The sequence below is a fragment of the Budorcas taxicolor genome, chromosome 3 (assembly GCF_023091745.1).
Source record: "Budorcas taxicolor isolate Tak-1 chromosome 3, Takin1.1, whole genome shotgun sequence".
In the NCBI taxonomy this organism is placed as follows: domain Eukaryota; kingdom Metazoa; phylum Chordata; class Mammalia; order Artiodactyla; family Bovidae; genus Budorcas; species Budorcas taxicolor.
This window is the reverse complement of record NC_068912.1, coordinates 5,889,821-6,033,999: the sequence shown is the minus strand read 5'-3', so window position 1 is coordinate 6,033,999 and position 144,179 is coordinate 5,889,821. Positions and strand designations below refer to the sequence as shown.

Sequence of the window (144,179 nt, the reverse complement as noted above, 5' to 3'; positions counted from 1 at the left end):
TACATACAAAAGCAGAAGAATTAAGGCAGATGATGATGGATTCAACAGGAAAAAATACAACAGAGAAGTGAGAAAGGGAAAGCCAGGGGTGGGGAATGGTATTTTATAGCGATCTTATGAATAGTGATGTCGAAACTGATATCCAAAGGAGATGCGGTGAGGACCAGTAAAGAGAGCTATTTAGCTGGAACAGAGTGAAAGAGGTAGGAGATAAAATAAAAAATGTGTGAAGAGGGCAGATTATTTACGGGTTTATTGGGTATGTAAGAGATTTGACTTTATTTTGGATGATATGGAAAGCCACTAGAGGATTTTAACCATAGAGAGATATGCACAAGTTTTGAAATCACTCCTCTAATCTCTATGGAGTGGGTCACTGTAGTGATTCTGAAGAGGAAGCAGTAACAGATAATAGAGGAAAGAACTGATAGTGGTTGGAGCTTAGTGCCTATACTACAGATGAATGACAAGAGGTCAGATTCTAGATATCCTCTAGAAATAGAACCAATAGCATTAGCTGACAGATTTATTTTTTAAAGGATGTATGAATGATTTACAATGGTGTGTTAATTTCTGTTGTATAGCAAAGTGATTCATATGACTCATTTGTTGTTTACCTATTCTATATATAGTAGTTTGTATCTGCTAATCTCAGGGTCCTAATTTATCCCTCTCCTACCTTTTTCCCCTTTGAAAATCATGTTTGTTTTCTATGTCTGTGGGTCTGTTGTTTGTTTTATTTAAAAGTTTTCATTTGTATTTTAGATTTCACATATAAGTGACATAATATGATATTTGACTTTCTATATCTGACTTATTTAACTTTAGTGTGATAAGCTCTAGATCCATCCATGTTGCTGCAAAAAGCATTATCTTGTTCTTTTTTATGGCTAAGTAGTATTCCTTTGTATATATGTACCACATCTTCTTTATGCATTCATCTGTCACTGGACCTTTGGTCTGCTTTTATGTGTTGGCTATTGCAAATAGTGCTGCTGCTTTTATTTCTATTGCTTTGGGAGACTGACCTAAGAAAACATCATTGTCAGAAAATGGTTTGTCTATGTTCTCTTCTAAGAGTTTTACGGTGGCATAAATACAACACCATTTATTAACAGATTAAATGACTCTAAACTTTTGGAAACAAACTAGAAGACTGAAATTGCTATTTACTGATGATGAGAGTTTAGTGGGGAAAATCAAGGATTTCTTTGTGGACATATTAAATGGAGGTCTCAAGTAGGCAATACAAAGGTCTGGATACAAAGGTCTGGATTTCAGAGGACCTTCCAGAAGGAAAATATATATTTTAACATTATTGGCATATTATTTGTATGGGAAACCATGAACCGCGATTATGTCACCTAGGGTGATAGACAAGATGGGAGCTCTCAAAACTGAGCCTCTATAGGTTGGAGAAATAGGAGGAAAGAAGCAGAGAAGACTTAGAATGAACAGCCAGACAGAGAGGGAAAAGACTAAGAAAAGAAATAAGAAAGCGTTTCAAGTGGGAGGAAATGATCAATTGTGTCAAATGCTAGTGATGGGATGAGTAAGATGAAAACTGAGAAATGTGTATTGGTTTGCCACATCATTGGTGACCTTGTCAGGAGCTATTTCAGTGAAGTCCTGGGTTAAAAGACTGATTGGCATGTATTAAAGTGAGACTAGAAGAACTGGAGATAGCAAGAATATAAATCTCTTTAGAGAAATGTTGCCTTTTGAAAAAGAGCAAATAAATGGAGTAATGCCTAGAGAGGGATGTGGGATCCAGAAAAAAGGTATTTTTTAATGTTGAGGGATATTGTAGTGTATTTATATGCTGTTAAGAATGATCCAGAATAAAGGAAACATTTATAGTGCAAGGTAGAGAAAGGGCATTGCTAGAGTATTTTCCTTGAGTAGGAAAGAGAGGGGGCTTTCCCAGTGACTCAGAGGTAAAGAATCCACCTGCAATGCAAGAGATGCAGAACATGTGGGTTTGATCTCTGGGTCAAGAAGATATCTTGGAGGTGGGCATGGCAACCCACTCTAGTATTCTTGTTGAGAAAATCCCAAAGACAGAGGAACCTGGAAGGCTATGGTCCAAGGGGTCACAAAAAATTGGACATGAATGAAGCGACTGAGTAGGCATGCACAGGCAAGGGAGGAAGAGATCTGCTGCACAAGCCATGAGGTGGGGTTTAGATGCAACCATGGGAAGTTCATTCCTAGTAGCAGAAAGAAAACAGTATGTGGGCATGGATAAGGGCAATTTTGTAAATGTGATACTGGAAGAGTATGGGCACTCTCTTCTAATTGCTTTTACTTTTTTTGTTTATGTATAGTTAAAAAGGAAATAAGGTTATCAGCTAAGAAGGAGAATGCAGAAGGAGCTGGAGGCTTGAGGACAAAGGAGAAGGCGGGAAATACTCATGAGGAGCGAGGAAAAGGAAATAGACCTGGGAAATAGAGTTGGATTGCTGAGTGATGTTAACAGTCTACTTGAAGCCAGTAGTTGTGAATTTTATTTATTTATTTTTAAATATTTATTTAAAAAATTTTCTTTGATGGGTTTTAGTTGCAGCTTGAGGGCTCTTCTTTGTGGTGTGTGGGCTCTCCTTTGTGGTGTGTGGGCTCTCTAGTTATGATCCTCAGCCTCTAGAGCTGGGCTTATTAGTTACAGTACATGGGCTTAGTTGCCTAAAGCATGCAGAATCTTAGTTCCCCAGCCAGGGATCAAACATGTGTCCCCTGCATAGAAAACCAGATTCTTAACCATTGGACCACCAGAGAAGTCCCCATGAATTTTAAAGTGACAACAAAGAGGATGGTTGTTGGTATTTTCCTGGGTAAGTGTAGGTACAGGGTAGGTAGAGAGCTGAATACAGTTAGGTTTGGGATTTTTGCAAAGTAAGTGTAATTATGTGATGAAGGGACAATGGGGATGAGGGTAAATGCAATGGTATGATTTTAAAAAATAAAAGGTGATAGAATTTAAGCTAAGTATTGATAGGGAAGATGCAAGATCATGAAGGGGGGGAAAGAACAATTAAAAGGTGATATGACCTCAGGATTTTATGTACTAGTGAAATAACTGATTGTTAGAATTTGATGCAAGGAGAAGTGAAATGGAAAAATAAAGAGTGGTAGTTAGATAATAACCAAGGTGTCTGAAGATGACTGCAATGAGGAGGCATTGCTGATGGTACATGGTAATGGCATAAATGTACTCTCTGGATAGTGTAAAGGGAGGAAGGATGTTACAATATCACAGAAGTGGAAGCAGCAAGAGAAGTGAGAAGAGCATCTATCCCACCTGGTCGAAATAGGGGAAGGAGTGGGAAGGGAAGAGAAACCTCCACAATAGGAGGGGATTACAATGGAAGTGTAAGACTAATAGAGTTTTGCCAAGACAATGCACTGGTCATAGCAAACACCCTCTTCCAACAACACAAGAGAAGACTCTACACATGGACATCACCAGATGGTCAACACCAAAATCAGATTGATTATATTCTTTGCAGCCAAAGATGGAGAAGCTCTATACAGTCAACAAAAACAAGACCAAGAGCTGACTGTGGCTCAGATCATGAACTCCTTATCACCAAATTCAGACTTAAATTGAAGAAAGTAGAGAAAATCGTCAGACCATTCAGGTATGACCTAAATCAAATCCCTTATGATTATACAGTAGAAGTGAGAAATAAATTTAAGGGCCTAGATCTGATAGATAGAGGGCCTGATGAACTATGGAATGAGGTTCGTGACATTGTACAGGAGACAGGGATCAAGACCATCCCCATAGAAAAGAAATGCAAAAAAGCAAAATGGCTGTCTGGGGAGGCCTTACAAATAGCTGTGAAAAGAAGAGAGGCGAAAAGCAAAGGAGAAAAGGAAAGATATAAGCATATGAATGCAGAATTCCCAAGAATAGCAAGAAGAGATAAGAAAGCCTTCCTCAGCAATTAATGCAAAGAAATAGAGGAAAACAATAGAATGGGAAAGACTAGAGATCTCTTCAAGAAAATTAGAGATACCAAGGGAAGATTTCATGCAAAGATGAGCTTGATTAAAGGACAGAAATGGTCTGGACCTAACAGAAGCAGAAGATATTAAAAAGAGGTGGCAAGAATACACAGAAGAACTGTACAGAAAAGACCTTCACAACCTGGATAATCATGATGGTGTGATCACTCATCTAGCGCCAGACATCCTGGAATGTGAAGTCAAGTGGGCCTTAGAAAGCATCGCTACAAACAAAGCTAGCGGAGGTGATGGAATTCCAGTGGAGCTATTTCAAATCCTGAGAGATGATGCTGTGAAAGTGCTGCACTCAATATGCCAGCAAATTTGGAAAACTCAGTGACCACAGGACTGGAAAAGGTCAGTTTTCATTCCAATCCCAAAGAAAGGCAATGCCAAAGAATGCTCAAACTACCACACAATTGCACTCATCTCACATGCTAGTAAAGTGATGCTCAAAATTCTCCAAGCCAGGCTTCAGCAATACGATAACCGTGAACTTCCAGATGTTCAAGCTGGTTTTAGAAAAGGCAGAGGAACCAAATACCAAATTGCCAACATCCACTGGATCATGGAAAAAGTAAGAGAATTCCAAAAAAACATGTATTTCTGCTTTATTGACTATGCCAAAGCCTTTGACTGTGTGGGTCACAATAAACTGTGGAAAATTCTGAAAGAGATGGGAATAACAGACCACCTGATCTGCCTCTTGAGAAATCTGTATGCAGGTCAGGAAGCAGCAGTTAGAACTGGACACAGAACAACAGACTGGTTCCAAATAGGAAAAGGAGTACGTCAAGGCTGTGTATTGTCACCTTGGTTATTTAACTTCTATGCAGAGAACATCATGAGAAACGCTGGACTGGAAGAAACACAAGCTGGAATCAAGATTGCCGGGAGAAATATCAATAACCTCAGATATGCAGATGACACCACCCTTTTGGCAGAAAGTGAAGAGGAACTAAAAAGCCTCTTGATGAAAGTGAAAGAGGAGAGTGAAAAAGTTGGCTTAAAGATCAACATTCAGAAAACGAAGATCATGGCATCTGGTCCCATCACTTCATGACAAATAGATGAGGAAACAGTGGAAACAGTGTCAGACTTTATTTTGGGGGGGCTCCAAAATCACTGCAGATGGTGACTGCAGCCATGAAATTAAAAGACGCTTACTCCTTGGAAGAAAAGTTATGACCAACCTGGATAGCATATTCAGAAGCAGAGACATTACTTTGCCGACTAAGGTCCGTCTAGTCAAGGCTATGGTTTTCCCAGTGGTCATGTATGGATGTGAGAATTGGACTGTGAAGAAGGCTGAGTGCCGAAGCATTGATGCTTTTGAACTGTGGTGTTGGAGAAGACTCCTGAGAGTCTCTTGGACTGCAAGGAGATCCAACCAGTCCATTCTGAAGGAGATCAGCCCTGGGATTTCTTTGGAAGGAATGATGCTAAAGCTGAAACTCCAGTACTTTGGCCACCTCATGTGAAGAGTTGACTCATTGGGAAAGACTCTGATGCTGGGAGGGATTGGGGGTAGGAGGAGAAGGGGACGACCGAGGATGAGATGGCTGGATGGCATCACTAACTCGATGGACATGAATCTGAGTGAACTCTGGGAGTTGGTAATGAACAGGGAGGCCTGGCGTGCTGCGATTCATGGGGTCGCAAAGAGTTGGACATGACAGAGCGACTGAACTGAACTGAACAAGGGAAGTGATGCCCTCAGGGGAGACTTAGGTTAGTTTTAGTTAGATCAAGAAGAGCGGTATATTTTAAAAACAGATTGGGAACTCCAGAAGAAAAATCTAGTGATTAGGGGTCAAAAGTTCCAGAGGACACAAAAGAAAGGTATCAGGCAATACCTTGGCTATGGAGTCCTGTAAAGGATATCCAGAGTGTGGATATTGGGATAAGAGTATTGGGGATGGGGATTGATAAGTGACATACAGGAAACAGTAATAAATTGTTAAGCCTGACAACCCCCGACAGAAACTGTTGTCGTGAGACTAAGGTGCTAGTCTGAAGTGGGGATAGGAAGGAAAGGCAGAATCTTGCCAAGAGCTAATGGAACTTTGAGACTTCATCTTCACTCCATTCCTTTGCTCCATAACCTAAGACTGGAGGGGCTCCATATTGTGCTGAGAACCACTGATGTCAGCAAAGCTGTCCTCCACCTCAGAATATTCTGATGGCCTTACTCTTTGTGGCTCAAAATGCACGACCCAATATTAACACTGTGGGTCTGGGAAATGAAGGAGCTGAAGAAGCAGATAATGAGGGGAAAATAGAGTTAATGACAAGAGAAACTCACAAATGGGTCCTGCTGGTGGTGCTGGGCACATCTGGTGGGCAGCAGAAACAGCATTAAATTACTAACAGAGAGTAACCATCACAGGTTCCACCAAGGAGGAGTGTCAGACACTCAGGGCTAAGGAGTCAGGAAAATAAAACAGCATGGTACCTCGAAGGCAATTACCATTGTGATTAGGTTGCCACCCAACCCTAGCTACACTCAAGGAGATAAGTGGTGGCTGTGTATTACATATATAGATATATATAGTATACATGTATGAATTATCTTTTTTAAAACATGCATATTCACATAGTATGTATATTTATGTATATGTGAATATCCCATGAGAAAACAATTTGTTTGTAGACTGTAGAGACTAGTCCTGTGACTATGTGAAAGTAACCTTTCATCTCTGTGTGTATAACACTGTATCACTGTAAACTTGCACAATGTACATGTCTGATTCTTATCATAGGGCAAGGCAGTTCTATGATTTGTGCTTTCTTTCAGCCTTTTCCAAGATATTCAGCTGACCAGCAGGAGAGAGGTCAAAGCCCCTGAGTGCCCTTGAGCCTGAGTTGAACTACCTCCACTGAGCTGTCATACTCATTCATTTTCAGTCTCCCCACACTGTACTGTACCCTTCCCAAACTAGACTGCTAAAATGGCAATATAGGATGGCCACAGAATCCCATTATTTCACCAGAAACACAGGGAACTTTTTTTTCCTGATCAAATGAGATTCAGTTACATGTCAAGGAAAACCAGCATCAGCAGCTTGTGTCATTTAATAAAACCTAAAGTTACAAGTGTCCTGAATAGTTCCCTTAGAAGCTATTTTAAGTGGACAGCCCTTCCCCAGAAAGCCCCATGAGTACAGAATAGCAGAAGTTAATTTTAGCAAGCACTTTTAACCTACATTTGGGGACAAAAACACCAGGAAACCTATTATATAATTGAAGTAAAAAGAAACCCTCTGGGTGTGACAAAAAGTTGTCTGTCTCAAGTTACTGCAAATGGAAAAATGATATACCAAAGAGCTTGGTATTTCAGAAGTCCAATAGTGAGAAACTTTATTTGCTGAGAAGGCAAATGAGGGCACCTGGATGTTAAAGAACACTTGACACTTTGGACAGGAGAGGCTGCTGAAATGTTCCTATTGGGTATTTATGGTCCCAGGTTGCATTAAGCCTTCTATTGGAAATGGTGTTTCCAAACTGAAGTATGAAGATCAAAATCCTAATTTCTTCATTTGTCAGAACCCCTAAGAGTCCTAGATCTGCTTTAGCCCTAAGCTCTTTACAAAGTAGAGGGACCAGCATAAGAGAATCAAAATTTCATTGTACCTTCTTTGCTCCATTCAGTATTCAATCTGATTGTGCTCAGAGATACCTGATCCCGTCCACTCTCTGGCACGACCATTCTGGGCTACCCAGCACTTGTTCCTGCCCTCCCATTTCCCTTGCACACCTCACGTGGCTTTTTTAAAACACAGTTGTGACAGTTTCAGTGTAAAGTGCTGGCTTGCTCACTCATAAGAGGGTGCCCTTAGCCAGGTCACAGGATCTCTCTAAACTCTTTCTCATTTATAAATAAGTTTAAAAATGAAGCAATAATAATAATAGTAAAATAAGATAAAAAAAGAAAATGAAGCCAAATCTGGTCTTTGTATCCCCAAATAGAATTAAATGTCAGAGACAGAGTTTCAGATGAATAGAAAAGAATAGCTTCATTGCTTTGCAAGGCAAAGGGGACCGCAGAAGGCAAATGTCCTCAAAATGGTGTGTCCCAACATGGAGGGGGTAGTGAGGAGTTTTGTAGTTATGGTTCAAAGAGGAGAATGTGATAAGCTTTTGGATATTCTTCTGATTGGTAATGTAAGTAGGAGTCAGCATCATCAACCTTCTAGTTCCAATGGTGTAGGGTCTACGTGCGTGCTATGGGCAGCATGCGATTAACTTCTTCCACCTGATGGGGCTTTCAGGGTCTGCAAAATAGCTCAATGACATTGTTATGTAATATATCCCTTGAGGGAGAACCAGGACCCTGTTTCAAGGCTGCACTATTTTTTCTTGACTGTTCCTCCATGGTCCCTGAATCCCCTCCCTTTCCTAATTAACAACTGTTGAACCTGTTCTTTGGAACTCAGAGGTTATGGAGGTTGGACAAACCCTATCTCCTATAATCAAGAAATGAGAAACACAGAATGGCTTTTGTGCCCAGGAGTCCCACAGAGTCCTGCTTGGTTTCAAACTATGAACTTCACATTGTTTTTGAGTAAAACAAGTAAGAAAAAGATAAGATATTTTATAAATTACAATATGTTATACAGATATAAATCAATCTTCTTTTCTAATGTGGTCTTCTGACTTCAAAAACTAAACTGGCAGCCAAATTCTGACCTTGGTCTATTCTCTGCTTGAACTTAGTAACCAATTTCTTCTTTAATGGAAGTGAAATTCTCTGACAAATGTTGGTGCTCTTACCCCATCGTATGGAGCAATGTTGGACAAAGCTTCCATTCCTCCACAACTTTAGCTCCGGTCCACCCATAGTCCACCCACACTCCCTGGAAATGCTCTGTGAAAATCGCTAATATTGTGTGTCCTTCTAAAAAGATTGTACAATGCTAGTAACCCCCTGCTGTACAGGAAAGCCATGATAAAAAGTGATATGAAAATGTATGGCAATCTATCTTATGATCTTTTATATTATTTCATTGGAAATACATCAGAATTTTTGAGATAGAAATTACTCCAGGTTTTTAGAGGATAAAAACAGACTTATAGAAGTTAAACGTGTTGTTCATGGACTATCTTTTCATGACACTGTTGCTTGAGTCAGGAAATCTAGGGTTTATTTGCCAGGTTTCAGCAGGTATTAGATGGCATACACAAGCTAGGTCACTGAAGGAAATACATTAAAGGGATTCTTTACAAAGAGGTGGTCAAGGCTTAGGAAAACCAACAAGGGATGGTGCAGTACCCTGGGGTCAGTGACAAGAGGGAGTTATTACCACTTAAAAGTGAAGAGTCAATAGAGAAAGACATGAAGGGCATGAGAGAACTCTGTTAGAGAGAGAGTTATATGGAAGTTTTGTCTACTGAACACAGCCCTGTAGGGAAATAGGCAGACAATTAAATCCTGCAGTCTCATTCTCCAATCTCCTGCCTTCCACCTTGATTCCTTGCTATTGTCACAGAACAGGATAGCAATGAACGGAAACAGGACCAGGAGGAATAAAAGAAAGACACAAGGGGAGATTTATCACACTTATCCTTGAACTCAGATACCACAGCAATCTGTCTCTCTCTCTCTAACTTTTTATTTTCAAATAGTTTTATATTTACAGGAAAAGTTGCTAAGATAGTCCAGAAAGTTTCCATATACTCAATATCCAATTTCGCCTATTATTTCTTGTATAGTATGATACATTTGTTACATCTAATAAGCCAATCTTGGTGCATTATTCTTAATTAAAGATCATACTTTATTTAAATATCTTTGGTTTTTATCTCATGTCCTTTTTTGATATACTGTCTCATCCAGGATGCCATATTACATTTAGTAGTCATTGGATTCCTCTTGGTTATGACCATTTCCCATGCAAAATCCTTAATCCTCACTAGAGTATAGAGCTTCTATGCAGTTACTTTTGTCTTGATTGTAACAGACTGCACTTATGTTCAAAATTAGTTAGATCAACACATTTTTCACCTATTCCATTCCATGCGGTTGTTTCATCATTTATAAAACAATTAAAGCAACACATTTAGCATTCCTTTCCTAACTTCCCCCCAAATTATTGCACAATCAAAGTTTACCTTTCATGTGGAAAATTCTGTGAGTTGTAACAAATGCAGAGTCCCATGTCTACCATTAAACTATCAAACAAATAGTTTCACAGCCCTAGAATATCCTCTATGCTTCATGTATTTAACTTTCCATTGCTCAAATCTCTGGAGATACTGGGCATCCAGTTTTTCCAGCAAGATTGTTTAAGAGACTATCCTTCATGTATTGAGTTACCTTTGTACTTTTTTCAGAAATCAGTTGATTTAAAACTAATAGATAAATTCAGCAAATTGCAGGATAAAATTTAATATACAAAAATCAGTTACATTTCTATACAATAAAATGGAATAATAAAAAAATTAGAGCAATCTCATTTACAATAGCATCAAAAATAATAAAATATTTAGAATAAACTTTACAACAAAGTGAGAGTCATGCTGAAGACTCCAAATCACTGCTGAAAGAAACTGACACAAATAAATGGAAAGACATACAATGCTTATGATGTTTAATAATGTTAAGATGTAAAGACTAGCCTAAGCAATCTATAGACTCAATGAAATCATTGTCAAAATCCCAATTTTTTTTGTGGGAATAGGAAAATTCATCCTAAAATTCATATAGAACATCAAGGGACCCCCAAATAGTCAAAGCAATCTTAAAAGAAAAGACAAAGTTAGAGGAGGTATTTTTCTGATTAACTTAAGGACAAATATACAGTTATCAAAACAGTGTGATGTTAGCAAAAAGACAGGCATATAGACAAATGGAATAAAGCAGAGAGCCCATAAACCCTCACACTGATGGTCAAATGATTATTCGTAAGGGTGTCATTTAATGGGACGGTCTTTTCAACAATTGTGCTCAGAAAACCTAGATATCCATATGCAAATGAATGGAGTTGGACCCTTACCTTGCACCACATTAAAAAAAAAAGGTTAACTCAAAATGAATACAAAACTAAATATAACAGTTAAAACTATAAAACACATAGAAGATAACATAAGGGAAAAGCTATATAACATTGAATTTGACAGTCATTTCTTGTATATGACACTAAAAGCATAAGTAGCAAAATAAAAAATACATAGGTTGGATTTTATCAAAGATACATATTTTGGTGCTATGTTTTGTGTTGTGCCAAGATAACCACTAGAAGGCAAGAAAAATTTACAAGTTGTATATCATAAGAGGGATAGAAACTTATACAAAGAACTCTTGTGCCATACCATGGCATGCTAAGTTGCTTCAGTTATGTCCGATGTTTTGTGATGCCATGGAGGGTAGCCTCCTAGCTCCTCTGTCCATGGAATTCTCCAGGCAAGAATACCAGGGTGGGTTGCCATGCCCTTCTCCAGACCCAGGGATCACACCTACATATCTTAAAGTCTCCCACCGCCTGGGAAATCTCATAAAGTATTCTTCAGTTCAGTTCAGTCACTCAGTCGTGTCCAAGTATTTGCGACCCCATGAATCACAGTACGCCAGGCCTCCCTGTCCATCACCAAATCCCGGAGTTCACTCAAATTCATGTCCATCATGATGCCATCCAGCCATCTCATTCTCTGTCGTCCCCTTCTCCTCCTGCCCCCAATCCCTCCCAGCATCAGGGTCTTGTCCAGTGAGTCAACACTTCGCATGAGGTGGCTAAAGTATCACAGTTTCAGCCTCAGCACCAGTCCTTCCAATGAATACCCAAGACTGATATCCTTTAGAATAGACTGGTTGGATCTCCTTGCAGTCCAAGGGACTCTCAAGAATCTTCTCCAACACCAAAGTTCAAAAGCATCAATTCTTCAGCGCTCAGCTTTCTTCACAGTCCATCTCACATCCATACATGACCACTGGCAAAACCATAGCCTTGACTAGACAGACCTTTGTGGGCAAAGTAATGTCTCTGCTTTTGAATATGCTATCTAGGTTGGTCATAACTTTCCTCCCAACGAGTAAGCATGTTTTAATTTCATGGCTGCAATCACCATCTGCAGTTATTTTGGAGCCCCAAAAAATAAAGTCTGACACTGTTTCCCCATCTATTTGCCATGAAGTGATGGGACCAGATGCCATGATCTTCGTTTTCTGAATATTGAGCTTTAAGCCAACTTTTTCACTCTCCTCTTTCACTTTCATCAAGAGGCTTTTTAGTTCCTCTTCACTTTCTGCCATAAGGGTGGTGTCATCTGCATATCTGAGGTTATTGATATTTCTCCCGGCAATCTTGATTCCCGCTTGTATTTCCTCCAGCCCAGCGTTTCTCATGATGTACTTTGCATAGAAGTTAAATAAGCAGGGTGACAATATATAGCCTTGACATACTCCTTTTCCTATTTGGAACCAGTCTGTTGGTCTGTGTCCAGTTCTAACTGTTGCTTCCTGACCTGCATACAGATTTCTCAAGAGGCCGATCAAGTGGTCTGGTATTCCCATCTCTTTCAGAATTTTCCACAGTATATTGTGATCTACAAAGTCAAAGGCTTTGGCATAGTCAATAAAGCAGAAATCAATGTTTTTCTGGAACTCTCTTGCTTTTTCCATGATCCAGCAGATGTTGGCAATTTGGTATCTGGTTCCTCTGCCTTTTCTAAAACCAGATTGAACATCTGGAAGTTCACGGTTCACATATTGCTGAAGCCTGGCATGGAGAATTTTGAACATTACTTTACTAGCATGTGAGATGAGTGTGATTGTGTGGTAGTTTGAGCATTCTTTGGCATTGCCTTTCTTTGGGATTGGAATGAAAACTGACCTTTTCCTGTCCTGTGGCCACTGCTGAGTTTTCCAAATTTGCTGACACATTGAGTGCAGCACTTTCACAGCATCATCTTTCAGGATTTGAAATAGCTCCACTGGAATTCCATCACCTCCACTAGCTTTGTTTGTAGTGATGCTTTCTAAGGCCCACTTGACTTTACATTCCGGGATGTCTAGCTCTAGGTGAGTGATCACACCATCGTGATTATCTGGGTAGTGAAACTCAGATTGTACAGTTCTGTGTATTCTTGCCACCTCTTTTTAATATCTTCCACTTCTGTTAGGTCCATACCATTTCTGTCCTTTATCGAGCCCAACTTTGTATGAAATATTCCCTTGGTATCTCTAATTTTCTTAAAGATATCTCTAGTCTTTCCCATTCTGTTGTTTTCCTCTATTTCTTTGCATTAATCTCTGAGGAAGGCTTTCTTATCTCTCCTTGCTATTCATTGGAGCTTTCATTGAGGTGCTTATGTCTTTCCTTTTCTCCTTTATTTTTTGCTTCTCTTTCTTTCACAGCTATTTGTAAGGCCTCCTCAGACAGCTATTTTGCTTTTTTGCATTTTTTTCCCATGGGAATGATCTTGATCCCTGTCTCCTGTACAATGTCACGAACTTCCATCCACAGTTCATCAGGCACTGTGTCTCTCAGATCTAGTCACGTATCTATTTCTCACTTTCACTGTATAGTCACAAGGGATTTGATTTACATCATACCTGAATGGTCTAGTGGTTTTCCTACTTTCTTCAATTTAAGTCTAAATATAGCAATAAGGAGTTCATGATCTGAGCCACAGTCAGCTCCCGGTCTTGTTTTTGCTGACTGTATAGAGCTTTTCCATCTTTGACTGCAAAGAATATAATCAATCTGATTTTGATGTTGACCATCTGGTGATGTCCATTTGTATAGTCTTCTCTTGTGTTGTTGGAAGAGGGTGTTTGCTATGACCAGTGTGTTCTCTTGGCAAAACTCTATTAACCTTTGCCCTGCTTCATTCTGTACTCCAAGGCCAAATTTGCCTCTTACTCCAGGTGTTTCTTGACTTCCTACTTTTGCATTCTAGTCCCCTATAATGAAAAGGACATCTTTTTTGGGTATTAGTTCTAAAAGGTCTTGTAGGTCTTCATTGAACCGTTCAACTTCAGCTTCTTCAGCATTACTGGTTGGGGCAAAGGCTTGGATTACCATGATATTGAATGGTTTGCTTTGGAAATGAAAAGAGATCATTCTGCCATTTTTGAGATTGCATCCAAGTACTGCATTTCAGGCTCCTTTGTTGACCATGATGGCTACTCCATTTCTTGTAGGGAATTCTTGCCCACAGTAGTAGATATAATGGTCATCTGAGTTAAATTTACCCATTCCAGTCCATCTTAGTTCACTGATTCCTAGAATGTCAACATTCACTCTTGCCATCTCCTGTTTGACCACTTCAAATTTGTCTTGATTCATGGACCTAACATTCCAGGTACCCTAGAAATATTGCTCTTTATAGCATTGGACCTTGCTTCTCTTACCAGTCACAGCCACAACTGGGTATTGTTTTTGCTTTGGCTCCATCCCTTCATTCTTTCTGGAGTTATTTCTCCACTGATCTCCAGTAGCTTTGGGCACTTACCAACCTGGGGAGTTCCTTTTTCAGTATCCTATTATTTTGCCTTTTCATACTGTTCATGGGGTTCTCAAGGCAAGAATACTGAAGTGGTTTGCCATTCCCTTCTCCAGTGGACCACCATGACCCATCCATCTTGGGTGGCCCCACATGGCATGGCTTAGTTTCACTGAGTTAGACAAGGCTGTGGTCCATGTGATCAGATTGGCTAGTTTTCTGTGATCTTGGTTTTAGTGTGTCTGCCCTCTGATGCCCTCTCGCAACACCTACCATCTTCTTTGAGTTTCTCTTACCTTGGACGTGGGGTATCTCTTCACAGCTGCTCCAGCAAAGCACAGGTGCTGCTCCTTACCTTGAACAAGGTCGCCCCTCCTGACCTTGAATGTGAAGTAGCTCCTTTCGGCCCTTCTGCATCCACGCAGCTATGGCTCCTTGGATATGGGGTAGCTCGCCTCGGCCACCACCACTGACCTCTGACGTGGGGTAGTTCCTCTCTGCCGCTCTTGCGCGGTTGCAGCCTGATGCTCTCGCTTGTCGCTCCTGACCTTGGGCGAGGTGTAGCTCTTCTCACCCAAGCTTCTGCATGGTCTGTCTCAGTTGGTGTGCTTCTGCAAATATTTGTGGGTTTAATGTTGTCCCAGATGTCCTTTATGCTGTCTATATTTTATTTTTCATTCTTTTTTCTATATTCTGTTTTCTATATGCTGCAATTCTTTGAAGCTTGATTTCCACCATTCTGTATTCCAGATTAATTATCTGTTCTTCTGTCTCAGTTATTCTGCTATTGATTCCTTCTAGTATATCATTCATCTCTGTTTGTTCTTTAGTTCTTCTAAGTCCTTGGTAAACATTTCTTTCATCTTCTTAATGTTTACCTCCAGTATTTTCCCGAGACCATGAATCATCTTCACAATCATTATTCTGAAAATTTTTTTCTTGAATGTTGCCTAGCCCACTTCATTTAGTTGTTTTTCTTGAGGTTGATCTTGTTCCTGAATCTAGGACATAATCTTATTTCTTTTCATTTTGGGTAACTTTCTGTGATTGTGTTATTAGTTCTGGAAGCTAATGGGACTGTACTTCATATTTTTTCTGTATGCCCTCTGGTGTATGAGGATAAGAGACTTGTGCAAGATGCCTGATGGAAGGGGGCTAGCTGTGTGGAAAACTGAGTTTTGCTCTGCTGGGCTGCTGCTGCTGCTGCTGCTAAGTTGTTTCAGTCGTGTCTGACTTTGTGTGACCCCATAGATGGCAGCACACCAGGCTCCTCCATCCCTGGGATTCTCCAGGCAAGAATACTGGAGTGGGTTGTCATTTCCTTCTCCAATGCATGAAAGTGGAAAGTGAAAGTGAAGTAGCTCAATCTTGTCCTACTCTTAGCGACCCCATGGACTGCAGCCCACCAGACTCTTCCATCCATGGGATTTTCCAGGCAAGAATACTGGAGTGGGGTACCATTGCCTTCTCTGTTGCTCTGGTGGGCAGGGCTCATTAAAACTTTAATCCAATTGTCTGCTGATGGGTGGGGCGCTGCTCCCTCCCTATTAGTTGTTTGACCTAAGAGGACCCAGTCCTGGAGTCTATAAACTTATACAGTAGTGATTTGGTGACCTCAAACAGGACTTGTGCCAAGATGCCAAGATGTCTCTCCCAGGAGTGTTGCCACCAGTACCCCATCCCCACGGCAAGCTACTGCTAACCCATGCCTCTGCAGGAGACCCCCAAACATTCACAGATAGGTCTTGCTCAGTCTCCTGTGGGGTCGCTTCTCCTTTCCCCTGGGTCCTGGTGCACACAAAATTTTGTTTGTGTCCTCCAAGAGTTTGTTTCTCTTAGTCCTATGGAAATTCAGTAATCAAATCTTGCTGGTCTTCAGAGTCTGATTCCCTGGGAATTCCCTGTCCCTTGGCTGGGTCCCCAGGCTGGAGAGTCTGATGTGGGGCTTTGAACTTTCACAACAGTATAAGAACTTCTTTGGTATTATTGTTCTCCAGTTTGTGGGTTGCCCACCTGGTGGGTGTAGAATTCGATTTTATAGTAATTGTGCCCCACCTACCATTTCATTGTGGCTTCTCCTTTGTCCTTGGATGTGAGATATCTTTTTTGTGGGTTCCACTGTCTTCCTGTTGGTGGTTGTTCAAAAGCTAGTTGCAATTTTGGTACTCTGGCAGATGTGCACATGTCCTTCTCTGTTTTTAATTCTTGTTCCCTTTTATTTCCCCCTACTTTCTCTGGTTTTGAGTACTTGATATAATTCTATTTTACTTCCTCTCTAGCATACAAATTATACATATTTTAAAAATTTAGTTGTTTTACCAGGGTTTGTAATATACATTTATAACTAATTTAATTCAACCTTAAAATAAGACCGTCTCACATCATATTTAACATGGAAACAAAATATTCCCAATTCCCATTGCTACAATCATTCCAGACATCATTATTATTACTGGTTTAAACAAACTTATCTATATTATTTTACTTTTAGTAAAAAATAAAAAAATACATTTAGTTGAAGTTTCACATTCAAACAGTTTTATTATGTAACATATCTCTCAAATTTTTGCCATGTCATCATAAGCTTAGTGACCATATCCCTTTCAAAATTAAAGCCATACCATTTTCCACCAAAGACAAAGATGACTGATAAAGTAATTTTGTTGTCAATGTTATGTTTTCAGACAACTGGACTGGTTGATTTTCCACAACTGTACAGAGTGACCATTTGCAGGTCGATGGTTAAGGTCTATTGATCCAATTTCTTCAATCCAATTCAGACATTATGCTGTCTGGAATAAATGGCCCATGTCTGTATAGGTTAGTAGTTATGACAAGCATATCAAGTTGATCATTCAGCAGTAAATCCTTTACTATGTAAGCAGCTCGCATCTTAGAAATGGGTGTGGTTCCAAAAGTTCATTCTAAACTAGTTGTTTAAAACTTAGAATGCATAACTAATAAAATATTAAAGGGGCCTAAAAACATGAACTAGGTTCTTAACAAGATTGTTACAAAAACAAAACAATGCAAAACAAAATCTTGATTAAGCCATGTCTTGTGTTTCTACAACAAATATATATTTTATAGACAAATATATATTTTGAGTTATAATCTGGTAACTGAGGAATGCATGCATTGTTCCATGTACCTGTTACTATAATGTTAGATGTTGTAAGAAACAAACACTAATGTATATTAATAACTCAAACATGACATGAATTTATTTATCCTTGTAAAATCTAAAACTGATACTTCTTACTGGCCCTTCTCCAAGCAGTGATTTAGAGTTCCATGTCCTTTCCTTCTTATAGTTTTCCAATTTTCAACACCTGGCTTCCAAGGTCACTGAGTTAACCTGCCTGAAGCTGGGGGATGCGGGGGGAAAAAAAAGTGTATGTAAATGGAGTTTAGTCTGAGGAAAGAAGGCAGAGGGAAAGTGGGTAAAAAAGTTGGCACTCATCTATAATCCCAATAAGCAGCTGAGGTGAAAACAAAAAGAGCAACTTGATTTTAATCTTATGTGATTTGCTAGGAATAATCAACTCTCATTCTCTCTATCCTTAAAATACTCTCTTGGTCTTCATAACACAGGACTCTTCTGGTTTTCCTCTGCTTTTCCTTCTTTTTACCTCCATGTGTTGTTTTTCTTAAGGCTTGGCTTTAGGCCCTCTTCACTGTTTACTTTTTAATTTTTCACTAGATGATGACACCCACAAGCACATCTTTAGTTATCACTGTATTCAGATGATGCAAAAATTTATATCTTCAGCTGAGAATTCCCCTCTGTATAGACCTGTTTATTCAGTCTCCTAATTAGTACCTAACTAGTATCTCCTCTTAGAAGTCCTGAAGGCCCTTTAAACTCAACATTTCCCTAAATCCTTACGCTCTATACTTGTACAATATTACCAAGTCCAGTGGATTCTAGATGAACACCTGGCTACTCCAAGTGTATATTGAGGACCAGAAGTTGCTTTTGTGTGAAGCTTGCTAGAATAGTGAATTCTAGGTCTATTGGCAGGCTACATGGCATACCTACTAAATCAAGATCTATATTTTGGCAGAATTCCCAGGTGATTCACATGCACATTAAAGTATCAGAAATAAAAACTCTCAAATCCACCCAACTTTGTCTTTACTTTCAGTCCCTTAGTCCTTGTTGCCTCTCACCTGGACTACTAAAATAGCTTTGTGACTTGAGTATCTTCATGTGTTCTCAGCCCCTTTGTATTAATTTTTTTATCCAGAAGCCAAAATGTTCATCTCTAAAATACAAATAAAACTGTAACAGCCCTTATAAAAATGCTGTCTTAAGAGAAAGCCCAAAACCGCCAATTGATAACCAGCTATAAAAATCTGTACCCTGGTAACCACTTCATCTTTATTTCATATCACTCAAATTCCCCATGTATTTTCCATCACTGAACTTCTGCCCATCATGCTTTCTATGGTCCCGCTGTTTCCTTTCACCACAATTAACTCAAATAATCTTTAGATCTCAAGTCAGAACTGCCTGACAGTTAAAGTTAGGTAACACTCCTTGGTTATATACTCCTATGTACTTTTTCATTATAGTCATTTCTCTCTCAAACCCATTATGCATACACACACACACACACACACACAATTATGTTTCATATAAGTTTTCCCAGTTTCAGATTATACATTTATAGAGAACTATTTAGCCCACATCCAACTTACCACTTCTTGCCTCCACACCCACCCCTAGCATCCATCCATATAGTATAAACAATTGTTTGACTCTCTCATGGGTTTTCCAAATAGCTCAGTTAGTAGAAAATCTGCCAGCAATGCAGAAGACCCTGATTTGATTCCTGGGTCAGGAAGATCCTCTGGAGAAAGGATAGGCTACCATTACAATATTCATGGAATTCCCTTGTGGCTCAGCTGGTAAAGAATCCACCTGCAATGTGGGAGACCTGGCTTTGATCCCTGAGTTGGGAAGATCCCCTGGAGAAGGGAAAGGCTATCTACTCCAGTATTCTGGGCTGGAGAAATCCATGGACTGTATAATCAATGGGGTCACAAAGAGTTGGACATGACTGAGTGACTTTCCCTTTCACTTTATGTTCCCAGAGCCGGGGACATTATATGCTCAATGCCTACCTACTGATGAAATAAAATAAACATGATCATAGTGGACTTAGGTAGAAAAACCCATAAATCCATACCAGACAGGTATCTATGACACTCTTTAATTGATAGAGCTACAGCCATGGTTATTGCAGATTCTGGGCTTTTCGGAATCTAGGCTGGCTTCCCACTACGGCTAGTGGCAGACAAGGAAAGGTCATGGTTCAGTACTTCTACCTGAACAGGCAGAGCCAATTCCATGAGGTAGAGATAGGCTCTAGAAAAGAGGGGCTTTCTAATGGCAGTCCTTGAGCAAGTGTAATGGGAACTGGATAAGAAGATGTCTTAACCACAAAGGTGAGGAAATTAGAGGGAGGAAAACATCCATCAAAACTGAGTACCCAACAGATTTTGAAGTAGGTTATCCCATTGGAGAGATAACTGGATTATAAATGGCCCTTCAAGCTCTAAGGCTTTCACTTAATTAAGTTAGTCAAATTGTGAGTATCTTGTGAAATATTAGTGAGAAAACAAAGAATGTTACAACTGCTTTTACATCCCTTTAAAAAAATGAAACTATTGCCTAGCTATGGGTCTACAGTCTCAGAGAGTGCTTTCCTGGGTATTAACAACTGGTGAATTCATATTTAAGAAGGCCAATACTAATTGTTTAGACACATATTTGAATTGATCCTGTTCAAACAAATGGTAGCAATTTAACTGAAAAAAAAATCAGATTATAAACCCATGCTAATGAGAAATAAATGACATTTTTTGGTTAGTCACCCAAATCAGCTCTTTATATTGATTGAATAAGTTAGATAATCACTTTTTCAATCAACAAATATTCATTGAACATTTATTCTGTGAAGGTGGTGGCAAAGGATGAAATGGTTGGATATCATCACAGACTCAATGGACATGAATTTGAGCAAATTCCAGGAGATGGTGAAGGGCAGTAAAGCCTGGAGCACTGCAGTCCATGGGGTCACAAAGAGTCGGACACGACTTAGTGACTGAACAGCAACACGGTAACAGGAACTGTGGCAGGTGTTGTCAATAGAGAATGCTTAAGAAAGAAGCAGTTTTTTCCTTCCCAGAGCTTATAGTGTAGTGGGAGAGAACGACAATGAACAAGTAGCATGAAGTTTGCATCTACTGCTCTGGTATTTTCTCCTGTTGCAAGCTCAATGTTAGTTCCTGTGTTAGCTTACTAGGGCTGCTCTACACACCACTACGGAGTGGCTGACTTAAAAAGAAATTTATTTCCTTTTAGTTCTGGAGGCCAGAAGTCCAATTCAAGGTGTTGGTAGACTTGGTTTCTTCTGAAGTCCTCTCTTCTTGGCTTTTATAAGGTCATTTTCTCTGCGAGTTTCTACATGATCTTTTCTCTGTGTGTCTGTGACCTAATTTCTTCTTTGAAAAGACATCTTCAGATTAAGGCCCCCTCAATGACTTCATTTCACCTAAATTACCTCTTTAAAAACTTTATCTCCAAACATAGTCACATTATCAGGTATTAGGTTTAGAACTTCAACACATGAAGGGTGGGGATGGGGTGGGAAGACATAATTCAGTCCATAACATCACTATTCCTAGAAAAATACTGAATGAGAATATGTGAGCCGCATATATAATTTAACATTTTAAAAGTAGTCACATTTCAAAAAGTAAAGCAAAGTCAGATGAATTTACATTGAATAATAAAATGTGTTTGATATAATATATTCAGAATAGTGTTTCAATTTTAATCAATGTAAATGATTATTAGTGAGACACTTTGCATTTTTGTAAAATTTTCTGAAATCTAGTGTGTATTTTATACTTACATCACATTTGAATTTAGACATTAAATTTTCATCAGAAGTAACATCTGATTAACGTTTATAGTTAAACTCTACAATTGAAGAAGTAGATTTACATAGCACTGTTGTTCTAAATATACTCTAAAACTTTTCCAGTAACTAAATAAAATATCCAATTTTAGAATTAAATTAGATTGCATTGAGTAATATTAAGAATTCCTCAGTCCCACTAGCTACATTCAGGTGTCCAATAGTCATATGTGGTTAGTAGCTGTCAAAAGGGACAGCACAAATCTAGAAGCTACATGCCACTGTCATGTGAAAAAACAATGCTCTCGATGTCTCAAATTCTCTTAACAATTACCTGCTGTAATATTAACTATGCTTTTTACGGTAAAGCCCCATGAACAAGAAATCCACCCCCCTTGGTGAAACAAATGGATTTGAAACATATTTAATACTCTCCAATGGCTTCTGATTTTAAGCAGTCAAACTACCTTTATGCATCCTAATTAACTTTTCCAGTCCCTCCCAGGAGGTTTATTAAAGACAATCTCAGGGGACTTCTTAGACAGGGCTCTGAGCCAAAGTATTCCACATACTTGTTGTATGGTCCCCCCATCCCCGACCCTCCCCCCCCCCCCCCCCCCACTGGGTGCTAATGAGGACTGGTACAGCTGGAGATCTCACATCTTCACAGCAGGAGGCTGAGGACTCTTTTCCCCTTATTCTCAATCTCTCAATTCCAGTTAACGAAGTATCCTGGGGAGGATATATTTGTCACAGATCAGAAAACGGTCCAAGGTCCCAGGCTTTGTGATAAGGGCACTAAAGTTCTCTGATTCACTTGACTGTTTGCACATTTTCTCTCCAAGGCTGTTCTAAATCTACAGGGAGTCATTTCTGGGACATGAAGACAATTATCCTGATTTCCCCTGCAGTCAGTGGTCCACCTAAAACATGAGGTCATTGGAAGTCATTGGAAAGAGGGACAGGTCTATAGATCTATATATACATTATTTTCTTCTCTAAACTATCCTAACGTACTTCGGAAGAAACTCTCAAATAAGATTTTCCTTCAGTGAGTGATATCACTTCTCTCTTTAGACAGGGAAATGAATGAACTTTCCAAACTCAGCTTATGGCTTTCAAAACCAGGGAAGCAAAAAATGGAAAGTTAAATCTTAGACTTTTCTGGCCAACCAAACCTGCTTTCAAATCATATCATTCAGTTTTATGCCATCTATTCAGTAAAATCCAGGCACTGTTTTCCATGCTTGAAATAATATCAGTGGATGAAACTGACAAAAATCCCCATCCTCATGGAGATTACATTCCAGTGGAGGAGACAGAATAAACACACATGAAAGCATATATTAACAGTAATAGTAAGTACTATAAGGAAAAATAAAGAAATGAAAGGACAGAGAATCTAATGAGATAGGATAGAGACATTCACTTTTTTCCCAGCAAGTATTTATGTCCTGCCTACTCTGTGTTAGGTCCTGTACTATGTTAGGGACTGTGGAAAGATACAATGATGAATCAGATACAATTCCTAATCCTCAAAGACTGGGTTTTTGTCTAACATTCATATTTACACGCGATGTATACATGGTAAGAAGATTCTGAGAATCCTAATGTTGCTGTTTCTTTTCTGTAAGGACATTTAACAGGTATTATTTACACAGCATTGTCTTGCAAATTTTTGTACTTAAAAAATGAATAAATAAATGAACAATATGGGCATATTTTAAAAAGGGTGTGGGCTTCCCTCGTGGCTCAGATGGTAAAGAATCTGCCTACAATGCTGGAGACCTGGGTTCAATCCCTGGGTTGGGAAGATCCTCTGGAGAAGGGAATGGCAACCCATTGCAGTATTCTTGCCAGGATAATCCCATAGACAGAGGAACCTGGCAGACTGCTATCCATGGGGTTGCAAAGAGTCAGCTATGACTGAGTGACTGAGCATACACGCATATCACATATGTATATGTATGACTGATTCACTTTGCTTGTACACCTGAAACTAACAACATTGTAAATAAACTACACTCCAATAAATTTTTTTTAAAGAAATGAGGGAATCTGGATTCTCTGTCTCTTCCACTTCTTACTATGTGGCTTTGGACATAGCTTTAATATCTTGGACTTAAATTTCTCTGGCTGTAAAATGGGGCTAATAATTGTTGCTAAATACAATTATGTCTATAAAAGCAGATGTAAAAGTTCTTTGTAAACTCTAAAGCACTATACAAAATTAAGAGATTATTATGAGTACTAATGCATCCCTTCATTGGTGTGGCTAATTGAATATCAACTCTGCTAAAGGAAATTAAAATTAAACAGACTGTATTGGACAATCCTATGTAGAAACTCAGCATGGCAGGGGTTTGCATTAAGTCTAATATAGCAAAAAGAGACCCTGCTGGAGAAAGGCAGTTTGATTTTGCTACTAATTAGTACTTTTCCTTCAGGAGGTGGAATCTTCTCTTCCTTTTACAGATCAAATTACTCATGTACCCCTATAAAAAGCATGTCAAAGTCAAAAGTGCAAGCAGTCCCAGTGCAATTTGCAGTGGGAACGGCTGCAGTGAGCAGTTAGCACACCATTAATTCTCAGTTAAGTGCCAATTTGCACATTGCTGGGAAACAATGACTAATTCTTTGTTTCTCAGCTTAAAGATGTCATTTAAATCCAAGAGAGCCCAAATCTAGTGGGGAAGGATTAATAAAGATGACTAGAGATCAAATTAGGTTGTGCCAAATATCACCAAATATCACAAAGGGATATCCCACATTACTAACTTGCTGAGTCCCTTCCTGTCAGTAGGCAGACTAATAGGACACATGGGTAGGGGAGATATTTATCATAATCCAGGTTGGCAAGAGAAAAAACTCATTTTTAGCTAGGAGTTTGCAGTTGACAAATTTTCTGATCAAGCTGAAGCAAGAAATTGGGAGTTTCCACTGCAGAAAAGAATGCATTGTTTTCTGACATGGAGTGAATTCTGTTTAAATCCCAGTACTTCAGCTGCCCAATAGTCCAGCCTTGAAACATATCCATAGTCAGTCAAATTATTTGCTCTTTGTGGTAAAGGAATGAGTAACAATAATATCCCTATTTATGTTGCAGAAAGGACCTGTGTTTCTACACAGATTCAGGAAAGCCTAACATGATGGGTACAACCAAGTACCCAAATTAGTATAATTCCTTCTCATCCCAAATTCATTAGACGAGACTTTATCATAATTTTCATCCAATTTTAATTTATTGTACTTTTGTTTGGGATATAGAACTGAAGCATAGAAAAGAAATAAGGTTCTGTTTTTTCAATAATTTATCATTTAAATGGCCAAAATATACAGGGCCTTGAGTACTTGGACCTCTGGTAAGGTGATGACTATTATTCAGGTGTTCCATGGTGCTATAAGATGTCCAGTACCCAAAGCAGTAAGCTAGCGTGAAGCGTCATGGAAACAGACCAGAGCTGAAAGGAAGAAGTCAAGCAGAACTGCCAGATAGCTTAGTAAATGCTTCCATCTTACCATCTCCTGTCACCTCTTCTACTTTCCTAGGCACTGATCCTTGATTTGGCTCTGTCAGTTCTTTAGTTGGAAAATTTCAATTTCTCTTGTCTAATGAACTTCTGGTACTGGACATTTTTTTTTTTTTTCTTTCCATGCTACTTATTACCCAACTTGCTTTCTGGATTGAATACCACTCATACTGCTTACCAATTCTCTTTCCTCAGCTGTGAATTTCTGGATTTGTTCTTGCATGGTGATGAATATCACATCCTAGGAATATTCTTGTTTCTTAAAAACTTAGGTGACTAATGGTCATACGCACTGGCAGATCTTAACACAAGGTAGCTGAGCTCTCTGTAAAGCATCCAGGACATTTTAATATTGTTCTTGTATTTTTCTAGGTTGCAAATCAGGTTTGGCATCCATTTTGTTCTAATTACTCTGGGACAAAGTTGCTTCCCCTTTCCTTTTATTAGGAAATTATTCAAAGAATACAATGAGTTCCTTACAATCAAAATGAGTTGGGTGTTTTATATACCAAGAATAAGTCACACTTTTTCCCTTTTCTGTTTGTTCATGGTTTTCTTCAGACATAAAGATGAGATCACTAGGCAACAGTTAATCTAGCTCCGGATTTCTACTTTGCTAAATCAGTGGAAGTGAGAAATAGATTTAAGGAACAAATCTGATAGATAGAGTACCTGATCAACTATGGACAGAGGTTTGTGACATTGTACAGGAGACAGGGATTAAGACCATCGCCATGGAAAAGAAATGCAAAAAAGCAAAATGACTGTCTGCAGAGGCCTTACAAATAGCTATGAAAAGAAGAGAAGAGAAAAGCAAAGGAGGAAAGGAAAGGTATAAACACCTGAATGCAGAGTTCCAAAGAATAGCAAGAAGAGATAAGAAAGCCTTCCTCAACGATCAATGCAAAGAAATAGAGGAAAACAACAGAATGGGAAAGACTAGAGATATCTTCAAGAAACTCAGAGATACCAAGTGAACATTTAATGAAAGATGGGCTCGATAAAGGACAGAAATGGTATGGACCTAACAGAAGCAGAAGATATTAAGAAGAGGTGGCAAGAATACACAGAAGAACTGTACAAAAAAGATCTTCACAACCAAGATAATCACGATGGTGTGATCACTCACCTAGAGCCAGACATTCTGGAATGTGAAGTCAAGTGGGCCTTAGGAAGCATCACCACAAACAAAGCTAGTGGAGGTGATGGAATTCCAGTTGTGCTATTTCAAATCCTGAAAGATGATGCTGTAAAAGTGCTGCACTCAATATGCCAGCAAATTTGGAAAACTCAGCAATGGCCACAGGACTGGAAAAGGTCAGTTTTCATTCCAATCCCAAAGAAAGGCAATGCCAAAGAATTCTCAAACTACCACACAATTGCACTCATCTCACACACTAGTAAAGTAATGTTCAAAATTCTCCAAGCCAGGCTTTAGCAATACGTGAACCGTGAACTACCTGATGTTCAAACTGGTTTTAGAAAAGGCAGAGGAATCAAAGATCAAATTGCAAACATCCACTGGATCATGGAAAAAGCAAGAAAGTTCCATAAAAAACATCTATTTCTGCTTTATTGACCATGCCAAAGCCTTTGAGTGTGGATCACAATAAACTGTGGAAAATTCTGAAAGGGATGGGAATACCAGACCACCTAACCAGCCTTTTGAGAAACCTGTATGCAGGTCAGGAAGCAACAGTTAGAATTGGACAAGGAACAACAGACTGGTTCCAAATAGGAAAAGGAGTATATCAAGGCTATATATTGTCACCCTGCTTATTTAACTTATATGCAGAGTATATCATGAGAAACGCTGGGCTGGAAGAAGCGCAAGCTGGAATCAAGATTGCTGGGAGAAATATCAATAACTTCAGATATGCAGATGACACTACAATTATGGCAGAAAGTAAAGAGGAACTAAAAAGCCTCTTGATGAAAGTGAAAGAGGAGAGTGAAAAAGTTGGCTTTAAGCTCAACATTCAGAAAATGACGATCATGGCGTTTGGTCCCATCACTTCATGGGAAATAGATGGGGAAACAGTGGAAACAGTGTCAGACTTTATTTTGGGGGCTCCAAAATCACTGCAGATGATGATTGCAGCATGATGAAATTAACAGGCATTTACTCCTGGGAAGGAAAGTTATGACCAACCTAGATAGCATATTCAAAAGCAGAGACATTACTTTGCCAACAAAGGTCTGTCTAGTCAAGGCTATGGTTTTCCCAGTGGTCATATATGGATGTGAGATTTGGACTGTGAAGAAAGCTGAGCACCAAAGAACTGATGCTTTTGAACTGTGGTGTTGGAGAAGACTCTTGAGAGTCCCTTGGACTGCAAGGAGATCCACCACTCTAAAGGATATCAGTCCTGGGCATTCTTTGGAAGGAATGATGCTAAAGCTGAAAGTCCAGTACTTTGGCCACCTCATGTGAAGAGTTGACTCATTGGAAAAGACTCTGATGCTGGGAGGGATTGGGGGCAGGAGGAGGGGATGACCGAGGATGAGATGGCTGGATAGCATCATGGACTCGATGGACGTGAGTCTGAGTGAATTCTGGGAGTTGGTGATGGACAGGGAGGCCTGGCGTGCTGCAATTCATGGGGTTGCAAAGGGTCGGACACGACTGAGTGACTGAACTAAACTGAAATGTACATAATGCCTTACCTAACCTGTTGATTTCTTTCCTGGAAATGAAGAAGTAAATATGAAGAATGAAGTAGTTAAAGAATGACTGACTCTCAACCTCTAGTTTTCCCTTGGTAAATTTTCAGGTGGACCTCATGGACACAGATGGACATGTGGGCAAGAGCATATTAAATTTCAGACAGACCATTGAAGACAGAGTCCCAGTGAAAATCAGGAGAAGTCAGTAGTCTGCATGCAATGGAAAAATGAGGAAGAGTTTGACCTCCTGCCTTAATAACTAACTGAGATAGTTTTCCCTTTAGAAAATTGTCATGGCTGAGCAGAATTTTCATAATTGGTCTCTAGACATATGTCCACGTTCTGTCCAGGTTGCCAGCTTTTCTAAGTAAAGATACTTTCCTTTTTACCAGCATTTAAATCACTGCAGATGGTGACTGCAGCCATGAAATTAAAAGATCCTTGCTCCTTGGAAGAAAAGTTATGACCAACCTAGTCCATCCTAAAGGAGACCAGTCCTGGGTGTTCATTGGAAGGATTGATACTGAAGCTGAAACTCCAATACTTTGGCCACCTCATGCGAAGAGTTGACTCATTGGAAAAGACCTTGATCCTGGGAGGGATTTGGGGGCAGGAGGAGAAGGGGGTGAGAGAGGATGAGATGGCTGGATGGCATCATTGACTCAATGGACATGAGTTTGGGTAAAGTCCGGCAGTTGGTGATGGACAGGGAGGCCTGGCGTGCTGCGATTCACAGGGTTGGAAAGAGTCAGACACGACTGAACGACTGAAATGAACTGAACTGAACTGAGCTAGCTTATTAAAAAGCAGAGACATTACTTTGCAAATGAAGAACCATCTAATCAAAGCTGTGGTTTTTCCAGTAGTGATGTATGGATGTGAGAGTTGGACCTTAAAGAAAGCTGAGGGCTAAAGAACTGATGCTTTCAAACTGTGCTGTTGGAGAAGACTCTTGAGAGTCCCTTGGACTGCAAGGAGATTCAACCAGTTCATCCTAAAGGAAATAGTCCTGAATATTCATTGGAAGGAGTGATACTGAAGCTGAAACTCCAATACTTTGGTCACCTGATGCTGGCTCAACTGAAAAGACCCTGATGCTGGGAAAAATTGAAGGCAGGGGGAGATGGGGACGACAGAGGATGAGATGGTTGGATGGCATCACCAACTCAATGGACATGAGTTTGAGTAAACTCCCGGAGTTGGTGATGGACAGAAAGGCCTGGTGTGCTACAGTCCATGGGTTTGCAAAGAGTCAGACATGACTGAGTGACTGAACTGAACTGACCCCTTGATGTATTGGCTGTCAAACTGCAAGTGGCTGAACCTGTGTTCAGTTACACAAGCACAGTGCCCTTTCTTTTGAAACCTTGATCTCTAACTTGCCTCTAGAAAAATCATAATAGATACTCAGATACAGGGAAGCAATAAACAGATGAGAATTTTGCTCAGCTATTTGTCTTAGTTTTGCTAAAGCTATGGGACCTGAGACAACTCAGGGAGCATATGTATGAGATAAAAACATGTATCAAATTACTTCATAACTACTGGTTGATTGATTAAAACAAAGTCACCTTCTTAAACCAATGAGTTCTAATTGTGATGTTTGTTTTTGTACATTCTTATATACTTTATTAGGACTACAGGGTCTCCCTGGTGGCTCAGTCAGTAAAGAATCTGCCTGAAATGTAGGATACTCGAGTTTGATCCCTGGGTCAGGAAGATCCTCTTGAGAAGGGAATGGCTACCAACTCTAGTATTCTTGCCTAGAGAATCCCATGGGTAGAGGAGACTGGTGTACCCCAATCCATGGGGTAACAGAGTTAGACATGATTGAAGGACTAGGCATTCATATACTTGATTAGGATGGTCTGATATTGTAGCAGAATAAGCACATAACCTGCTGATATGATTTGATGGGGCCTGGGAAAACCCTTGGAGAAGGCAACGGCAACCCACTCCAGTACTCTTGCCTGGAAAATCCCATGGGCGGAGGAGCCTGGTAGGCTACAGTCCATGGGGTCGCTAAGAGTCAGACACGACTGAGCAACTTCATTCTCACTTTTCACTTTCATGCATTGGAGAAGGAAATGGCAACCCACTCCAATGTTCTTGCCTGGAGAATCCCAGGGATGGGGGAGCCTGGTGGCCTGCCGTCTATGGGATTGCACAGAGTCAGACACGACTAAAGTGACTTAGCAGCAGCAGCAGCAGCAGCAGGGAAAACCCTTCTGCCTAAAATTATCTCTTGCAAAGGACTGCTAAATTCAACTGTAGTAGTAACTGATTCTCACCTTGAACTTTTATCAAACATTATGCATTTTGAATTTCACAACCACCAGGAGAAATAGGTATTATTATAATTTTACAGATAGGAAAATTAGGCAACAGAAAAGTTAATGACTAGTCCAAGGTCGCTCAGATAACAAATGTCAAAGTCTGCGTATAAACTCATGTTCTTTAATGCCAAGCTTCATCTTATGTCTGCTCTCTTCAAGAATTAGTCATTCCTCAGTCCTTGTTAAGAGGATGCTCTTCTGGGCACTTGAAAATACACATATCCTCGTATTGACCTTATCTTGCTTCATATATATATATATATATATATATATATATATATATATATATATATATTTACATCTAATCTTGTACCCAAAATATGGTTTATGGCAAGTAACAGTGAAATCATCTAGGGTTTTATTAGAAATACAACAATGTCAGGATACAACTTATACCTACTGGTAAAGAAAAGGAGACAGGAGACAAGGGAAGATGAAGAAGAAAGAGAAATTCAGAAGTATCAAAGTCAAACTTTAACCAGTTTACAATTTTTTTCTAGTGTGTATGAAGTCACTTCAGTTGTGCCCATCTCTTTGAAACCCAATCGACTGTAGACTGCCATGCTTCTCTGTCCATGGGATTCTCCAGGCAAGAATTCTGGAGTGGATTGCCAGGCCCTCTTCCAGGGGATCTTCCCAACCCTGGGATTGAATGTGTTTCTTAAGTCTCCTGCATTGGCATGTGGGTTCTTTACCACTAGTGCTACCTTTTTTTCTAGAGTGATCTAAAATTCCTTGTGTGAATTTCCTTAAAGTGGAAATAGTCTCTTCTACTTTCCCAAATGCCAGGAAACTAAAGAAGCTTGTATAGCCTTGGCTCTAACCTCATAACCTGGAGTTTTGTTCTCTACTCCTTTCAGGAAGCTGAAGCAAACTCCATAGAATTACTATGTGTCTTGCCCTGTCTTTCTGTTTTGCTTGAATACCACTGGTATATTAGGAGGAGTCTTATAACATTGACTAAGTAGCATTTAGACTTTTTTCTACTCAACTTTCACAAATGAGTGCTATCTCTAAGGTGACAAGATAAAGCCCAAAGTTAGTGAAATAAAGAGTAAAACCTGAGGATAAAGTTAGTCTCGATCTAGAATTTGTGAAGAGTCATGGAAAAGATAGTAAAGAGAGGGATCAGTTAACATTCTAAGAAACATGAGTAAGATGGCTACCACTTTTCCATTATCATATATTCTTTCCCATTGTTAGACCAATATATCCCTGTTTGAAGTTCAGAAAATGTGGTTGCCATATGTGCATTTGATAATGACCATACTAATCCATTGCCAAGATCAAAGGTACTCTGGGAAGTTTCACAGGCAGTAGCCATAATTTGGATAAACTGTGCATCACTCTTGCCCAGTTTTCTTGAAGCCAAATAGTCTTTGCAAAACTTCTGGCTGTTTTTGGGAGAACTAAATTTTTATAAATGAGTTTTATCTGCATCTCTACAAATTCAAAGGCCTGGGGTAGGTGTTAATTAGATACTCATAAGTTATGAACTTTGGGAGGGATCAAAGGAAGTTTTCTCTTAAATCAGTGCAGACCTTGAGGGAGGTAAGAGACCCATTCTGGACTGTAGCTTCCTCCAGTTACTCTTGGTTAGTCAACAGGGTAGGCTCTATCCCATGTGGAGAAATATGTTCCCATGTCTGAGAAGGGAGATAAGAACCAAAAAAATATCATTCACTTACCTCTCAGCTCTGAAGCTCTCAAGTTGTTAGACCCAGGTAGAAATCTGAGGCTGAACTTAAGAGTCCAAATGTCAGGCTGCCCAGCTTATTACACTTATGACCCACTTCTGGCCACCGGAGGACATCTCCAGCAGGGACAAGCAACTGTGCACACACCACTGAGTCCTCTCTAATTGCTCACTGCCCTCTTCCTGCTTTTCTAAAAAAACTCATCTCTTCTTTTCTTTTCCTTTGGGCCCTTTGCCCCTCCTCAAGGGGTAAAAAAAAAAAAAAAAAAGTTTGTTTTTTTTTGCTATCTAGAGATCTCCCTTAGCAAAATTTTTGCTGTGACAGCAATTCATATCACTCACTACCCTGGTGCCGCCCCGTCTTTGCTCTCTGTGGTTGATAAATATGTAGTTCTAGCATGAAAGAGACTGGGTATAATCACTGGAGACTTCTTAGAGTGGAACCATCAGTGCTGCTTGCAGACACTGCCTAACTGAGAACAGCTTGAGAAAATAAGCTCTATGAAAAGAAGGGAGGGGAAAGTGGTTAGGAAAATAGAGAAATAAGAAAAATGGGGGGAAAATTTATTTGTGGAAAGTGGGACAAAACCATTTTTTCGTTGTTAAAAAAAACCCTCCTGGAACAGAAAAACTTTTTCCATATCAAGTTCACCAATTGAGAAATAAGGGTATCCTGAAATCTGGCTTGGTAGAGATTTATTTTCTTTGTATATATGGGAAGGAAAAGTTTTACAAACCTGAGAATATAAAAAGGACTATCTGGGTACTATAATAGCCTATTAAAAGACTGATTCCATTTTTTAAAGACAGACATAGTATTCAGTGAAGAGTGCTATTTAATTATAACTGAAGCGTATATATTAATAAAAATCTAAGAATGTATTTTTAGAGACAAAATACTTCAATATTCTGTTAGCAAGTAATCCTGATAGTACAAGTATTCAAATTCAATAAGACTGTTTTCCATAAAATATATTATTATTCAGAATTTTCCAAAAGTTATCCTTTCTTTAGAGTTAGATTCAGTGATATTTAATTTCCCTAGAAACTGAGCAAAGGCTCAAGTGTTTGAGCTATATATATGTAAATATATTTTTGAGGTTTACAGGGCAGAGACTGGTATAATGCATAATCTAAAAGGTTTTGGATAATCAGGCTATCTTCCTATTCAGGGATTTTTTGGATAATGATTTGATATCAATCACAGTGCTGAACCCCCAAGTCTGTCTCATTCACCTACAAATTCTTTCATCCCTTCACCATCACCATTGAGCCCATCTTTGTCACATGGTATCCATACATTCATAGTGTAGAATGCTCTAAGGTCATCTTATCCTACTCTTTCAACAGTGATTGACCAGTAGGTCTAACAGAAAATTAGTAAATTAAAAAAAAAAAAAAAAATCCACAGACAAGAGAACTAAAAAATTAAAATTCAACAAATAAGTAAACCCTTTGAAAGGAGTATTTAAAGCTTATGATTCTGCTAGAATGCTTGATTTTCCAACAGCTTCCAAATCCTTTCCTCTTCAATCCTCTAATGAAGTACTGATCAAAGGTTTTCTCACTTCCACATCCCCCAACAAGTTGGCAGTTTTTCAGTTCCCCTTTTCTGCTGAAAGCTTTCATGTCTTATAATCCTTTTTGTTCCAGGGACCTCTGCCTTTTCTGTAGAAGGATATTTAGCCATGAATCCCTAGGAGGCTGAAATTCATGTTCAACGGGAAGACGCAACTACTACTCAAGTGCATGCATCAGTAGACATCGGTGCTTACTCTTGAAGGAAAGCTGCAGATTCCTGAGGTTCATCTTGGGGTGGGGAGTATCTTGTAGCCTTTTACAGAGATAGGGAAAACTGCATTATGGTGTACCGGCAAAGCAAGGAAAGCCCACTTTTTCTTCTGAAAATTTGAGCTTTTGGAAAATGAGATAGCTATCTCAGGAGTTTATGAGTTCTCCATCATTGGTGATGTTCTCTAAAGAGTTGTATATCCTCTCTCAGGTTTTACTGGTACACATCTGCTTTTGTGTAGACCTCTAATACAACTATATCCCTGAGATACTGAGTTCTCTTGTAAGATATGCTCCAACTGTTGTTGAACATCCTTAGGTCTCTAGTTCTCATCTCAAACATTATTTATTTATTTAATTTCTTGCTAGTTCTAATTCTCTCAAATTCAATTCAAGGAGTTTTTGTTTGTTTGTTTTTTTAGCCTCTATTTGATACTCTGTCCTGACCTGGAATTGCTGAAGCTGAAGCTCCGATACTTTGGCTACCTGATGGAAAGAGCCAAGTCTTTGGAAAAGACCTTGATTCTGGGAAAGACTGAACACAAAAGGAGAAAGGGGAAGCAGAGAATGAGATGGTTGGATAACACTAACTCAATGGACATGAATCTGAGTAAACTCTGGGCGACAGTGGCGGACAGAGGAGCCTAGCTTGCTACAGTCCATGGGATCACAAAAAGTCAGACATGACTTAGTGACTGAAAACAATAACAAAACCAACAACTTTCTGTTAATTGTAAATAAGGTTTTATAGGTAGCAAACCTTGCATATATAAAGCAAAGAAGGTTAAACATGACCCAGTTGACTGTAGAGACAAATTAGAAATTCTTAAATAACAGAATGCTCTTCATGATGCTAATTTTAGTGAAAATTGTTTCATATAAAAGTAAATTTAGAGCTAGGCGGATGTTATTTTGAATTTAGGTCTGAACCTAGTAATGGGTCAAGTTTCTTAGCATTCTTAAAACTCAACATCTCCATTATAAAATTAAGACAATATCATTATCAAAATAGAAATATTAAATGGAAGTAAACAGGTTTAAATCACTTAATGCCTGGATTAGATAAGGTTCCAGAAATATACACTGTCTTCCCTTACTTTATGTAGCCAAATCTGAACTTGGAAAAAGTAAGCATTTTTCCATTTTGGTAGGTGCTTTTACAGTCTTTTTCATCTGCTATTGGTTTCTGGTTGACTGAACACAGAATGAGAAAAACCTTATGCACCTAAGTCTTCTGGGGATCAAAAGGAGCAACATACTCTGTTCCCTTCAGGTCAGAATTACTGCATTGCTTGTGTTATTGCTGGTATTGCTGTCAGTGCCATAGCCTCTTCTGGTTCTGCTCAACCAACCCCTTCACAGTGTTTAAGCCTGGGCAAGTTACCATAAGGCCAAAGGATGATTTTAAATACAGAAGAGCTAGAGCACTGCCTGGGACCACCTGACCACAAGTCTCAATCACCAAGCCTAAGTCCTTAGTTAATCAAGACATGGCAACTCCTAGGAGGCAGAGAACTAGAGTCTGCTTCTCAGGACTCTGCCTACCTCTCTGGGTGCAACTCTGCTGCATCCATAGTAAAATCTTTCCATTTGCAGTCTGTATTACACTCTGGCCAAAATTCTTGCACTAGATTTCGAATGTTGGCTTCTTTCTGATTAGACCCATCATGGGAACAACAAATAGAAAACAGTCCTAGACTTGATATTATTAGCTTGGGTAAAATCCAATAACAGAAGTAAAGTTTCAAAAGGAAAAAAGCAATTTAAACTACTAATGCAATTAGAGGTATCTTAAGAAGTGCTTAAAACTATGTTTAGTATGCATTAGGGCTTGTAAGTATTAGCTTTAACTTACGATAAATCAACCACTGTATAGGTGTCATGCAAATATACTTTCATATACTCATAACAATCCTCCAAGTTAAGCATGTAATCTATTTTACAGGTAAGGAAACAGGTTTGGAGAAATAAAATAAATGTTAAAAATCACAGAGCCAGAAAGTTACAGAACTAGAATTTGAACCACAACTTTCTGGCTTTGGAGCCTATTCTAAGTCACTATGACATGCAAACCTATAAATCACAGATAGCATATTGAATTCACCAAACAGTGAATTATTAATGAAAGTGTCCACTCCTTTCCCTGTCTACAAGCACTTGTAGGTTTGGATGTCCTTTGTCTCTTCAGTGGGGTTTGGTCTTCTTATAAGTGAATATTCCCCCAGGTGTTTTGAGACAATCATGAACCACACTGATTTTCAGTAGATGAAAACTTTAACCCTAATTTTCTTTGATGATATGCCTCAGTTCAGCATTTGAAAGGATTACAGTAAACAGAAGGGGCTATCATATCAATTTGCTCAATCAGGGTGTAAAACTATAGGGCTACCTTCCCTGAAGTATGGAGAAATAGCCCTGTCCTGACTGAAGTTCTAATCAGAGTCCAAGGTACTTCCTTGCATTTCTCCAGTGCCTTCAATCATCCACCAGAATATATTTCAATTCCCATCTCAGAAACTCTGGAGTAGCCTTTACAGAGATCATTTGATACTGAGATAGAGGATTTCAAGAGAGGGAAACAATTAAATTCCAGTGGACTTGCCATGTAAACGCTGAGAATAGTTTATTATTCACAATATGTACACTCATCCTAATGAAAATTAAGAATCACATGCTTGAGTCTATTTTTTTAACCCAAATATTGACAGGTGGTGAGCAGGTGGAGCCATGCAGTACTTGTCAGGGATGTGTCTGACTGGTACTCAGAGGAGGGATGAAGATCTGAGTGAACGACAGCAGCACAGTCGTTCCTTTCCTGTTGTTGTTGAGTGACACTTCGATATATCACTAAACATATAAAAATAGAAACTCTGTGTCAGCCTTCTTGTACAGGGTGCTGTGCTGCAGCATTTAAATCTGAATGTCAGTATGCCACTATCGTTATTTATAGAGGAGACCTGTATAAACATTTTGAGAGCAACAGAGGAAGAGGGAGAAAGAGAAAAGTGCACATGAGAGGGAAAGTGCTCAGAATATTGTGTTCATTAATTGAGCATCTAACTTTATATATTTGGGAGTGATCATTCATATTTGTATAGGAATGTACATTTTGAGTGCTTCTCCAGTGGCTCAGTGGTAAAGAATCCCCCTGCAATGCAGGAGATACATGAGACATGGGTTCCATCCCTGTGTTGGGAAGAATTCTGGAGGAGAGCATGACAACTCACTCCAGTATTCTTGTTGGGATAATCCCATGGACAGAAGAGCCTAGTGGATTACAGCCCATAGAGTCACAAGGAGTAGAACAGGACTGAAGTGACTGTTTATACATGCACAGACATTTTGCAAGGCACTTTCACATACATCACCATATTGGTGTCTCAAAGAGACTTCTGAAATACAAAGTAATATTTCCCTTCTTGAAGAAGCTTGAGGAGATCAGGCAACTCCTGACATGTTGCTCAGCTGGCTGGTAGAAGAAATGGATCTCCACATTGCATTTTCAAAATGCAGTTATTCCTTCCCCATATGAAGAAGGTGGTAATAGGGTAGTAAAGTCCCTAAATAACAGATAAGGAAATTGAACTATGGAGTGATAATCTGACAAAACTAAGGTATGGTATAATGTCATGCCATGAGGCATTCTGAGTAGTGAGGACACAGCAATGAAAAACAATAGATAGATTCAGTTCAGGATATGATGAAAGCAGGGCTAACGGGTGTGCCCTCCTGCAAAAGGATTGCAGTGCGGGGTGAACTCCCGCTGCGAGTCTAGCCATGCACCTGCCTAAGATGCCACATCTGGGATCAGACAAACCAGCCCCTTGGAGCCAGTAACTGACACTGGAACCACAGGACAAGCAGTCTGGCAGCTCTCAAACCGTCTTGGAGTCTGCTCCTCACTCACCAGGCAACAGAAATTCAAAAATGTCAAAGGTGAAGAGAAATGTTCCGAGGGAGAACAAGAAGGCAGAGGAGTAGGTGGACATGGAGTATATCTCACTTCACGGATAAATCAGGAATACACCTTCAGACAAACGAGCGAATGCAGAACACCAGCTGAGAGTAAGCAGGAGTACCTGACCAGTGAAAAATAATATATAGAACCACACAAAACTCAAGATCAAGCCCTGAGCCTTTGGAGTGGGAGCACTAACTCCCAGACCCTAGACCACCAGAGAACTAACCCTAGGGGGTATCAAGAAGTGAGAATTCACACAAACAAAACCACTCAAATACAAGACTCTGCATCAACAAACCACTACTAGCACCCTGTGCAGGATGCCTCATCTAAACAACAAACAAAACAAAAATACAAACCCGATCATCAACAGAAATGTTTACCACCTCACTCAGCCTTGCCCATCAGAGGAAAAACAAACAAACAAAAACTCAGCACAAATCTCACCCCATATGAAGTTTACACAAACCACTGGACCAACCTTAGGAGGACAGAAACCAAAAGGAAGAAAGAGTTCAACTTTCTTCAAGTAAATAACTCAACTTTCCTTGAAGCATGAGAAAAGGAGACCTCAAAAACAGTAAGTTAAAAAAAAATAATGAAAAGTCAGAGAAATACTACACAAGTGAAGGAACAAGCTAGAAAAACAGAAGTCCAAATAAATGAAGAGGAAATAGGTAAATTACCGGAAAAATAATTGAGAATAATAATAGTAAAGATGATCAAAAACCTTGAAAACAAAATGGAGAAAATGCAACAATCAATTAAGAAAGACCCAGAAAAATTAAAGAATAAACATATAGAGACAAACAACGTAATTGCTAAAGTTAAAAATACGGTAGAAGAAATCAATAGCAGAATATCTGAAGCAGAAGAACAAGATAAAATGGTGGAAATAACTTCTGAAGAGCAGAATAAAGTAAAAAGAATGAAAAGAATTGAGGATACTCTCAGAGACCTCTGAGACAATATCAAATACACCACATTTTAATTATAGTGGTCCCAGAAGAAGAAGAGAAAAAGAAAGAGTATGAGAGAATTTTTGAAGAGATTGTAGTTGAATATTTCCCAAACATGGAAAAGGAAATAGTCAATCAATTCCAAGAGGCATAAAGAGTCCCACATAGAATAAACCCAAGGAGAAACATACCAAGACACATACTTATGAAGCTAACAAAGACTAAATACAAAGAAAGAATATAAAAAGCAGCAAGGGAGAAGCCACAAGTAATATACAATGGAAATCCCATACACTTAACAGTTGAGCTTTCAGCAAAAATTCTGTAGGCCAGAAGGGAATGGTAGGATATATTTAAAGTGCTGAAAGGGGAAAATCTACAACCAAGATTACTGTACCTGGAAAGGATCTCATTCAAAATTGATGCAGAAATAAAAAAAAATTTCAGACAAGCAAAAGTTAAGAGAACTCAGTGCCACAAAACCAGCTTTACAACAAATGTTAAAGGGACTTATATAGACAAGAAATACAAGAGAAGAAAAAAGATCTACAAAATCAACCACAATTAAGAAAATGGCAATAGGAACATATATATGCATATGTATATATAAATTACTATAAGTGTAAATGGATTAAATGCTCCAACAAAAAGACACAGAATGGCTGAATGGATACAAATACAAGACACATATATATGCTGTCTACAAGAAATCCACTTCATAGCTAAAGATACATACAGACTGGAGGTAAAAAATATATTCCATGCAAATGAGAAGCAAAAGAAAGCTGGAGTAACAATCTTCATATCAGACAAAATAGACCTTAAAATAAAGAAGATTACAAAAGATAAGGAAGGATACTGCATAATGATCAAGGGATCAATCCAAGAGGAAGACTAACAATTGTAAATATCTATGCACCCAACATCCCTGGGTTGCAAACATCCCCTGAGAAGAAAATGGTAAACCACTTCAGTATTCTTGCCTGGAAAATTCACATGGACAGAGGAGACAGGTGGGCTATAGTACATGGGGCCTCAAAGAGTCAGACACTACTGAGTGACTAAGCACAGCACATTCATCCAACATAGGAGCACCTCAATACATAAGACAAACACTAACAGACATAAAAGGAGAAATTGACAGCAACACAATAATCGTAGGAGACTTTAACATCCCATTCACAACAATGGACAGGTCATCAAAACAGAAAATTAATAAGGAAACACAGGTCTTAAATGATACATTAGATGAGATGAATCTCATTGATATCTTTAGGTCATTCCATCCAAATGGAGAAGAATACATCTTCTTAAGTGCACATGGAACATTCTCCAGGATAGACCATATCTTGGGTAACAAATCAAACTTCAGTAAATTTAAGAAAATTGAAATTGTATCAGGCAACTTCTCTGACCACAATGCTATGAGAGTAGATATTAATTACAAGGCGGAAAAAGTAAGAAATACAAACACATGGAAATTAAACAACACATTTCTAAATAACCAACAGGTTACAGAAGAAATCAAAAAGGAAATTAAAAAAAATTCTAGAAACAAATGACAATGAAAACACAACAATGCAAAACCTATGGGATTCAGCAAACATAGTTCTAAGAGGGAAGTTTATAGCAATACAATCCTACCTCAAGAAACAAGAAAAATATTGAATAGACAACCTAACTTTATACCCAAAACAACTGGAAAAAGAAGAACAAAAAAACCCTAAAATTAGTAGAAGGAAATAAAGCATAAAGATCCAAGCAGAAATAAATGAAAAAGAAATGAAAGAAACAATGGTAAAAAATTAATAAAACTAAAAGCTGGTTCTTTGAGAAGATAAACAAAATTGACAAACCTTTAGGCAGACTCATCAAGAAAAAAAGAGAGAAGAATCAAATCAACAAAATTAGAAATGAAAAAGGAGAGGTTACAACAGACAATGCAGAAATACAAAGGATTATAAGAAACTATTATGAACAAGTATGTGGCAATTATATAGATAACCTGGAAGAAATGGACATATGCTTAGAAAAGTTCAGTCTTCCAAAACTGAACCAGGAAGAAATAGGAATTGTGAACAACCCAATTACAAGCACTGAAATTGAAGCTGTGATCAAAAATCTCCCAGAAAACAAAAGCCCAGGACCAGATGGCTTCACAGGAGAATTCTGTCAAACATTTAGAGAAGAACTGATGCCTATCTTTCTACAACACTTTCAAAAAACTGCAGAAGAAGGAATGCTTCCAAACTTATCCTATGGGGGCACCATCACCCTGATACCAAAACCAGACAAAGACAACACACACAAAAATAAAACTACAAGCCAATATTAGTGATGAACATAGATGCAAAAATCCTCAGTAAAATTTTAAGAAACAGATTCAGCAACACATCAAAAAGCTCATTCACAATGATCAAGTTGGGTTTATTCCAGGGATGCAAGGATTCTTCAATATATGCAAACCAATCAATGTGATACACCATATTAACAAATTGAAAGATAAAACCCATATAATGATCTCAATAGATGCAGAAAAAGCCTTTGACAAAATTCAGCACCCATTTATGATTAAAACTCTTCAAAAAATAGCCATAGAAGGAACCTACTTCAACGTAGGAAAAGCCATATATGATAAGCCTACAGCAAACCTAATTCTCAATGGTAAAAAACTGAAAGCATTCCACCTAAGATCAGGAACAAGACATGGGTGCCCACTTTCCCCACTATTATTCAACTTAGCTCTGGAAGTCCTAGCTACAGCAATCAGAAAAAAAAAAAAAAAAGAAGACAATGGCACCCCACTCCAGCACTCTTGCCTGGAAAATCCCATGGAAAGAGGAGCCTGGTGGGCCACAGTCCATGGGGTCACTAAGAGTCGGACACGACTGAGCGGCTTCACTTTCACTTTTCACTTTAATGCATTGGAGAAGGAAATGGCAACCCACTCCAGTGTTCTTGCCTGGAGAATCTCAGGGACGGGGGAGCCTCGTGGGCTGCCATCTATGGGGTCTCATAGAGTTGGACACGACTGAAGCAACTTAGCAGCAGCAGCAGTAGATCAGAAAAGAAGCAAAGCTCTCATTGTTTGCAGATGACATGATACTGTACATAGAAAACCCTGAAGATAGCATCAGAAAATTACTAGAGGTAATCAGTGAATTTAGAAAAGTTGCAGGATACAATACAAAATGAATACACAGAAATCATTTGCATTTCTATATAATAAAAATGAAAAAATCAGAAAGAGAAATTAAAGAATCAATCCCATTCACCATTGCAGCAAAACGAATTAGATATCTAGGAATAAACCTACCTAAGGTGACAAAAGAATTGTACCCAGAAAATTTTAAGACACTAATGAAAGAAATCAAAGACAACATAAGCAGATGGAGAGATATTCCATGTTCCTGGGTAGGAAAAAGCAATATTGTGAAAATGCCTATACTACCAAATGCAATCTACAGATTCAATGTGACCCCTATGAAATTACCAATGGCATTTTTCACAGAACTAGGGAAAAAATTTCACAGTTCATATGGAAACACAAAAGACCCCAAATAGCCAAAGCAGTCTTGAGAAAGAATGGAGCTGGAGGAATCAAACTTCCTGACTTCAGATTATACTACAAAGTCAAAGTCATTAAGACAGTATGGTATTGGGACAAAAACAGAAATATAGACCAATGGAACAAGATACAAAGCCCTGAAATAAACCTATACACCTATGCATACCTTATTTTGACAAAGGAAGCAAGAATATACAATGGGGCAAAGACAGCCTCTTCAATAAATGGTGCTGGGAAAACTGGACAGCTACATATGAAAGAATGAATTTAGAACACTTCCTAACACCATACACAAAGATAAACTCAAAATGGGTTTAAGACCTAAATGTAAGACCAGAAACTGTAAAATTCTTAGAGGAAAACACAGGCAGAACACTCAGTGACATAAATCAAAGCAAGATCCTCTATGAACCATCTAGAGTAACAGAAATAAACACAAAAGGAAACAAGTGGGACCTGATTAAACTAAAAGCTTTTGCACAGCAAAGGAAACTATAAGCAAGGTTAAAAGACAACCCTCAGAATGGGAGAAAATAATTGCAAATGAAACAACAGACAAAGGATTAATTTCCAAAATATACAAGCAGCTCATACAACTCAATACCAGCAGAACAATCCAATCAAAAAGTGGGAAAAAGACCTAAACAGACATTTCTCCAAAGGAGACATACAGATGACTAACAAACAGACATACAGATGAAAAGATGCTTAACGTTGCTCATTATTAGAGAAATGCAAATCAAAACTACAATGAGTTATCACCTCACACCGGTCAGAATGGTGAGCATCAAAAAGTCTGCAAACAATAAATGCTGGAAAGAGTGGGGAGAAAAGGGAATACTCTTGCACTGTGGGTGGGAATGTAAATTGATTCAGCCACTATGAAAGACAGTATGGAGATTTCTTAAAAACCTAGGAATAAAACCACCTTATGACCCAGCAATCCCACTCCTAGGCATATACCTTGAGGAAACCAAAATTGAAAGAGACAATATGTATCCCATTGTACATTGCAGTGCTGTTTATAACAGCTAGAACATGGAAGCCACCTAGATGTCCATGGACAGATAGATGAATGGATAAAGAAATTGTTGTACATATACACAATGGACTATTACTCAGCCATAAAAAGGAACACATTTGAGTTAGTTCTAATGAGGTCGATGAACCTAAAACCTATTATACAGAGTGAAGTAAGTCAGAAAGAGAAAGATAAATATTGTATTCTAATGCATGTATATGGAATCTAGAAAAATCATACTGAAGAATTTATTTACAGGGTAACAGTGGAGAAACAGACATAGAAAATAGATTTAAGGACATGAGGAGAGGGGAGGAGAGGGTGAGATGTATGGAAAGTGTAACATGGAAACTTATATTATCATATGTAAAATAGATCACCTGTGAGAATTTGCTGTCAAATGGCTCAGGAAAGTTAAACAAGTATCAACCTTTATCAACCTAGAAGGGTAGGATGCGGAGGAAGATGCAAGGGAGTTTCAAAATGGAGGGGATATATGTATACCTATGGCTGATTCATGTTGAGGTTTGACAGAGAAGAGAAAATTCTATAAAACAATTATCCTTCAATAAGAAAATTAATATAAATATATATATAAATTCTGAAAGAGATGGGAATACCAGACCACCTTACCTGCCTCTTGAGAAATCTGTATGCAGGTCAGGAAGCAACAGTTAGAACTGGACATGGAACAACAGACTGGTTCCAAATAGGAAAAGGAGTACGTCAAGGCTGTATATTGTCACCCTGCTTATTTAACTTCTATGAAGAGTACATCATGAGAAATGCTGGACTGGAAGAAACACAAGCTGGAATCAAGATTGCTGGGAGAAATTTCAATAACCTCAGATATGCAGATGACACCACCCTTATGGTAGAAAGTGAAGAGGAACTAAAAAGCCTCTTGATGAAAGTGAAAGAGGAGAGTGGAAAAGTTGGCTTAAAGCTCAACATTCAGAAAATGAAGATCATGGCATCTGGTCCCATCACTTCATGGGAAATAGATGAGGAAACAGTGGAAATAGTGTCAGACTTTATTTTGGGGGGCTCCAAAATCACCACAGATGGTGACTGTAGCCATGAAATTAAAAGACGCTTACTCCTTGAAAGAAAAGTTATGACCAACCTAGATAGTATATTCAAAAGCAGAGACATTACTTTGCCAACTGCGGTCCGTCTAGTCAAGGCTATGGTTTTTCCAGTGGTCATGTATGGATGTGAGAGTTGGACTGTGAAGAAGGCTGAGCGCCGAAGAATTGGTGCTTTTGAACTGTGGTGTTGGAGAAGACTCTTGAGAGTCCCTTGGACTGCAAGGAGATCCAACCAGTCCATTCTGAAGGAGATCAGCCCTGGGATTTCTTTGGAGGGAATGATGCTGAAGCTGAAACTCCAGTACTTTGGCCACCTCATGCAAAGAGTTGACTCATTGGAAAAGACTCTGATGCTGGGAGGGATTGGGGGCAGTAGGAGAAGGGGACGACCGAGGATGGGATGGCTGGATGGCATCACGGACTCGATGGACGTGAGTCTGAGTGAACTCCGGGAGATGGTGATGGACAGGGAGGCCTGGCATGTTGCGATTCATGGGCTCACAAAGAGTCAGACATGACTGAGTGACTGAACTGAACTGAACTGAACTGATATAAATTTATTTTCTTATTGAAGGATAATTGCTTTACAGAATTTTATTTTAAAAATAAGAAAATAAAAACACTGTGGAAGAATAAAAAAAAAGAAAAGAAACAGTAGATTAAATATTTTGCCTTTGTAAAGCTAATCTTGCAGGGGTTTTGTTAGATGACCTTTATAATTCTACAACTTCATAGTGCAAGTGGAGATATAGAGCCATCCAATGCTATTTTTATCATTTGGAAATAATAAACTGGCCAAAAATACAAAACAATAAAGCATTTTGTATTTCAAAACATTCAGCTATCTTATAGAAACTCTTTATTAGCTCTGAGATGATGATTATTTGGGGTAAATTCTGTAGTGGTATGATGGCACATGTCATGTTCTATTCAGGTCAACACTACATAGTAAAACATTTCTATATATGTTCAATGAAACTGAAAGGGACCTGCAGGATCCCCGCGGATCAGGAATGAAGTGGCTCAATAGAGCCTGCTAGCAGGGCTAGTATTGAACCAGTAGCTTAAGTAGTCACCCTCAAACTTCTTTGTACCTTGCTGCTGCTGCTAAGTCGCTTCAGTCGTGTCCGATTCTGTGCGACCCCATAGATGGCAGCCCACTAGGCTCCCCCGTCCCTGGGATTCTCCAGGCAAGAATACTGGAGTGGGTTGGCATTTCTTTCTCCAATGCATGAAGGTGAAAAGAAAAAGTGAAGTTGCTCAGTCATGTCTGACTCTTAGCGACCCCATGGACTGTAGCCTACCAGGCTCCTCTGTCCATGGGATTTTCCAGGCAAGAGTACTGGAGTGGGATGCCATTGCCTTCTTCAACTTTGTACCTTAGAATCCCCTAAGGAGATTCAGAAATTACTCATTCCTGTGTTCTCCCCAGAGAGTGTAACATGAATGATCTAGCAAGTGAGCAGAATGCTTAAAATGACTCGAATATGGTGATATGTTTAGGAATCACAGACTTGATGTTCTGTTGCTCAGTCCCTAAGTCATGTCCAATTCTTTGTGACCCCATGGACTGCAGCATGCCAGAATTCCCCATCCTTCACTATCTCCCAGAATTTGCTCAAACTCATGTCCATTGAGTGGGTGATGCCATCCAACTATCTCATCCTCTGTTGCCACCTTCTCCTCCTGTCCTTAATCTTTTCAGCATCAGGGTCTTTTCCAATAAGTCAGCTCTTCACACCAGGTTGTCATAGTATTGGAGCTTCAGCTTCAGTCCTTCTATAGAATATTCAGGGTTCATTTCCTTTAAGACTGACTGGTTTGATGTCCTTGCTGTGCAAGAGACTCTCAAGAATCTTCTCCAACACCACAGTTCAAAAACATCAGTTATTCATGCTCAGCCTACTTTATGGTCCAACTCTCACACCCATACATGTCTCTCCGAAAAGCCATAGCTCTGACTATACAGACCTTTTTCAGCAAAGTGATGTCTCTGCTTTTTAATATGTTGTCTAGGTTTGTCATAACTTCTCTTCCAAGAGCAAGCATCATCTAACTTCATGGCTGCAGTCACTGTCTGCAGTGATTATTGGAGCCCAAGAAAATAATATCTGCCAGTGTTTCCATTTTCCCCCCATCTATCTGTCATGAAGTGATGGGACCAGATGCCATGATCTTTGGGGTTTTTTTTGAATGTTGAATTTCAAGCCAGAATTTTCACTCTCCTCTTTCACCCTCATTAAGAGGTTCTTTAGTTCCTCTTCAGTTTCTGCTATTAGAGTGGTGAATGAAAGTGAAAGTCGTTCAGTCACGTCTGACTCTTTTTGACCCCATTGACTAATATAGTTCATGGAATTATCCAAGCCAGACTACTGGAGTGTGTAGCCTTTGCCTTCTCCAGGGGATCTTCCCAACCCAGGGATCAAATCCAGGTCTCCTGCATTGCAAGCATTGATCATTAGAGTGGTAATCATCTGCATATCTGAGGTTGTTGATATTTCTCCCAGCAATCTTGATTCTAGCTTGTGATTCATTCAGCTCATCATTTTGCATGAAGTATTCTGCATATAAGTTAAATAAGCAGGGTGAAAATATGCAGCCTTGTCATACTCCTTTCTCAATTTTGAACCAGCCCATTGTTCCATGTCCAGTTCTAACTGTTGCTTCCTGACCTGCATAGAGATGTCTCAAAAGGCAGGTAAGGTTGTCTGGTATTCCTATTTCTGCAAGAATTTTCCACAGTTTGTTGTGATGCACACAATCAAAGGCTTTAGTGTAGTCAATGAAGCAAAATTAGATGTCTTTCTGTAACTGCCTTACTTTCTCTACGATCCAACAGATGTTGACAATTTGGTCTATGATTCTTCTGCCTTTTCTAGATCTAGCTTGTGCATCTGAAAGTTCTCAGTTCACATACTACTGAAGCTTACTTAGCTTGAAGGATTTTGAGCACTACCTTGCTAGCATATGAAATGAGTGCAATTGATTGGAGTGAAAACTGAAATTTTCCAGTCCTGTGGCCACTGCTGAGTTTTCCAAATTTGCTAGCATATTGAATGTTGCACTTTCAAGGCATCATCTTTTTGGATTTGAAATAGCTCAGCTGGAATTCCATCACTTCCACTAGATTTCTTTATAGTAATGCTTCTTAAGGTCCACTTGATTTCGCACTTCAGGAAATCTGGCTCTAGGTGAGTGACCACACCATTTTGGTCATTTGGGTCAATAACTTTTTCTTTTTTTACAGTTCTGTGCATTTTTGCCACCTCTTCTCAGTCTCTTCTGCTTCTATTAGGTCCTTGCCATTTCTATTCTTTCTTGTACCTATCTTTGCATGAAATGTTCCCTTGGCATATCCAATTTTCTTGAAGAGATCTCTAGTTTTTCCTATTTTATTGTTTTCCTCTATTTATTTGCATTGTTCACTTTAGAAGACCTTATCTCTTTGCTATTCTCTGGAACTCTGCATTCAGTTTGGTATATCTTTCCCTTTCTCCCTTGCCTTATTTTTTTTTTTTTTTTTTTCTTTTCTCAGCTATTTGTAAAGCCTCCTCAGACAACCACTTCGGCTTCTTGTATTTCTTTTTCTTTAGGACAGTTTTGGTCACTGCCTCCTATATAATGTTATGAACCTCCATCCATACTTCTACAGGCACTCTTATCTATCAGATCTTATCCTTTGAATCTCTTTGTCACCTCCACTGCATAATCATTAAGCATTTGATTTCGGTCATACCTGAATGGCCTAGTTTTGTTTTTTTTTTTCCCTACTTCAATTAAACCAGAATTTTGCAATAAGGAGCTCATTATCTGAGCCACAGTTATCTCCAGGTCTTATTTTTTCTGGTTGTATAGAGCTTCTCCATTTAAAGTGCAAAGAATATAATCAACCTGATTTTGGTATTGACCATCTGGTGATGTCCATGTGTAGAATCCTCTCTTATGTTGTTGGAAGAGGGTGTTTGCTATGACCATGACAAAATTTGTCCACTGCAGAAAGGAATAGCAAACCACGCCAGTATTTTTCCTTCAAGAACTTCAAGAACAGTATGAAAAGGCAAAAAGATATGACAGTGGAAGATGAGCCCACCCCCAGGTCAATAAGGTCTCTAATATGCTGTTGAAGAAGAGCAAAGATATAGCTCCAGAAAGAATGAAGAGGCTGGGCCAAAGTGAAAATGATGCTCAGTTTTGGATGTGTCTGGTGGTAAAAGTAAAGTCCAATGATATAAAGAATAATAATGTATAGGAAACCTGGAATGTTACATCCATGAATCAAGGTAAATTGGACATGGTCAGGCAGGAGATGACAAGATTGAATATTGACATCTTAGGAATCAGTGAACTAAAATGGATGGGAATGGGTGAATTTAATTCAGAGGGCCATTATATCTACTACTGTGGGGAAGAATTCCTTAGAAGAAATGAAGTAGCCCTCATAGTCAACAAAAGAATCTGAAATGCACCTGTTAACCAATACAATATTGTAAAGTAATTAGCTTCCAATTAAAATAAATACATTTAAATTAAAAAAAAAAAAAAGAATCTGAAATGCAGTACTTGAGTGCAGTCTCAAAAATGACAGAATGATCTTGGTTCGTTTCCAAGACAACCATGAAATATACTGTAATCCAAGTTTATGCCCCAACCACTAATGCCAAAGAAGATGAACAGTTCTATGAAGGCTTTCTAGATCTAACACCAAGAAGAGTTGTCCTTTTCATCATAGGGGATTGGAGTGCAAAAGTGGGAAGTCAAGAGATACCTGGAGTAACAGGCAAGTTTGGCCTTGGGGTACAAAATGAAGTGAGGCAAAGTCTAAGAGAATTTTGCCAAGAGAATGCGCTGGTCATAGGAAACATCCTTGTCCAACAACACAAGAGACGATCTACACATGGACATCACTTACTTGTGGTATGTTTAATGAATGACGACCATTGTTCCCCTAGCCCATTACCATTATTTGTCAGTGTTTTCCTTACCAATAGAACTTCAGTTTTCCTTCAGGCATTAAATAACCATGTGCACAAAAATGCAGAATTCATCCAGTTCAGTGGGGTGAATCTTAATTATTCTTAGTTGTATTCTCTCTGTGGCAATAATTAATTTGAGGGTTATGAAATAGGGAAAAATATAAGTGGGCAAAAATTATGGGAAAGGTTTCTTTGCAATCAACAAAGGAGACTTCTGTGAGAAAATAGTTCTCTTTTTTTTTCTACCTCTGGACATTAACTTTGTGGGGGGAGACATCATAGCTATTGAGATCTTGCAGGGAGTGAGACATAGAAAAGATCAAGGAAGCACACTAACAATGCCTAATGACAGATGAAAAGAAACTTTTTTTTAAATTAAAAAAATATTGAAGTATAGTTGATTTACAATGTGTTAGTTTCAGGTGTACAGCAAAGTAATTCTGCTATACATACTTATACAACTATTCTTATTCATATTCTTTTCACTTATAGGTTATTAAAAATATTGAGTATATTTACCTGTGCTATACAGTAAATCCTTACAGTTTATTTTATGTTTAATAATGTGTATATGTTAATCTCAATCTATAATGTACTGCCTGACTTTTCCCTTTTGGTAATCATAAGTTTATTTTCTAAGTTGGTAAGTCTATTTCTATGTTTTTGTTGATAATCAGTGTACCACTAAAACTTAATAAACCCGAATACCAACATATTACCTGACCTTGTGGTGTTTATTATTTATGTTACTTTACTTGGTGTTTCTGGGATTTATACCCAAAAGTATACTAAATAATACATGAATTCTTAATTTTATATTTAGCATCAAGAGAAATATACTATCTTAGGACAAAATGATGACTGACCTCAAACTTCATATTGTCTCTGAAGAGAGATCTGTGGATATTTTACAAAAAAGTATGATAGTTTTCTTACGTGGCCACAACTAAAAGATTATGGATTTATTTCAAATTTTCATATTTAAAAAAATTAATCTGATTCATATCTGTCATAAGAAATTTACTAAAATTCTTCTTGATCCTCTTTCTATGTTCCCTGTGCCATTAAAAATATTGATGAGAAGACCAGAGATAGAAGAACCACAAAAATAAAATAAAAAAACAACACTTACCTACCAGTTAGATTATCATTGACATAATCACACCATGATACAGGACTTCTCAAAAAAGGTCCAAGGATACATTTGGTACCAGGTTGCAGGAGGGAGTTGTTGAGAGCAAGTGACAAACTGTCCTTTACTTTGCTTCCTAAAAACTCTCTTCTAGAAGAAGTCAAAAAGAAAGTTATGTAGAGATTAATTGAAGCTTCAATCAATTTTTATGGGTGATAGTCCACTAAGTTCCTTGATTTCAAATGCTGCTTTTCCTTTAAGGATTCTGTAATACCAGTTTTCTATTTTCCCCAGGGTAGTTTTGAAACTGTTAATAATTATAAATAACATTTATTGGATGTTCACCATGTGCCATTCATCATGCCAGGCTTTTTATGTGTATCATCTCAAATAGTCCTCACCACTGACCTTTGAGGACCATGGGCCTTGGAGAGTTTAAGTGCCTTGTGAAAGGACCCGCAGTTATTGAATAGAAGTGCTGGGTTGGAAGCCAAGTTGGTGCTCTTAGCAACAGCACAGTATTGTCTTTTATCCACTGTGGAAAGTTGTGAAAAGAACACAAACTCATCATCTAGCTCTACCATTGACTACCACTGTGACCTTGGCCTTCTTCACCAGGTCCCTGTAAAGACTGAACCATGCTCTTTGCAAACTGAAAGTCCTATCCAAATGTAACATGCTATTCCAATATCTTGGTTGTTGAGGTTTGTTCAATGAACATTGATAGACACCTTACTTTGGGCCAGACCTTTTGCTCGCTCCTGGGAATACAACAATGTATAAGGGATGAGAGTTCCTTCCCTGTCATTCCTGAACTTTGGCAGTCAGAGTGAGGCCACATTTCTCTTTCCAGACAGACCCGAGGCTGCCCCAATTCTGGCTGTGTGTCCCTAAGCCATGCTGGTAAAGCCTGTTGAGAATTGTTGCCAACATTTCTTCAGCTGCCTCATGTTTAATGAAATCAGAAAGAAGCCTGCACACCTGACAGTAGTTCAGAATATGAGGTGAATGATTAAAGTTTAAAAGGTCGTATACCATTGTAATACTGAAAAGAAACTTTATGATTCATCATCCCTGATGTAATGTCATCTGTTTAATAAAGCCATATTTCACTCACAGCTCATTTTTAATGGGCCTATTTAAGTAATGGCAACGGAGTTGTTTTTTTCCACCCCCGCTCCCCAAAGCTAAGAGTGTTTTTTATGGATTATACTTGAAAACAACACAGTAGTTTAGGACTTGGATATTTACAGTATCTTTCAGCCTTCAGTGACTAGATATTATTTATGCCAAATCCCTCTACTTGGACTGAAATATCAAGCAAAGGCAAACAAGCAGCTGGATATGCTAATACACAAGTAAACAATGTCTCCTTTAATTGTATGAATTGGAATTTATATCATGGGCAAATATGGTTATCTGTAAGCTACTTTGATGGGCAGTGGTCAGAGGGCATCATGCCCAGGGTGGCATTTTATTCAAGCAAGGCTGTAGAATCCACTGGACCTGCGTGTTTTAAACCAGTGCTTCTTCCCTGGATACAAATTTTTTTTGTACCCCAGGGGACATTTGGCAATGACTGGAGATGTTTTTTCTTGTCACAACTGGACGCAATGGAAAGGATATTGCCATTGGAATATGGTGGACAGATGAGGGATGCACCCAAACATTCTGCAACACACAGGAACCCGCTCTTCTCTGCCCAACAGATAATTATTTGGCGTAAAATGTCAACAATGGTGAGATTCAGAAATATTGAATTTGATGGTTGGATATAGGGTGGGAGACTTGGATTCAGTCAATCAGTTCAGTCGCTCAATTGTGTCTAACTCCTTGTGCGACCCCATGAACCATGGCACACCAGGCCTCCCTGTCCACCACCAATTCCTGGAATTTACCCAAATTCATGTCCATTGAGTCGGTGATGCCATCCAACCATCTCATTCTCTGTTATCCCTTTCTCTTCCTGCCCCCAGTCCCTCCCAGCATCAGGGTCTTTTTCATGAGTCAGCTCTTCTCATCAGGTGGCCAAAGTATTGGAGTTTCAGCATCACCATCAGTCCTTCCAATGAACACCCAGGACTGATCTCTTTTAGGATGGACTGGTTGCATCACCTTGCAGTACAAGGGATTCTCAAGAGTCTTCTCCAACACCACAGTCCAAAAGGAACAATGCTTCTGCACTCAGCTTTTTTATAGTCCAGTTCTCACAAAGATACATGACTACTGGAAAAGCCATAGCCTTGACTAGACAGATCTTTGTTGACAAAGTAATGTCTCTGCTTTTTAATATGCTGTCTAGTTTGGTCATAGCTTTCCTTCCGAGTAAGTGTCTTTTAATTTCATGGCTGCAGTCACCATCCGCAGTGATTTTGCGGACCAAAAAATAAAGTCAGCCACTGTTTCCACTGTTTCCCCATCTATTTGCTGTGAAGTGATGGGATCAGATGTATGATTTTAGTTTTCTGAATGCTGTGCTTTAAGCCAACTTTTTCACTCTCCTCTTTCACTTTCATCAAGAGGCTTTTTAGTTCCTCTTCACTTTCTGCCATAAGGGCGGTGTCATCTGCATATCTGAGGTTATTGATATTTCTCCTGGCAATCTTGATTCCAGCTTTTGTCCCTTCCAGCCCAGCATTTCTTATGATGTACTCTGCATATAAGTTAAACAAGCAGGTTGATAATATATAGCCTTGATGTACTCCTTTTGTATTTGGAACCAGTCTGTTTTTCCATGTCCAGATTTAACTGGTGCTTCCTGACCTGCCTACAGGTCTCTCAAGAGGCAGATCAGGTGGTCTGGTATTCCCATCACTTGAAGAATTTTCCACAGTTTATTGTGATCCACACAGTCAAGGGCTTTGGCATAGTCAATAAATCAGAAACAGATGTTTTTCTGTAACTCTCTTGCTTTTTTGATGATCCAGTGGATGTTGGCAACTTTGCTTTTTGCTTCCCTTTCTTTCACAGCTATTTGTAAGGCCTCCCCAGACAGCCATTTTGCTTTTTGCATTTCTTATTCTTGGGGATGGTCTTGATCCCTATCTCCTGTACAATGTCATGAACCTCATTCCATAGTTCATCAGGCACTCTGTCCATCAGATATAGTCTCTTAAATCTATTTCTCACTTCCACTGTATAGTCATAAGGGATTTGATTTGGGTCATACATGAATGGTCTAGTGGTTTTCCCTACTTTCTTCAATTTAAGTCTGAATTTGGCAATAAGGAGTTCTTGATCTGAGCTACAGTCAGCTCCCAGTCTTGTTTTTGCTGACTGTATAGAGCTTCTCCATCTTTGGCTGCAAAGAATATAAGCAATCTGATTTCGGTGTTGACCATCTGGTGATGTGCATGTGTAGAGCCTTCTCTAGTGTTGTTGGAAGAGGATGTTTGCTATGACCAGTGTGTTCTCCTGGAAAAACTCTATTAGTCTTTGCCCTGCTTCATTCCACATTCCAAGGCAAAATTTTGCTGTTACTCCAGGTGTTTCTTGATTTCCTACTTTTTCATTCCAGTCCCCTATAATGAAAAGGACATCTTTTTTGGGTGTTAGTTCTAAAAGGTCTTGTAGGTCTTTATAGACCCATTTGACTTCAATTTATTCAGCGTTACTGGTTGGGGAATAGACTTGGATTACTGTGATATTGAATGAATTGCCTTGAAAATGAACAGAGATCATTCTGTTGTTTTTGAGATTGCATCTAAGTACTACATTTTGGACTCTTTCATTGAGTATAATGGCTACTCCATTTCTTCTAAGGGATTCCTGCCCACAATAGTAGATATAATGGTCATCTGAGTTAAATTTACCCGTTCCAGTACATCTTAGTTTGCTGACTCCTAGAATGTCGACATTCACTCTTGCCATTTCCTATTTGACCACTTCCAATTTGCCTTGATTCATGGACCTAACATTCCTAACACGACTGAGTGACTTCACTTTCACTTTCATTTAATCTCTATGCATGTCAAGTAGTAAAGGTCAGAACTGGACATGGAACTCCAAATTGGAAAAGAAGTACATCAAGGCTGTATACTGTCACCTTGTTTATTTAACTTATATGTGGAGTACATCATGCGAAATGCTAGAGTGGATAAAGCACAAGCTGGAACCAAGATTGCTGGGATAAATGTCAATAACTTCAGATATGCAGATGACATGACCCTTGTGGCAGAAAGCAAAGAGAAACTAAAGAGCTTCTTGATAAACGTGAAAAAGGAGAGTGAAAAATCTGGCTTAAAATTCAACATTCAAAAAGAAAAGATGATGACATCTGGTCCCATCACTTCACGGCAAATAGATGGGGAAACAATGAAAACAGTGAAAGACTTTATTTTCTTGGGCTACAAGATCACTGCAGACAGCGACTGCAGTCATGAAATTAAAAGATGTTTGCTCCTTGGGTAAAAAGCTATGACACTTGCTCCTTGGAAGAAAACCTAGAACGCATGTTAAAAAGCAAAGTTATTACTTTGCCAACAAAGATCTGTCTATTCAAAGCTATGGTTTTGCCAGTAGTCATGTGTGGATGTGAGAGTTGGACTGTAAAGAAAACTGAACACTGAGAAACTGATGCTTTGAACTATGGTGTTGGAGAAGGCTCCTGAGAGTCCCATGGATGGTAAGGAGATCAAACCCGTCAATCCTAAAAGAAATCAGTCCTGAATCTTTATTGAAAGGACTGATGCTGAAGCTGAAGCTCCAATACTTTGAGCTGACTCATTGGAAAAGACCCTGATGCTGGGAAGGATTGAAGGCAGGAGGAGAAGGGAATGACAGAGGATGAGATGATTGAATGGCATCACCAACTCAATGGCCATGGGTTTGAGCAAGCTCCAGGAGTTCATGATGGACAGGGAAGCCTGGCATCCTGCAGTCCATGGAGTTGCAAAGATTCAGACATGACTGAATGACCGAACTGAACTGAACTGAATCTTATGCTGATGGAGTAGTTAATATTCTTCCATTTTAAAGATTGGGAAACTAAGCCTTAGTGATTATCTAATGTCTCAAAGATTTTTAAATGATAGAGCAAGTTTTTAATCCCATATCTGTCTAAACCCGATGCCCCTGAAACAACTATTTGTGCTATTAGTTTTTTGAAAATGACTCTAATGGGGGCTAATTAAATGTATATCAATCTTCTTTCACTGCTGTTACATTGGTTCAGTCTCTGGTTGGGGAACTAAGATTTTCACAAGCTGCACACATGGCCAAAAAAACATAAACAAAAATATTTTAAAATGTGGATGAGCTTAAATGTGGAATATACTATCCAGTCCTCATCACTCTCTCACTTATTTTAGTCCCCAGTGACCACTTCACATATCTATGTTATCTACCTAGCTACTATCAATCAGTGTCCGAGGCTTTCCACATTGCTATTATAGTCTATCCTTCTCTAATTTACCTGGCTGGTGAGAAAAGCTCTCAGGGCTAGATTCTAAGAATAAACTACCTGGAAGTTGGTCTCACAAGAATAATGTCCTCATTATAGAGCAGAGAAAATATACTCTGAACATGCAAAATATAGACATACTCTCTTCAGTTCAGTTCAGTCGCTCATTTGTGTCTGACTCTTTGAGACCCCGTAGACTGCAGCATAGCAGGCTTCCCTGTCTGTCACCAACTCCCAGAGCTTGCTCAAACTCTTGCCCACCTAGTCGGTGATGCCATCCAACCATCTCATCCTCTGTCATCTCCTTCTCCTCCTGCCTTCAATCTTTCCCAACATGAGGGTCTTTCCCAATGAGTCAGTTCTTTGCATCAGGTGGCCCAAGTATTGGAGTTTCAGCTTCAGTATCACTCCTTCCAATGAATATTCAGGACTGATTTCCTTTAGGATGGACTGGTTGGATCTCCTTGTGCTCCAAGGGATTCTCAAGAGTCTTCTCCAATACCACAGTTCAAAAGCATCAATTCTTCAGCATGCAGCTTTCTTTATAGTCCAACTCTGACATCCATACATGACTACTGGAAAAATCATAGCTTTGACTAGACAGACTTTGTCAGAAAAGTAATGTCTCTACTTTTTAATATGCTGTCTAGGTTGGTCATAGCTTTTTTTCTGAGGAGCAAAGGTCTTTTAATTTCATGGCTGCAGTCACCATCTGCAGTGATTTCGGAGCCCCCCAAAATAAAGTCTGACACTATTTCCATTGTTTCCCCCTCTGTTTGCCTTGAAGTGATGGGACCAGATGCCATGATCTTAGTTTTCTGAATGTTGAGTTTTAAGCCAACTTTTTGACTCTTCTTTCTCACATACTTTCCTACCAGTGGCAATTTCCAAGACAGGAAGGAAAGGAGAGTATTCCTGATGAAGTTGAAGCTAGAATGATGAGAAACTTAATGGAATTATCCAAACTGGAATCTGGCCAAGATTTAGACCTACCACCTGCACAAGTTAGGGTCACTAGACTGAGGAACTGATTAAAGTTGGTTTTTTTTGTTTGTTTGTTTTTTTTTTTTCTTTTCCTGATAAATGGGCCTCCTAAAAGCTCAGCAGTCTGGAGCCCATGCTGGGCAGATTTGACAAAGTATTCTCCTTTGAGCAAAAGCCACTTGGCAAATATCCTCTTCAGAGAAGTTTCATCCTCATGAGTGAGGCTTTCTGACTCCAAGGCAGTGTGTAATTTTCATTTTCATCAGCTCTCTGCCAGTGAATGACCACAAGTCTGGTTAAAAAGTGAGTGTGTGTGTGTGTGTGTGTGTGCACGCTGTCACTTCAGTCATGTCTGACTCTTTGTGACCCTATGGACTGTAGCTCTCCAGGCTCCTGTGTCCATGGGATTCTCCAGGTAAGAATACTGGAGTGAGTTGCCATGACTTCTTCCAGGGGATCTTCCTGACCAGGGATCAAACCAAGAACCCCTTCAAATTCTTGTGTTAGAAAGATTTGTGGATCTGTCCTATCTTGCTACTTATGTGTGTGTAGCTTTTAGATGCAAAATCTCATTCAACCATCACAAGCAACTAATAAAGCAGGCAGGGGAGTAGCTTTTTTTCTCCAGTATAAGAGTAACTAAGCAGGGACTCAGAGAGTTTCAGAGCTGAAAGTCAATCCAGGTTTCCAAATTCCCTGCCTATGATGTTCCACTTACTTTGGCACAAGTAAATGGTGTTGTTCCAGGTTTCATGGCAGTAAAGCAAGCTGTGTCTACTGGAAGTCAAGGAAACTGGGCTAATCTGAGGAAACAAATGCAGTGAAATTGATTATTGGGATTAGTAAACAATACCACAGTATTATGACCCCTTAGGTGAAGGGTATCATGTTCTTCATTATTTTCTTTGCCCTATATTGATAAACCATGCACTTAATGACCCAGTAACTAGTGCCAGAAGCCTAGGGGTCATCTCCTTTTCTTCCAGCCATTTCATCTGAGTTTTTTGGAATCATTACCTTCTTATCTTTTAATGCTATCTCCTCTCTGCCACACTGATAATGTCCTTATACCCTGGTATTTCTCCAGAAGGCTGTTGAGATAGTGTCTTAACTGGCCTGTGTGACTCCTGGTTTGTAATCCTACCATCGTTTCACTTGATATTTTTCTTGATTTTCCCTTCCCCAGTAGAATGGAATCCTCCTTAACTATTTCCCCCAGTCCCAACCAGGACAAAATGTATAATATTCTATTGCAAATGTTACCATTATATATCTGTTTCCCCCACCAAATTATGAGCAACTTGAGAAGGGACTCTAGCTTATTCTTCCCTTTTCTCAAGTTGCTCATAATCTGGTGGGGGAAACAGATATATAATGGTAACATTTGCAATAGAACATTACACATTTGAGAAAAGGGACTCTAGTTTATTCTTCTGGAGAAGGCAAAGGCATCCCACTCCAGTACTCTTGCCTGGAAAATCCCATGGATGGAGGAGCCTGGAAAGCTGCGGTCCATGAGGTTGCTGAGGGTCAGACATGACTGAGCAACTTAACTTTCACTTTTCACTTTCATGCATTGGAGAAGGAAATGGCAACCCACTCCAGTGTTCTTGCCTGGAGAATCCCAGGGGTGGGGGAGCCTGGCGGGCTGCCGTCTATGGGGTTGCACAGAGTCGGACATGACTGAAGCGACTTAGCAGCAGCAGCTTATTCTTCATTATATCCACATTGGCTAGCTCTGTACCCAGCAATAGTAAGCGCTCAGACCATGTTTGATAAACAGCCAAATATTTAAAGCACACCTATATATTTCAGGCACTTAGATGTGAAGGATACAGTCACGGATCCTGTGGAGCTTCTAATCTGGTGCTGACATTTGAACAGATAAGTGTGATAAAACCTGATAAGTGCTTTCATAGAAGTATGAAGCACATTCTGTGAGAAAACAGAGAGCTAGAGTCTTTCTCTCTCCAGCCACTGTCTGTCCAGAGGGAAGAAACCTGAAGGGGCAGCTTCCTGCCAGGATCTTGGCTGCCTTTACTCTCCCTACTCCCCAGCTCTACAAAGCACGACCTGAGACATCTCTAACAAGTTAAGCAGAAACATTTCTCTGGAATGACAGCATCTACTTTGCTAAAATCCATTAATTCTCAGCTTTAACACCCTTGGTCAGAAATAGCTCCGAACCTTATGGGGAAATAAGAAAAGCAGACTGTCTGGCCACAGTCACAAGAAAGTTATTAATATTCCTCTTCTCGGATATCTCTCTTTCCGTCCTTTCTCCCACTGACTGCACCCCACCCCTTACCCCAAAAATAAATATTTTCTAAGAATCTAAGACAAGAGATTTGAAAGTAAATCAAAACCTGGACAGAGGGTCAGCAAAAAAAGGATAAAGCTGCCACTTACGTGTGTCTAAAGCAGTAAAAGGGACAGCTTGTTATATTATTTACAGTCTTCATAAAGAGGAAGCCCTCTTTGCTCAGACAAAACCTTGAGCTTATTAATTGCTAGAGAGGTCTGTCCCACTCGTAGGTTTTCTACTGTTGATGGAAAAGGCAGGAAAAGAGTTAACTCTCTCTCTTTTTGTTCCAAGGGAGCTTTGGGGGCAAGCGGAAGGGTTTGTTAAATCTCCAGATTTCTCTGCATTATGTCCAGGTGGCATGACGTGTGAACAGACGAAAGATTAAAATCAGCGAGGAAATCGCTCCGTCTGAGCCCGGATCACGACGCCTTTCAGTGACCCGGTAACCCAAATGCTATCTGTCAACTTGTCCTTCCAGCGACTTTTCACCCCATGCTCTGCGGCTGCTACTCGGGGCGGGAAGGGAGGGGAGAGGGGGGAGATGGGGAGGGGGGATCAGGAGTTGGAAGGAGGGGGAAGGGGAGAGGGAGGAAGCTAGGATAAAATATTGCCTTATTACCAAAGACTCTGCAATGCAGGTCAACTGAGGGGCGCGGGAGCCTTTTTAACAAACCGAATACTTTTTCCAGACCCTCAGTTCCAATGTTTCCTCATACTCCCGCTACTGAGATTCTCAGCTCCCTCAACTCAGGAAATGTTACACCAAGCCCACCAAGTCATGGGACCTGGTCCCCCCGCCCCCAAATCTAAATCGTAATGGGTTAAATGAGGATGGAAATTTTCCTAACTTTCAAAAACCTTTCCACAAAATCTACCAGGACTTTGCTTGGGTTCTTGAGTTAAAAGCATCACCGAGTTTGCTCTGGTCTTGGGGTATTGCCAGAGTTAGTTCACTTAATTTGGAAGTGGGAGGTCAGATTGGAAGAGGTGAGTGAAGAGGGTGGAAACAGACAATTCACACATATTTTACAATGTTAACCGCTCAAATTGAGACCCGCTTATTAAGAGCTTGTGTTGGCAGCAGAGTTGGATGGAGTCAGATGCCTCCACAACAGAAAGATAAGGCTGCATATTCCATAAAGCACTAGATTGAACCATATGAAGTCCCTTTTTCTTTTCCAGGTTGAAAACTGGCAATTCTGTAGAGCTCAAACTAATTAAAAAATCTAAGTGACATCTTACCATAATAAGGTTGATAAATATCAGATATCATCATCTTTTTTTTTGATATCTAGCTTAGTTTATTTTTTTCCTTTTTAAAAAAATGTTTTAATTTATTTTTAATTATTATTATTTTTTACTTTATTTTACTTTACAATACTGTATTGGTTTTGCTGTATATCAACATGAATCCGCCATGGGTGTACGCGTGTTCCCAAGCATCTTGAGCTGGAGCTACTCAACACTGAGGGGTCAACTTATGCATTAAAATAGGACAGAAAATAGAAGCCACTTAGCACATTTTAAAACGGATCTTCAGGTAAGTCTTTTTTCCTGAAAGATTTCAAAAAATATGTGATTTTAAGGAAACATGTATGAAAATTCAGGACTCCTAAGCTTTCAGATGCCTAGGAATTTACACAGAAATAAACTTCTGTCTGCTCTTTGTTACTGTTTTTCTTTAGTCCCTTTAGTCTTTAGTCTGACTTTTTGAGACCCCATGGGTTGTTGACCACCAGGCTCCTCTGTCCATGGATTTCCCAGGCAAGAATCCTGGAGTGGGTTACCATTGCCTTCTCCGGGGGACCTTCCCGACCCAGGGGTTGAACCTGGGTGTCCTGCACTGCGGGCTGGCTCTTTACTGCTGAGTCAGTGGGGAAGAGCCATCTGCTCTGTCACTCAGTGCCTTTCCTGTCCGAGTGCTCCATCTGCAGCACTACATTACACTTAGTCTCCTCTCAATTATGGCAGTCTTCTCAGACTTTTCTTAGTTTGATAACCTTGACAGTTTGAGAAGTACTTGTCAGTTGTTTTGTAGACTCTGCATACCATTTTGTGTATATACTTTATTTAGTGTAAGAAACCTTTCTTTAGGTCAATATTGTTTTTTTTTTTTTTTTTTTTTCAGAAGCAGCATTTTTAGTCCCTTCATAATATGTCACTGATGACTATGACACAGGTATTTTTTTCCTAAAGAAAATAAAATGGCTTCTGTTCTTTAGACGTGCTAGAGGTTAACATGGAAATGATAGCATTCAATGGGGCAAGTATATACTTAATCAGCATATTCTGATGGTGAACATTTTGACATGCCTGTTTTGACTTCTGTCTCAGGTTACTGTATAAGTGTTGGCACACAAATATACACAAAATAACACAGTCCTTGATAATATTCAAGGCATATTATCTTCAATCCAGACTCTAAATATCTAATAGTCTATCTTTGCAACTCTGGCACTCTATTATCCTGAGATTAAGACGTAAGGAATGAGTGAAGTGGTAATGGGCAGATATTCAGGGTCTAGATTAAAGGTAATATGTCCCAGTTGTAGAGTCACTTGTTCACTTTCATATTAAAGGCTTGCAAACAACCGTTTTAAACCATTCCTACCCAGTTGAGTTTATATTATCATCACCATCTACCCACTTTCCTCATCTCACAGTAATCCTTGATGTTTCATACTTTCTCACTTTGCAATATCAAGTTATCTCCTAAATATCTCTTTTGTCACTCATCATTTTTACCCCTGCTGCATTTGTTCTAATCTCCATTATCTGTTACCTGGACTGTTATGTTATATTTCTAACTGGTTCCTCCTTCTCTCCCTACGTCCAGACTATCTTTACTCAAGTACATGCCAGTAAATATATATATACTATATATATATCTGTGTATATATCTAAGATATAGTGTATATGTTTATATATTACATATCTGTATATATACATTATATATATATATATATATACGCATAATGTAAATACAGAAGGAAAACCACAATTACAGAAAACTAACCAAACTGATCACATGGCTCACAGTCATGTCTAACTCAATGAAACTGTGAGCCATGCTGTGTAGAGCCACCCAAGATGGACGGGTGATGGTGGAGAGTTCTGACAAAACGTAGTCCACTGGAGAAAGGAATAGCAAACCACTACAGTATTCTTGCCTTGAGAATCCCATGAACAGTATGAAAAGCCAAACAGATATGATGCTGAAAGAAGAACTCCCCAGGTTAGGAGGTGCCCAATAAACTACTGGAAAAGAGTGGAGATATGGCTCCAGAAAGAATGAAGAGACAGAGCCAAAGTGAAAACATTGCCCATTTATGGATGTGATTGGTGATGGAAGTAAAGTCTGATGCTGTAAAAAACAATCTTTCATAGAACCCTGGAATGTTAGGTCCATGAATCCAGGAAAATTGGAAGTGGTCAAATGGGAGATGACAAGAGTAAACATCGACATTTTAGGAATCAGTGAACTAAAATGGACTGGGATGGACAAATTTAATTCAGATCACCATTATATCTACTACTGTGGGCAAGAATCCCTCAGAAGAAGTGGAGTAGCCCTCATAGTCAACAAAAGAGTGCAAAATGCAGTACTTGAGTGCAGTCTCCAAAACAACAGAGATGATTTTAGCTCATCTCCAGGGCAAACCACTCAATATCACAGTAACCCAAGTCTATGCCCCAACCAGTAATGCCGAAAAAGCTGAAGTTGAACAGTTCTATCAAGAACTACAAGACCTTTTAGAATTAACACCAAAAAAAGATGTCTTTTTCAGCATAGGGGACTGGAATGCATAAGTAGGGAGTCAAGAGATATCTAGAATAACAGGCAAGTTTGGCCTTCAAGTACAAAATGAAGCAGGGCAAAGGCTAACAGAGTTTTGCCAAGAGAATGCACTGGTCATAGCAAACACACTCCTCCAACAATATAAGAGATGACGCTACACACGACTATCACCAGATGGTCAATACCAACATCAGATTGATTATATTCTTTGCAATCAAAGATGGAGAAGCTCTATATCATCAGCAAAAATAAGACCAGAAGCCAACTGTGGCTCAGACCATGAACTCCTTATTGCCAAATTCAGACTTAAATTGAAGACAGTAGGGAAAACCACTAGAATATTCAAGTATGACCTAAATCAAATCCCTTACAATTACACAATGGAGGTGACAAATAGATTCAAGGGATTAAATCTGATAGACAGAGTCCCTGAAGAACTATGGCCAGACATTCATAACACTGTACAGGAGGCACTGATCAAAACCATCCCCAAGAAAAAGAAATGCAACAAGGCAAAATGGTAGTCTGAGGAGGCCTTACAAATAGCTGAAAAAACAGAAGTGAAAGACAAAAGAGAAAAGGAAAGATATATCCATCTTTATGTCAAGTTCAAAAAACTAGCAAGGATAGATTGGAAACCCTTCTTAACTGATCAATGCAAAGAAATAGAGGAAAACAATAGAATGGGAAAGACTAGAGATCTCTTCAAGAAAATTAGAGATGCCAAGGGAACATATCACACAAAAAAATTCACAATTAAGGACAGAAATGGTATGGACCTAACAGGAGCAAAAGATATTAAGAAGAGGTGGCAAGAATACACAGAACTATAAAAAAGATTTTAATGACCCCGATAACCAAAGCCAGACATCCTGGACTGTGAAGTCAAATGGGCCTTAGGAAGCATCACAATGAACAAAGCTACTGGAGGTGATGAAATTCCAGCTGAACTATTTTGAATCCTAAAAGACGATGCTGTGAAAGTGCTGTACTCAATGTGCCAGCAAATTTGGAAAACTCAGCAGTGGCCACAGGACTGATAAAGGTCAGTTTTCATTCCAGTCCCAAAGAAAAGCAATGCCAAAGAATGTTCAAACTACCACAGAATGACACTCATCTCAAATGCTAGCAAACTAATGCTTAAAATTCTCTAAGCTAGGCTTCAACAGTACATGAACTGAGAGCTTTCAGACGTTCAAGTAGATTTAGAAAAGACAGAAGAAACAGAGATCAAATTGCCGACATCCATTGGATCATAGATAAAAACGTGAGAATTCCAGAAAAGCAACTACTTCTGCTTCATTGACTATGCTAAAGCTTTTGACTGTGTGGATCAAAACAACTGTGGAAAATTCTTAATGAGATGGGAGTACCAGATCACCTTACTTGCTCCTAAGAAATCTATATGCAGACCAAGAAGCAACAGTTAGAACCAGACATTGAACAACAGAATGATTCCAAATTGGGAAAGGAGTACATCAAGGCTGTATATTGTCACTCTGCTTGTTTAACTTATATGCAGAGTCCATCATGCAAAATGTTGGATTGGATGCAGCACAAGCTAGAATCAAGATTGTGGTGAGAAATGTCAATAACCTCAGATATGCAGATGACACCACCCTTATGGCAGAAAGTGAAGAGAAACTAAAGAGCCTCTTGATGAAAGTGAAAGAGGAGAGTGAAAAAGCTGGCTTAAAATCAACATGCAAAAAAAAAAAAAAAAAAAATGAAGATCATGTCATCTGGTCCCATCACTTCATGGCAAATAGATGGGGAAACAATGGAAACATGAGAAACTTTCTTTTTTGGGGCTCCAAAATCACTGCAGATGGTGACTGCAGCCATGAAATTAAAAGATGCTCGCTCCTTGGAAGAAAAGCTATGACAAACCTACATAATATATTAAAAAGCAGACCAGAACTGCAGCCGGACATGGGGCTAGAGGACGAGCAAAGGATGCTGACCGGGTCTGGAGATCTCAAGGAGGAGGAAGAAGAGGAGGAGGAATTAGCAGATCCCCTGAAAACAATGAGAGGGCAATGTGAGCAGATGAAGAAATGTGTAAAGTCTCGGGAGCGGCTAGAATTCTGTGATGAGCATGTATCCTCCAGGTCACAGGCAGAGGAGGACTACACAGAGGAGCTCTTTGATGACTTGCATGCAAGGGACCACTGTAAGGCCCACAAACTGTTTAACAGCTTGAAATAGGTGTGCAGATTTATTCACCTAAGCCTTCATCACTTAAGCATTGGGATATTTTTCTCATGGTTTTGAACATGCCATTTATTTGTGTAACTAACTTCATGTGAATCTCAAGGATTTTAGCTTAGGCAAGTAATTTCTGTAATTATCAATGATTTCATCTGAATAAAGTTCAGATCAGCAAAAAATAAAATAAAAAGCAGAGACATTGCTTTACTGACAAAGGTCTGTCTAGTCAAAGCCATGGTTTTTCCAGTAGTCATGTATGAATGTGAGAGTTGGGGCTTAAAGAAAGCTGTATGCTGAAGAATTGATGCTTTTGAACTGTGGTGTTGGAGAAGACTCTTGAGAGTCCCTTGGACAGCAAGGAGATCCAACCAGTCCCTCCTAAGGAAATCAGCCCTGAATATTCATTGGAAGGACTGATGTTGAAGCTGAAGCTCCAATATTTTGGCTATCCGACGCAAAGCACTGATTCATTGGAAAAGACCCTGATGGTGGGAAAGATTGAAAGCAGGAGGAGAAGGGATGACAGTGGATGAGATGATTGAAAGGCATCACTAACTCAATGACGTGAGTTTGAGCAAGCTCCAGGAGATGGTGAAGGAGAGAGAAGCCTAGCATGCTGCAGTCCATGGTGTCACAAAAGTCAGACACAACTGAGTGTCTGAACTGAACTGATAATGTATGCATGTACAGAGCTGGCTCTTCTACTACCACATTTAAGAATATTTTGTTTACTTCTCATTCCCGGGTGCAGATCAGATTTTGACTTTGCTCTGTACATGACTTTGAGCAAATAACCTAATCTTTCTGTTTCAGTTTTCTCATGTCTACAGTGAAGACCAGAGTACTTTACCTGACAGTTTTACTGCAGAATTAAACGTGCGAATAAATGTAAAATTTATTTTATTTTTTTTTTTCCTCTAAGTTTTCCCTGCCTGAACCATCCATACTCTGTTACCCCCTTCCCCAAGGTTCAACCATCTTTGATGAACAGTTTAAAATTGCTTTTTCTGTGCCTTCTTCATGTAGAGGAAATCACTCCATCTGCTTAGTTTTTTCTACAAGCTATGAATTATTATTTAGACTTTAAGGATGAAAACACTGAGGCTCAAGATAGATAAGTGATTTCTCCCGTAACCACACAGTACCAAATAGATAATGAAGGTAAGATTCAAATATGACAATTTCTGATATTCCCCATCACCTACCTTCCACTTTAGAGTTATCCACAAAAAGCTGCCCTTTTTGTTAAAAGAAACCTTTCATAGCTTTAGAATCAGATTGCAGTTCTGTCACTGGGCCAAGTGTTCTAATTTTTTTTAGGAGAGTAAGCAAGGGTTGAATAGTGAGAACTCTGTTTCTTCATCTATAAAATGAAAATGATGGAGCCATTTTTCTTTGAGGTCCTTCTGTCCTAATATCTTAGGATATTGCCATACACCTGGATACAGCTATGGAGATTACTTGAGATTTGATTGAACTTTGGGGTCACCAACTTTACTTTGTTATTCTGTAGTTCTCTTCTCTTATTCTCCATTTTAAATAATACGTTTAACAGGAATATCACCTCCAGGGAGTTGAAGAAACACTTCCAGAGAGCCAGGTTCCTGTCAATGTTATTGTTATTAGTTGCTCAGACATGTCTGACTCTTTGTGACCCCATAGACTGCAGCACATTAGGCTTCCCTGTCTTTCACCATCTCCTGGAGCTTGTTCAAGCTCATGTCCATTGTGTCAGTGACGCCATCCAACCATGTCATGCTCTGTCATCCCCTCCTCCTCTTGCCTTCAGTCTTTCCCAGCATCAGGGTCTTTTCTAATGAGTCAGTTCTTTGAATCAAGTGGCTAAAAATATTGGAGCTTCAGCATCAGTACTTCCAATGAATATTCAGGACTGATTTCCTTTAGGACTGACTGATTTGACCTCCTGCAGTTCAAGGAACTCTCAAAGTTTTCTCCAACACCACAGTTCAAAAGCATTAATTCTTCAGCACTCAGCCTTCTTTATGGCCCAACTCACATCCATATGTGACTACTGGAAAAACCATAGCTTTGACTATACGGACCTTTGCTAGCAAAGTAATGTCTCCGCTTTTTAATATGCTGTCTGGGTTTGTCTGGCTGCAGTCACCATCTGCAGTGATTTTGGAACCCAAGATATTAAAGTCTTTCATTGTTTCCATTGTTTCCCCATCTATTTACCATGAAGTGATGGGACCGTATGGGACCTTGTCAGTAGTCTCATCTAATTCCATTAGAATCACTTCTATCTCCTGCTGTTCTGTTATTTGCAACCCTCCCCATTCTCATAACAGATTCAGCCTTAGGTCATTCCAAGACCACTTCACACCCTGCTGGTGTTTATCTGGATCAAAGGATCAGTTCATAGACTATCTTTATTCCTCCAAGTGAATTCAAACACCAGCCCTCCTGATCAGATAACAAGCAATCTGTATCTTGTCACTCTCTATTCCTGCAGTCTCAATCAAGCTCCCCTCTCAGGACCCAGTGATAATATTAATTACCATCTCTAATTTAAAAGAGGTTCCTGCCTGAAGGTCTCTGTGCAAAAAAAAAAAAAAAAAAAAAAAAAGTTTGTTTCTTTTTTTTACGACAGAAGAACCGTTCCTGGTAGAATCACAGAGCAAAAGAGAGGCTAGGAACAAGTGGGATGCACACGAATTAGGAACACAAATGCTGCCCTGCACTGGAGGGGAACTAATCTACAAACCCAATATTTTCTGAAATATCTTCTCAGACCATTCCAACCACAAATAACTTGTCCTGTAAGCATTTAAAATATGTCTGTTACTGCTGCTCATCTTGCCCTTCTTTATCTTCTTAAATTATATTATATCGGAGCAAAGAAACATTTGATTCAAATCACTGCTCTGCTCTTTTTTAATTATATGTCTTTCTAACATTCACTCAATCTCTCTGAATTTGAATCTTCATTATTTCTTGTGCTTAAAATGCAGATAACAAAAATTCAAAATTCTTGGTTTGTTGTGAACATAATGTTAAACTATTGCTTATTTTGTCATATATTTTAAACCTTCAGGGAGGACACTGACTATATATATATAATGTATTGTTATTCCTTAGAGTTCAAGTGCAATGCCTTTTTGAAAGAATAAGTTAACTAAATATAGCTGTTGCTCAAAAGAATTTCTAGTGTTCTTATTTGAATCTAGGCTAGTTAGTGCATTTAAAACCAACCTACTATTCAGCCTTGTTTATAGCCTGGAGCAAGTCTAAGCAGAATGCAAGAGAACTGAAAATTTATTTCCTTTCTATTTTCTTTTTTAGCAATTTATACTCCTGTTTGGTGCTTTCTCTTCCAGCTTGTTCATTTCTACCTACTCTCTCCAGGTAAGCCCACTGACATGTCACCCTGCCCTCAACCTCCTGTACCTTTCTACCTATCAAATCAGAAAATATCTATATGGCAAAACAGAAAGCATGTTAGGAAGTGGAAGGTGCAAAAATACTTCCCATAAAAGGGTTAATAGACAGTAGTTAGAAAAAAAAAAGTGTTATCTTTAAAAGCAAAAAAAAAAACAAAAACAGATTACTAAAGTCTTTGCACCAAAGGGTAATCAGCTATCTTTACTTTCACATAGATTAGCTCATTTAATTCTCATAAAAATCTATGAGAAGCTTCTAGGTCCATAGGATAATGGCAGCTGCCTAAATTAGAATCTCTCCACACAGCCTTGAAAAACAAACAAAGATACAGATGAACAAGGGGTGAAAATAAAATCACCCATATCTTGCAAGCAATATAACATAAAACCAAAGAACTCTGCAAACTTTAATTTACAACTAATTGAGAAAATAACTGGGGAAAGCAGAGCAGAAAGGAGAATGAGACAGAGTGGGTTCAGAGACTATCATTTAAAGCTGACAAGCAGAGTAGTCAAAACTAACGAAAGAAGAGACTCTGGACATTAGTATGAAGTAACAGTATGGTCATGTTACAAGCCTTCCTAAATAACAAAAAGAACATAAAACACAAGGTAAAAACAGAAAGAGAAAAAAGAGATTCTCTTTTTTTTTTTTATAAAGTGACAGTTGAAAGTCACTTTATAGTGAAACTATATGAAGAATACAATAAAATAATTGATAAAGCTGAAATGAAATATAATCAGCAAATGTAAATGCATTTAACTCAGGTATTAAAAGAAAACATTTTAAAATTGGCTCACAAAGCAAAACCAACTGTTTGTAGTATACATAAGCTAAAACTAAAACAAGACAGTTGAGAAAGCTGAAAAATAAAGAATTGAACAAAGGTAAATGCAAGGAAAATGAAAGCAGGATTGTGACTGTGTACCTGATAAGACAGAATTCAGGAAAAACAGATAAGACAAAGAAGAAAACTTTTTAGAGGCAAAGGCCACAGTTCACAGAAAAGATAAGACAGAAACTATCTGCCACCTTCCTAAAGCAGAAACCTCAGGAAATGCAAGGATCCAGAAGCAAACAAAACCAGGAGATTCTGGCACATCATGCTCAGACTGAAAAAGGTAAAAAGAATGGAAACAAGTAAGGATACAGAGGACCCAAGCAACATAATAAATAAGATGTTCTTATTTGTACACTGATGATAGAGAATAAATCTTGCTTCCTAATGCATATTGAATACTTATGAAAATTCACCAATTCTCCACATATTGAGTTACAAAAAATTCAATAAATTACACAAAGTAGTAATAATAAAACCACTCTTCTTACTTTGCTAAAAGCTCAATTTAGATGAAAAAATACAAATCTAAGATTTGTCATATGCCCAGACATTACAAAAAAAAAAAAAAAAAAGATTTAAAACATTATCAGAATTTGTGTATCTTTAATCTATACAATTAAAGTGAGCAGAAGAAATTTTATAGTCATATATATATATATATATATATATATATATATATCAATAAAAATGAACAATGAAAATCTTATTGCCGGATTTGATTATTTGAATAATTTGAACGATTTGGCTAATAAAGATAACAAAAGAGAGGAAATAAGAATAAAAGCAAAAAAATTAATGAACTAGAAAAGAAAAATTAGCCATATTACTAAGCCAATATTTATTTACAAAAAATAAAGAAATTATCACTTGCTAATCTAAACAAGTGGGAAGCTTGTTTATGGGATGAGGTTGGGGGAAAAAATAACATAAATGCACAAGATAAAAAGTGACAAAGGAAAATAACCATTGAAACAAGAGATTTAAATAATGGAAAAGTAGATAATTCTCTAGAAAACATATTTTGCTGAAACTGATTCCAATTAAAAAAATAAAATAAAATACCAATTTTTTAATAGAAAAAAATGGAGACTACCTAAGAGTTACTTTGCACTCCCCATAGCTCATAAAACATCAGGTCAAGATGATTTTATAGGGGAATTCTACAAAAAATTTCAAGGTCCATGTCTTATTTTACAAAAGCATGAGAAAAGAAGGAAATCATCCAAATCCTTCTGATAAGAAGAATGTAACATTAATAACAAAACTTAATTTAAAAAATTACTTTTCTCAAGTTTATAGATAAATTTCACTTATAAATATTGATTCATTAGCCCAAAATATTAACTCAGGGAGCAACAGTACTAAGAAGATAATACATCAGGAAAAAAATACAGTTTATATCAGAAATGCTAATATTAGGAAGTCCATTAATACATTTCACCTTATTATTATCTTTACAGAGAAAAGTCACATGCTCATATTAAAAAGTGCTTGAAAAGCATTTGTAAAATTTAACTCACTTTCCCACTAAAAACATATAAAAATAATAAATATTTTTCTTAGCATAATAAAAGATATATACCCCAGCCAAAAGATGGCATTTATAAAGGAAAACAGTTAAATCATCTCTCTAAAGTCTGGCACCAGGCAAAGATGGTCAGCTTCAGTATCAATTACTATAGAATTGGAGCTTTTACATCACAAATTATGATAAGCACAAAATAAGAATCACAAAAATTAGAAAGAATGAGTTGAAAATATCTTTATTTGTAGATGATATGATATTACCGTATATCTTGAAAACCTATGACACTTCATAGAAATAAAATACAATTCAGTAAAATTAATGATGCTGTAGAAAATTTAAATAATACATAAAATGCAATAGTCCTGATACACTACATTAACAGAATGAATGACAAAAGCCAAGTGATCATTTTAGCTGATGCAGAAGAAACATTTGAAGCAAGATTTAATACTCCTTCAGATAATAACAATCAACCAATTATAAACAGAAGGGAGCTACCTCAACGTAATAAAGGTCATATATGAAAGACTTACAGTTAACATCGTACTTGATAAAAGACTTGATAAAAGTTGTTCCCTAAGATCAGTATCAAGAAAAGGATGCTTACTCTCATTGCTTAACTTTACACAGTGTTGGAAATTCTAGCTACAGAAATTGGTCAAGAAAAAGAAATAAAAGACATAGAAGCTTAAAAGGAAGATGTAAAATTATCTTTTTGCAGATGAAACTATATGTAGAAAATGCTAACAATTCTATATATAGGGGAAAATAAAAAATTCTGGAATTAATAAATTCAGCACAGTTGCAGAATACAAAATCAACACACAAAGATCAGTTACATTCCTATATACTAAAAACAATCAGGAAAGGAAATTTAAAAATCAAGTTGAATTATGACAGTATAAAAAGGAATAAAATACTTAGAAATAAACTTAACCAAGGAGGTAAAAGGCTTGTGCACTGAAAACTACAAAGCATTGCTTAAATAAATGAAAGAAATCACAAATAGATGGAAAGAAATATCATGTTCATGAATTAGAAGACAATATTGTTAAGATGTCAATATAATTCTCAGAGATTTGCATATTTAATGTTATCTCAATCAAAATCATAATGGAATTTTTTGCAGGAAAAACAACAACAACAACAAAATCTTCTAAAATTCACATGGAATCTGAAAGGACTCCAAATAGCCAAAACATTTTGACAAAGAAGAACAATGTTGGAAAGCTTATGCTTCCTGATTTCAAAACATATTATAAAGCTAGAGTAGTTAAAGTCGTGGTGTTGTTTACATGCTGTCATGTTGGACTCTTTGGTAACCCCGGGAACTATAGCCTGCCTCTGTCCATGGGATTTCCCAGGCAAGAATACTGGAGTGGGTTGCCATTTCCTTCTCCAAGGGATCTCTCCAACCCAAGGACAGCACTCATGTCTCCTGGTCTCTAGCAATGTCCCATGAATTATAGGCAGATTCTTTACTGCTGAGCCACTGGAGAAGCCTAAAGTGTTCTAGTACTGTCATAAAGACTGATATATAGATCAACAGATTAAAATAGAGAGTTCAGAAACACCCCCCCCCCCCCCATAAGAGTGCTAAGATCACTCAATCAGAAAAGGGCAGTCTCTTCAAACAAATGGTGCTGGAAAAACTAGATATCCACATGCAAAATGAAGTTAAACTCTTATTTTACACCATGAACAAAAATTAACTCAAAATGAATTACAAAACCTAGGACTCAAAATTCTAAAACTTCTAGGCTAACACAAGGTAAACTCTTCAAGACATTGGGCTTGACAATGATTTCTTGGAAGTGATACCAAAAGTAAAGGCAATCGAAGCAAAAATAATCAAAATGGACTACATCAAACTTAAAAACTTTGTTCTTCAAAGAACACACTCAGCATGTTGTAGCCACACGTTCCGGGAAACAAATTCACTCAGAAGGACAATGCAGATAGTGAAATGCAGTTTATTACACTGGCGGGCCCAAGGCAGAGTCTCCTCTTAGCCAAGGACCCTGACCAACATTTGTGAAAATATTTTATACCCCATGTGTATGTGTCTGAACCCACCACTCCAAATTCCTTGAGACTTACATAAACCAAGGAAAATACAATCCCAATAACCCCATCATTCACATGCTATGTGCTCATGTGCTCAGACAGTCAAACAATTAGCCAATAATCTATAAACCCGAGGTTATACTCTGATTGATACATAAAAAATTATGGCCTGTCTGGAGGATGGGGTGATTAGTGTATGTTTTCTCTTAGGCGATGAGTAACCTAGATATGATCTTCAAGGTTCCCCTGTATGCAGGGGTCTTATCCTTCTGTTGTTGTTTTCATAGGCACTAAACACAGAGTTCATAGTCCATTGGAAAGGTGGCTGAACATGATCAGCATGAACAGGCCTAAGATGGAATCCAGGCCCTATGAATTCCTTCTTCAAGCAGAGTGAAAGGCAACTTAGGAGAAAATATTTGCAAATGATATATCTGATAAGAGATTAATATCCAGAATATACAAAGAACTTATGTAACACAGTAATAAAAATAAAATTGTCTTATTAAAAGATGGGCAGAAGACTTGAATAAATATTTCTCAAAAAATGATATATAAATGGCTAACAAGCATATGAAAAAATACTCAGCATTAGCAATCATCAGTAAAATGCAAATTAAAATCACAATGATATATGACTTCACTCCATTAGGATGACAGTTGCTCAAAACAAGAACAACAAAAACTAGACTTTCATATGATCTACAATCATGTGTCTAAGTATGTATCCAAAATAGTTGAAGGAACTATCTTGAAGAGACAGTTTCTTGAAGTATCCTGTGTATCTTGAAGACATACATGCTCATAGCAGAACTATTCACAATCATCAAGACATGGAAGTAACTGAAATGTCTGTCAATGGATGAATGGATAAAATGCAGTTGTTTAGTCACTCAGTGTGACTCTTTGAGACCCCATGGACTGGAGCACACCAGGTTTCACTGTCCTTCACTATCTCCTGGAGTTTGCTCAAAGTCATGTCCATTGAGTCAGTGATGCCGTCCAACTATCTCATCCTCTTGTCCCCTTCTCCTCCTGCCCTCAATCTTTCCCAGCATGACCATCTTATCCAATGAGTTGGCTCTTCACATTAGGTGGCCTAAGTATTGGAGCTTCAGCTTCAGCATCAGTTCCCCCAGTGAATATTCAGAGTTGAATTTCTTTAGAATTGATTGGTTTGATCTCATTTCTGTCCAAAGGACTCTCAAGAATCTTCTCCAGCACCACACTTTGAAAGCATCAATTCTTTGTCACTCAGCCTTCTTTATGGTCCGACTCTCACATCCATACAAGGGTACTGGAAAAACCATAGCTTTGACTTTATGGACCTTTGTTGGCAAAGTGATATCTCTACAACAGAATATTATGTAGTCTTACAAAGGAAGGAAATACTATTACATACTGCAGCAATGACAGATTCCAAGGACATTTTACAAAATGAAATGTCAGTCACAAAAGAACAAATACAGTATGATTCCACTTAATGGGTATTGAAGGTAGATAACTTCATAAATGTAGAAAGTAGAATGGTGATTGCCAGGGCCTAAGGGAAGAGGCAGAGATATATTATTATTTGAATGAGTATAGAATTTCAATTCTTCAAGATAAAAAGTTTTAGAGATCAGTTTCACAATAGTATAAATATATTTAACATTTTTGAGCTATATTTTTGAAAGGGTTAAGGTGACAAATTTTATGATAGTTTTACCATAATAAAAAAGTCAAAAGTTTTAATATATAAAAATAATAACAAATTAAAATAATTAGAAGAACAAGAAAAAAAAAAGATGCAATATAAGAGCAAATTAATTAGAAATGTTTAAAATCTAAATGAAGAAAATAAACTTCCCTGGTGGTCCAGTGGTTAAGCCTCTATGCTCCCAATGCAGGGAGCCCAGGTTTGATCTTTGATCAGAGAACTAGATCCCATATGCTGCAGCTAAGAGCCCACATGCTGCAATGAATATATAGTGTGCTGCACCTCAGGCTTGGAACAGCCAACAAATAAATACATAAATATTAAAAAGTCATGAAGAATGCAAAAGTAGTTTTGAACAAATAATTATCCAATGTTCTTTCATAGGGCTATTCACCCTCACAAAGATTATGCTTCTCCATGCTTCTCTCCAAGTTATAAGTGAAAGTGAACCTAACAAAATAACTACAGTTTTTTTTTCTTTCTTTCTGAAAGAAGACAAGTTGATTCTACATTTAATATGCAAAAAAAGGAAGAAATAGTATCCAAGAGTACCAGGCAAAAAATGATCAACGACTGAGGGTCAGCCTTACATGATGTTAAAATATCCCATAAAGACCTTAAGTTAAAGATAATTCGACCCATGAATGGGTGAACTGAGCAATGAAACAATGAAAAAAGTCCAGAAATATATCCTAGAAATTTGGTACATAGTAAAGTAGTGTATCAAATCACTGGAGGTGAATAAACAATGCTGAGACAACTGGATAGCTATTTAGTAAAAGGTAAAATTGGCAAACCTTACACTATTTATCAACCTAAATTCCAAATGAATCAGAGATTTTTTCTTTTTTTTTTTTTAAATCTAAGTATTAGGAAGCATGGGTAAGTTCCATTATAAACTGAGAATAGAGGAAGTGAAGTGAAAGTTGCTCAGTCTTGTCCGACTCTTTGCGACCCAATGGACTATACAGTCCATGGAATTCTCCAGGCCAGAACACTGGAGTGGGTAGCCGTTCCCTTCTCCAGGGGATCTCCCCAACCTAGTGATTGAACCCAGGTCTCGGGCATTGCCGACAAATTCTTTATCAACTTAGCTATCAGGGAAACATTTGTGATTTTGACTAAAAGTTTAGTTAAAGGGCCTACAAACAATGACATTCCATAGAAATGAACAGACTCGGAGCTAAAATATTAGTTTCTGGATATTATTCTCACTCAGTGGAACCTGGTCTCCTAGAGAAATGGCTGATTCCAGACCTGGGTTCAAAACAATTTTGTTTTGAGGAAAGAAAAAATAAAGAAATAAAGGCAAAGAGGCAGTTAAAAGGGGCCAAATCCAAAAGTACAGAAATAATCTTTAAGCTTTGTCTTACCTACTCTCCAACCTAGGCCAAATGTGGAGAAAATATAAGGAGAAAAAGAATAATGACTCTAATCCACCATAAAGTGCTGTAAAATAATAAATAAAAATACGTGAGTCCATAGTGAAAAATCTAAAATCTGTACTATGATTTCAAAGGTCTTGTACTAAAGCTGAATCTAGCCTCTGTACCTCAACACCAAACTAACTTTTGGAGACAGTTTTTCTGGCAAGGTAGAAAAGAACAGTCCTTTGCTTTGCCAGACAAAGGGGGCAACAGAGGGCTAATGTCCTCAAAACTGTGTGTCTCCAGCTGGAGACAGTAGTGAGAAATCTTACAGTAATGATTCAAAGTGGATGTGATCAGTTCATGGACATTCTTCTAATCGGTTGGTGGTGAGGTAAATGGAAGTCTGCATCATCACCTTCTAGTTCCAACTAATCTTGATCTAGCACTTGTAGGCATCATACTATTAATTTCTCCCATCTAGTGGGTGTTTCTTGATCTCAAAACAGCTCAAAGATGTTATGTATATTCCTTGGCAGGAAACCAGGACCCTGCCCCAAGGCTGCACTACAGTTTCTCTTGACTGTTCCTGTGTTTCCACATCCCCTGGAATGTGTACCCATTCCCTTCTCCAGGGGATCTTCCCGACTCAGGGATTGAACCCAGGCCTCCTGTATTGCAGGCAGATTCTTTACCACCTGAACCAATAGGAAACCTTTCCTAATCAGCAACTGTTTGAACCTGCCAGTTGAAACTCAGGGAAGGTCCTGAGGCTGAATAAAAGCTATTACCTATAATAAAAAAAATAAATGAGGAACATAGAAAGGCTTTTGTGTCCAAGAGCCCCTTAGGGTCTTCTTGGTATCAGCAGGACCTGAGTCTTGCTGGCTACAATTGTCTCTCCCTTTCTCAGTGCATATTAACCCCACTGCCTTCTTTATTCTTTCTCAAACACACCAAACCCCTTTGGTACTGGGGATTTCTGTTCCTCATTTATTTCTTCTGTGGCATTGTTGACAATCTTCAATTATCTTATTTTCTTCTTTGTTTATTTCTATCTTACCTGTTTTTCCCAGGAGAATATCAATTCCAGAAGAGCAGGAAAGCCTGTCTTTTTCACTGTCAGATTCCAGTCTTAGTATGAGTGGGAGAGGATCAGCTTTCAATAAATATTTCTGAACAATGATAAGAGGAGGAGTAAATAATAAATAAATGAAATAATTCCTCTGACTTCCAATTCCAGCCTGTTTCCATGAAATGTTTGTATTTTTCCTTCTTTATGTGTAGTTTGTCTCTATGTATATATGGTCTATTTTTTATTTGTTTGTTAAGTTGATATTTGTGTCTGACCCTTTTGCAAGCCCATGTACTGTAGCCTGTCAGGTTCCTCTGTCCATGGGATTTCCCAGCCACGAATATTAGAGTGGGTTGCTAGTTCCTTCTCCAGGGAATCTTCCCAATGCAGGGACTGAACCCATATCTCCTGCATTGCAGGCTAATTCTTTTCTGCTGAGCTACCAGGTAACCCCTGTCTATCGGCTATACTGTGTACCTTATATAGGCTATATGCTTACACATGAAAGAATTCCATGTAGCTATCAATGAAACAAGTGTGTATTGTTACTATTTTTCCTTTTAGAAGGCTAATACTAGAAAGATCTTTAGAAATCCCATCAAATCCTCCTGTTTTACAGACAAGGAAACAAGGCCTGTCATGTATAATTTGCTCATGAGCACACAGCTAACAATTGCTATACCTGAAACTACAACCCAGATCTATGCATTATCTAGTTCAGTGGCCTTTTCAGTACATTTTTTATAGTAATGGTTTATTCCTTATCCTCAGCTCCCTACCTCCTGCCAAAATACAACTGGGAATAGGAGAAAAAGGTAGGAAAGTGAGGTCTTGGTGGTGTCTTAGAATCATTAGTGCCTCAGGAGAGAAAGTTTCACTGAGCTAGTAAATGTCATCATGCTCCTTAGCAACATTTTGAAAATCACTACTGTGCCATCCCAGTGAGATTGGCCTCAAATGGCATTGTGTCATATGAGGCTGGGTTGCAGGACATCCCCAGTGTGTAAATTTATGTAGTCTACTATTCCTTAAGAACCACTTTGCCAACTGTGGGGATGGAAAAATTACTCCCGGAATTCCATGGCAACTATTTCTGAAATTCCCATGTTTGTTCAAATGATAAATGTAAACCATCATCTATTTTTAAGCTCTTTGAGACATATTGACTCAAAAGAACAGGAAAGCCCTGTCAAGACAATTCTGCTTTATGAAAAAGTAAGGGTGGAGACTTGGCTTTTCTTTAAATAGTCTAAAAGTTTAAAAGGTTGTTTTTTACCCAAGGACTGTGCAGTTAATTGGAATTGAATGGCCTTGCTTTCCTTTGCAAATGAAGCTCATTCCTAAAATCAATTCTAAATCTTAATCATGGGAAGTCCCTGAGGTAAGGATGTGTGTTGAAGTATAAGTAACAGTTTGGCAAAAAACATGCAGTCCCAGTGAGGATGGGGCCCGTAAAGGGAACAGTACTCTTTCTTATGGAAGGATGTTTACTTGGATATTTGTAAAGGCCTCATAGTTTCATTCTGTCATCCACTCTTCCCTTTTCATTTAAGCTTGGCATTCTCCAAAGTGCTGTATGCTATCAGTTATCCATATGGCATGGTGCTGTTGGTTCTGAAGGACACGGAGATGGGTAAAACCCTTCTATTAAGAAGCAATTTAATAAAAGTTTAACCACCTTATGTCATGGACAATTTTTATTTATGTTTTTCAAAGCCACATAGGTGTGGGAAACTAATTGAAGTAACTTCAGAGAGAATTAGAGTTTGAAAGAAGTTCAGGAGTTATCTTATCCATTGCTACTCAATGTGAGGTCCCTGGTCCAGCAGCCGCAGCACCACCTGGAAACTTTTTAGAAAACATAGAATTCTTGATTTCACCCTGTAACCACTCAACCAGAATCTGTGTAATATAATCTTCCTATAAACATTAGGCAATTCCTATAAATGTGTAAAGCCTTGATCAACCCACTAATATCTTGGATTTGTTCTATATTCACAAAGGATTGTAACTCTGTGATAAGTAAAAAATCAAACTGATGATCTTCTCCTGTCTCTCAATATCACATTGATTTATTCAACTTCAGCTACCCCTAGGTGAACACAGCTTTATCTAGCTTCAGAGCAAAGGATGAATCATTTGGAGGAATTCCTCTGTACATTTAGAAAGAAAAGAAAAAAAGAAGAAAGGAAGGGAAGGAAAAAAGAAAGGTATCCATCATAATTGCCCACATTTCATAAATTTTGTTAAATATAGGCCAAATATAATCTCTCCCATATCAAGAAATACATCTCTTTCTAAAAAAGAAAAAGAAAAACACTGTGAGCAGATTGTATTATTATTATTCTCAATTCCTTATAAAGGATATAGTGTCCTCCTTGGTTGGAGGTCAGGGCTAGGAGTATGGGAGAGTAAGATGGCTAGGAGATTACACTTCCTGGAATATCAGTTTTGGGTCAAGGAATTGTATTTTGAGCAGTCATTACAGAGTTTTGATCAGCCGTCTTGCTCTTCCCCTCTGCCTTGAGCAGAGAGGGGTTCTTATTCCGGTTTCTGGAATAAAGAAGACATAGGGAAAAGAAGCAAAACCATCATCAGTATGTAATGCAAGTGAGAAGTAAGACTTTGATGTTATAAAATACTGAAACCCGGAACCATTTAACGCAAGGAAAGCCGAATAATACACAGGGTCATCTGTGTTTTCTGACATCAAAGGTCATCCTAACTACATTTACTTGATACTTGAGAAGAACTGTTTAATGTAAAATAATCGCTACACTATCAATATTTACCATGCAGCTAAACTATGAGAAAAACAAAATATGAATAATCTTATTTTGAGAGGCCATAGCAACAAGCAAAGTTGTGTAATGCATCCACCCAATTCTGAACCACAAGACTCAGTGAAAATTCAGAATGCAGATGTCAGCATGCCTGCAATACATGTCTGAAATATTGTTGATTCTGGGGTTTATTAAATATATCAGATATTTTAGTGCTTTTTTGCCCCTTCCCCCAATTATTATGGTTTTACCTTTAATATTTTTCTTCTAAATTAAATGTCAGGATTACCCTAAAAGTAAAGTTAACATATTTCATTCACTTGATATCGGAGCATAATCAGAATATTAACATAAACTGACATGTTTTTTAAAAAGTTGAGTAAATCATTTGCAATGTCTTTAATAAAAGTTAAATGAGGAGCATCTGCTTTTATATTTGGTTGGGATTTCTAAGGTCAACCTTATAAACAAATTGATGCTTAACAAGATTCTAGATTTCAAGATCAATTTCCAGAGGTATAGACATAATGGCTCATACTTTTATACACTTTGACTGAATGAACATGGTTAAACATAAATAATATTTGATTTCTCTCAGTAACTCTTCATAGTATAGGAGACTATTTATCAGTTTTGTTATCCAGAGGCGGGCTCAGAGACTCAATATTTACAATGGTATAACCACAACCACACAATTGATGGAGGAACTTGGGTAGAACAATAATTTATTCTGGCAGCCTTTCCATACACAAGAGATTTGTCAAAGCTATCTACCAACTTACTTCATGCATTGAAACAGATTTGTAAGATTTAAGAAATTTTATACCACTTAGAATTTGTTGATTTTTTAAAAAAATTTTTCTCTTCCTTCCCTCTCTCCCTTCCCCTGTATTTTATAACTCACAACTATCTAATGGCTTGGGTATATTAAACGTTCTTAAAAAAATAAGCCCCTTGTACAACTTAATTAACTAGTAATAGAAAAGGTCTTTGACATAGCCTCTGTTTTATCTTTACCATTCTCTCAGGTCTTGTCTGGACTACCATAATCCTTCCTCACCCAAAGAAATTACAAACATGCTTACTCATCTGGAATCCACTGAGTGAGGATCACCTCACAACCACACAAAGCCTTGTTGCAGACTCTGACAGTTTTCATTTTTCCAATGCACATACCCTGCTTCAATACAGAGAAGCCTGAGTTTCACACTTTTCAGTTAGAAAGGAAAGAAAGAAACAAGCAAACAAACAAAAAGAATCAATGGAATGAATAAATAGAATTATTGTCTCCTTGGGCTTTGTACGATCCCCGAGTGAACTATGTTTGAGTCTCCTGTTACATGTCTATACTGTTGCTTTCAAACTCCTATTCTCTACCAGCCTGTATTAAAGACAAGATACTCTGCTCAATTAAGACATTTTGTTAATTCATTGGTTGTTGGATCATTTAGAGTCTTAACTCCTACAAACTAATGGCCCTTGACTCTAATTAGGCATAAACTTTAATCTTACTTCTGCCTTCTTCCAAGTTGGGGGTAGTGTAGTAATGATGTAAAATTTTCAGGTGGTAGAAATGCATTCCCTGTTCATGAGCATTCCAAGTGATTTCAGTCATAGAGTGTTTGCCCTTTATACAAGATGGTTTACAAGAAAGAAACTGAAGCCCAGGAAGTAACTGACTCAGAGTAATAACTAATATACAGATATCCAGATACCTCGTCTACTATACTTAGTTTCATCCTACTTTGGCTAAAAACAAACAAACAAACAAAACAGTTTTAGTTTTAACTGAATTGCTTTACATGTTATTCTGAGTATCTACTATGTACAAAACATGTTGTTAGGTTTTATGGATGATTCAGGGATGTACAACACTGATTCTATCCTTGAAGAAGCTTATCAGCAAGTTAGGGGGACTGTAACAAACACGGAAAGCAAAGTGGCCGTGGAAATCATAACAGATGAAAACTAGAAAACATGATCTGCTGGTATTCAGAAGGGTAAGACTCAGGAACACTGGGATGATCATAGCAATTTTTTTAGAAAAAGTATCTTCACCCAAAAAAGAAAACAATGTGTAAATTATATGAATAGATACCTCATCAAAAATATACAGATGGCAAATTGGCAAATGAAAATCTGCTCAATATTATACATCATTAGGGAAATGCAACTTAAAATAATGATACGATGTTATTGCACACATCTTAGAAAAGTCAAATTGAAAAGACAGAAATCAGCAAATCCCAGCGAAGATATGGAGCAACAGGAATTTCCATTCATTTCTGGGAAGAATGCAAAATGGTACAACCACTTTTGAAAATAGTTTGGCAGTGATTTACAAAACTAAGCATGGTCTTACCGTATAATCTGGCATACATGCTCCTTGGTATTCACACAAAGGAGTGAGGTACACCCACATATGTTTATGTGTTAGTTGTTTAGTCATGTCCGACTCTTTGTGACTCCAGCCACTGTAGCCTGCCAAGTTCCTCTGTCCATGGGACTTTCCAGGCAAGAACCCTGGAGTGTGTTGTTATTTCCTTCTCCAACATATGTTTATAGCAAAGGTATTCAAAATTGCCAAAACGTGAAGCATTCAAGCAAAACATCTTTCAATAGATGAATAGATAAGCAAACTGTCATACAATGAAATATTATCTTGTCCTTAAAAGGAGTGAGCTAGCAAGACTTGAAAAGACACGGAAAAACATCAAATATATATTTCTTGGTGGAATAAGCCAATCTGAAAAAGCTACATATTGTATGATTCCAACCCTACTATATTATAGAAAAGGCAAAACTGTGGAAGCAGTAAAAAGATCCGTGACTGCAAGGGATACTGGAGGAGAGAGTGAAAAAAAGTATTCAGTCTTGTTGACTCCCTGACCCCATGGACTGTAAGCCGCCAGGCTCTTCTGTCCATGAAATTCTCCAGGAGGAGAAAGGAGGAGGGACAAATAAGTGGTGTGCAGGAGACTTTCAGGCATTGAAATTATTCTCCGTAATACAGTAATGATGGACATATATCATTAGACATTTGTCAAGGTCTACAAAATGTACAGCACAGAATGAACACTATTGTAAATTATAGACTTTCATTAATTACAATACATTAACACTGGTTCATCAGTTTTAACAAGTGTACCACACAATAAAGACATAAATAATAGGGGGGCTTGTGTTTGGGGAAGATGGGAGAGGGGTTACCTGGGAGCTCTCTGTACTTTATGATCGATCTTTCTGAAGAGTTATATTTTCTAAATAATTGTCTATTAATTTTTTAAATATGTAATTTTTATTTTTTATTTTTAGAAACTATTTAGTTTTTATTTAAAGGATAATTTTTTTACAGATTTTTATTGTTTTCTGTCAAATCTCAATATGTATACATATATCCCCTCCCTTTTGAACCTGCCTCCCACTCCCTCTCCATCCTACCCCTTTAGGTTGATACAGAGCCCCTGTTTGAGTTTCCTGAGACATACAGCAAATTCCCATTGGTTATCTATTTTATATATGTTAATGTAACCTTCCATGTTACTCTCTCCATACATCTTACCCTCTCTTCCCCTCTCCCCATGTTCATAGATCTTTTCTCTATGTCTGTTTCTTCACTGTTGCCTTGCAAATAAATTCTTTGGTACCATCTTTCTAGATTCCATATATATGTGTTAGTAAGTGATATTTATCTTTCTCTTTCTGACTTACTTCACTCTGTATAATAGGCTCTAGGTTCACCCACCTCATTAAAACTGACTCAAATGCATTCCTTTTTATGGCTGAATAATATTCCATTGTGTATATGTACCAAAACTTCTTTATCTATTCTATCTTCTTTATCTATTCATCTGCCAATGGACATCTAGGTTGCTTCCATGTTCTAGCTATTGTCTTTTTCAATTTTGGTTTCCTCAGGGTATATGCCTAGGAATGGAATTGCTGGGTCATATGGTGGTTTCATTCCTAGTTTTTAGAGGAATCTCCATACCATCTTTCATAGTGGCTGAATCAATTTACATTCGCACCAAGAGTGCAACAGGGTTCCCTTTTCTCCACACCCTCTCCAGCATTTATTGTTTGTAGACTTTTTGATGATAGCCATTCTGACCAGTGCGAGGTGATATCTCATTATAGTTTTGATTTGTATTTCTCTAATAATGAAGGCATTGGCACCCCACTCCAGCACTCTTGCCTGGAAAATCCCACAGATGGAAGAGCCTGGTGGGTTGCAGTCCATGTGGTTGCTAAGAGTCGGACAAGACTGAGCGACTTCACTTTTCACTTTCATGCATTGGCGAAGGAAATGGCAACCCACTACAGTGTTCTTGCCTGGAGAATGCAGGGACGGGGGAGCCTGGTGGGCTGCCATCTATGGGGTCGCACAGAGTCGGACACGACTGAAGTGACTTAGCAGCAGCAGCAATAATGAACCATATTGAACATCTTTTCATATGTTTGTTAGCCATCTGCATGTAAATGGATTAAACACCTAAATGTAAGACTAGAAACTATAAAACTCTTAGAGCACATAGGCAGAACACTCGATGATGTAATCAAAGTAAGATCCTCTATGACTTACCTCCAAAAGTAATCAAAACAAAAACAAAAGTAAACAAGTGGGACCTGATTAAACTTTAAAGCTTCTGCACAGCAAAGGAAACTATAAGCAAGGTGGAAAGACAACCCTCAGAATGGGATAAAATTATAGCAAATGAAACAACTGACAAAGGATTAATTTCTAAAATATACAAGCAGCTCATACAACTCAATACCAGAAAAACAAACAACTAAATCAAAAAGTGGGAAAAAGAGCTAAACAGATATTCCTCCATAAAGTTGTAATTGTTTTTAAAATGTGAACTTTGCCTGTTTAGGCTTTATATAAGCCAGAGGGGTTGGACAAGGAGGTTCAGATAATGAACCTGAAAGAAAAAGGGGCTTCCCTGGTGGCTCAGATGATAAAGAATCCACCTGCAATGCAGAAGACCTGAATTCAGTCCCTGGGTTGGGAAGACCCCCTGGAAGAGGGCATGGCAACCCATTCAAGTATTCCTGCCTGGAGAATCCCATGGACAGAGAAGCCTGGTGGGCTACTGTCCATGGGGTCACAAAGAGTTGGACATGACTGAGTGACTAGGCATAAGCATAATGATGGGTCAAGGAGCAGTAAAGACCGTTAGACAGGTCTGTGATTTCCTGTCCCTACAGCTCTGTGTCACCAGCCTCAAATTTGGCATCAACATAGCTGTTTTTGAACTCCAGTTCTGTTGCTTAAGGGCTATATGAGCTTCATGAAATCCCTAAAGGTTTCTTAATTTCTATTTCATCAGTTACAACATGGGGAAAGTAACATATACAGAACTGCAGAAACTTTCAAATACAAGTAATGTGCATGAGCTTCTTCATGAATTCTGAAGTTCTCTAGAAATATTAGTTGCTATTATCAAAGAAGAGAAACATTCCCACTGTTTTTATTGCTTTTACAGTGACCTTCTCTTGGCAACTAGCTGCCATATGACAGTGCAGATCTGTCTTGTTGGAATGGAGTCACCTAAGTCTACCCCTGTATCATCTGTCTTACCCTGAAGTTTCTCCTTCAGTGTAAGATACTGCTAATTTGAATATTTGGCCAGTCTCTATCTGATACACCAAGTTTCAGATATAATCTGACATACCAAGGGCAACTTCAGTGGTTTGTAGACCTGGAAATTAGAGATGGCTGTGGATGGTGTCTGGAGAAGATCAAGTCTGGGATAATAGTCTTTGAACTTGATTATTTTCTTCTGTTTACTTCCAAGTTCATTTTCCATGATACTGTACTCTTTATTACTTTGCCAACAAAGGTCTGTCTGGTCAAGGCTATGGTTTTTCCAGTGGTCATGTACGGATGTGAAAGTTGGACTGTGAAGAAAGCTGAGCACTGAAGAATTGATGCTTTTGAACTGTGGTGTTGGAGAAGACTCAAGAGTCCCTTGGACTGCAAGGAGATCCAGCAGGCCCATTCTAAAGGAGATCAGTCCTGCGTGTCCTTTGGAAGGACTGATGCTAAAGCTGAAACTCCAATACTTTGGGCACCTCATGTGAAGAGTTGACTCATTGGAAAAAACTGTGATGCTGGGTTATCCCAGTGCATCAGCCCCAAGCATCCTGTATCCTGCATCGAACCTAGACTGGTGATTCATTTCTTATATGATATTGTACAGGGATGGTATGGGGAGGGAGGTGGGAGGAGGGTCCAGGATTGGGGACACATGTACACCCATGGCAGATTTATGTTGATATATGGCAAAACCAATACAATATTGTAAAGTAAAAAAAAATAATAATAATTAATTAATTAAAAAAAAAGACTCTGATGCTGGGAGGGATTGGGGGCAGGAGGAGAAGGGGATGACAGAGGATGAGATGGCTGGATGGCATCACGGACTCGACGGACATGAGTTTGAGTGAACTCCGGGAGTTGGTGATGGACAGGGAGGCCTGGCGTGCTGCAATTCATGGGGTCGCAAAGTGTCGGATACGACTGAACGATTGAAATGAACTGAACTGATACTCTCTATTCCAGTCTCCCCTCCAATTGTGATTTGGTGATATCTTCTGATCAAAATATCTATTAAGGAGAGAATCAAGTTAAAAACAGCCAGAGACAGCTCTAGGGACAGTTTTTACAGGTAACGTTCTCTTGTGGTTGAAGAGCATTACATCAAGCAAAAGAGTTCAAAATAGCCCATACTTTATCTAAAAAAGTAGCATGCCCATTATACGAAAAGCTGCATAGTATAAAATCATTACAAAGGGACAATTAAGTTGTAGAGCTTCTTTTCATAGATCATTTCATTTAGTCTCCACAAATCTTTAGTGAAGTGGGCTTCATACAACATTTTACAGATAATGAAACAAGCTCAGGGATTTGAATGACTTGCCTCAAGCTAAGACTCATTTCTGAAAGAGGCAAAACTCCATTCTACTTCTGCTGATCTCTGCTGTAGTCATTCTGTTACTTTCTTCCCCAATGATAAACACTGAGATGTTATGGTTGTGACAGTCACTGAAGAATAAAATGCCAGTGTAGTAAATGCAATGTGTTTGTGACTATGGAATCAGAAGTTCTTGAGTGTGTTCAATCAACATGCTACGAACATTCAGTGGAAACTAGTGTAGACCAAACTTGTGGTAGGCACTGTCACTTTCACGACAAAACATGCCTCCTGCTATAAAGAGAGTTGCAATCTATGGAAGAGAGAGCATGTCTCTCATAGGTCACTAAAGAGTACAGGTTTTATGACTGAGGTGTCCAAAGATGTCAGTGGGCAAGGATGAACCAGAAATGGATAGAAATGATTCCCTATAGGGAGTAGGGGGGATTGGAGCAGGAGACGAGGATAGATAGGAGAATTTTCTGAATGCACGGTTATGTGGTTTTGACTTTTAGACATTGTGTACTTACAGAATTAAGATGAATTAAGAAAAAAATCCTACAGAATGGGCATGTAGGAGCAAGACACTCACTTCTCCTGGGAACTGGGGAGAGGCTAGAAAGACTTTATAGAGGAAGTGACCTTTGAAGTGAATGCTTTACTGTTTGTCATTTTTCACATATTTGTGTGAAATTTAACTTAGTTCAAAAGGCAGGTGAATGAATCCTTAAAGTGTGATCATAATGAATTTTTTGTCTTCAAATACAGATCATGGTGCTAGTTGCAAAACCTACCCAAATGGGAGACTACATGAGAAAGGCCAGGCATGGGGAAGATGAGGAGAGGGTGAGTTGCTTTGGTGGTTATTAATAACGTGGTCACAGGAAAATTTTACCACTCGGAACATTACTTCCAACTGAGGAAAACTTTGGGTGATTTCAAAATCATATCTCATGTCAGGATTCAGCACAGAATTACCAATAGACTATTACCCACATTCTGGGTTTTTTTTTTTTTTTTTTTTAGCTATCATTTTAAAGAGTCCCTTCTAAGCCAACAAATGATTATTCTTCACAATAGAATGTAAACTTAGATTGTGGAATTTACTAATTGTTCTTCTTGGTTATGGTCATTTAACCATAAAATATTCACAGCCTAAGTCCGGTAACCCTTGGCCTTTCTTTCTCCTAGGAAGAAGAGAAAATTGTTCAGAAGGATGACCTTCCCACTTGGGTCAACAAGAGCTGCAACTGGTTCTAAGGAGGGTGTCTTATTGCTGTCAAACTGACCAAAGTTGTCACAGGTGAAGCCTGCTGTCACTGCATCTTGCTCAGAACCAGCCCCTTAGCTTGCTGAATCAAGCTGTGCTGACTCCTAGTGATAGAATTTTAATGTGAGGAATGACAGAGGCTTTGGAGTTAATGTGTCCATGGAGGTGACAGTTTTGAATGTCAGCCAAAGCACAAAATCCTGTCTGAAATTAATTTTGGGGAGTGGCAGAAAGATGTAGGAAGAGGGAGAGAGATCGTATGAGGGAGAATTGAGATTGGTAGAGTCAAATCTATTGCCATCTACTGCAAAGAAAGCATCATTCAGCACAGACACATGATGTCTGAGCCTGGGAAGAACTAGCCTCATCAGATAACTCTGCGTGTCTAATTTTTGATCAACCTAGTATGCAAATTGCCACTTTTAGATCTCTATGAGCCTATCCCCCTTTGTAAAAATGGAGTTGCTAAAAGTAGACATGGATCTCCTGATGATATGATCTAGAATTTAATCATTAAAGGGGGAAATGATTTTCTGGTGATAAGTGAGCCAAACAATTTTATACATTTTAATCTTCCTTTTGCATTGTAATGTATTAAAAACTCTCAAAATTCCCCCATTATCTAGAGGAAAACATTCAGATCTTCAATCAATAACAAGCAGGATAATGACCTCTCAAAGAAGTCCACATCCTAATGCCCCAAACCTATGAACCTACAAGGAAAAGAGGAATTAGGGAGCAGGTAGAATTAAGGTAGAATTAAGTTTGTTAAAACAAGATGACTTTATGATAGGGCTCCTTTGAATTATCTGAGTGAGCCCAATGTAATCACAAATGTCCTTAAAAGTGGAAACAGAGGTAGAGGAAAACTTAGAGTGAGGTAATGTGAGACTCAACTGACCATTGTGGGCTTTGAAGGTGGAAGGGACTATGAGTCAAGGAATGTGGCAGCCTCCAGACGCTGAAGGCAAGGAAATGGATTCTTCTTTGCAACTTTCATAAGAAATACAACCTTGCCAATACCTTGATTTTAGCTCATCAGTATCAGACTTCTAATGTACAGAACAATAACATAATAAATTTGTGTCTTTTTGTTGTATTAAGATGTTGTAATAGACTGTTACAGCAAGAAAAAGAAAGTGATTCAAGCTCTTTCACAATGTTATCCTGCTTTGTCCTTAGCTACCCTAGGTCAACCCTCCCTCTGAACTCTGAACACTGGTCTCTAAACATCCTTTGTACATTACACAATTTGTCACTCCATTTTTCTGGGTCTGAAGTCAAACATGTTCTCTTCTAAGATTGATGAGGGCTAGACAGACCCCACTGAGGGGCTAGCTACTGCCAGGAGAGGGATGGATTATGGGGTTGGTTATGGTGAGGAATATACTTAAAGTGAGTTGAGAGAGGAGCATTTGGGTCAGGTCCTTGAGAAAAGGCAGAAGCCAAAGATGACCACCCACTTTCAAGGATGAGTCCAAAGACCAGTTCTAGAATTACAAATATGAGACAACATCTAGATTCTGAGGCCAGATGGCAATTGAAAAAAGTAAAAAGCAAGGGATAAAAGAGATGTTCTGGGAAACGTGTCAACAGGTTTTGAGACTCATTTTTGTGATGGCCAGTGTGGGAGGTTACTTCGTGTTGATATATAGGTACTGTTTATGTGCAGCTATGAGTGCCCTCCAACATCTTCCACCATCTCAGTTCTACCCATCTTTCAAAACCTAGCTTATCTCCAACCCCCTCCAATACAGTTTTCCTGAATATTCCAGTCTTCGTTGTCATCTCTTCTTTAGAAGTCTTTGCTTTTGCCCTTTACCTCATATTTTCAATTACACAAAGCTCTTGTATGCACAATGAAAAAATTCATGTGATATAGTAAGCAGACTTTTAAAACCATTCAGAACCTTACTGAATGTAACCATTTTTCATTATGGTATTTATCTTCCTATACTGGTATTCTTTACTCCCTGCAATATTTTTTATATACACATGTATATACATGTCATATATAGTTTCCAAAATGAAGCTTATTGAAGGAAATTGTACATCATATAAATTATTTTTATCAAGTTTATTACATATAAAATTATACATATATTATTTTACAATAACAATACCTGTAGTGTTATTCTGACATAAAAGCTTTTCACCTGTATATGTTGTTTCAACACAGTCAGTGTGTACATAGGTTGAGATAAGAAAGAAACTTTACATATTTTTTCCTGTTCCCACTGATGCTTAGCATAGTATATTGAACATTCTAGAGGATAAATAAATATGTATATCAACTGACTGATTAAAATGTTGTGACCTGAAAATATTGGAAAACCTTTTTACCTAGAAATGGATAGTATTTGTTATTGATATGCTTTCAAATTTTAACCAAGGAATTTCAATAAATATTTTTGCACAAAGAATTTTTTAAAAGTTGCACCCCATTGCTATTTTCACAGTGGTCAGGTTATTATAAATCTAGAGATTTGTCAATTAGCACCAGAATTACTTGTTAAAATGGGAAAGAAGATAAACAGAGATAGAGTCCTTGTTAACTCATTAATATTCCCTATAATGAAAAATATTGCAGGAAAGAAATAGCCAAGGTAATATGTGTAATCAATCTAGCTGGGAAAAGTGATGTAATTTGTTATCTTTACAGAGTTGCTCTGTTCGCTAGTCAGCTACTTGACATATTTATCAAATGCCTGGTTGGTGCATAATAGTGTACTCTGGACTTCATGTTACTTGTGATTCATTCATTCATTTATTCACTATTCATTCTTTAACATGCATTTTTGGCAAATCTATTGTGTACAAATTGCTGTGATAAGTGGTGGCAAAATAAAGCTGAGCAAGACAGTTTTATCCTCACAATACACTCAGTGGATAGAAAAACAGACAACCATAAATGGATTTTGATGCACAAGCAGGAGGACTATCTCTATTCCCAAATAGTTTAAGGTTGAATAGAAGGAGGACACTACAGAATAGTGTAGTCCTTTTTTTTTTTTTTTTCCTGATTGCAACATTAGTCCCAAGAATGGCTGGTTTTGGCAGAAATACAGTCCTAAAGTAGGCTTGGTCTTTGGCAAGACTGACAACTAAGGTTCAGGCTATGTCCATGACTCAACAGATATCTGAGCAGGTGGTTGCAAACATTCATGCATAAAAGACACTGTGTTAGTTTACTAGGGCTGCCATATAAATCGCCACTGATTGGATGGCTACAACAAAAGACATTCATTTTCTCACAGTTTTGGATACTAGAAGTCCTAGATCAAGGTACTGGCAGGGCTGGTTTCTTCTGAAAACCTCTCTCCTTGGTTTTAAAGGTGGCTGTCTTCTCCATGTTGTCCCTCTGTGTGTGTCTGTGTCCTAATTTACTCTTCTTACAGAGGAACTCATCATATTGGATTAGGGCCCATTGATGCCCCTCATGTTAACGTGATTACCTCTTTACAGACCCTAAATCAAATTCAGCCCCATTCTGTGGTACTGAGGGTTAGGATGTCAACATACAAATTTGAGAGAAACAGATCAGCTCTTAACAGGTACCAAAGGTGAGTTTAGCAGAGTTATACATCCTAAATTCTAAAGTGAAAGCAAATCAGATCCAGAAAGCTTAGCTAGTTGGGTGTTTTTATGAACCTAGTAAAGGTGTGGCTTGGTTAAGCTAATTTCACTTTATAATTGGCTTTCATGCTACTAAATGAGTGTCTATTACTACAAGAGTATATGACTGATTTTACCTTTTAAGGATTCTTTAAGCATTCCTTGATGCCTCTGCCCACTAAACACAACCATGAATTGCAGGAATTGAGGGGGAAATCCCTTAAGCATATTCCATTTAGTTGGAATGTGCTGGATTATTTAACCTATTTATAACTACAAGGAACTATTCTCACTGAAATTTTATAGTAGTCCAATACAGGTTCTCTAAACCTCATGTGAAGAGTTGACTCATTGGAAAAGACTCTGATGCTGGGAGGGATTGGGGGCAGGAGGAGAAGGGGACGACAGAGGATGAGATGGCTGGATGGCATCACTGACTCGATGGACGTGAGTCTGAGTGAACTCCGGGAGTTGGTGATGGACAGGGAGGCCTGGCGTGCCGCAATTCATGGGGTCGCAAAGAGTCGGACACGATTGAGTGACTGAAGTGAACGGAAAGCGTGCAGTTGAGTAAACTGATATATCAGGTTCAGTATAGAATAAAATCATAGAGTTAACATTAGGTGAAATAGTAGGGAACCAAACTGAAATTAGATTAGTGTTTCCAAATTTATCTGATGTTAAGACTCCATTCTTAAAAATCAGTTTTAAGCCTCTTTTCTTGGATGTCCTAATTCTGGGGCTTAGCATAGGATCTGAGAATGTGTGCTCTTAAAAATGGCATCATAGGTGTTTCTTATGTTTACAAAAGTTTAGCAAACAAATGGAATCAAAAGTATCAGTTTGGACCCAAGTTCTTTCTATCTGCTCTGCATAATCAGTGTGTCTTTGACACTGTTAGTTACAAAATAGCAACTATAGTGATAGATGTCACAGTTAACAGGAGAAGAGGAACTGATTTTTCTGGTATGTTGCTTTAGTTGAAGAGAAAGAAAGGAAGGGAGGAGGGAGGGGAAAAAGAAGGAAGAAAAAAGAAAAGAATAAGGAAGATGATGAGGGAGAAGAGGGAACTGGGGATGGAGGGAGAAAGGAATACAGATGTTCCCCACCATATCTCTCCAGTTGTCTCATCACACACCTACCTTTAAACTACAGTAAGTGGAATTACCATGTTTGGCTCAGATTACTTAGGATTTATCATTTAACTGGTGAGCTTACTTTGTCTGAAGATATGTTTCCACAGAGGTGCACAAACAAATAACAAGAAAGAGGGATAGAAGATTTATTGGGCCAACAGTGGTGTCTGCTACAAGGATGCACAGGCAAATATAATAATTTTACCAGTCAAGGTAGAGTTAGGATTAGGTAATTAGGGTTGTGAGAAAATAGCTAAAATTTACTGTTTATTGTGTGGCAATGTACCCCATGAGGTTACAAAGTCAGGCATGACTGAGTCACTGATTGACAACTGTTGTATGACAGAAGGTTTGTATGTAGTAAATTGTTTAAGCCTCACAACTACTATGGTGTGGTGGTGGTGGTTTAGTCACTAAATCGTGTCCAACTCTGGTCTCCTCATGGACTGTAGCCCATCAGGAGCCTCTGTCCACAGGATTTTTAATACTGGAGTGGGTTGCCATTTCCTTCTCCAGGGGATATTCTGGACCCAGGAATCAAACCACGTCTCCTGCATTGCAGGCAGATTCTTTATTATGGTGTAAGTGCTGTTATTATTCCCACTTTACAGATGAAGGAACTGAAACATAGAGACATTAATTCATTTACCTTAAGGTTATAGAACTCTTTTAAGTGACTGAGCCAGGATCTGAACCCTGGCATTCTGGGCTTCAGAACTACACTGTAAAATAGTATTATAGTTCACACAAACAGATAATAAAGCAGAACCTTACAAATACTTATAATGCTTCTGTGGAAATTGGTGAAAGTGGCTTAGTGTTTGGTGGTTTACTTTGTTTCCTGTTCAGTAAGTACAAATTAAGTGCCTTCTATCTGCAAACTGTACTAGGAACTAGGAAATTTCAAAAGCAAATAAAGAGTGATATGACTCTATATAAGAAGTTTACAATCTAATGGAGGAAATTTCCTAGCAGTAAATCAATTTTAATATGATATAAAGTATAATATGCAAAAACTACAAGGAACAAACATGGTGGGATGAAGATAAAAGAGCAGTTAATTCCTATTAGATGAGTTAGAGAAGATTCGTGAAGAAGAATGGTTTTGGTGGAGGTGGATGTGTGGGAGAGAGTAGGACATTTCAGACCGATATGAGGTAAGAAATAATGGAATTGAGTGAATGTTATATTTTTCTCTGTGAATGGACTGAGGTAGCTATAGTGTGGGAGACTTGGAGATATACCAGAAAGTGAGACTGTGAAGATATTAAATTTAAAGGAGATACCATGTCATATATGAAATTCACCTTTATAGGTAGAGAACCATAAGGTTATTGGGTAGGATTGCTATGAGGATGTTGGGAGATTTATTTTTACTCTTGATTTCTGTCTTTTTAAAATACTCAGGAAAGATGTTTCTCTTCCGTTCTCTACTTAAATAATTCACCTGTCACCTTTAGGGTCCATTTTAATCTTTTTTCTTGCTCATTTGGCCTTTATCAAAATTTTTTAATCTTCTTATACTACTGAGTGATTAATTTATCTTTTCAACTAGATTTAAATCTCATAGAAGACAGATAATATTTTCAAATATTTAGGGAATCACCTCCAATGCCTGACCCAGTTTTGTCTATCTAGTACTCAATAAACCCATGTGGAATAATGAGTCACAATAGAGCACACTTTTTAAGAGTTTTCAGGCATTATAGTATATTTTTACAGGTAGTTTGAGAGTGTTTCTTAACCTTCACCTGGAGAGCTACTCATGGTTGGGTTTCACTTGATATGAAATGACTTATCTACCAGTTTCTCCACTCTCCTCTAAAGTCAGGTAAGAAAGGCCAGGAAGTCCTTCTAACCTCTCACTGACAACCTAGGGGATTTGTCAGCGTTTCCAACATCTTCATTTCTGACTCTCTCAAGGGTTTACTTGATCTATTACCATCTGACATCTGTTGGGTTAATAACTTTCCTTTTGAATATCCATTCCATGAGGAGGCCTGACTGCACCTCTTCCCAAGGCAGTTGCTTTGCTGGTCTTCCTCAGTCATTTTCATCCTAGGTATCTCCAGCTCCCTAATCAAGACTTCTGTCGTTAACTGGCATTTTCTCATTATCCCCTTTTCTCATTAGTACTTAAATTAATAAAGAATCTTTTCTCTCACATATATCATATTGTAATTTCTAATCCCCCGATTGTGACTTGTAATGTTTCCCTCCAGAAAAACAGACAAACAACAGAAAACGTCCCTGAGATGGATGTCTCTGACCCACTGAGTATGGAACAGAAAAAAAGATACTCCAGAACTTGGGGGCTCCCTCACTGGTGTTCCTTGGTTGTTGGGCTTTACTTCATTGACATTCAGGAAGTAAATGACACTGCAAAATTCCAAATAACCCCACAGAACAGTTCTTTATTTATAGCAAATATTCTTGTTCATTTATTTCCTTCTCAAAAGCTTTTTTTTTTCCCCCCAAATTAGCCCCAAGAGTAAAATTAGTGGGAGGCTATTAGGACAAAAGCTTTCCAGTGTAATCCTAGAAACCCAGTTGGTAGAAATTCATAGAGGACTTTTGACCTTCCTGTGTGTTGCAGGAAAGCAGGCACTATCCCTCTGCTGTTTACCATTGTGGTCTCAGTATCCAATAGTGCTTGCAAACAGATAGGTCAGGAATACGGCAAGCTAAACTTTAATCTATTTCTCACTCTTGATTCTATGACAGGCATTACTCATCTACTATAACAGTTTTTCTACAGAGTTGTCACCTCTCAATATTGCCCCAGGAAGTTTCTATAAATTGATTGGAGTTGGCATGCAACAAAAAGTCTGTTAACTATTCTCATAGCACTCAATAAAAATCTCTCAAAGACTGAAATAATATTCTCCCCTATGCATGATCCCTTCAGCATCATCTTTGATAAACTAACACCCTGCTCCTATTTAAACACTTCCACATGATGAAGCTAGGCTTCCCTGATAGCTCAGTTGGTAAAGAATACGCCTGCAATGTGGGAGACCTGGGTTCAATCCCTGGGTTGGGAAGATCCCCTGGAGAAGGGAAAGGGTACCCACTCCAGTATTCTGGCCTGGAGAATTCCATTATATAGTTCTTGGGGTCGCAAAGAGTCAGACATGACTGAGCAACTTTCAATTCACATGATGAAGAACATGTTATTTTATAAGATAAGTTCTCCCACTGTGATATAAATTAAACAGAAAATTCTTTATATTTTGAAAAATCCTACCTTTGCTAATTTATTGATCCCATTTTACTAATACAGAGAACTCTTGCTGCCATTGGTTAATGCTTTTGTAAGGATTGTTTCCTGTTTGAATAGCATCATGTAAAGGGCAGCCTTATCTAATCTTCTCAATTAGCCCTTCAATGGTCATCATGATCAACTCTGATTAATTTGACTTTTTCTCTTTTATGTCTAAATTATAACATTTTAATGGTAACTTTAATGTGCATATACTATAAAAATTGGAAGCAACAATATGAAATAACATGTAGACACTTAAAAAAATAATACACATAGAGAAATATTATGAGGTCTTAGTGTTAAAGACAGTGTTAAGATCTTCACACCAGGTTTTGATCACGATGTTTATTGTCATGATTCTGCACAGATTCTGCACATATCTTCTTTAGTCACCCTGGAGTCATCAATATTGGGCAGATCACTTTCTACTTCAGAGATGTTAAGAATGATAGCTATGTAGTTTATCCATCAGCAATTGCTCCAAATTCTATCCTTGTAGACCATCTGCCCTGACTACATGGAATTCACCAACAGCATTTCCATGGATCACACTTTCTCCATTTCTGTTCCAAATTACTGTTGCTCAGTTCTCTGCAGCTTTCTTTGGGCCATGAGAATGTTAGTGCAAGGAGAAGGGCTTTTTAGAATTCCTTATCTTCATATGGGAAAAAGAAACATTTCTTGGTTAAAAACTGCCTGAAAGATTACCCTAATTATCCAAAGCACTTTCTTTATTTTATTTAGCTTAATAAAAATGACCCTACTGAATATAACTACCTATCTTTGAGAATCAGGGGAATGGGCAGAGCTGAAGCTTTAGCTTTTAAAACTGTTTCATTCTAAGTTGATTACAATTCTTTCTTTAGTCAAAGTGCTGTTATTGACATTATTCCTCTTTACCAATGTGACATAGTTAATGGAGAATGGTGGGATTTTGCTGTCCATTTATTGCTAATGAATAGAAATTAGTAATTTTTTAAGCATTGATATTGAATCCTGAAGTCATAGTAGTATGTCCAACATGATGGACAGTCACTCAGTCATGTTCAGCTCTTTGCAAGCCCATGGACTGTAGACCACCAGGCTTCTCTGTCTATGGGATTCTCTATGCAAGATTTGGAAAACTCAGCAGTGGCCACAGGACTGGAAAAGGTCAGTTTTCATTCCAATCCCAAAGAAAGGCAATGCCAAAGAATGCTCAAACTACCACACAATTGCACTCATCTCACATGCTAATAAAGTAATGCTCAAAATTAACCAAGCCAGGCTTCAGCAATACGTGAACCATGAACTTCCTGATGTTCAAGCTGGTTTTAGAAAAGGCAGAAGAACCAGAGATCAAATTGCCAACATCCGCTGGATCATGGAAAAAGCAAGAGAGTTCCAGAAAAAACATCTATTTCTGCTTTATTGACTATGCCAAAGCCTTTGACTGTGTGGATCACAATAAACTGTGGAAAATTATGAAAGAGATGGGAATACCAGACCACCTGACCTGCCTCTTGAGAAATCTGTATGCAGTTCAGGAAGCAACAGTTAGAACTAGACATGGAACAACAGACTGGTTCCAAATAGGAAAAGGAGTACGTCAAGGCTGTATATTGTCACCCTGCTTATTTAACTTATATGCAGAGTACATCATGAGAGATGCTGGACTGGAAAAATACAAGCTGGAATCAAGATCGCCGGGAGAAATATCAATAACCTCAGATGCAGATGACACCACCCTTATGGCAGAAAGTGAAGAGGAACTAAAGTGGAGAGGAACTTCTTGATGGAAGTGAAAGAGGAGAGTGAAAATGTTGGCTTAAAGCTCAATTCAGAAAACGAAGATCATGGCATCTGGTCCCATCACCTCATGGGAAATAGATGGGGAAACAGTGGAAACAGTGTCAGACTTTATTTTTCGGGGGCTCCAAAATCACTGCAGATGGTGACTGCAGCCATGAAATTAAAAGACGCTTACTCCTTGGAAGAAAAGTTATGACCAACCTAGATAGCATATTCAAAAGCAGAGACATTACTTTACCGACTAAGGTCCATGTAGTCAAGGCTATGGTTTTTCCAGTAGTCATGTATGGATGTGAGAGTTGGACTGTGAAGAAAGCTGAGTGCTGAAGCATTGATGCTTTTGAACTGTGGTGTTGGAGAAGACTCTTGAGAGTCCCTTGCACTGCAAGGAGACCCAGTCCATTCTGAAGGAGATCAGCCCTGGGATTTCATTGGAAGGAATGATGCTAGAGCTGAAACTCCAATACTTTGGCCACCTCATGCGAAGAGTTGACTCATTGGAAAAGACTCTGATGCTGAGAGGGATTGGGGGCAGGAGGAGAAGGGGACGACAGAGGATGAGATGGCTGGATGGCATCACTCACTCGATGAAGGTGAATCTGAGTGAACTCCAGGAGTTGGTGATGGACAGGGAGGCCTGGCATGCTGCGATTCATGGGGTCACAAAGAGTCGGACATGACTGAGAGAGTGAACTGAACTGAACTGATGCAAGTTTACTGGAGTGGTTGCCACTCCTTTCTCCAGAGGATCTTCCCAACTCAGGAATCAAACCAGGGTCTCCCGAATTGCAGGTGAATTCTTTAACATCTGAGCCACCAGGGAAGCCATATTAACTAATTTATTATTTCTAATAATTATAATGATGCTTCAGAATTTCCTATATATTAGATTGTGTCATATGCAAACTGAGATAGCTTTAACTTTTCTTTTCAACCTGGATGAGTTTTTTTTGTTGTTGTTGTTGTTGATATTGTAGGAAATAGTTTATATAGGAGAATATCCTTGTTTTTAGAAGAAAAATCTTTCAGTTCAGTTCAGTTCAGTCGCTCAGCCATGTTTGACTCTTTGCGACCCCATGAATCTCAGCACATCAGGCCTCCCTGTCCATCACCATCTCCTGGAGTTGACTCAAACTAACGTCCATCAAGTCAGTGATGCCATCCAGCCATCTCATTCTCTGTTGTCCTCTTCTACTCCTGTCCCCAATCCCTCCCAGCATCAGAGTCTTTTCCAATGAGTCAGCTCTTCACATGAGGTGGCCAAAGTATTGGAGTTTCAGCTCTAGCATCATTCCTTCCAAAGAACACCCAGGGCTGATCTCCTTTAGAATGGACTGGGTGGATCACCTTGCAGTCCAAGGGACTCTCAAGAGTCTTCTGCAACACCACAGTTCAAAAGCATCAATTCTTCGGCGCTCAGCCTTCTTCATAGTCCAACTATCACATCCATACATGACCACTGGGAAAACCATAGCCTTGACTAGATGGACCTTTGTTGGCAAAGTAATGTCTCTGCTTTTGAATATGCTATCTAGTTTAGTCATAACTTTCCTTCCAAGGAGTAAGTGTCTTTTAATTTCATGGCTGCAGTCACCATCTGCAGTGAAAATCTTTATTTCATATTTATTCTTTATTGTTAATTGAGCTGTAGTTGATCTACAATGTTATACTCTTTTCAGGTATATATATTCAGAGAATACCAGGAAAAAAAATCTGCTTCTGCTTCATTGACTATGCTAAAGCCTTTGATTGTGTGGATCAAAACAAACTGTGGAAAATTATTCAAGAGATGGGAGTACCAGACCACTTTTCCTGCTTCCTTAGAAACCTGTACATAGGTCAAGATGCAACAGTTAGAACCAGACATGGAACAATGGACTAGTTCCAAATTGGGAAAGGAGTACGTCAAGGCTGCATATTGTCACCCTGCTTATTTAACTTATATGCAGGGTACATCATGTAAAATGTCAGGTTGGATGAAGCACAAGCTGGAATCAAGAGTTCCAGGAAAAATACCATAACCTCAGATATCAAGATACACTACCTTATTGGCAGAAAGCTGAGAGGAACTAAAGTGCTTCTTGATGAAGTTGAGAGAAGAGAGTGGAAACAGCTGGTTTAAAACTCAGCATTCAAAAAAATAAGATCATAGCATCTGGTCCCATCACTTCATGGCAGATAGATGGGGAAACAAATAGATGGGGAAACAGTGACAAGATTTTTTTTTTCCTTGGGCTCCAAAATCACTTTGAATGGGGACTGCAGCCATGACATTAAAAGATGCTTGCTCCTTGGAAGAAAAAGTAAGATGAACCTAGACAGCATATTCAAAAGCAGATACATTACTTTGCTGATAATATCCGTATAGTCAAAGTTATGATTTTTCCAGTACTCATATATGGATGTGAGAGTTGGACCATAAAAAGGCTGAACACTGAAGAGTTGATGCTTTTGAACTGCGATACTGGAGAAGACTCTTGAGAGTCCCTTGGACTGCAAGGAGATCAAACCAGTCAATCCTAAAAAAAAATAAACCCTGAATGTTCATTGGAAGGACTGATGCTGAAGCTGAAGCTCCAACACTTTGGCCACCTGATGCCAAAGAGGCACCTCATTGGAAAAGACTGATGCTGGGGGAAAATGAGGGCAGGAGGAGAAGGGGGCAACAGAGGATGAGATGGCTGGATGGCATCACCAACTCACCATGTTATATTTTGTTGTTCAGTCGTACAAACTCTTGGTGACCCCATGGGCTGCAGAAATGCCAGGGTTTTCTGTCCTTCATTATTGCCCAGAGTTGTCATCTCCTCCTCCTCCTGCCTTCAGTCTTTCCCAGCATCAGAGTCTTTTCCAATGAGATGACTCTTCACATCAGGTGACCAAGGTATTGGAGCTTCAGCTTCAGCATTAGTCCTTCCAATGAGTATTCAGTGTTGACTTCCTTTGGACTGGTTTGATCTTGCTGTTCAAGAGTCTTCTCCAGCATTACAATTCAAAAGCATCAATTCTTCATTCTCATTCTATTTTATGGTCCAACTCTCATATCCACATATGACTATTGAATAAAACCATAGCCTTGACTATATGGAACTTTCTCGGCAAAGTAATGTCTCTGCTTTTGAATATACAGTCTAGGTTTGTCATAGCTTTTCTCCCAAGGAGAAAGCATCTTTTAATTTCATGGCTGCAGGCACCATCTGCCATGATTTGGGAACCCAAGAAAATAAAGTCTGCCACTGTTTCCATTGTTTCCCCATCTATTTGCCATGACGTGATGGGGCTGGATGCCATGATTTTAGTTTGTTGAATGCTGAGCTTTAAATCAACTATTTCATTCTCCTCTTTCACCTGCATCAAGAAAGTCTTTAATCTCTTTTCACTCTCTGCCATAAAAGACATGTCATCTGCATTTCTGAGGTTATTGATATTTTTCCTGGCAATCTTGATTCTAGTTTGTGCTTTGTCCAGCCTGGCATTTCACATGATGTACTCTGCATATAAGTTAAATAAATAGGGTGACAATATACAGCCTTGACATGCTCCTTTTCCAACTTTGAACCAGTCTGTTGTTTCATGTCCAACTGTTTCTTCTTGACCTGCCTACAGGTCTCTCAGGAGGCAAGAAAAATCATCTAGTATTCCCATCTCTTTAAGAATTTTCCACAGTTTGTTGTAATCCACACAGTCAAAGGTGTTAGCATAGTCAATGAAGCAGAAGTAGATGTTTTTCTGAAATTCTCTTGCTTTTACTATAATCAATGGATGTTTGCAATTCTATTTCTGGTTCTTCTGCTTTTTGTAAATCCAACTTGTACATCTGGAAGTTCTCAGTTCACGTACTCTTGATGCCTAGCTTGTAAGATTTTGAGCATTACCTTGTTAGTATGTGAAAGAGTGAAATTGTGTGGTAATTTGAACATTCTTTGGCATTGCTCTTCTTTGGGACTGAAATGAAAACATCTTTTCCAGTCCTGTGGCTACTGCTGAGTTTTTCAAATTTGCTGGCATATTGAGTATAGTATTTTAACAGCATCATATTTTATGATTTGAAATATCTCAGCTGGAATTCCATCACCTCCATTAGTTTTGTTCATAGTGATGATTCCTAAGGCCCACTTGGTTTTGCATTCCAGTATGTCTGGCTCTAGGTGAGTGATCATATCATCATGGTTATCCAGGTCATTAAGATCCTTTTTGTATAGTTCTTCTGTGTTCTTTCCACCTCTTCTTAGTATCTTCTGCTTCTGTTAGGTCCATACAATTTCTGTCCTTTTTTGAGCCCATCTTTGCATGAAATGTTTCCTTGGTGTCTCTAGTTTTTCTGTAGAGATTTCTAATCTTTCCCACTCTATTGTTTTTCTCTATTTCTTTGCATTCTTCACTTAGGAAGGCTGTTTAAAAATCTCTCCTTGCTATTCTTTCTATCTCTGCATTCAAATGGGTATATCTTTCCTGTGTCCTTTGCTTTGCTTTTTGCTTCTCTTTTTTTCTCATCTATTTGTAACTCCTCCTCAGACAACCATTTTGCCTTTATGCAATTCAAATCAATGCTTATAGATTGCACTTAAAGCTACTAAAAAGTCTTGGCTATATTCTTTTTACTGTACAGTATATCACTGTAGCTTATTTATTCATTTATTTTAGTTTTTATTCTTTTTAAAATTATTATTGAAGTATAGTTTGTGTATAATGTGTTATAATAGTTTCATGTGTACAACAACGTGAATCAGTTACACATATACATATGTCCGTTCTATTTTTTTAGATTCTTTTCCCATATAGGCCATTACAGATTACTGAGTAGAGTCCCCTGTGCAATAGAGCAGGTTCTTATTTGTTACCTATTTTATATATAGTAGTGTGTATATGTAAATCACTAATGGTTTTGTAATTTTTTTTTTTTTTTTTTTTTGCCTAATTTCCCTGGTTAGAACCCAGTATAGTGTTGACTAGAAATGAAAAGAGTGAATATCCTTATTATGTTCTTGGGCAAAAAAGATCAACCAGTGTCTTACTAATAAGTACTATGCTAGGTTGTGTGGTTTTTGTAAATGTTCTGGTTCAGTAAGTTCTCTTCTAATACTAATGTTCTGAGTTTTTTTCAATCATGAAAAGTATTGCATTTTGTTACTTTTTTCCTGCATGTTTCTAAGTGACCATGTGGTTTTTGTTTTCTAGTCTCTTTGTGTGGTGCATTACAGTAATTACTTTTCAGATTTAAGCCAAGACTATATTTCTAAGATAAATCATTTTTGGTTGTGATGTATAATCTTTTTTAAATAAGTAACTGGATCTAGTTTGCTATGATATTATTAAAGATTTTTTACATCTATAATCATAACAGATGCTGAGCTGTAGTTTTCCTGTGTTGTTTTTTGTTTGTTTTGGTGTCAGGAAAGTACTGACTTTACTGAATATATTAGAAAGTGCTACCTCTTATTTTTTTTGGTAGAGTTTGTGGAGAATTTGTAATACTTCTTTAAATGAAGCACCTGGTGCTGAGCTTTTCTTTATGAATTTTTTTAAATTACTAATTCGATCTCTTTATTCACAATACATGTATTCAGATTTTCTACTTCTTGATCAGCTTTGGCAATTTTTTTCTTTCTAAGAATTTGCTGATTTCATATAGTTCATTAATTTATTGTCATAGTGTTGATTTTGCTAGTAATATCCCTTCTTTCATTGCCACTGTTAGTAATTTGAAGCCCTTCTTTTTCTTGGGTAATCAAACCAAGTGTTAGTCACTCAGTCATGTCTGACTCTTTGAGACTCTGTGTACTGTAGCCTGCCAGGCTCCTCTATCAATGGGCTTCTCCAGCAAGAATAGTGGAGTGGGTTGCTATTTCTTTCTCCAGGGGTAATTCTCCACCCAGGGATGGAACCAGAGTCTCCTGCATTGCAGGTAGATTCTTTACCATCTGAGCTACCAGGGAAGCCTAACAGAAGATTTATTCTTGTTTTGAGTGTATGTCTTTTCAAAGACTACCTGCTGCTTTTGTTCATTTTATTTACAGTTTTTATCCCTTTACTTATTTCCCCTGTTTTCTATTATTTTCTTTCTTTTGAAAGTGTTAATTTAAAATTGTTCCTCTCCCTTCTTAAGGTAGAAGACTAGGTTAATAACTAAAGATATTTTTTATTGTTTAATTAGATACTATTACTATAAATTTCTCTCTAGGTGCTGCTTTAACTGTTTCTCAGACACTATAGTGTGTTGTGTTTTCATATTCATTTGTCTTAAATTATTTTCTGATTCCCCTTGTGATTTTTCTGCTAATCCTTCAGTTATTTTAGAATATGCTGTTTGTGAATTTCCCAAATTTCACCTGTGATTATTTTCTAATATTTTTCTGTTGTAATCAGAGAACATGCCTTGTATGATTTCAAGTTTTTAAAATTTATTGTGAATGTTTTATGGCTGAACATATGGTATAAGATTACTCAACATGCACTTTGGAAGAATGTATATTCCACTGTTATTGACTGGAGTGTACTACAGATACTTGTAAAGTCTAATCAGTTTATAGTATAGTTCACCTCTTCTACTTTCTCATTTATTTTGTGCATGCTATTCTTTCTACTACTGAAAGTTAGATATTAATGTCTCCAGATATAGGTTGAATTGTCCTTCTTTTTCGCCTTTTCAGTTATTCTGTATTTCTGTTGTTTCAGTTCAGTTCAGTTCATTCGCTCAGTCGTGTCCGACTCTTTGCAACCCCATGAATCGCAGCACACCAGGCCCTCTGTCCATCATCAACTCCCGGAGTTCACTCAGACTCACGTCCATCGAGTCAGGGATGCCAGCCAGCCATCTCATCCTCAGTCGTCCCCTTCTTCTCCAGCCCCCAATCCCTTCCAGCATCAGAGTCTTTTCCAATGAGTCAACTCTTTGCATGAGGTGGCCAAAGTACTGGAGTTTCAGCTTTAGCATCATTCCTTCTAAAGAACACCCAGGACTGATCTTCAGAATGGACTGGTTGGATCTCCTTGCAGTCCAAGGGACTCTCAAGAGTCTTCTCCAACACCACAGTTCAAAAGCATCAATTCTTTGGCACTCAGCCTTCTTCACAGTCCAACTCTCACATCCATACATGACCACAGGAAAAACCATAACCTTGACTAGAAGGACATTAGTCAGCAAAGTAATGTCTCTGCTTTTGAATATGCTATCTAGATTGGTCATAACTTTTCTTCCAAGGAGTAAGCATCTTTTAATTTCATGGCTGTGATCACCATCTGCAGTGATTTTGGAGCCTCCAAAAATATAGTCTGACACTGTTTCCACTGTTTCCCCATCTATTTCTCATGAAGTGATGTTGTTTAGGTACATATATATTTATAATTGTAAAACTCCTCTATGAACTAAATCTTTTATCATTATAAAATGTTCTTCTTTATTTCTAGCAATATTTTTGTTTTAAAGTCTGTTTTATGTAATATTAGTATAGCCAGCTCAAGACTTTTAAGGATACTGTATATGTGGTATATCCTTTCCATCGTTTTACTTTCAAACAGATTGTACTTCAAGTTTGAAATGTGACTCCTGTAAATCGCATAATGTCAGATTGTTTTCTTTATCAAATCTGACAATGTGTCTAATGATTGGATTGTTAAAAGTTTAGTATTGATACAGCTGATTTTACATCTGCCACTTTGAATATATCTCATATATTTTTTCTTTCTTTTTTTCTTACTGCTTCTTTGGCATTAATTACATATTTTCTAATGTAGCATCTTAATTCAGTTAATAATGGTAAAGGTTTTAAACATTTTAAATGGTTGCCCTAGAGCTTACAATGTATATTTTATCAAAATCTACTTCAGATTTATGTTAACTTAATTTCAGTGTAATATAGAAACTTTACTTATATAGCTCCATTTTCTCTTTTTCTGTGCTATTATTGTTACACATGTAATGTCTCTATATGCTACTAACCCAAACGTATGTTGTAATGATTATTACTGTATTTTTCCTTTTAAAGAATCTGAGAGTAGAAAGGCAGGAAAGTGTATTTTTGCAGAGGTAGTATATTGACCTTTACATTTAATACTTCTTGTTCTCTTCATTTCTTATTTTGGATTTGAGTTACCATCTATTATCATTTTACCACTACAATTCAATTTTGTTCCCACCTATCTTTTTTGTTTGGAGGAGGAATTGGCAACCTACTTCAGTATTCTTTCCCGGGAAACCCCACGGACAGAGGAGCTTGGCAGGCTAAAGTCCTTGGGATCAGAGTCAGACATGACTCAGCAACTAAACAGCAGCATCTCCTTTGTACAGTTTTCCTGAATAAGTGGCATTTCTACATGTTACAGGCCTCAAATACAGCTGTGTGCATATTGTTTTATGTGTTTACCCCCTAAATAAGGCAAAAGGGGAGAATTATTTTTGTTATGTTGTCATTCATAATTAGGTACATGGTTACTTCTTCTAATGTTCTTGGTTTTTATGTGTACATTAAAACTATTTTCTGATAGTACTTGATTTCAACCTGAATAAGTTCCTTTAGCATTTATCAGAATGCAACTCTACTAGCAACATAAACATGTTTTTATCTGGGAAATTTCCCTTTCATTTTTCAAAAATGTTTTTTATTGAATATAATTTCCCTGGTTGTCGTTCTTTAATTTAGCACTTTAAATATGTCTCTTATCGCCTTCTGATCTCCATTCTTTCTGATAAAAATTATTGGTTAATCTGATTAGAGTTCCTTGTATCTAATAGGTTATTTTTCTCTGCCTTTTTTTTTTTTTTTTGGTCTTTATGAAGAATATAATGTCTATGTATGGATCCTTTTATGGCTAGCTTAATTTGAGTTTATTGTACTTCTTGGATGTTTAGACTAACGTTTTCATCACTGGGACTATATTTATTTTTTTAGAGTTTGTTTTCAAATGGGACATTTTCATCATTATTTACTCAAATATTTTTTCCACATGTTTATCTCTTTTTTTCTGATTCTTCCATTATGCTTATGTACTTAATTTTTTCTCAGTTTTCTTCAGTTTTTTTATTCCATTTTCCTCTCTTCTGTGGACTTCATAATTTCTATTTACAAGCTCACCAAATTTTTCTCTGCCATCTCAAATCTACTATTGAGTCCTTTAATATAGTTTTTATTTCAGTTAGTGTACTTCTCAATTTCAGAATTTCCATTTGTTTCCTATTATTAATTTCCATTTCTTTATTCATATTTCTGTGAGTTATTGCCACCACCCATTCCTTTAATTATTAAAATATAGTTTCCTTTAGCTCTTTGAACCTATTTATAATTTTTCACTCTTTTGAAGTTTTGTCTGCTGTGTTCAAATTCTCATCCCCTCAGGGACAGTTTTTATTGCATGTTTTTAGTTTTTTTTCCTATGAATAGCTCATACTGTCCGGATTTTTTTTCTAATGTTTCTTTTTTGTTGTTGTTGAAAAGTAGATATTCTGCATATATTGTAGCAACTCTGGATTCTGTTTCTCCTTTCTACAGGGATTGTGGTTTTATTTACTTTCTTTTCTTTTAAATTAATTAATTATTTTCTGCGATTCAGCCAGACTAGTTCAGTGTCACCTAATTCCTCTACAGTTTGCAGCCTCTAATGCTTGTCTTCAGAGTTGGCAGCCTTGGGCATACATGAAATGTTTCTGGCCAGCAACAATAACTGTGGCTTTAGCTGGGCCTTCCTTGATTTTCTCTTCTTTCCTCTGATATCATTGTTAAAATGTGGTTGTTCTTTTATTGCATGCACCCTCAGCTTTTAGCCTCCATTGATTCCTAACTTATAACTCTGTTGTTCTCAAAAATGTGCTGGAGCAAAAAAAACATTTTATATTATCAGTTCCAATTGAAACCCAGTCCCACGGCAGGGGTAGACTTTGAGACTTGCTCTGATGTTCCCATGGGCAAAATCTCTGCACTAGGGAGAAGGAGATCAGGGGAGTTGCTGGGGAACTCTACCAACTGCCTCACTTGGATCCTCCCTAGAGCAGGAGCTGTGTGTATGTGTCTCTCTCTGTGTGTGTATGTGTATGGGCTTAGTGATACTGCCATTGTGCTGCAAACAGTTCCTACTATAGGTTTTCCACAGTGAAGAGCCAGAGAAGATAGAGTTTGCTGATTCTGCAGCTGTCACATCTAACTACAATAGATCTTCTACCCTAGAATGATCAGGAAGATGGGAATTGCCAATCAGCTGCTGAGAAATTGACCAGCTTTTTGACAACACAGAGTAGGCAGGAAAGGGGAACTGTTTTCTTCCCACCTGCCATGCCCACATCCTCCCTATGTAATATGAGTTTGAGGTCTGGAAATGAGTGCAAATTGGTTGCTATTTGGTTTCCTGACAGGCCTTCTATAGCACAGAGCTATAGAAAATGGAATCTACTGATGTTCACTGGCAGCCTAAAGCACCCAGATTAACTTTCTCAACCTGAAGACTGCTCTTAAAAATGTCCATACTTTTTTTTTTAAATAAATGATTCTCAGTTTGTTGAAAACTCTTTCATCAAACCCAAAACCATTCCATTTTGATTGATTGTCTTTGCTATTTGACCAGTTTAATAGCTTCCCCTTCAGGGAGAGGTTTCCCTGAGCCACACCACCATTCCGAAAATCTTATTTCCCAACTCTTTTTCTCTTTAGGCTTTCCTGAATCCTTTCAAATTATACACATTGTTAAAAACCCATAAACTTCTGATAAGCTGTAAACTTTCTCATAAAATTATACCTAATTAAATAAGACATTACCCATTTTGTTTTTCAGTTGCTTAGTTGTATCTGACTCTGTGACCCCATGGAGTGCAGTACACAGGCTTCCTTGTCCTTCACCACCTCCCAGAGCTTGCTCAAACTCATATCCATTGAGCTGGTGATGCCATCCAGCCATCTCATCCTCTGTTGCCCCCATTCTCCTCCCACCTTCTGTCTTTCCAAACATCAGGATCTTTTGGAATAAGTCAGCTTTTCACATTGGATGGCCAAATTATTGGAGCATTATTCAGCATCAGCCCTTCCAATGAATATTCAGGGTTGCTTTTCTTTAGGATTGACCAGTTTTATCTCATTGCAGTCCAAGGGACTCTCAAGAGTCTTCTCCAACACCACAGTTTGAAACCATGAATTATTCATACTCAGCTTTCTTTGTGGTCCAACTCTCACATCCCTACATGACTATATGGACCTTTGTAGGCAAAGTGATGTCTCTGCTTTTTAATACACTGTATAGGTTTTCCCCTGATAGCTCAGTTGGTAAAGAATCCACCTGCAATGCAGGAGACCCCAGTTCAATTCCTGGGTAGGGAAGATCCGCTGGAAAAGGGATAGGTTACCCACTCTAGTATTCTTGATCTTCCCTCTTGGCTCAGCTGGTAAAAAATATGCCTGCAATGCGGGAGACCTGGGTTCGATCCCTGGGTTGGGAAGATCCCTTGGAAAAGGGAAAGGCTACCCACTTCAGTATTCTGGCCTGGAGAATTCCATGGACTGTATAGTCTATGGGGTTGCAAAGAGTTGGATACGACTGAGCGACTTTCACTTTCACTAGGTTTGTCATAACTTTTCTTCCAAGGAGCAAGCATCTTTTAATTTCATGGCTTCAGTCACCATCTGCATGATTTTGGAGCCCAAGAAAATAAAAATTTTCACTATTTTCATTGTTTCTCCACCTATATGGCATGAAGTGATGGGACTGGATCTTAGTTCTTTGAATGTTGAGTTTTAAGCCAATTTTTTACTCTCCTCTTTCACCTTCATCAAGAGACTCTATTTCTTCTTCACTTTCTGCCATAAGGGTGGTGTCATCTCCATACCTGAGGTTATTGATATTTCACCTGGCAATCTTGATTCTGAAGTTTTAGCTTCATCTAGCCCAGCATTTCACATGATGTACTCTGCATATAAGTTAAATAAGCATGGTGACAATGTGTATCACTTTCCCAATTTTGAATCAGTCCATTGTTCCATTATTACCCATTATTATCCATAATAAATACTAGCCACATACTATTGGTAAGAGACTCTGAAAAGCTATGAAAGTAAAAGTGAAAATCGCTCAGTCGGGTCAGACTCTTTGTGACCCCATGGACTGTACCATGACAGGCTCCTCAGTCTATTGAATTCTCCAGGCCAGAATACTGGAGCTGTTCCTTCTCCAGAGGATCTTTCCAACCTAGGGATCAAACCCAGGTCTCCTGCATTCAGGCGGATTCTTTACTGTCTGAGCCACCAGGGAAGTCCTGAAAAGCAACAGAGGACATAAAATAATTAGATAAGATTTTCACATGTAAGGCATTTACAGACTAATAGCAGGGTAAAATTTGATATTATAGCATAGTTATTTATACTAAAGCCCTCTAGAATTAGAGTGGGAATTATACCTTTGTTCTACCACTTAATAGCTGTATGAACTTGAGCAATTTACTTAACTTTTAAAAATATTTTTCCTCATTTACAAAATGGGCACAATAACAATAGTGCTTAATAGGAGTGCTGTGAGGGAGGACCAAAGAAAAATATTTTTTAAAAAATAGCTAGCATATCCAATTACACAGTAAGGGTAATTAGAATTTTATCAATGATAATTGCTAAAATAATAGTAATAATATAGGAGTAAGCAAAGAGAGAAAAGATTAAATTTTATACGTATGAAAGGCAAAAAAGATTCCACCAGCTGAGAAGTGATCATATATAATACTTTAATACTTTGAAGAATTGCATCATAGCAGGTACTCAATAAATGGATGTTGAATCAAATTTAAATCAGTTGGCATTTTATGGGTGATTTATACTATGCAATATATTTCACTGTTTTCAATTGTCTTCTTAATTAATAGGGTCATATTCAAATATATTATCCAAGAGGTGAACTGTTTTGTTTTTAAAGAAAATAGAATAAACTTATTTGGAAACACATTGAAATAGATATTGGATTTCCCAGGTTCACATTCCTGTATTGCTATTAACTATCCATGTGACCTTAGCAAATCATTTCCTTTTCTCCCTCTTTCTCAATTGCCTCATTTGTTAGATGAAAGTAGTTCCCAACTTGGTGTGCATCACATCTATCTATAAACTATGCTAAAATACACAGGTTTCAGATTACACTTGGAAAAATTAGAGATGGTTTGATTTTTGTCTTGACAATTGTAAGTCATGGTGTAGATTTTCCTATCTTGACAATTATATCTGTCTTGTCTCCAAGAGGAGAGTGAAAAAGTTGGCTTAAAACTCAACATTCAGAAGACTAAGATCATGGCATCTGGTTCCATCACTTCATGGGAAATAGATGGGGAAACAGTGGAAACAGTGTCAGACTTTATTTCTTTGGGTTCCAAAATCACTGCAGATGGTGACTGCAGCCATGAAATTAAAAGAAGCTTACTCCTTGGAAGGAAAGTTATGACCAACCTAGATAGCATATTAAAAAGCAGAGACATTACTTTGCCAACAAAGGTCCATCTAGTCAAGGCTATGTTTTTTTCCAGTGGTCATGTATGGATGTGAGAGTTGAACTGTGAAGAAAGCTGAGCGCTGAAGAATTGATGCTTTTGAACTGTGGTGTTGGAGAAGATTCTTGAGAGTCCTTTGGACTGCAAGGAGATCCAACCAGTCCATCCTAAAGGAGATCAGTCCTGGGTGTTCATTGGAGGGAATAATGCTGAAACTGAAACTCCAATACTTTGGCCACCTCATGTGAAGAGTTGACTCATTGGAAAAGACTCTGCTGCTGGGAGGGATTGGGAGCAGGAGGAGAAGGGGAAAACAGAGAATGAGGTGGCTGGATGGCATCACCTACTCGATGGACATGAGTCTGAGTGAACTCCGGGAGTTGGTGATGGACAGGGAGGCCTGGCATGCTGTGATTTATGTGGTCGCAAAGAGTCGGACACGACTCAGCGACTGAACTGAACTGAACATCTCCATTTTCAGTTTTCTTAATTAAAGGTTTATAAATATTACTGATCATTTTAAAGACCAGTTCATCAGTTTTACTAATGAATATTTTATTTGTCTTCATTCAGACTCTTTCTAACATTCTTTATTTCTTTGTAGATTTTCAAGTTCCTCTTGTATTATACTCCTTTTTCTTGAAAAACATCAAGATTTCTTGTAGTGTAGACCTGCTAGTAATAGATTTTCTAAGGTTTTGTTTTTACAAAAATGTTCTTATTTCTTCTTTACTTTTGGAAGATGTTTATATTGAAAATAGAAGTCTTAGTTGACAGTGTTTCTCTTTCAGCACTTTAAAAATGTCCTTATATTCTTCTCTAGACTGCATAGTTTCTGAAGAGATGTTTCCTGCAATTCTTTTCTTTGTTCCCTGTATATAATGTTTTCTTTTTTTGGCGGGGGGAGGAGGGTCATTTGGCTATCTTTAAATTTTTAATTTTAATTTGTTTAAAATTTTGAGTATAATATGTTGACATGTGTATGTGTTTATATTGTTGACATTCCTGAGTTTCTTGGATATTTGGTTTGATGTTTTGATGCTTTTCCATCAATTTTGGAAATTTCTTGGCCTCTATCCTCTGAAAAAAATTTTGGCTCATTTTAAATTTCTTTTTCGAGGAGGTTCATTACAAGCTGTTTGATATTACCCCATAGGTCTTAAGGAGAAGGCAATGGCAACCCACTCTGGTACTCTTGCCTGGAAAATCCCATGGCGGAGGAGCCTGGTAGGCTGCAGTCCATGGGATTGCGAAGAGTTCGGACATGACAAGCGACTTCACTTTCACTTTTCACTTCCATGCATTAGAAAAGGAAATGGCAACCCACTCCAGTGTTTTTGCCTGGAGAATCCCAGGGACGGGGGAGCCTGGTGGGCTGCCGTCCATGGAGTCGCACAGAGTTGGACACAACTGAAGTGACTTAGCAGCAGCAGCAGCAGCAGCATAGGTCTTATGTGTTCTATTACATTTTCATCTCTTGTTTTAAATGTTTGCTTCGGTATTTTATTGGTCAAATGATGTTTTTATGATTTTATTTTTTATGTTTCATCTATTGAAATTCAAGTTCACCTTTGAGCTTGTTAGAGTCATTCTTTATGTATGTTACCATATTTTTCTTATTTGTTATATTGTCATTTGGATTTTGTCTTATAATATTAATTCTCTACTAAAAGTTTATTTATGTATGCTGTATACCTTTCCACTAGATCCTTTAATATATTAAACATAATTATTTTAAGTTTCCTGACTTATAGTTCAATCATCTTGGTCAAAACTATATATTTTTCTATTGAGTGCTATAACTCTTAAAAATGTTTTTTGTGTGTGTGTGTTTATCTTGCTTATTTTTCTCATTCATAATTTTTGATTGAAAACCAAACATCTCCTCATAAACTGAGTTAAATAGTACTCATATTTATTTCTGTAAATAAGCATATATCTCTTTCTGTCAGACATTTAATATAAGGGATTGATTATTCCATTTTTTCCTGATCCAGCCTCAATCTCAGGTAGGCACCATCTTCCTCTTCTTGGTGTCTTTTTCTTCCTCATCTTGCTTGTCTTTCTCAGTGATCCTCCCTTTCCCTCCCTAGCAATAAGGAATCTCAAAAGGTCTGTGCCCATGATAATTTACTGTCTTTCCTCCAGAAGTAGAAAGGTTTTGTTTTGTTCCCTTCCCACAAGAGGCATTATGTTCACTTGTGAACTGAGAATGACAGGCTGGTTTGCCTTCAACAGAGAGGCTTAAGTCTTTAATTCAAAAGAGAATCAGTTCAGTTCAGTCACCAAGTTGTGTCTGACTGTTTGTGACCCCATGGACTGCACCACGCCAGGCTTTCCTGTGCAGGACCAACTCCCAGAGCTTGCTCGAACTCATGTTCATCGAGCCAGTGATATCATCTAACCATCTCATCCTCTGTCATCCCCTTCTGCCACTTTCAATCTTTCCCAGCATCAGGGTCTTTTCAAATGAGTTAGTTCTTCGCATCAGGTGGCCAATATATTGGAGTTTCAGCTTCAGCATCAGTCTTTCCAATGAATATTCAAGACTGATTTCCTTTAGGATGGACTGGTTTGATTTCCTTGAGGTCCAAGGGACTCTCAAGAGTCTTCTCCAACACCACAGTTCAAAACATCAATTTTTCAGTGCTCAGCTTTCTCTATAGACCAACTCTAACATCCATACATGACTACTGGAAAAACCGTAGCTTTGACTAGACAGATCTCTGTTGGCAAAGTAATATATCTGCTTTTTAATGTGCTGTCTAGGTTGATCATAACTTTTCATCCAAGGAACAAGCATCCTTTAATTCCATGACTGCAGTCACCATCAGCAGTGATTTTGGAACTCAAGAAAATAGCCTGTCACTGTTTTCATTGCTTCCCCATCTATTTGCCATGAAGTGATAGGACCAGATGCCGTGATCTTAGTTTTCTGAATGTTGAGCTTTAAGCCAACTTTTTCACTCTCCTCTTTCACTTCCATCCAGAGGCTCTTTAGTTCTTCTTTGCTTTCTGCCATAAGGGTGGTGTCATTGCATATCTGAGGTTACTGATATTTCTCCTGGCAATCTTGATTCCAGCTTGTGCTTCATCCAGCCCAGCATTTCTCATGGTGTACTCTGCATATAAGTTGAATAAGCAGGGTGACAATATGTAGCCTTGACACATTCCTTTCCTGATTTAGAAATGCAGAGGGAAGAATCTAGATAGTAATCCTTTCTTGTGGCTGTTGCTGTGTCCCACCTTCCAACTGTACCACCAGGAAGATTTCTCAGGATTTTCACCTCGCCCCAGTCTTCCTTGTGAGCATCAAGTGAGGTCCAGGAGAAGATCCTGTAAGTGATGCAAACTCTAATACTGTGCAACCAGGAGTTTTATATTGTCACTACACCCCACACAAGACTGTCAGCAAAAACAAAACAAAACACACACACACAAAATTAGGCTGAATTCTTAGCAGCTCAAGTGGTGTCTTAGGTCTCTCTCACCTGTGCTTTCTCAGTGCCTGGGTCCTATCTTTCCTTGAAGGCATCTGTCTTTCCTTCAGTTTCAAGAAAGTGATTTTCCTGTGACCTTGGCCCTCTCATGCATTCAAGAAAAGCTAAGCTTTTATAGATTATCTGGCTTTTTCTTGTTATTAAGATGTTGGTTACATTTTTTCTACATTCCAAGTGGAAACTGGAAGCTCCTTGTGTGGTTTTATGTCAAGCCTGGAATAAATGATTAAAAATCAGTAGGTATCAGGAAGTTTTAAAGCAACAATAAATAGATAAAAGTCTCAGGAATTTAAGAAAATTATGGGAGACATATATTTTGTTTTTATATATTTCTGTATTTTGTTTTTGCATAATTTTCCAAGTTACCATAATACAATGTATAGATTTTTCTACATATACTCTATGACTCTTAATTTTCATACAAACCTAAAAGAAAAAATATATATATATATATATTTATATAATGCTCAATGTTCAGTTTTGAAGGTTCAGATAGTCTTCAAATTACTTTTCTAACATCAGTTATATGACAGTTAAGAGACCAAGTCTTGCACTTGATGCATAACCAATGTTAAATTGTAAATGACAGAAAAGGTGTATAAATGACAAGGGTACGTGAGAACTCATTTCTCTTGCCTCAAATCTGAAGGCATTTTTTTTTTCTGGGTAAGTTCAACACATCTGCAACATTTGTAATAGAAAATTAGTGCTATATGGTTAGTTCTGTTCAGTTTGGTTGCTCGGTTGTGTCCGAGCATTTGTGACTCCACAGACTGCAGCATGCAAGGCCTTTATGTTCAATGCCACTCCTGGAGTTTACTCAGACTTACGGCCATTGAGTCAGTGATGCCATCCAACCATCTCATCCTCTGTCGTCCCCTTCTCCCCTTGCCTTCAATCTTTCCCAGCATCAGGGTCTTCTCAAAAGGATCGGTTCTTCCCATCAGTTGGCCAAAGTACTACAGTTTCAGCTTCAGCATCAGTCCTTCCAATGAACACCCAGGACTGATTTCCTTTACGATGGACTGGTTGTATCTCCTTGCAGTCCAAGGGACTCTCAAGAGTCTTCTCCAACACCACAGTTCAAAAGCATCAATTCTTTTGCTCTCAACTTTCTTTATAGTCCAACTCTCACCTCCATACATGACTACTGGAAAAACCATAGTTTGACTAGATGGACCTTCGTTGGCAAAGTAATGTCTCTGCTTTATAATATGCTGTCTAACATGTCATAACTTTACTTCCAAGGAGCAAGCATGTTTTAATTCTATGGGTGCAGTCACCATCTGCAGTGATTTTGGAGCCCAAGAAAATCAAGTCTGTCACTGTCTCCATTGTTTCCCCATCTATTTCCCATGAAGTGATGGGGACAGATCCAGTGATCTTAGTTTTCTGAATGTTGAGCTTTAAGCCAATGTTTTCACTCTCCTCTTTCACTTTCATCAAGAGCCTCTTTAGTTCTTCTTTGCTTTCTTCCATAAGGGTGATGCCATCTGCATATCTGAGGTTATTGATATTTCTCTGGGAAATCTTGATTCCAGCTTATGTTTCATCCAGCCCAGCATTTCTCATGATATACTCTGCATGTAAGTTAAATAAGCAGGGTGACAATATACAGCCTTGAGATACTCCTTTCACTAATTGGAACCAGTCTGTTGTTCCATGTCCAGTGAAGTTCTATGCTTCCTGAAATGCATACAGATTTTTCAAGAGGCAGGTCAAGTGGTCTGGTATTCCCAGCTCTTTAAGAATATTCCAGAGTTTTTTGTGGTCCACACAATCAAAGACTTTGGCATAGTCAATAAAGCAGAAGTATATATTTTTCTGGAACTCTCTTGCTTTTCTGATGATCTCTGGTTCCTCTGCCTTTTCTAAAACCAGCTTGAAAATCTGGAAGTTCATGGTTCATGTACTGTTGAACCCTGGCTTGGAGAATTTTGAGCATTACTTTATTAGCTTGTGAGATAAGTGCCATTGTGCGGTAGTTTGAGCATTCTTTGCCATTGCCTTTCTTTGGGATTTGAATGAAAACTGGCCTTTTCCAGTCCTGTGGCCACTGCTGAGTTTTCCAAATTTGCTGGCATATTGAGTGCAGCACTTTCACAGCATCATCTTTCAGGATTTGAAATAGCTCAACTGGAATTCCAACATTTCCACTAGCTTTGTTCATAGTGATGCTTCCTAAGGCCCACTTGACTTCACATTCCAGGATGTCTGGCTCTAGGTTGGTAATCACACCATTGTGATTATCTGGGTCCCAAAGAACTTTTTGTATAGTTCTCCCCTGTATTCTTGCCACCTCTTCTTAATATCTTCTATTTCTGTTAGGTCCATGCCATTTCTGTCCTTTATTGTGCCCATATTTGCATGAAATGTTCCCTTGGTATCTCTAATTTCCTTGACGAGATCTCTAGTCTTTCCCATTCTATTGTTTTCTTCTATTTCTTTGCATTGATTGCTGAGGAAGGCTTTTTTTTTAATCTCTCCTTGCAATTCTTTGGAACTCTGCTTTCAAATGGGTATATCTTTCCTTTTCTTCTTTGCCTTTTGCTTCTCTTCTATTCACAGCTATTTGTAAGGCCTCCTCAAACAATCATTTTGCCTTTTTTGCATTTCTTTTCCTCGGGGCTGGTCTCAATCTCTGCCTCCGGTACAGTGTCATGAACCTCCATCCATAGTTCTTCAGGTACTCTGTCTATCATATCTAATCCCTTGAATCTATTTGTCACTTCCACTGTATAATCATAAGGGATTTTATTTAGATCATTTCTGAATGGTCTGGTGGTTTTCCCTACTTTCTTCAATTAAGTCTGAATTTGACAATAAGGAGTTCATGATTTGAGCCACAGTCAGCTCCTAGTCTTGTTTTTGCTGACTGTATAGAGCTTTTCCATCTTCACCTGCAAAGAATGTAATCAATCTGTTTTCAATATTGACCATCTGGTGATGTCCATGTGTAGTCTTCTGTTGTGTTGTGGAAAAAGGTGTTTACTATGACCAGTGCATTCTCTTGGCACAACTCTTTTAGCCTTTGCCCTGCTTCATTCTGTAATCCAAGGCAAAATTTGCCTGTTACTCCAGGTGTTTCTTGACTCCCTACTTTTGCATTCCAGTTCCCTATCATGAAAAGGACATCTTTTTTGGGTGTTAGTTTTGTAATATCGTGTTGATCTTCATAGACTATTCAACTTCAGCTTCTTCAGCATTACTGATTGGGACATAGACTTGGATTACTGTGATACTGAATGGTTTGCCTTGAAAATGAACAGAGATCATTATGTTGTTTTTGAGATTGCACCGAAGTACTGCATTTCAGACTATTTTGTTGACTATGATGGCTACTCCATTTCTTCCAAAGGATTCTTGCCCATAGTAGTAGATATAATGGTCATCTGAGTTAAATTCACCCATTCCAGTCCATTTTAGTTCGCTGATTCCTAAAATGTTGTTCACTCTTGCCATCTCCTGTTTGACCATTTCCAATTTGCCTTGATTCATTGACCTAACATTCCAGGTTCCTATGCAATATTGCTCTTTACAGCATTGGATTTTACTTCCATCACCAGTCCCATCCACAACTGGATGTTGTTTCTGCTTTGGCTCCATCTCTTCATTTTTTTCTGGAGTTATTTCTCTACTGATCTCCAGTAACATATTGGGCACCTACTTACCTGGGGAGTTCATCTTTCAGTGTCCTAACTTTTTGCCTTTTCATACTGTTCATGGGATTCTCAAAGCAAGAATAGCAAAGTGGTTTGCTGTGAAGCATCGTCTTAATTTGGGAAAAAAGTTGCTGTTTATATTAAAAGGTATTTACATGTATATTCTTCTTTAATTAGGTTTGTATTTACTTTTGGTTTCAACTGGTATCCAATTTGCCACGTTTCTTAGTGGCAACGTGGGTAACTCTCACGACCCTTATTCAGTTATGGGGGAATATTTACTTACATGACTGTCTCACTAAACTACAAGTTGCTTAAGGAAAGAAGCTATATTTGTTTTATCTTTATAACACCACCTTCTGGAATGTACCTGACACAAGTAGACACTTGGTAAATATTATTGAAATGAACTGATGCTTACATATTAAATACATTGCAAAAACACTAAATTAAAAAAAAAAAAGTTTCCTTTTGGGTGGAATCTAAGTTCTTGTGAGAGGAATCTTTCTAGTTGAGCTTCACAGTGGAGGATCACACTGATGGTAATTGTGAGCTAGAAGTAAACATAAATTGGCCAGAGATGACATCAAAGAGAGAAATCTTGGGAGGTGTATTGATTTCTCATAATCTTCCTTGTGCATGTGTGCTAACTTACTTTGTCATGACCGACTCTTTGTGATTCTATGGACTGTAATCCTCCAGGCTCCACTCTCCATGGGATTCTCCAGGCAAGAATGCTGGAGTGGGTTGCCATGCCCTCCTCCAGGGGATCCTCTGTACCGAGGGAAGACACCTGCTGTCTCTTATATCTCTTGCATTGGCAGGCGGGTTCTTTACCACTAGCACCACCTGGTAACCCAATCTTTCTCAACCCCAATCTGTTTAAAAACTATGAAGTGAAGGCAATGGCACCCCACTCCAGTACTCTTGCCTGGAAAATCCCATGGATGGAGGAGCCTGGTGGGCTGCAGTCCATGGGGTCGCTAAGAGTTGGACACGACTGAGTGATTTCACTTTCACTTTCCACTTTCATGCTTTGGAGAAGGAAATGGCAACCCACTCCAGTGTTCTTGCCTGGAGAATCCCAGGGATGGGGGAGCCTGCTGGGCTGCCATCTACAGAGTTGTACAGAGTCGGACACGACTGAAGTGACTTAGCAGCTTAGCAATGATACTTTTGCAGTCATATAATGTTTATAAATGTTATTTCATACTTTCTATTAGCCACGTCTCTCTCTTCCACTTTTTTTTTTTTTTTTTTTTTTGGCCAAAGAGAGGAGACATGTTTAATTTTCCTGTGCACAGTTTTCATTTCTACATTTAAATTATTTCAACTTAATTTAAAAATGGAAACTATATCTGCTGCTTTTCAGCTCAAAATGATGTTATAATTATCAAGTAGATTTTTTTAAAGTTTATGCAAAGAGTGCAGGGAGAGATTGGCAAGTAAGGACTTTGGTTCTTTCATCAGCAAACACCAGTTTAACTGATGAAAATGATTAAAAAAAGAAAACAAACATTTAAGGTTTGTTGAAAGCATACATAGAGTGGAAAAACAGTTATTCAAGAAAATCTACAAAAAGAGGGGATGCATGTATATATATAGCTGATTCACCATGCCATACAGCAGAAACCAACATAGCACTGTTAAGCAACCACACTCCAATAAAAATTAACCAAAAAAAGAAACTCTACTCGATCTCAGTAAGAACTCTCCTCCACTTTTAAGTCTCTCATATATAAAAATCCCACTCAATTTATTACTGACTGGAGCAGCTAATAAATTCCTCCAATCAATAAATTATTTCAGTGCCTACTAGGTTATTGAAGGCAACTGAGAATGGTAATATCTTATTCCTAAGTCTTTTTTTCTTGTTCTATGGGAATGAGTTATGTGTCATTAGGTGAGGAATAGCATTGGTACTTTCCAAACTAAGAGTTTTCAATTCACATCCAACATCTGACACTGGAACTTGACCTTTTTCAATTTAGTTAATAATTGAAGCATGTTTTTTTCATTTTCTTTATACTTTACACTTTCAGCAGGATCCTGGATCTCCCCTGTGTTTCCACCTCATCATGATTTGGGCCTTTTTAGTTACTGAACAATTGGCCTGGAAATTCCATTTTTATATGTTAGATTTCACCAGTGACATTTCTTACAACAATCTGTATATTCAGTTGGCAGGTGAGGGGGAACTAGATTACTGGAGCAATTGATTAAGTCAAACCTGAATCACATATCTTTAAAAAAAAAAAAAAACTGGCATGCAGAGGCTCCTAGTGAATTTATAAAATGCTTAGCTAGCAAGGTGAGACATTGTCTGAGTAAGAACTTTGTACATAGGCAAATAGCTTGGACACTGCGGAGTTGTAGACACAAATCTTTGAAATAATTTTTACATCTCTCTCCCACAAAAGTCATTTCAACTTCAAACAACTTTTTTTGGTATCTACAAATCTACAGGACACGATTTTATTACCTTGAAATACCCATCTTGAAAATATACAAAGAAAAGTTTAGTTTTAATGGATAGCTGAGGATTCTCTACTGAAAATATTTTAATGGAAGCAACTATCCTGGCTTTTGATTCATTCCTCTGTGTGTAGAAACTAGTCACCTCATTAAGGACTGCCATTGTTCAAAGTCTTGCAGCTACTTGTCCACCGCTGTAGTTTCTGAATCTCCTTCTGTCTCAGATAAGCAAATATAATGAATCTAACAGTAAATACAATTAGTTAGCTCTCCAGGAAAACCTAAGACAGATAAATACTGCCTAAAAAAAGGAGTATAGAGTAAGAGAGGATATGATTTGACTGTAGTCAGGAAGCAATCTTGCCGATGAAAACAGATACAAATGTGTTTGAAAAGTAAGAATGAGGAAAATTAAGACCATGGTGTCACAAGAAAATATGATTCTTATTGTATAAAGAGAAGACAGACTAGAAGGACGTAAAAATAGTATTAAAGGGGAGACAGAGACCAAGAGAACCAATATGGGACAAAGTTTCAAATATGATATTCAGAAGTGTTTATCAGCTTCATAACAGTCTACTGAGATATTATGATGTGGTGAATATAACCAAAACAAAAACAACCTTAGTGCCTATATAGTTATATGTTCTCACAATATTCTAATTTTTTCATCTCTCATTTCTTTCAAATGAAGAAGAATAATAGTTAATAAAATAATAGTTAATATGATGGAGAGCATATTATATGGAACAGCACTTTATATTCATTCAAACCACACACTGACCCAAAGTCATAAGTAATTATGCTATACAGAAGGAAACTGAGTCCTTGGGTGGTTAAGTGGCTACCAGAGGGCTACAAAGAGATGGAATACAAGTATGATTGACTTCAAAATTTCTAATTTTAGATCCATGCTTTTAATTATTGTACAATGCTTCCTCTCAAAGAAGTAAGTATTTAGAGACCCCACACAAAATAATACAGCTAGTAAGTAAGAGAGGCAGGGCTAAAGCACAGCTTTAAATCCAAAGACATATTAATTCATGTTACATAGTGGCACTGCAAACTGAAACCTAGCACTGTTCTATTTTAGGTAAGAAACTTATCACCCTATAACAGAATAGAACAAGAATATAGCTCTATTTTGAGGAATTTTAAAGAAAAAGTGATATAGTGAAAGTGAAGGTCATTCAGTCATGTCCAGTTCTTTGCAATCTCATGGACTATAGTCCATGAAATTCTCCAGCCCAGAATACTGGAGTGAGTAGTCTTTCCCTTCTACAGGGGATCTTCCCAACCCAGGGATCAAACCCAGTTCTCCCACATTGCAGGTGAATTCTTTACCAGCTGATCCACAAGGGAAGCCCAAAAGTGATATAAGCAGATTTTTATTGTAGAGATGCCATAAAATTACCCAACCCTGCTTTCACTCTTAACACAACAAAAAGATGAAAAGAAATGAAAAATTTTAGAATGGTTACTATTTCATATTTTAAGTGTCATCTTTTGGGAATTTGAAAACTTATCATTCTTTAAAATAGAGCAATATCTCTTGGAAATACAATTTCTTAAACCTTTATCAATTACCATTTTAAACCAGATGATATCAGCTGGTTGGGAGAAAGGACTGCTAGAAATAAGAAGATCTTGGGTTGGTCAAAAAGTCCATTTGGGTGTTTCTATAAGTTTTTACAAAATACCTGGACAAACTTTTTGGCCAACCCAATATATGATATACAGCCTGTGAGGACTCTAAGATGGTGAGAGGATACCAGTCAAATCTCTTTACTTCTACCAAGTGCTGCCTAGGGTCTCTTCTATCTGAAGTCAGTTCAGTCGGTTCAGACACTCAGTCGTGTCCAACTCTTTGTGAGCCCATAAACTGCAGCATGCCAGGCTTTGCTGTCCATCACCAACTCATGGAGTTTGCTCAGTCCCATGTCCATCGAATCAGTGATGCCATTCAACTATCTCATCTTCTGTCATTCCCTTCTCCTGTCTTCAATGTTTCCCAGCATCAGGGCTTTTCAAATGAATCAGTGCCTCACACTGGCCTAAGTATTGGAGTTTCAGCTTCAGCATCAGTCCTTCCAATGAATATTCAGGACTGATTTCTCTTAGGATTAACTGGTTTGGCCTCCTTGCAGTCCAAGAGACCCTCAAGAGTCTTCCCTAACACCACAGTTCAAAAGCATTAATTCTTCAGCTTTCAGCTTTCATTATGGACCAATTCTCACATCTATAAATGACTACTGGGAAGACTATAACTTTGACTAGAGGGACTTTTGTCAGCAAAGTAATGTCTCTGCTTTATAATATGCTGTCTAGGTTGGTCATAACTTTTCTTCCAAGGAGTAAGCATCTTTTAATTTCATGGCTGCAATCACCATCTGCAGTGATTTTGGAGCCCAAGAAAATAAAGTCTCTCACTGTTTCCATTGTTTCCCCATCTATTTGTCATGAAGTGATGGAACCAGATGCCATGATCTTAGTGTTTTGAATGTTGAGTTTTAAGCAAACTTTTTCACTCTCCTCTTTCACTTTCATCAAGAAGTTATCTGAAGTAGAGGGCTTAATGAACCAAAAATATGTAGTCTCTAGACTCTGAAATAGCTTTGATTGTCAACATTTCTTATTAATTAGGAACAGACCAAATCTTGAGATAGAGTTAACACCAGCTTGTCTGGCACTTTTGTATAGTACAGGGAAGGTAAGGGAATATATATCACAATGTTTCTGACAGATGATATGTGAATAATTTGGTTAAGATAGACAAAACTCCCCAACCTATAGGTACTAAACTGATACTGGGACAATCATATCAGTAGATGGAAAGGTACATCTGTTTCACATAAAAGCAATTTTGCAAGCATATTTTATATGATCATGATCTTTACCTTATTTTTTCCTGATCTGGATCTTTCTCATCTTGCATAGTTCACCAAACCAAGTCAGTGCTACCATGAATTCAGACTATATGGACACTGAAGTTATAACATATAATTTTATCTCTTCTCTTGGTCCATTTTATAAGGATTCTCATTGTAAAAAGAATCTCTCCAAGTCTCAGGAAAAACTGGTGGAGAAGAGGATCGTTAAAACTTAAAAAGTGTGTTTCTCCATTGCTGCCTTGCAAATTCTCCAGGCCATCTTTCTAGATTTCATATGTGTGTGTGCGTGTGTGTGTGCGTGTGTGTGTGTGTGTGTGTGTATGTGTGTGTTAATGTATGATATTTATCTTTCTCTTTATGACTTACTTCACTCTGTATAATAGGCTCTAGGTTCATCCACCTCATTATGGTGAGATGGATAGAGAGTAACATGAAAATTAACATTACCACATATAAAATAGATAGCCAATGGGAATTTGCTGTATGTCTCAGGGAACTCAAACAGGAGCTCTGTACCAACCTAGAGGGGTGGGAGGGGGAGGGAGCTGGAGGGAGGTTCAAGAGGGAGGGGATATATGTATATCTATGGCTTATTCATCCGTCTAGTCAAGGCTATGGTTTTTCCAGTGGTCATATATGGATGTGAGAGTTGGACTATAAAGAAAGCTGAGCACTGAAGAATTGATACTTTTGGATTGTGGTGTTGGAGAAGACTATTGAGAGTGCCTTGAACTGCAAGGAGATCAAACCAGTCCATCCTAAAGGAGATCAGTCCTGACTGTTCATTGGAAGGACTGATGGTGAACCTGAAATTCCAATACTTTGGCCACATGAGGCAAAAAGCTGACTCATTGGAAAAGATCCTGATGCTGGGGAAGATTGAAGGCGGGAGGAGAAGGGGATGACAGAGGATAAGATGGTTGTATGGCATCACCAACTCAGTGGATATGAGATTGAGTAAACTCCGGGAGTTGGTGATGGACAGGGAGGCCTGGCGTGCTGCAGTCCATGAAGTCACAAAGAGTCAGATACGACTGAGCAACTGAACTGAACTAAACTGAACTGATAGCTGATTCATGCTGAGGTTTGACAGAAAACAATAAAATTCTGTAGAACAATTATCCTTCAATTAAATAATAAATAAAGTTTTTAAAAAAGAGAACCTGATGTGCAAAAAAAAAAAAAAAAAAAAAAAAAAAAACCTAACTAAAAAAGTGTATAGATGTGACTCTAAAATAGTTTCAAATGTACATTTTTTTGAAAAATAAAGTACTTTAAAAAATTCTCATTAATTTGGCCCACAGAACAATTTTTGAAGTGTATGGTCATATCATGTCATTTTACTACAGTGAAAACTAAAATTCAGAGAGGTGAAATTGTTCACCCAAATCAAAAAGGATCTTTCAACTGCCACTCAGATGTTGCACTGAATCATGCTGCCTCCCATTATAAAATGAGAAAAATGGGGCTCAAAATACTCACAATGTTGTTCTTGCACCTTGCGACTCTTATCCTTATCTTTCCATCATCTTTTTCCTTTTCTTGTTCTTTCCTTAAACCTCTTCCTTCTGTCTTTCTTCCTTTGCCTTTTTTCTCTGACGCTGTTATTATTGCTAGTCATGAATACAAAAGGGCTTCCCTGGTGGCTCAGTGGTAAAGAATCTGCCTGTCAATACAGGAGATTCAGATTTCTATCCCTGGTTTGGGAATACGCCATGAAGTAAGAAACGAAATGGCAACCCACTCTAGTGTTCTTGCCTGGGAAATCCATGGACAGAGGAGTCTGACGGGCTACAGTCCATGGGGTTGCAAAAGAGTTGAACATGACTTAGTGACTAAACAACAAACAACAACAATGAATATAAAAATCAAATCATACACCACATACTAGGAGGAAGCCTTGAGAACCATTTTTTTTCTTACTTTGGAATTTTTTTCTTTGTGTTCAAAGATAATCTTAATATTAAATGATATGTTCTTTGGGATCTTTGTGTGCAGTAGCATGGCAAAAGTTTTCTTCAATAAATTTTGCAGAGTTAAATTGAATTGAATTGAATTAAACTGAATAAAGGTCAGACTTGACACTTAAATATAAATTCAGAGTCAGAAGTGCCAACAAACCTGAACATTGAAGCAGAGACAAGCTGGCCCTAGATTTTGCTAGTTTGAAGAGTATTTCAACCTAGTTTTGCATATGTTTACGAAAATCAGCAAAACTGCCAAAATTCCATTGGCATTGTTCTTATCCAATTCACCAATGCCATTCCCTCCCTTTTGACATTGTTGTCCCATCAGCTTCCTAACTTAAATGGACCAACATTTGCCTGCATGAAAAACCAATCTGCAATCTGCCTCAGGCCAAATCCTATAAAACTCAACAGAAAAAGTAGAGAAGGGATGTGGTGAGAGCACTTAATATAGTTTAGATCCATGGAATCTAATCAGCTCATGCCTAATAAGCGTGTGCTCTCTACATGCATGGTATGTGATCTGAAGAACAGAAAGAGGAAGTAAGAGATTAGGAGGAGCCATGGAGTGTTTAGAGAACACTTCATTCCTGATTCATTCTCCTCCAAAAACAAATTCAATATTAGGATGCACTTTAGATCCTTGAACTGTTTCATAGGCTAGGGTTGGTTTTTTGTTTTTTTTTTTTTTTAAATTCTTATTGAGTCTGTTTTCCATTTCAGATGTCAACTCTGTTACCTTTTTTTTTTTCTGCCTTGCTTGGACTAAGGTTCTGGAGTGACCTTGATGGATGATTTCGTTGTACTGTGCAGCTAGACCATTTCTGACTTATTCATCCTGCTCTGTAGAAGATAGGAAAGAGCTGGAGAAGTAATAATGACTTTTGAACTGTCACTATGTGTGGATGCTACAGAAAGCAGTCATGATCTCTCTGAACAGGTAGATACCTAAGATCTCGGGTGAACCTCATAATAAAATATGAGTTTGAGTACAGGACATCCTGGGGATCTGAACTGTATGGGAGGAAGAGGACAGGACAAACCCAGATTATAGAGCATAATGCTGAGAGTGACATGTGAATCACTGTCTGGATCAAAGTCTGGCAACAAAAAACATGGAGTCAGTGGTCCAAGGGTGTCGGAGAGAGAACAGGAATCTAACGTTCAAATGAAGATGAATTTTCATTCATAGCCACATATGCAGCAGCAGTAAAAATTATTTCCATAAACATTGCAGAAAAATAGTTATACAATGGTACTTGTGATTTTTTTTCATATAAAGCTTACACCACCAAAACTAAAACATATTGTTTAATAGTATATACAAAGATGAAGTAAAACAACAGCAGCAACAAGGCAATAATTCCAAATAGCAATTAACTATATGGGGATCATGGAGTAGATTGAAGAGAGTCATCCTGGTAACTTTTAGTACATTGACTTTAAGCTGGGTTTTGGGTACATGAATTTTATGAATATTATCTAAACTATATAGGCATATTAATGTGCTATATTATATGTAAAAATGTGCACACATATTTGCATTTACACACTGTGTTTGTGTAGCCAAGAGTCTGAGGAGTGAAAGCTTATGAGCTACACTTAAAGTGCTTCAACTAGGAAAGGAGAAAAGACGCTGCAGGCTAGGAAATTCCCTGAGCCATAGAATATAGTTATGGCTTCTTTCATAGGGCAGTTAGGATTTTGTGCATGAGCAGGAAGAGAGCTGTTATGATCAATGATTCATTAAGATCATAAAACATGAAGAGACAAGGTAGAGAATCTGAAAGCAAAAAGAAAAAAAATAGAAAGTAGAACTAGAAATTTAGAAAATGTTTTGTAAAAATAAATGCCCCTCTAACCCTCCTGTCATAACACACCTTGTTGTTGATATTGGTTAGTCAGGAAGTTGTGTTTGATTCTTCTGCGACTCCATGCACTGTAGCCTCCCAGGCTCCTCTGACCATGGGGTTTCCAAGGCAAGAATACCAGAGTGGTTTACCATATCTTTCTCCAGTGGATCTTCCCAATCCATGGATAGAATCCACATCTCTTGCTTGGAAAGATGAACAAATTGATGCTTCAGTTCAGTTCAGTCACTCAGTCACGTCCGACTCTTTGCGACCCCATGAATTGCAACACGTCAGGCCTCCCTGTCCATCACCAACTCCCAAAGTTCACTCAAACTCATGTCCATCGAGTTGGTGATGCCATCTAATCATCTCATCCTCGGTCGTCCCCTTCTCCTCCTGCCCCCAATCCCTCCCAGCATGAGTCTTTTCCAATGAGTCCACTCTTCGCATGAGGTGGCCAAAGTATTGGAGTTTCAGCTTTAGCATCATTCCTTCCAAAGAAATCCCAGGGCTGATCTCCTTCAGAATGGACTGGTTGGATCTACTTGCAGTCCAAGGGACTCTCAAGAATCTTCTCCAACACCACAGTTCAAAAGCATCAATTCTTCAGCGCTCAGCTTTCTTCACAGTCCAACTCTCACATCCATACATGACTACTGGAAAAACCATAGCCTTGACTAGACGGACCTTTGTTGGCAAAGTAATGTCTCTGCTTTTTAATATGCTACCTAGGTTGGTCATAACTTTCCTTCCAAGGAATAAGCGTCTTTTAATTTCATGGCTGCAATCACCATCTGCAGTGATTTTGGAGCCCCCTAAAATAAAGTCTGACATTGTTTCCACTGTTTCCCCATCTATTTGTCATGAAGTGATGGGACCAAATGCCATGATCTTAGTTTTCTGAATGTTGAGCCTTAAGCCAACTTTTTCACTGTCCTCTTTCACTTTCATCAAGAGGCTTTATAGTTCCTCTTCACTTTCTGCCATAAGGGTGGTGTCATCTGCATATCTGAGGTTATTGATATTTCTCCTGGTCTTCTTGATTCCAGCTTGTGCTTCTTCCAGCCCAGCATTTCTCGTGATGTACTCTGCATATAAGTTAAATAAGCAGGGTGACAATATGCATCCTTGACCTACTCCTTTTCCTGTTTGGAACCAATCTGTTGTTCCATGTCCAGTTCTAACTGTTGCTTCCTGACCTGCACACAGGTTTCTCAAGAGACAGGTAAGGTGGTCTGGTATTCCCATCTCTTTCAGAATTTTCCACAGTTTATTGTGATCCACACATTTACAATAAATCTTGAATATCTATGATGCTTAGTAGGTATACTGAAAAATATATAATTTATGAATTACTGTTTACATATTGAGGACTTCCCTAGTGGCTCAGACAGCAAGGAATCCACTTGCATTGCAAGAGACATAGGCTCGATCCCTAGATCAGGAAGATCCTCTGGAGAAGGGAAAGACTATCCACTCTAGTATTCTTGCCTGGAGAATTCCATGGGCAAAGGAGTCTGGTGAGCTGCAGTCCATGGGACCCCAAAGAGTCAGACATGGCTGAGCAACTAACACTTTTTATACTCTGTTGACAGAAACTTTTTCAAAACACAGACTTAGTGAAGCATATTGTATTGTGAAAACTTATCATAAAGTTTTCAAGAAGATAAGAAATTGGGAATAGCTGGCATCAAGATCTGAGATTAAGTTCTATGGGAACCTGACCTTGATCCTGTTGGCAGATCCCATACTGAGTGCGCAAAGAATTTGGCAAAAACAGACTTGCATGGGGAAAATGTTGTTATTGGATTGAATGATGGAGTTCCATCTAGCAGGCAGGATACAAGAGTGCCAAGAACTGTACAGATGCTGAGATTATATACCACTTGCTAACAAATTAGTTTATAATTTCAAGGATTGCTGTAAAGACATGAGACTCCTTGGTCAGACTTTAATATTCACAGAAATAATAGTAGCCAGAGTGTCAGAATTTGTGCTGAATTTCATGATATCCAAATCCCATAAGGTAATGCAGTAGGGTCAGTGTCACCTGCACATGCAGAGGGGATTTGAAATAGGAAAGAAATTCTGAGCTTAATGCATTTGGGGTAATACAACATGATATCATGATTTGTGGCTTAGAAACAACAGAAATTTATTTTTCATTCCTGGAGTCTAGGAAGGTCCAAAATGAAAGTGCCAGCAGATTCAGTATCTTATAATGACCCATTCCCATTTCATATATGACAATCTTTTGATGTGGCAAAAAGGGATAAGTGAGTTATCCTGGTCTCTTTTCTAAAGGCACTAATCCTGTTCAGGAGGGCACCCTCCTCACTTAATCATCTCAAAGGTGTCTGTTTCTCAATTCTATTACCGTGGGTGTTAAGAGTTTACCACATGAATTTTGAGGAGACACAAACATTCAGATCAAAGCAAGATATAATGGAAAGAAGTAAGAAAAAAGAAAATTTTCAGAACTAGAGAGGAGACAGAGGTCTAGAAATATAAAAATTGTGAGAACCTTAAAATTTCCTGTTCCCAAACAAGGCAGGGAAGAAGCAAAAGTACTGAACTCATGGTCATTCAGACCATGCAGGGTGGGAAAGTGGATATCTCAGTGTTAATCAGTTCGGCCTAACAACTGGAGGGCCTTTGCCTAATATGCTCTTCTGGGTACACATTCCAAGATCTCTGCATAGTCTTGGATATTTGAGGGAGTGTAGTAATGGCTAAAGTTTGATTTCTTTTTGCTTGAGGTCTGGCAGCCTGGAGCCTAGATTTAATTTAAAGACAATGAAATGAGGGAACATTTATTACTTGCTGATTTTATGGTATAAGAGTTATATTTGTTATATAGCAAGAAGCTCATATGGGCTTTCCAGGTGGTGCTAGTGGTAAAGAACAAGCTTGCCAATGCAGGAGACATAAGAGATGAGGGTTTGATTCCTGAATCAGAAAGGTGCTCTGGAGGAGGGTATGGCAACTCACTCCAGTATTCATTCCTGGATAATCCTAGGGCAGAAGAGCTGGGGAGCTATAGTCCATGGAGTCACAAAGAGTTGGACATGACTAGCACTTTCACTTTCAAAGTCCTTCAACCTAGGCTTCAACAGTACATGAACCAACAAGTTACAAGCTAAAGAGGCAGCAGACCAGAAATCTAATTGCCAATATTCTTTGGATCATGGAGAAAGCAAGGGGATTCCAGAAAAATATCTACTTCTTCTTTGTTGACCATGTTAAAGACTTTCACCATTTAGATCAAAACAAACTATGGAAAATTCTTCAAGAGACAGGAATACCAGTCCAGCTTACCTGTCTCCTGAGAAACCTGTATGTGGGTTAAGAATCAGTAGTTACAACTGGATGCGGACAATAGACTGGTTCAAAATTGTGAAGGAGAATGACAAGGCTGTATATTGTCACCTTCCTTATTTAACTTATATGCAGAGGGCATCATGAGAAATGCTGGGCTGGAACTGGAATCAAGAATGCCGGGAGAAATATCTGCAACCTCAGCTATGCAGTTGGTAGCACTCTAATGGCAGAAAATGGAGAGGAACTAAAGAGCCTCTCGATGATGGTGAAAGAGGAAAATACAAGTGCTGGCTTAAAATTCAACATTAAAAAACTAAGATCACAGCATCTGGTCCCATCACTTTATGACAAATAGAAAAGGAAAAAGTGGAAGCAGTGACAAATTTTCTTTTCTTGGGCTCCAAAATACTGTGACAGTGACTGCAACCATGAAGTTAAAAGATACATCCTCCTTGGAAGGAAAGCTATGACAAACCTAGACAGCGTATTCAAAAGCAGAGACATCATTTTGTCAAAAAAGTTTCATTTAGTCAAAGCTATCAGAGAAGGCAATGGCACCCCACTCCAGTACTCTTGCCTGGAAAATCCCATGGATGGAGGAGCCTGGTTGGCTGCAGTTCACGGGGTCGCTAAGAGTTGGACACGACTACGTGACTTCACTTTGACTTTTCACTTTCATGCACTGGAGAAGGAAATGGCAACCCACTCTAGTGTTCTTGCCTGGAGAATCCCAGGGACAGGGGAGCCTAGTGGGCTGCTGTCTATGGGGCTGCACGGAGTCGGAGATGACTGAAGTGACTTAGCAGTCAAAGCTATGGTTTCTCCAGTAGTCATGTATCGATGTGTGCGTTGGACCATAAAGAAGGCTGAGTGATGAAGAATTGATGCCTTCAAATTTTGGCATTGAAGAAGACTCTTGAGAGTCTCTTGGACTGCAAGAAGATCATATCAGTCAATCCTAAAGGAAACCAACCCTGAATATTCATTGAAAGGACTGATGCTGAAGCTGAAACTCCAATGCTTTGGCTATGCGATGTGATGAACCAACTCACTGGAAATGACCCTGATGCTGGGAAAGATTTAAGACAAAATGAGAAGAGGGTGGCAGAGTACGAGATGATTGGGTGGCATCACTGACTCAATGGACATGAATTTGACCAAACTTCGGGAGATAGTGAAGAACAGGGGAGCCAGGCATCTTGTAGTCCATGAGGTTGCAGAGTCAGATATGACTGAGCAACTGAACAACAACAGAAAGTTATTCCAGATGCATCCAAATGAGATACTGGGGCTTCTTGTATTGCCTGATTTTGTCTACTAAAGGATTTTCCCCTATAGCTCTCATGCAGTTCAGTTCAGTTCATTTGCTCAGTCGTGTCCAATTCTGTGGGATGCCAAGAACTGCAGCACACCGGGCCTCCCTGTCCATCACCAACTCCCGGAGTTCACTCAAACTCATGTTCATCGAGTTGGTGATGCCATCCAGCCATCTCATCCTCTTCCATCTCCTTCTCCTCCTGCTCCAATCCCTCCCAGCATCAGAGTCTTCTCCAATGAGTCAACTCTTCACATGAGGTGGCCACAGTACTGGAGTTTCAGCTATAGCATCAGTCCTTCCAATGAATACCCAGGACTGATCTCCTTTAGGATGGACCGGTTGGACCTCCTTGAAGTCCAAGGGACTCTCAAGAGTCTTCTCCAACACCAAAGTTCAAAAGCATCGATTCTTCAGTGCTCAGCTTTCTTCACAGTCCAAATCTCACATCCATACATGACCTCTGGAAAAGCCATAGCCTTGAGTAGATGGACCTTTATTGGTAAAGTAATGTCTCTGCTTTTATATGCTACCTAGGTTGGTTATAACTTTCCTTCCAAGGAGTAAGCGTCTTTTAATTTCATGGCTGCAGTCACCATCTGAAGTGATTTTGGAGCCCCAAATAACAAAACCTGACACTGTTTCCATTATTTCCCCATCAATTTCCCATGAAGTGATGGGACCAGATGCCATGATCTTCGTTTTCTGAATGTTGAGCTTTAAGCCAACTTTTTCACTCTACACTTTCACTTTCATCAAGAGGCTTTTTAGTTCCTCTTCATTTTCTGCCATAAGGGTAGTGTCATCTGCATATATGAGGTTATTGATATTTCTCCTGGCAATCTTGATTCCAGCTTGTGCTTCCTCCAGCCCAGCATTTCTCATGATGTACTCTGCATATAAGGTAAATAAGCAGGATGACAATATAAAGCCATGATGTACTCCTTTTCCTATTTGGAACCAGTCTGTTGTTCCATGTCCAGCTCTAACTGTAGCTCTCATACCTACCAACAATTTTAGATCTAACTTGTCTTAAAAGTAGGAAGTCAAGAAATACCTGGATTAACAGCAAAATTTTGCCTTGGAGTACAGAATGAATCGGGGCAAAGGCTAACAGAGTTTTGCCAAAAGAATGCACTGGTCATAGAAAACACCTTCTTCCAACAACACAAGAGAAAATTCTACACATGGACATCACCAGATTGTCAACACTAAAGTCAGATTGATTATATTATTTGCAATCAAAGATGGAGAAGCTCTATACAGTCAGCAAAACAAGACTAGGAGCTGACTGTGGCTCAGATCATGAACTCCTTATTACCAAATTAAGACTGAAATTGAAGACAGTGGAAAAAATTACAAAACCATTCAGGTATGACCTAAATCAAATCCCTTATGATTATACAGTGGAAGTGAGAAATAGATTTAAGGGCCTAGATCTGATAGACAGAGTGCCTGATGAACTATGGACAGAGGTTCATGACATCATACAGGAGGCAGGAATCAAGGCCATCCCCAAGAAAAAGAAATGCAAAAAGGCAAAATGGTGGTCTGAGGAGGCCTTACAAATAGCTATAAAAAGAAGAGAAGAGAAAAGCAAAGGAGAAAAGGAAAGATATACCCATTTGAATGCAAAGTTCCAAAGAATAACAAAGAGAGATAAGAAAGCCTTATTCAGTGATCAATGAAAAGAAATAAAGGAAAACAATAGAATGGGAAAGATTAGAGATCTCTTCAAGAAAATTAGAGATACCAAGGGAACATTTTATGCAAAGTTGGGCTCGATAAAGGACAGAAATGGTATGGACCTAACAGAAGCAGAAGATATTAAGAAGTGGCAAGAAAACACAGAACTATACAAAAATATCTTCATGACCCAGATAATCACAATGGTGTGCTCAATCACACTCACCTAGAGCCCTACGTCCTGGAATGTGAAGTCAAGTGGGCCTTAGGAAGCATCACTATGAACAAAGCTAGTGAAAGTGATGGTATTCCAGTGGAGCTGTTTCAAATCCTGAAAGATGATGCTATGAAAATGCTGCACTCAATATGCCAGCAAATTTGGAAAACTCAGCAGTGGCCACAGGACTGGAAAAGGTCAGTTTTCATTCCAATCCCAAAGAAAGTCAATGCCAAAGAATGCTCAAACTACCGTACAATTGCACCCATCTCACGTGCTAGTAAAATAATGCTCAAAATTCTCCAAGCCAGGCTTCAACAATACATGAACAGTGAACTTCCAGATGTTCAAGCTCGTTTCAGAGAAGGCGGAGGAACTGTAGATAAAATTGCCAACATTTCCTGGACCATCAAAAAAGCAAGAGAGTTCCAGAAAAACCTTTATTTCTGCTTCATTGACTATGCCAAAGCCTTTGACTGTATGGATCACAATAAACTGTGGAAAATTATGAAAGAGATGGGAATACCAGACCGCCTGACTTGCCTCTTAAGAAACCTGTATGCAGATCAGGAAGCAACAGTTAGAACTGGACATGGAACAACAGACTGGTTCCAAACAGGAAAAGGAGTAGGTCAAGGATGCATATTGTTACCCTGCTTATTTAACTTATATGCAGTGTGCATCATGAGAAATTATGGGCTGGAGGAAGCACAAGCTGCAATCAAGACTGCCAGGAGAAATATCAATAACCTCAGATGTGCAGATGACACCACCATTATGGCAGAAAGTGAAGAAGAACTAAAGAGCCTCTTAATGAAAGTGCAAGAGGAGTGTGAAAAAGTTTGCTTAAAGCTCAACATTTAGAAAACTAAGATCATGGCATCTGGTCCCATCACTTCATGGCAAATAAATGGGGAAACAGTGGAAACAGTGGCTGAATTTATTTTTGGGGGCTCCAAAATCACTGTGGATGGTGATTGCAGCCATGAAATTTAAAGATGCTTACTCCTTAGAAGGAAAGTTATGAGCAACCTAGATAACATATTAAAAATCAGAGCTATCACTTTATCAACAAAGGTCCGTCTAGTCAAGGCTATGGTTTTCCAGTATGCATGTGAGAGTTGGACTGTGAAGAAAGCTGAGCACTGAAGAATTGATGCTTTTGAACTGTGGTGTTGGAGAAGAGTCTTGAGAGTCCCTTGGACTGCAAGGAGGTCCAACCAGTCCATCCTAAAGGAGATCAGTCCTGGGTATTCATTGGTAGGACTCATGTTGTAGCTGAAACTCCAATACTTTGGCCACCTGATGTGAAGAACTGGCTCATTTGAAAATACCCTGATCTTGGGAAAGATTGAAGGCAGGAGGAGAAGGGAATGACAGAGGATGAGATAGTTGGATGGCGTCACTGACTCAATGGACATGGGTTTGGGTGGACTACAGGAATTAGTGATGGACAGGGAGGCATGGCATGCTGCGGTTCATGGGGTCACAAACAGTCGGACACGACTGAGTGACCGAAGTGAACTGTCTTAAAATTGGTTCATAGTTGTTTTTAATGTTTCAGGGAAAGACTATAGTTAGCATCAGTATGAGTCAACAAAAGCCAGAACACTCTTCAGAAGATACTATACTCTGATGATTTAAAATATTTGGAGTCACATATGCTTTGAAATTCTCAGAAAGCTGTAGTCATTCTGTATGGCAATTGAACAAAATTTTATCTGAAATTTTCAGATTTTGAAGGTCCCTTGAAACCCATCCAAGGAGATCCAACTGGTCCATTCTAAAGGAGATCAGTCGTGGGTATTCATTGGAAAGAATGATGCTAAAGCTGAAACTCCAGGACTTTGGCCACCTCATGCAAAGAGTTGACTCATTGGAAAAGACTCTGATGCTGGGAGGGATTGGGGGCAGGAGGAGAAGGGGACGACACAGGGTGAGATGCCTGGATGGCATCATTGACTCGATGGACATGAGTTTGAGTGAACTCCAAGAGTTGGTGATGGACAGGGAGGCCTGGTGTGCTGCGATTCATGGGGTCACAAAGAGTCGGACACGACTGAGTGACTGAACTGAACTGAACTAAACTGAAACCTATCCATGATCCTCATTCAGTAAGTCTCCTCAAACTTTAGTGTGTCTTTGAATCACTTTGGAGCGCTTAGTAAAATGCAGAATCACATGCCCTGTATCCTGCAACAAGTGTTCACTGGGTTTAGGAACAATCTGAATCTATAATTAATAATTCTGTAGTCAAATGCTCTAGAGAAATAATTGTTAATTCTGATGTAATTGAACCATGCACTATACTGTGCAGAAGAATATTCTCAAAATTTGTAGACCCCAAAATAAGGAACCATTGTCTAAATTCTAAAATGCTGTAGGAGAGTATAATGCAGGTACTCTTTCTATATCAATTTTCCCCTTCCTTTTGTAAATAACCCCAGGATTGTCACAGACTAGAGTTAGATTTCAAAGTAATGCTAATTGAGAATCAGATGCATTGATACTTGGGGATTATTTTACTCATGACTTCCAAGTATGGGACACTTCATTTTCACAGCAGATGTATTTGAGCTAAAAGACACATGGAAACCAGAAATCTGAACTTTTGTCCAGCTATCTAAGTCCATCAACAATAGCAACATAGTTTGCTTATATGAGAGTCTAAAAGGAAAATAAATCTATTCTTCCTGTTATCATTTACCTTGGACCTAAGAGCTTGCAGTGGTTCACCAATTTTCTGCAAAGGATTCCACTCTATCGTGAGTCCAGACTTTTCTATGTGATCCTATAATCACATCTTCACAGGCAGTCATGCCAACAGCTGTGTGGAGCAGCTCCTGAGCTATGATTACCCTGCAATGATTATTTGTGATTTTGTCAGTCATTCCCTAAAATTGGATCTTTCTGGCATCTTTTCACCCCATGTTGTGCTGTGTAAGTTTCAGCTGCATGGCTCAAGATTACATCTGTCTTCAACACATATTCATTGTGTTTATATTAAGGACAATCCTGTGATTTTCTTTATTTATTCAGTGGGCAATTGCAACCATAGGCTATAATAAGATGTAGTGTAAAGGAGTTGAAATGCCTAAAGGGAAAAGGTTAAAAATAAAAACTCTCTAATAAAGATATCTATCACTGGATGGCAATGTGTAAATCTTGCTTTAGCTTGTTGTTATTTTTAAGATTATCCTGCGAGGACTGAGTGAGGTGTGGGACAATTCAGCATTGCTAATTAGAAAGGTCTAGAACCAGAACTCTAGCTGTGCAAGACAGTTTCGACAGGTACCTTCTATTTGTCAAGGAAGAAGTTGAGATGAGACAGGCTGAATGGATCAGGCAGGAAGCAAAGGATTTCTAGTCCAGAGAGAATATTTGAGAAATTCAGTAAGGCAGAAAATGTGAACTAGGTACCTCACATGAAAAACTGATACAGAATATCAGAAAATGTTCAAGAATCACAACAGTTATTTAAAGCCACTAAGTTGAATACTGATCCTAGGAAAATACTGAGTTTCCTTATCCATTAATTCTATTCATTGATTGATTCATTTTATAAATATTTATTAAACACCCATTGTTTGCTAGGCCTTGTGATAAGTGCTAAGCATACAGTAGTGAATAAGACAGACAATGTTCCTTCCTTCACAGAGTCTAGAATTAAGAGTGGAAAAGACAGGATTAAAATATATATTTAGAATGAAGTATGAGAATATAGAAAATAAATAACTCATTTATCTATTTAATAAATATGAATTCCACAGCAAGGGGACCTGATTTAATGTAGGGGTTTGGTGAAAACAAAAGTGAAGATTAATAATTGTAAACCTAAATGTGAATTTCTGATTAGCAAGAATAGGATGGCAGAAAGAAAGGAGTAGGATTTGAAAAGCCAAGGAAGTGAAATAAGTGTGTTACAGATATTGTAAATAGCATTGCCCAATAATTGAGAGATTTGGAATTTCCAAGGACTAAATGAGTATCATGGTTGAAACATAGATTTATTAACGACAGTTTGAAAGGATAAAATTCAGTTCAGTTCAGTCGCTCAGTCGTGTCCAACTCTTTAGGGACCCCATGAATCGCAGCACGCCAGGCCTCCCTGTCCATCACCAACTCCCGGAGTTCACTCAGACTCACGTCCATTGAGTCCGTGATGCCATCCAGCCATCTCATCCTGGGTCGTCCCCTTCTCCTCCTGCCCCCAATCCCTCCCAGCATCAGAGTCTTTTCCAATGAGTCAACTCTTTGCATGAGGTGTCCAAAGTACTGGAGTTTCAGCTTTAGCATCATTCCTTCCAAAGAAATCCCAGGGCTGATCTCCTTCAGAATGGACTGGTTGGATCTCCTTGCAGTCCAAGAGACTCTCAGGAGTCTTCTCCAACACCACAGTTCAAATGCATCAATTCTTCAGTGCTCAGCCTTCTTCATAGTCCAACTCTCACATCCATACATGACCAGTGGAAAAACCATAGCCTTGACCAGGCAGACCTTAGTTGGCAAAGTAATGTCTCTGCTTTTGAATATACTATCTAGGTTGGTCATAACTTTTCTTCCAAGGAGTAAGCGTCTTTTAATTTCATGGCTGCAGTCACCATCTGCAGTGATTTTGGAGCCCCAAAAAATAAAGTTGGACACTATTTCCACTGTTTCCCCATCTATTTCCCATGAAGTGATGGGACCAGGTGCCATGATCTTCGTTTTCTGAATGTTGAGCTTTAAGCCAACTTTTTCACTCTCCTCTTTCACTTTCATCAAGAGGCTTTTTAGCTCCTCTTCACTTTCTGCCAAAAGGGTAGTGTCATCTGCATATCTCAGGTTATTGATATTTCTCCTGGCAATCTTGATTCCAGCTTGTGTTTCTTCCAGTCCAGTGTTTCTCATGATGTACTCTGCATATAAATTAAATAAGCAAGGTGACAATATACAGCCTTGATGTACTCCTTTTCCTATTTGGAACCAGTCTGTTGTTCCGTGTCCAGTTCTAACTATTGGTTCCTGACCTGCATACAGATTTCTCAAGAGGCAGGTTAGGTGGTCTAGTATTCCCATCTCTTTCATAATTTTCCACAGTTTATTGTGATCCACACAGTCAAAGGCTTTGGTATACTCAATAAAGCAGAAATAGATGTTTTTCTGGAACTTTCTTGCTTTTTCCATGATCCAGCAGATGTTGGCAATTTGATCTCTGGTTCCTCTGCCTTTTCTAAAACCAGCTTGAACATCAGGGAGTTCACGGTTCATGTATTGCTGAAGTCTGGCTTGGAGAATTTTGAGCATTACTTTACTAGCATGTGAGATGAGTGCAATTGTGTGGTAGTTTGAGCATTCTTTGGCATTGCCTTTCTTTGGGATTGGAATGAAAACTGACCTTTTCCAGTCCTGTGGCCAATGCTGAGTTTTCCCAATTTGCAGCACTTTCAAGTCGCTCAGTCGTGTCCAACTCTTTGCGACACCATGGACTGTAGCCTTCCAGGCTCCTCTGTCCATGGGATTTTCCAGGCAATATACTGGAGTCGATTGCCATTTCCTTCTCCAGGGGATCTTCCCAACCCAGGGACTGAACCCGGGTCTCTCACACTGTAGACAAGACACTTTACCATCTGAGCCACCAGGGAAGTCCAGGATAAAATTAGAGAAGTCAAAATTCAAATCATAGATGTGGATTTTATCCATTCAATGAATCTTTTTAAATTCAACAAATACCTCATGTGCAAAAAAATGTGCTGCTAAGTTGAAGCATTAGGATGATGAATTTTACTTAAACACCACTTTATATTGTTTATATATTTCACTTGAGCTTCACCATAGGCCTCTTATTAAATATGGTAGATATTACTGCACACCTCCCTTTCCCACAGCATATTACAAAAAGGATTGAAAAGAATATTGTAATGAGCACTGGTATGAAAGGCAAAATAATGGCAAATCATAAATGTTCATGTTCTAAACTCCAGGATATGTGAATATGCTATTATACAGAAAGAAAACTTTATAAACAGAATTAAAGACTTTAATGTATGTAGCATATGCTTATAGGGCGATTATGCTGGATTATCCTGATGAAACCAAGGTATTAAAAATCACATGGGCCCTTAAGAATGAAAGAAGGAGAAAGATAGAAGAGATAGAAGCAATCTGAAATGTAAAAAGGTTTTGCAGAGTGCTCAGTTGCTCCGTAGGGTCCAACTCTGGGACCCTATGAACTGTAGCCCACCGGGCTTCTCTGGTGAAGGTTTTTCAGGCAAGAATACTGGAGTGAGTTGCCATTTCCTTCTCTCAGGGACTGAACCTGCATCTCCTGTATTGGCAGGTAGATTCTTTACCAGTGAATCACTAGGAAAGTCTGCTTTGTTTTGTTTATAATGATATGTTTGGATAAGAAAACAATTTAATTAGGAATTCTAATCTATCATTGGAACTTGTGAACTAATAAACTTTTGTCTAAACCCAAGTTTTATCTGTAAATGTCCTAAGGCTTTAGAATTTATATTCAAATGTATTTCAAATTAAATTTTGTATAAGTTGTGAGGTTCATTTCTTCTCCATGTAGAATTTGTTATACTAGCACCATTTGTTGAAAAGTCTTCTTCCCTTCATTGCTCTGGTTCATTATCAAAACTCAAATGCCATACAACTGTAAGTACATTTCTAGATTAGCTCATTTCATTAATTTACTTTTCACATTTTATGCCAATATCACACTATCACTGCTATTTGGCTTTGTTTAAATCTTGAAATCAGGAAATATTTATTTATCCAGTCTTGTTCTCTTTCAAAAATTTCCTTGAAAGCAGTTCATTTGCTTCTTTACTTTGATATATTACATTTTAATTTTTATTCAATTGAGAATTTTTATATCGTTTAGTTCTTTGGTCTATCAGTTATTTAGAAGCGTATTGTTTAGTATCCAAATGCTCAGGATTTCAAAGATAGTTCTCTTTATTGATTCCCAGCTTAATTCCATGTGGTCAGAAAATATTCTCTATATTATCATTTCAAATTTTTAAAAGTTAAAGATACTTGTTTTATTGTCCAGTATGAATTATACCTTTGTGAATGTACCATGTACACTTGAAAAGAAAGTACATTATACAGATATAGGGGTATAAACTTCTATTATTGCCAACAAGACAACTGATATTGTTTATTGGGATCATTCTTTTATCTCCCCACCCTGAAGAATTTCTTTAATATTTCTTATAGTGTAGATTTTAGCTTTTATTTATCCAAAATATTTTTTCTTAATTTTTAAGAAATCTTTTTGCTGCATGTAAAATTTGAGGTTGATAGTTTTCTTTCAGCATTCTAAAAACATTACTTTATTGTCTTCTGATTTCCACAGCTTCTGATTAGAAACTGACCCGTAATTGATTTGTTGGTCTTCTTCATGTAACATTTAATTTCTCTTTTATAAATTTCAAGATTTACTCTTCGTCTTTGTTTTCTAGTGGTGGCCTATGGTATGACTGCTGGGAGGGATTGGGGGCAGGAGGAGAAGGGATGACAGAGGATGAGATGGCTGGATGGCATCACGGACTTGATGGACGTGAGTCTGAGTGAACTCCGGGAGTTGGTGATGGACAGGGAGGCCTGGCGTGCTGCGATTCATGGGGTCGCAAAGAGTCGGACACGACTGAGCGAGTGAACTGAACTGAACTGATGCTATGACTAGTTATGACTTTCTTGTGTGAATTTTACTTGGTTGTCACTGTGTATCTTGGAATAGTAAATTTAAGTCTCGAATCAAATTTTGGAAATAGTCATTATTTTCTAAAATATTTTCTTGCCCCATTCTATCACTCTTCTTCTAGGACTCTAATTATACATATGAGAAAATTTGATGTCATGCAACAGTTCCTTGAAGTTCTATTTTTTCTATATATTTGCTGAAACTCCAATACTTCGGCCACCTCATGTGAAGAGTTGACTCATTGGAAAAGACTCTGATGCTGGGAGGGATTGGGGTCAGGAGGAGAAGGGGGTGACAGACGATGAGATGGCTGGATGGCATCACCGACTCAATGGACATGAGTTTGGGTAACTCCGGGAGTTGGTGATGGACATGGAGGCCTGGCATACTGCGATTCGTGGGGTCCAGAGTCGGACAAGACTGAGTGACTGAACTGAACTGAACTGATTCTCAGTATTCTTTATATGCATGATTTCTATTGATCTAGCTAACATTAACTGAAGTTTTACTCTATCATCTCCATTCAGTGTTTTTTTAAAAAAAATTGCAAAATTGCTTTTTCAGTTCTAGAATTTTGACTAGGTTTTATTTTGTTGTTCTGTGTATCTGCTGACATTTCCTTCTTTCCCACTTATTATAAGTCTATTTTCCTTCACTTCATTGAAAAGTATCTTATTAATAACTTGAAAATCCTTGTCTGCTAATTTCAATAGCTAGATAGCTTTAGAGTTGGTCTTAGTTGGTCTTAGTCTCTTGGGATTAGCTTTTAGTTTCATGTGATTTGAATTATATTCTGAGCATCATGAATATTAAGGTGTTGATACTCTGGATTCTAATCTTTTTCTTGAATGAGTGTTGATTCTTTTGTTTTAATAAACACTAAATTGGTTGGACATACACTGCTCTTTCTTAGATGATATTTTTTCAATCTCAATTGAAATATACTGTCTTTAGCTGAGTTTCTTTGCATATGCTCCATGAATGCATTGTTCAGAAGTCAGCTAAAGATTATCTAGACAGAAATACATCTCTGATTTTTCCTTTGAAAGACTCCCCCAATCCAACTTCAGTTTCCACGGTTGCCCAGGTTTAGCACTCTGATTACCCGAGCAAGAATGTCTGCCATTATTTTCCATTGGTACTCCCAGTACCGGTCTCATTTTGACTGTGTCTGGCCACACTTTAAATACAGTAAAATTGAGTAACTCTAAACAGCTACTTCCTTTAACTTTAGGCACCCCAAAAGAGGCTTCTTGTTTCTATTCACTTTCTGTTGCTTTCAGACAGTTTCTTTTCTTATTTGTCCAAAGTTTATAGTTCTCTTGTTGCTATTCAGTCACTGTTGTGTTTGACTCTTTGTGACCCATGAACTGCAGCACACCAGGCTTCCTTGTCCTTCACTATTTCCTAAAGTTTGCTCAAACTCATGTCCATCGAGTCAGTGACGCCATCCAGCCATCTCATCCTCTGTCATTCCCTTCTCTTTCTGCCCTCAATCTTTCCCAGCATCAGGGTCATTTCCAATGAGTTGGCTCTTTGCATCAGATGGCCAATATTGGAGCTTCAGCTTCAGTATCAGTCTTTCCACTGAATACTCAGGACTGATTTCCTTTAGGATTGACTGGTTTGATCTCCTCCCAGTCCAAGGGACTCTCAAGAGTCTTATACAGCACCTACAGTTTGAAAGCATTGATTGTTCAGTGTTCAGCCTTCTTTATGGTCCAGCTCTCATATCTGTACATGACTGCTGAAAAAAACATAGCTTTGTCTATACAGACCTTTGGTGGCAGTGATGTCTCTACTTTTTAATATGCTGTCTAGGTTTTTCAGAGCTTTTCTTCCAAGGAGCAAATATCTTTTAATTTCATGGCTGCAGTCAACATCTGTAGTGATTTTGGAGACCAAGAAAATGAAATCTGTCACAGTTTCCCACTTTTTCCTCATCTATTTGCTGTGAAGTGATGGAACCAGATGCTATTGAGGGTTTTCTTTTTTTTTTTTTTAATTATTTTTACTTTACTTTACTTTACTTTACAATACTGTATTGGTTTTGCCATACATTGACATGAATCCACCATGGATGTACATGAGTTCCCAATCATGAACCCCCCCTCCCACCTCGCACCCCATATCATCTCTCTGGATCATCCCCGTGCACCAGCCCCAAGCATCCTGTATCCTGTATCGAACATAGACTGGTGGTTCGTTTCTTACATGATAGTATACATGTTTCAATGCCATTCTCCCAAATCATCCCACCCTCTCTCTCTCCCTCTGAGTCCAAAAGTCCGTTCTACACATCTATGTCTCTTTTGCTGTCTCACATACAGGGTCATCATTACCATCTTTCTAAATTCCATATATATGTGTTAATATACTGTATTGGTGTTTTTCTTTCTGGCTTACTTCACTCTGTATAATTGGCTCCAGTTTCATCCATCTCACTAGAACTGATTCAAATGTATTTTTTCTAATGGCTGAGTAATACTCCATTGTGTATATGCACCACAGCTTTCTTATCCATTCATCTGCTGGTGGACATCTAGGTTGTTTTCATGTCCTGGCTATTATAAACAGTGTTG

General features: G+C 38.3%; 1 protein-coding gene across 1 annotated transcript; it reads left to right on the top strand.

Moving 5' to 3' along the window:
* Positions 1-64,529: 64,529 nt before the first annotated feature.
* Positions 64,530-64,805, top strand: LOC128045475 (cytochrome b-c1 complex subunit 6, mitochondrial-like). Its single transcript, XM_052637968.1, has one exon. It carries the CDS (start codon positions 64,530-64,532, stop codon positions 64,803-64,805), a length of 276 nt encoding a protein of 91 aa, XP_052493928.1.
* The last annotated feature ends 79,374 nt before the right edge of the window (positions 64,806-144,179 follow it).

What these genes read in the sequence shown, in the direction of transcription:
- LOC128045475 (XM_052637968.1), top strand. Translation starts at nt 64,530, where the DNA reads ATGGGGCTAGAGGACGAGCAAAGGATGCTGACCGGGTCTGGAGATCTC.